Raw genomic sequence first — 144,179 nt, 5'->3', positions numbered from 1 at the left:
TGCGTCACGCTCCCGCCGAAACGGGCGTGGCCTAGCCTTATAAATACGGCTCGATGGGCTGATATAATCTGATTTTCATCTCTTCAGCGGAGCGTTCACACCGACTGGATCCAGAGTGAGAAGCCGCACCGTTGATACAGCTTTCTGCGGGACGAGGCCTTGCTACTGAAGTCGCTGGCCTTCATCTCGCCGCCTTCAACCACCGTTCCTGCTACGCTATCCAGTGTTTCTATATCCTTTCACTGCTCTGTGTTGTGTGTGTGTGTGTGTTCGCCCCGCGACGCACACTTTACCTAAAAGAGCCGCGTCTTTTTCAAGATGCCTTCCTCTTGTGGCTCGTGCCGAGCCCCACTCAGCGAAGGGGACCGCCATGTTATCTGCGTTTGCTGCCTGGGAGAGGATCACGCAGCTCTCGCGCTCGCCAACGGCGGATGCCCTCACTGCGAGCTACTGCCAATGGTGACTCTGCGGACTCGCCTGGCATTCTTCACAGAGACTGCACTTCCGCCCGCTACAGTGCCGCGCCGTAAAAAGCACCGTGCTCAACGGGTCCCTGAGCCTCCTCGTTCCCGCGAATGCTTCGCCAGCGTCGCTCTGCTCGCTCACTGACGGTCAGCGGCCGCGGTCTGCCGCCGCTTCCGTCATCGATGATGACGAGCCAGCGATTCTCTGCAGGGGAGGCCAGCTGCTCTCTGCTGGCATCGGACAGCGAGGATTGGGCGAGCTCCGTGGACTTCCCCCCCTCTGCCCGTGCACCGTCATCAAAGAGAGCCAGCATCGAGTCGGAGCTGTTGCGCCTTCTCTCGCAGGCCGTGGCGAGCCTCGGCCTTGAGTGGGAGGCGCCCGCGCGCAACCGGCTAGATGGGTGCTTCCTGCAATGCGACCGCACCCCAGCGCGGGTGAGCTTCCTGAGCTTCACGAAGAAGTGGTGAAGTCCTGGACCGCCCCCTTTTCGGCCCGAGTGCGCCCCTCTGTCTCTGCTGCATTCTCCACTGTGGACGGTGCGAAAGACAGAGGCTACCACTCCCTGCCCGCCGTGGAAGAAGCCGTAGCGGCCCATCTTTGCCCGCCCTCTGCTAGACGGAGACCTAAGACGGCCCAACCATCAAAGGCTTGCCGCACCACGTCAGCCCTGCACTCCCGCGCTTACACCGCCGCTGGGCAGGCTGCGTCGGCTCTCCACTCTATGGCCGTGCTGCAGATACTTCAGGCCGACCTTCTCCGTAAAATGGACGAGGAAGGCCAGGAGGCTATCAGCGTGCCGGATCTACGCAGCGCTGCAGACCCGGCTCTTCGCGCCTCAAAATCCACAGCACAGGCCGTGGGGCAGATCATGGCGTCTCTCACCGTCGCCGAGAGACATTTGTGGCTTACGATGTCTGAGATGCCGGACTCGGAGCGCTCTGTGTTCCTCGACGCGCCCATCTCACCGACTGGACTCTTCGGATCTTCCGTCAAGGATTTCGCGGAAAGGTTCGTTGAAGTTCAAAAGACATCACAGGCTCCGAAGCACTTCCTCCCGAAGCGCTCCAGCTCCACAGCAGGTCGCCCTAAACAGCCGTCTGCTCGCAGCTCTCAGCCACAGCCAACGCCAGCCACCGCTCCACAGCGCCGCCAGGCCCGGGACCAAAGACCACGCTCTCGCTCTGCAGGCCGCCGCCCCCCTCCGCGCGGGCCCCGGCCAAAGATTGAGATCAAGCCCGAGGCCTCGAAGTCGTCCTAGCACGCCTAGGAAAACGACAGTGTTCAAGTCCCGCTGCGGCCAGATTTTTACCAAAGATTCTCGCTCGTTCAGTTCCAAGAATTGTGACTGTCCCAGTGTATTATGCAGTAAACAAGTCGGCACCACAGCCCACTTGCCTGCACCCAAACGCCGTTTTTACGGCGACCCAGATAAATCAAATAAAGATTGCAAATTCTGGTGTTCCGGCCTCGGCCGATGGTGTTATGAGTGCAATAAAAATGCCCACAAACCTGTGCTCATTTCTTCACACAAACACAGCCCGCCACAGTAGAGGGCTCGCACAAATAAAATCGCCTTGTGTCGATTGTGCATCAGATGTAGTGAATGTGCCCACGTCCCAGTGCCCACAAACACTACACACCACATGTCCCACAGTTTCTGTAAAAACGAAACCAACACACGTTCAGTCGGCTCAGGCCGACGGTGTTCTCAGTGCAGTGAATGTGCCCGCTGTTACGCGCCCACATTTTCTCACGGACATGTTAAGCCCCACAGGGCTCGCCCCGCTCACTCTCTCTCAGCACACCACTATAAGGGTTTTGAGCGCGGCAAGGCTGCACGCCCCGATCGGCGCGCCCCCTGCCTCACACACTGTAAACACAGTATCGGTGTCAAAGCATTACGGCCAGAGCCCGAATCGCATTCTACCCATAGCTTTTCATGCGAATGCATGTGCGCAGCTTCCCGGGGTATCAGAATGGGTGCTGAACACTATAAAAAGAGGCTATTCGCTACAGTTCGCTCGTCGCCCCCGCCGTTTCACGGCGCGCGTCGAATCCACGGTCAAAACAGAAGTAGCACACCTACTTCAAGCCGAAATAGCGACACTTTTGAGCAAAGGGGCAACAGAGCCCGTATCTCAAGCTCAAAGCGAAGGGGGTTGGTACAGCAGATATTTCCTGGTCCCAAAGAAGGACGGGGGGCTCAGACCCATTTTGAATCTAAGACATCTGAACAGAGCGCTTATGAAACGCCGGTTCAGAATGCTCACAACCAGCAAAATCCTCGCGCAGATTTGCCAGGGGGACTGGTTTATGTCAATAGATCTGAAGGACGCTTATTTCCAGATTAAAATAGCGTCACGTCACAGGCGATTCTTGAGAATCGCCTGTGCGGGCCAGGCATACCAGTACACAGTCCTACCGTTCGGCCTGTCCCTTGCACCCCGTACATTTACGAGGTGCATGGATGCGGCGCTCGCGCCTCTGAGACTTCAGGGCATGCGAGTTTTGAACTATTTGGACAATTGGCTGATTCTAGCTCGGGCTCGACCAGAGCTCATAGAACACAGGACCATGCTACTCGAACACCTCGAGAATCTTGGTCTTACAGTCAACTGGGCGAAGAGTTCGCTGTCTCCCAGCCAGGAAATTTCCTTTCTGGGCACAGAACTGAACTCGCTGTCTATGACAGCGCAACTATCGCCAGAGCACAGGCTGAACATTCAGCGCTTCACGAAATCCTTCCGCTGCGGCACCATAGTCCCGCTCAGGAGATTTCAGAAGATGCTGGGCCTCATGGCCTCAGCGTCATCGACACTCCAGCTGGGTCTGCTCCGCATGCGCCCACTGCAGTGGTGGCTGAAAGCAGGAGTACCGCCTCGAGCTTGGGCCTCCGGTCATTTTCGCCTCAGGGTCAATCAGGAATGCGTCTCAGCCCTGAAGCCTTGGGAAGCGAACGACTGGTACCAGTCAGGTGTAAACCTGGGGACTTCTTCGAGTGTGCAGATAGTGTCCACGGACGCCTCCACCTTGGGATGGGGAGCGCTGCTCGAGGGCAGACCGTTCTTCGGCCAGTGGTCAGAACGAGAGAAGCTCCTACACATAAACTGTCTGGAAATGATGGCAGTCGACCTCGCGCTGAGGCGCTTCTGTCCCCGAATAAAAGTCCATCACATCTTAGTCCGCTCGTACAACATGTCAGTGGTGGCCTACATAAATCGCCAGGGCGGCGTCAGATCCCGATTCCCTTACAGGCTAACGGAACGCCTCCTGGTGTGGGCGCAGCACAATTTGCGCTCACTGAGAGCAGCACACGTGCCCGGCCACCTGAACCTGGGTCCGGACAGATTGTCCAGGAACAATGTTCCAGCAGGAGAATGGTCTCTGCACCCGCAGACGGTCCTTCTGCTATGGGAGACATTCGGCAGAGCGCAGGTAGACCTGTTTGCGTCTCAAGAGAATGCTCATTGCCCGAAGATTTTCTCCAAGAGCAGGGATGCGCTGGCCCACGTCTGGCCCCGCTGCCCCCTCTATGCTTTTCCCCCCATCTCGCTCCTGCCTCAAGTGCTGGAACGGATAAGGGGAAATGGATGCTCGGTGCTCCTCGTGGCGCCGCTCTGGACGAACCAAGCATGGTTTCCAGTCCTGATGCAGCTGACGAGCACTGCCCCATGGCGTATACCGATGAGGAAAGACCTTCTCTCTCAAGCCAGGGGTTCAATCTGGCATCCCTACCCGGAGCACTGGTCCCTGCACACATGGGCCATCAACGGGTACCCGCAAACCTCCCAGAGGGAGTGCTGAACACGATCACACAGGCTAGAGCACCGTCTACCAGGCGACTCTATCCCTCAAAATGGTCGGTGTTCTCTGGATGGTGCAAAGCACATGGCTTTTTACCTCCTGAATGCGGGATTAAGGAAGTTCTCTCCTTCCTTCAAGAGCTACTGGATAAGGGCAGAACCCCATCCACGCTAAAAGTATATGTGGCGGCTATAGCGGCGTTCACAGAACCCATCACTGGCCGGTCACTGGGGAAAAATTATCTGGTCATCCGCTTCCTCAGGGGAGCTAAGAGGCTGAATCCTCCCAGACCCCCGTATGGGACCTTTCCACGGTTCTGGAAGCCATGAAAGATGCCCCATTCGAGCCAATCCGCTCGTCGGATATGAAACACCTGTCATTCTAAACAGCGTTTCTCATGGCTCTCACTTCAGTGAAGCGCGTAGGGGATCTGCAAGCGCTCTCTGTGAGTGCGACATGTCTGGAATTTGGGCCAAATGACTCAAAAGTCATACTCAAACCAAGACATGGATATGTCCCCAAGTCTCTCAATACACCGTTCAGAGCCCAGGTTATCTCCCAGTCCGCTCTGCCGGTTTGTAGCGAGGAAAGGTACGTGAGCTTCCTTTGCCCAGTCAGGGCATTAAGAGCTTATGTCTCTCGCTCGTCAGCTTTCAGACAGACTGAGCAGATTTTCGTTTCGTTCAGCGGGCGTTCTAAGGGGCTAGCCGCTTCAAAACAAAGCCTATCCAGGTGGATAGTCGATGCCATAGCGCTGGCATACGCGTCAATGGGCCTTGAGTGCCCTATAGGGGCGTTAAAGCGCATTCCACAAGAGGTATGGCCTCGTCGTGGGCTTGGTCTAGCGGAGTTACCCTTGAAGATATCTGTATGGCGGCAGGCTGGGCCTCCCCGTCTACATTTATCAGGTTTTATAACCTGGAAGTTCCCGCCTTACAGGCCAAGCTGTTGTCGGTATAAATAAGTATTATCTGCCCCGAACTTCGGCTCAGAATACTGCGTTCGCTTGAGCACGGCTCGCGGCCGACTAAAAAGCTAACATGGGCAATTAGACTTGTGATTTTTTGCACAGTTCAGGCTGAGCGCTTCACCCTGGCTGTGTGGAACACTTAAGTGACTGGCTTCTTCGGATGCTAGATGATATTGAGAATGATGCGTCCAGCCTCTCTTCTCAGACTCTGTGTGAGTCTCTGGTGATTGTGCACTATATGGGCCCCGGGCACATGCCCTTGGGACTTTGGTGTCGCATTGTGTTGCCCTAGCGTAAGATATTAGGCAGTACGAGAGAACCTCTCGTGAGAGAACGTACTCGGTTACTAACGTAACCTCGGTTCTCTCTAGAGAGGGAACGAGTACTGCGTATCTTGCCGTGCATGCAGTACGCTCTGGTTCGCTTCAGCAATAAAAACCGCCGTTGGCGAGCGCGAGAGCTGCGTGATCCTCTACCAGGCAGGAAACGCAGATAACATGGCGGTCCCCGTCGCTGAGTGGGGCTCGGCACGAGCCACAAGAGGAAGGCATCTTGAAAAAGACGCGGCTCTTTTAGGTAAAGTGTGCGTCGCGGGGCTTTCACAGAGCAGTGAAAGGATATAGAAACACTGGATAGCGTAGCAGGAACGGTGGCGGCGGCGAGATGAAGGCAAGCGACTTCAGTAGCAAGGGCTCGTCCCGCAGAAAGCTGTATCAACGGTGCGGCTTCTCATTCTCGATCCAGTCGGTGTGAACGCTCCGCTGAAGAGATGAAAATCAGATTATATCAGCCCATCGAGCCGTATTTATAAGGCTAGGCCACGCCCGTTTCGGCGGGAGCGTGACGCAATGGGCGCAAAGCGCCCTCATTGGACTCTCACTTAATGGCCTCTCTCGATAGGCTGCTGCAATTGCCACAGGCCAGCCAATAGGCACGCTAAGCCGCCTTGCCTATGTCTGCTTGCTGTTGCAATGCGTTTTGCATTAATACAAAATTAAGGATAATTTTTTGGCTTCAATATCTCGAGGAAAAGAGGTTTTCCCCTAGCGTAAGATATTATGCAGTACTCGTTCCCTCTCTAGAGAGAACCGAGGTTACATTAGTAACCGAGTACGTTTTCGCGTGCATATGTGCATTTTATTGCGTGTAGCCTAATACACACGGCTCCCACAACACTAATCGCGTATAATACATAGGTTTATACCTACCCCTCACCACTAAACCTACCCATGCGTATCATATGCACGTAAAAAAAAAAAAAAATCGTGACAGGTTTGTTTCACTGGATTTACCCAATGCTGATATTCTTGTCATTAAACTACTCCCTTTTTTAAACACGATGGAAAGGTATTTTAGCTAGCACTGCCTCACCGCAAAACTTTTATTGTTGCATTTCCCCTGCGCATGACTTTTATATTCTACTAGTTCTTCGACACTTTCGAGTCGGACGAAGTCTGGTCCCTTTTGAACACGATCACTTGGGAATAAGGTTTTTCTACTATCATCACTTGGGAATAAGGTTTCTACTATCATCACTTGGGAATGGAAGTAAGATCTCTAGTGTCAAACAGACTCAGACAATGCCTTCGAAAATGCTTTAATCACGGCCGGAAGGATCTCAAACCAATTTCAGAGAGAATCCCCCCGACAAAAAGAGTACAACAGTTTTCACAGAATAAGAAGGAACATGAAAAATCATTACTTGTCCTCCAATATGATTGGCTCTTCATATTCTCGGTTACTAGGTAAAAGCAAAATTGGATTTCTTGATTACTTCAGCTTGTTACTCAAGTCATGAGGTTATATATTAGGACTGTCTATTCTTGTCCTTCTGCATTCGTTGTTTCGACACACAATAACTTTTCCCCAAGTGTTGAGGACTTTTAGTTTTCAAAAATATTTAAATGTTAATCCTGTAAGAAAAATAAATGTTAGTTATGATTCACTAAAAAATTCCTTCACAATATTAATCTTTAAACATGGAAACAGAGCTTCAGTGGAGGCCAAATGTTGCACAAACATAACCTCATAGGATAAATCTCTCTTCATATTTAGTCATATTAAACGCCCCACAATTCAGCCTTCTGTATATGGCACTTTTAATAATAAAAACTAGGTGTAGGCATAAAGGTGCAGAGAGTAAAAAACAGATAAACACCCAACACAGGGTATCAATAACAATAGGCTACATATCACTGTTTCAAGCGAATAGTCTACTTTTTCGTCACTCTTATATTAGGCCTACAAATTACAAAACAAAGCCAAACTGTCCTATATTTAATTCAATGATAGGATGTATATCTTTTCACTTTAGCTTCAGTCGAATGTCAATCGATGTATAGTGAAGGGTTGGTCAAAATCCCTTGCCTCTTCAAATACATATATAATCATATATCCTTTTGAATGCTTATACTTCCTTTATAAAAATCAATTATCAAATATATTCATTATCACATAATCATTTTTATATTCTTTGTGCTTGTAAAATTATATTTTCTTTAATGCATGTGATGTAAGTAACCAGTTTTTTTAGGTGCATTCCAATCTTACTTTGAGATTGCACGTAGTACACGCAGGACACGAAGGCCACGTAACCCACAAGGCCGTTTGTCTCTTTCTCTTTCTCTGGGATCAGTAGAAAGGTTTATAGAGGGTCCTAAAGGCAGCGTGGACACATATGATCCTTCGTTGGACATATGGTCAAGCTATATTGAGCGTTACTATCAAACTTTAATTGTTGTATTAAAATGTATTCTTTCCAGTATATTTCCTTCCTTGGGAGTAAATGCCAGTGATCTGTTTTTCTCCCAAATGAGTGAATGTTTTAGCATTATGTTTTGGTATACTTAACTGATAAAAAGGAGCTCAGACTCTCTTCAGCCTTGATGGGAGCTGTTATTTGCTAGTGTCTGTTGTTTGTGTGTGTGTGCGTATGACATTCTATGTAGGTTCTGGACGTTCGGACCAGACAACCCGGCGCCCTTCTCTAACCTGCGAGGCCACCACAGACCTAAATCTAATGAGTGGACGACAACTATCTTTACTAATAGTCCATGGGCCAAGCCAGAATTTGGTACCACCTAAGGTGGCAAAATCTCTTTGGTACCAGTTTGTTTGGTGAGTCCATATAAGTACTTTGAAACATGATAACCTTTTCAAATGAGTAGCTTTACTAATATTTTGGGACAATCATTATTATTGCCATTATCGTCCTACAGTATCTGCCCCGCAGGTTTGTATGAAGTCTATTATAAGAGGTAGCCATACATGCTATATGTTTATTTTTTCAGGACAGTCAGGGCTATCCAGATCTGCCATCATTTGACATGATATATGTGGTATACGTTTTGTATTAGCCTTCATATTAAAGAAAAATATTTTTGCATCTACTAAATTATTATATTTGTAAATCTATCTCAAAAGATATTGATGTTAAGGGGGGTATCTTTTCAGATATGGATAGACAAGACTGTCTGTAATCTGGTGATATCAGAACCATGATGGTGGGACAATCCATGACCTAGCAATTTGAAAAAATATGTATGTACTGTATATGAAATAATATTATGCAACAACAACAACGACTGGTGCTAGTTTCAAAAGTTTCAGATTACTCCTCCATACCTCGTTGTACAGATAAGCCACTATGTTCATCTGAAAAGTTGAGTCCTGCTGTTTATTTTGATATGCGTTACCCTTGGAGGCTACAGGCACTTCTCAACTTATTCAGCTATGACTCTGCAGTGTGAAAATGAGTGAAGAAATGACCGATGATTGCAACTTTGTTTTATTTTAATTAGATTTTTCAAATCAAGATTACTCCGACCATCTTTGTTCTACCAGCAATCTACTAGCATCACTGTGAAGCAGAAGGTCCACTTTTTCATTTGATACCTATTTTATAAAATAAGAACTTTGTGAGTAATTAAAAATAGATTGATGAGTGTGTGGAGATGCGAAGTAGTTTAAGACGGTTGAAATTTCAAGCATTAGCGAAGACATCATATCGCAAGTGGCACTGAAGATCACAGGTGATATTCGGAACCAAGATATTAGTCAAGCATGGCCACCACATGCGTCAGATCTTGAGATGATGAACAGCACTCCTACATCTCTAGTGGAGTTTCTCCAGACACTCCTAACAGGTTTATCCAAAGTAGGTAATAACCCATCCCAGAGCTGTCAAGTCACTCATCGGAAATGTGGAACTGATGAAGATACTGAATAGACTTGGCCATGGTGTTTCATATTCTCAGGTAGAAGAAATTGACACAGACCTTTGCCTTCAGAAGCAAGCAGCAAGTGGAGGTGCTTGGAAGGAAGTGGATATAGACAGACTAGAGGAGACAATCAGTGGTGAAGGGACATCACTTGGAGTGAACGGAATTGCTGTGCAAACAAAGCCTATTGCTGATCATAATGCTGGGACCAGAGCTTTGCCTTGCATCCCCAAAACCAAGAAGAGAAGCATTGAAGCAGTAGAGATGGTACTTCCCATTTACAATGCAGGAGAACGTGCCAATCCTCCTGTTATACAGACAGTTGAGACTAATCATGCCTCCTTTCTACAGGATGCAGCAGACAGAAACCACGTGTGGCTAATGGCTCGTCTTTCCAACAAAGATGTTTGCAGCTGGACTGGGTTAAACATCCTCACCCACAATGATACAAGTGTACAAGAAGATAGTATAGGCTATTTGCCCACAATCAATGCTCCTGCTACACAGTTCTCAACAGTACATGAGGTACTTAACCAATAAGCATCATGAAGTCTCTGCAGCTCAACAACATTGTTGTTGTTTTTGACCAGGCATTATATGCCAAAGCTGCAGAAATTACATGGAAACACCAGGAGGTATTCAAGAACATCATCCTTAGAATGGGGGTCTTCCATACCACCTGTACTTTCATGGCAACAATTGGAAAACGGTTTGCAGATGCTGGTCTAAGAGACCTTTGTGTAGAGGCAGGAGTGATAGCTGATGGCTCAGGCCCCGTTTACACGATGGGAAAACGCAGATATTTCTCTGCGTTTTGCCCTCTCATTTACACGAAAATACCGTTTTTATCACAGAAAACGATTATTTCTAAAAACTCCGGGCAAAGTGGAGATTTCTGATAACGCCGGTTATGTGTTGCCGTGTAAACTGGGAGAAACGGGGTTTTAGGTTCTCTTGTCGATTCTGAGGATTTTGATTGGCTTGCATGGCTTTATCCTTCTCCCTACACTGCCGCCCATAGGTTTGGCATAGTTATGATGGCGCTCGACGGCGTTATTATTCGGGTGTGTGCACGATGTTATTTTTGAAAACGGAGAGGGGGAAAATATTCGATTCTCTAAATACCCGGCTATGTGTAAACGTAGCCTCAATCTCAGGGGTTACTGATGGTCACAGGTATAATCGAGGAGTAAGGCTACACAAGCTGCTCTATGAGGCTTTCCTGAGACTAGCATGGAAAGGTTTTCATCCATGGTTAGAACAGAATCCATGGTCAGGAAGATCTTATTCATTTGGAAGCAACTCTGCAAGCAGTCCATAACCTGTGTGAAGAAATATCTAAGACAAGATTTGAGGGAACCCTCAAGCAAGATTCATGTCAACGCATTCTGACACGATTCAATGAGTTCCTCAGCTACCTTAGAGATAACAATGGTCCCCTGTCTGCCTTCTGGATGTCTTATGTCTTATATAAATATCTATAAGTAATATCTTGACATTTGGACACCTCACCGAAATGGATGAGAAATATCTCCCACTTATTTGTTCAGGTATGCTCATGTTAGACTGAATGCGGGGACCCCCAAGTGTTCACGGACCTGCAAGCTTCCCGACTGTTCCCGTCTTGCCAATAAATTAAAGTGCAAGCTACAAACCTGCAGCAATCAGAGGGAGGAGGAGGAGGAGAATACTGATGTCATGAAACTGTTTGAAAATGATGACGATGATGATGATGATGATGATGATGACGATGATGAATAAACAGAAACATTTTGCAATGGCCAAATAAGTTCATGAATAAGGTATAATTATTTAGTTTTTCTTTGTATGACATGTTCTGTTCAAATAAAGTTACAAGATTTTTTCATTCTTTGGCTCAACAGTTCTTTGGCTCAACGGTCATTGAAGGCTAATTTCTGTGACAAAGCTACCACTTACAAAAGGTTATCATGTTAAAATATCATCTAGAGATATGGACTGAAAAAAAAAATCAAACTAGAATTTGCCATCTTGGGTGGTACCAATTAGTGAAAATTGTGGCCTGGGCCCATGGACTATAATGGCGATAGGCACCCCTATCTCCTCACGTGTTAAATTGTTTAGGCTTTCATGTTTCTTAGCCAATGAGAATCATTCAACCTGTAAGCAATGACGTAGCTTAGACCTTGGAAATGGTATAACTGCTGTGATCTTTGTAACTGTAAGGGAGGCGGCCTACGAACTCCTGTGTGAGTCTTGAAGCTGACTTCTGCTGATGAAAATGCAAACTATCTTCAGTAAAACTTTTCTTTAATGTTTTATAATTCTGACTCCGGGTCTTCATTCTTCATATCTGGTTCTGGGTCTTTGACTGTATACCCCTTACAATAGTTTCTTAAAGTTTGGTTAGATGAATAACTACAGGTCCTTCTCAAAAAATTAGCATATTGTCAAGTCAAGTCACATTTATTTATATAGCGCTTTTCACAATACAGATTGCATCAAAGCAGCTTCACAGTGATAACATGAAAGTAGTACAACACAGTTCAATAATATTGTTGAATATTAAATATCCCCAACTAAGCAAGCCAAAAGCAAGGCGACAGTGGCAAGGAACCAAAACTCCATCAGATTGGATGGAGAAAAAAACCTTGGGAGAACCCAGGCTATTGTGATAAAGATCATTATTTTCCATAATGTAACGATAAAAATTAAACTTTCATATATTTTTGATTCATTGCACACCAACTGCAATATTTCAGGTCTTTTATTGTTTTAATACTGATGATTTTGGCATACAGCTCATGAAAACCCAAAATTCCTGTCTCAAAAAATTAGCACATCATGAAAAGGGTCTCTCAACGAGCTATTAACCTAATCATCTGAATCAACTAATTAACTGTAAACATCTGCAAAAGATTCCTGAGGCTTTTAAAAACTCCCAGCCTGTTTCATTACTCAAAACTGCAATCATGGTGTAGCAACATCGAGAATGGACCAAACACAATTGAAGCTTTCATACATAATCAAACACAAGAGGCTGCATATTCCAGATCACCCCAGGCCCTGAAGCCAAAAGACCTTTTGTTGTTTAACTAAAGGAAGAACGTTGTCAATGTTTTAGAATTTGGCAAGAACAGATCTGTTCAGAAATGGTGAAACAAGAGGCCCTAACAAGAAGTCACCTGACCCCTGCGACTAAACAGACTAGCCTTTCTTTAAGAACCAAGGTCTCATGATATGTGAACAAAACAGACTTCAGCAGGAACTATCCGTGACCTCAGACTGGAATGTCTTTCTTAAACCCCAGAAACTTTACACACCAACACACTTTACATATCAAAATCCATAAAACTCATCCCAGAAGGGGTAGAAAAGACCCCCTTCTCAAATAACCATACAGTATCTTATTGTCCGAATTCCAAATTCCTCCAGGAGGCGGGACAAAACATTGGAGTTTAAAACCTTAGACCCCAACAGAGCTGTAGTAGAATAATGCGCTAGAAGAATAGAACAGAAGTCGGGCGGGCTCTCTTTCGAAAAAGGTCTCGGCCGAACAACAAGTCGGGTGGAGCAGACAACGGTTATAGTAACCATGTAGACGCAGAGACAAATGACCCAAATCAAGATCAGGGTTAAAACAGATTTATTCAAGCCATCTATTCGTCACACTTTTCTTTCTTTTCTTTTCCGTTAAAAGTCTCGGTTCTAAGTTAAGTTTTGCTGCAAAGTTTCGTTTTAACGTTTCAACTGCAAAACCAGCTTCCAACTTCAAAGACTTTCATTCATCCGCGCCAACACACCACGTGACTGGCTGTCCAAGATCTATCCAGGCACACGAGAAGATCAGCCAAACGAACGGACCGGGAAACCCCCTTTACGTCGAAAAAGGAATCCCCAAAAGCAATGCAAGGACAAGCAAGTACCTCCAGACTCTAAGCTGAACTGGTGTATATTGATATAAAATTGAATAACCTGCCTAAGAAACGATAGAAGGGTTAAATTAATGATTGATGGTTTGTTCAGGTCATGTCTTATAAGTGCATATAGAAACTTGGGATTTCACCATCTTATTCTTAAACTCATTCTTTCCAAACTCTTTCTTTCTTTCGGCAACTTGTATGAATGCGTGTGCGTGTGTTTCTGTTAGATATTAGTTTAATGTGTTAGTCATAGGCTTATAATCAATAAGAGAAGCATTACTTGTGTTATGTGCTTACCGATTTATTGTCTTGAACTGCGATCTAAGTTACCTATGCTTAGTGATGGGGACGAGACCGCCTATGCCGAGTCCGAGTCAAGACCGAGTCTTTAAAGGGTCGAGTCCGAGTCAAGACCGAGTCCATTGGTTTTCAAATACAGTCGAGTCCGAGTCAAGACCGAGTCTTTGAAGGGTCGAGTCTGAGTCGAGACCGAGTCCGTTGGTTTTCAAATACAGTCGAGTCCGAGTCAAGACCGAGTCTTTGAGGAAGCAAGTCCGAGTCGAGATTTTGTCTCGACATGTCAGTTTTGATATTCATGATTTAATATCAACCCAGTTAATAATCAACAGTTAGGCCTACAGACTAAGCTAGACTGGTAATTGTTTAGAGGACCAGTCTTAACTAGTGATGGGGACGAGACCGCCTATGCCGAGTCCGAGTCAAGACCGAGTCTTTGAAGGGACGAGTCCGAGTCGAGACCGAGTCTTTGAAGGAACAAGTCCGAGACGAGTCCGAGAAAGCAGAAATCGGTCTCGAGACCGGACTCGAGTACTACATCACTACCTATGGTTTAACCCTTGATTATTTCTTAATTTAGCTGTTAGCTGGGAATTAGTCTTTCTTGGCCATGAAGATATTATATTTCCTAGAATTAATAATTGTTTATGCTTTCCGTTCATTGGATGAACTGATAAAATGATCATACTATTGATTCTGCTACAGTAAATTCTGAAAATAATTAAATTATTAATTATTGATCATAATCCGTTATGAATAATAATTAGTTATATTTATACGGGCGTATAAACGCTACAATGGGTAAGACTGCCGACCTGACTGCTGTCCAGAAGGCCATCATTGACACCCTCAAGCAAGAGGGTAAGACAGAAAGAAATTTCTGAACAAATAGGCTGTTCCCAGAGTGCCAGAGTGTCTGTGGGAAGGAAAAAGTGTGGCAAAAAACGCTGCACAACGAGAAGAGGTGACCGGACCCTGAGGAAGATTGTGGAGAAGGACCGATTCCAGACCTTGGGGGACCTGCGGAAGCAGTGGACTGAGTCTGGAGTAGAAACATCCAGAGCCACCGTGCACAGGCGTGTGCAAGAAATGGGCTACAGGTGCCGCATTCCCCAGGTCAAGCCACTTTTGAACCAGAAACAGTGGCAGAAGCGCCTGACCTGGGCTACAGAGAAGCAGCACTGGACTGTTGCTCAGTTTTGCATGTCATTCGGAAATCAAGGTGCCAGAGTCTGGAGGAAGACTGGGGAGAAGGAAATGCCAAAATGCCTGAAGTCCAGTGTCAAGTACCCACAGTCAGTGATGGTCTGGGGTGCCATGTCAACTGCTGGTGTTGGTGCACTGTGTTTTATCAAGGGCAGGGTCAATGCAGCTAGCTATCAGGAGATTTTGGAGCACTTCATGCTTCTATCTGCTGAAAAGCTTTATGGAGATGAAGATTTCATTTTTCAGCACGACCTGGCACCTGCTCACAGTGCCAAAACCACTGGTAAATGGTTTACTGACCATGGTATTACTGTGCTCAATTGGCCTGCCATCTCTCCTGACCTGAACCCTATAGAGAATCTGTGGGATATTGTGAAGAGAAAGTTGAGAGACGCAAGACCCAACACTCTGGATGAGCTTGAGGCCGCTAACGAAGCATCCTGGGCCTCCATAACACCTCAGCAGTGCCACAGGCTGATTGCCTCCATGCCACGCCGCATTGAAGCAGTCATTTCTGCAAAAGGATTCCCGACCAAGTATTGACTATTGAGTGCATAACTGAACATAATTATTTGAAGGTTGACTCTTTTTTTTGTATTAAAAACACTTCTTTTATTGGTCGGATGAAATATGCTAATTTTTTGAGACGGGAATTTTGGGTTTTCATGAGCTGTATGCCAAAATCATCAGTATTAAAACAATAAAAGACCTGAAATATTTCAGTTGGTGTGCAATGAATCTAAAATATATGAAAGTTTAATTTTTATCATTATATTATGGAAAATAATGAACTTTATCACAATATGCTAATTTTTGAGAAGGACCTGTATTGCAAGACCAGTGATTTATTTCAAGCTGTTTAACATGATTCATTATAATATCATGGTTTTCAACCAGTATTCTACTGTATAAAAATATGCAGGCCTACATTTATTATTATATATATATATACATATATATAGGCTATATATATATAGACATCCAATTAATCATAAAATAGTGCATACATTGGGCAATTTGAGCTTGTTTGAGTTTCTTTTGTGATTTCAAGAGTATGTGACTGTGCTGTACATTTCTTTAAAATCAATTCAATGATCTCAGATCCACATTTTGTGCTCTGATGATTATTACCACATAAATAAGTTTTGTTTTTTTCATTTTCAATTGTAAACTTAAACTACAGCCTGTTTTTTGCCATAGGTATCATTAAACCTTGATAAAAGGTAATCCACTGAATTAACAGGAGGATATTTATCGGATCCATCGCAGCATGAAATGATGGCCTCTTATGATGCGACATACAGAGGGACGACGTGTGTATCAGGCCTCTTATGATACGACGTACAGAGGGACGACGTGTATCAGGCGTCTTATGATGCAACGTACAGAGGGACGACGTGTGTATCAGGTCTTATGATGTGACGTACAGAGGGACGACGTGTGTATCAGGCGTCTTATGATGCGACATACATAGGGACGACTTGTGTATCAGGCGTCTTATAATGCGACGTGCCTAGTTCAGATGTCAGATTTTTTTATACATTTCTCACATACGTCATCGCCACGTCGCCGTAAGGTATACGTTCCAACTGTGAAGTCGCCCCCGGTCTGTCGTCTGCCGTCTCTATCAATCCCATTCAAAAATAGACACGGACTGACGGCGACGGAAGGGTAGACTGCTCCTTCTCCTTCTTCAGTGTAGCCTTAGAAATGTCACTTTTCACTCGTCATACAGGTGTTCTCTTTTCCGCCATCACTCTTCCTTACTGCGCGAACTTTAGGCGTGTGCATGTGATTGTAACGTGCGCGAGGGGTGGCGTGTGCACGACCTATGATTGACAGTCAGATCTCACACCCCCCTGCGCTGATTGGACCCGATGATCCGGGAGCTGTGGATTTTTGCTAAACAAATAACACGCTCCAGGTGGAGTTAGAAGCTCGGGTTTTTTTTTAAAACCACTTTATTTATGTTGTTATAGTGTCGATTTCACTGAATATGTTAAAAAAAAAAATTTGCCGACAGCAGCTTTAACAAAGCATAACACTCACCAACAGTGCTTATAAGAAACAAAGCTAGAAATACCTGGAAATGTGAGGGCCATTTATACACCAAAGCTACCCAGAAGCAACAGTGTCGCCCAGATCCAGCCCACATCTGGTACGAGTGGAATCCACATGTACCAGATGTGGCCCGTATCTGGGCTGACACTATGTTACTGTCTGGGTAATGACTAACAAGAAACACCTGAGTTAGTCCATAGGCTAGTCCATACGCTTCTTCAGGGATTGAATCTTGCCAGCCCCGAAAAGTTATTAAAGACATCGTTAAAATAGTCCAAATGACTACAGTGGTTCAATCTTAAGTTTATCAAGCAACGAGAATACTTTTTGTGCGCAAAAACCCCCAAAAATAACAACTTTATTCTAACTATTCATTTCCTTCTCTGTGGGCCTCGAGTCAGTTCACTAGTGTAATAGCGCAGTGCTTCTGTTGTTGGCCAATAGTGAGCCTACGTGTGACGTAGCTCTACGCAATCACACTAAGTTAACTGACTAGAGGCCCATAGAGAAGGAAATTAATAGTTGAAATAAAGTCGTTATTTTTGTTTGTTTTTGCGCACAAATAGGTGTACATAAAGGTGCAGAGAATAAAAACAGATAATAACACTATCATAAAAACACATATCACTGTTTCAAGCGAATAGTCTGTTTTCCATCACTCTTATATTACAAATCAATGCCAATCTGTCCTGTATTTAATTCAATGATAGGATGTATATCTTTTCACTTTAGCTTCAGTCGAATGTCAATCCCTAGATGTATACAGTTTCTTAAAATTTGGATGGATGAATAACTATTGCAAGACCAGTGATTTATTTCAGGCTGTTTAACATGATTCATTATAGTATCATGGTTTTCAATTAAAATTTTAATTTAAAAATATATATATTTATTGAAATATACAAAAATCCAATTTATCACAAAATAGTGCATACATGAGGGCGTTTTGGCTTTTTTGAGTTTACATTATGATTTCAAGAGTAAGGTGCTTTTTTTTTTTCTTATTTAAAAATCAATTCAATAATCTCAGCTCTACCAATTATGTGCTATGATGATTATTACCACAACATTTTTTGTTTTTGCTGTTGTTGTTTTTTGTTGGGGTTTTTTTTACATACAATTGTAAACTTCCACTTAAACCACAGCCTGTTTTTTGCCATAGGTATCATTAAACCTTGATAAAAGGTAATCCACTGAATTAACAGGAGGATAATTATCGGATCCATCGCAGCATGAAATAATGGCTTCATCATCAGGGTGTACAAAGAAAGCCAAAGACTGGCGTGTGCTGGAGTCTCCTGCAGGGGGCAGCAAAACCCTGTGGGCCTGAAGGTTTAATAATAGAAAAGAGTTAAAGTCCCTGTAAAGGCAATTCTAAAAAAAAATTCTAAACCCATTATAAATGTTAGAAATGTATTGCTAAAACATATTACAAAGACTGTGAACTACTGAATTGTGGAGTTAGACCGTTAAACAGTTTTTCACCATTGCTATTTTCCGGATTTTTTGGGCGGGGCTAAAACGGGGCTCGATGACGCACTGGAGCCCCTGACCTCGTGGACACGCCCCTACTTGATGACGCACTGAGGCCACTCAATCTCGACTTACTGTCAGTACTATTAGTTACTACAGCCTACAATTTGCTAGCTAGCTATGCCTTCCTTCACGGAAATGCGTAGGCTACTACCTGGATGCGATCATGTACAAAACAGATCGGTGTCTTTATTTAAATTTCCTAAAAACGATCACATCAAGAAGAGGTGGATTAATTTTGTGAAGAGCCAACCTTGATGGAGAGCTGAGGATCACCGCCAACACCCGCCTCTGTAGCGATCATTTTACACGGGATAGTTTTATAAACTTTCGTCGGAGACAACTGGGATTCACTGATAATCCACTGTTACTGGTGAATGGGGCCGAACCGACTATCTCCCGCCTCGGCCTTCATCTCCGCGTCCCGAAAGCAGTATCACAAATATCACCGTCGGCAGCTTTGCAATGCTTTCCCGCGAGTGGGCGTGCTTTCAGCGCAGCCAGCAGACACGCCCCCAGCGTTTGAGAGCAGAGAATACTGCTCATTTTTTCAAGATTTTGATAGCTTATTTTATGTACTTGCCGGCTTTTTTTATCATTCAAATTTGTCTGGGTGGCTAATAACACATTTTTCTGTGGTGTGACAAACTCAGAACACATACTTAAGTTTTACTTTACAGGGACTTTAAACAAGCATTTGCCAGTGCAATAGACTTCATTAGTGCATGACCACATTTCAGTGGAGATTTTTTTCTTCTTTTTTTCATTTTTGCAAATGGGGATTTTCTATAAGTCTTTGTTAAAGCCTTTTAAGCCAAGAACCAAACCTATGGAGGGATTATTGGGTCAGATTGAAAACTAAAAGTCTAAACTAAAAGTCTTAAACGAAAACCAAAAGTCTAAGTTTGAAACTAAAAGTCTAAGTCGAAAACTAAAAGTCTAAGTCAAAAATGAATTTGGTATTTAGGATTGGGCATTGGTAAATCCTAAATGGCTAAATGACCAAATGCCCAATCCTAAATACCAAATGCCCAATCCTAAATACCAAATTATTTTTTGGCTTAGTCGATTATATCTATATAAACAATATATTATAAATGTATTCCCAAATATGCATGTATGTAAATATGCATATATATATATATCTCATGTCCATTAATAATTATATTTTTCTAACAATTTTCTTCAGAAATATCCTATTTTATCCATATCCAAGATAATTAATACTGTAATCTCACACCATTATTTTATGCGCACTGTTTTTCAGCTTTAAAATGTCCTTTATGTCCCTTAAATTAGTGGTTTTTTATTGTCTGCTTTTTGAGTGTCTTGGGATCAAAATAATGGAAAAATGTTAAAGTCAAGATTATCTGTATTAAATGTATTTCAACAATCTTAATACCTTAGAAAAATAGATTGTTTAAATTCATTTTCTTTCAAATATTGAAAATATATCATTTTATTAATGTCCACAAAAATTTTGTCAACCATGTTACAAATCAAACACCAATCAAACTATAGATTAGTAACCATCTATTTTGTTACCAATCAAAGTTAAAAATGGTTTATCCCAAAACCATGTGAACAGCATCATGTGATGTCATTTTCTTCTACAGTAGATATTTTGAACACATGGTAAATATCCTCTACATTTTTTTTCTTCTATATTTTATCTCCAGTGACCTAATCTCAAGGGCTATATTAATTGCTAGTCAATTATGGTGGGTAGATTGTTATGATTTGCAATATTTTTATGATTTTATTTTAAATAACTATTCAAAATGTAAGGTCAACCTGATTAAGAAAATAACATTTGTTTGGCCAGACAAGGCCTGCCATTGAAATTATAAATTGAATATACATTGAGGGAAACATACTCAATTACTATATTCATGGTGCTTCATGGGAGTTTAATCTTCTATTAAGCATCATGGGTAATTTCACAACTTCACAGATAGATTATTTAGTAAAGAGTATGCGTATTTGGTATGCTGTCCAAGGAGAGGGCTTTAGTCTAGCCCTAACACAGAGTATTCCTGACTGTGTTAGGAACAAGCCAAGAGTGGTGGAAGGATGCTGAAAATGATTGAGGAGCATAGGTGAGTTGACTGTGTGATTGGATAGATGTGTTAATTGCTGATTGGAATGACGTGTTGATTGGATGGATCATTTGAACGTGTTCCTCCCAAACTTTAATGAAACATTGTGTAGTTTTTCACCAATAACATTTTTTCAATAAAGTAAAGATGGCTTCAAAGACAGCATACAACATCTTATGTCTTTAAAGGTTTATATGTTATCGTCAAAAAAGTTTTTACTTCTAAAACCTGACTGTTTCACTCTATTAAATGAAATGCCTTATAAAGTTAAGAAACGTACCACAGACATGTACACATCGCTGGTCCACCTTTGCATCAGGTCCGCTATGTTAATCAGAACTGTTGCAGGAATGCTTGGAGCCGAAACGTATTCACCAGCCCGGTTCAGAACCTGGAGAACACACAGAGACATGCAGAGCCAAACACACAGTCACATGCATCCGTAATGATAGAGGACAACATTAAACATGGTCAAAATTATTTATTTTTCTTTTGTCCTATATTGGTATGGTATTCACCTGTAGTCCACCCTCTGGGCTTTGGAAGAGCAGAGTGATGCTCCCATAATCCGAGTGTTCACCACAGCGCAGCTGATTTTCCTTCACACATGTGCTGTTCACCGGAGGGTAGTACAGAGACCGGAGTGTGGTTGCATTCACATCACCTTAAAACAAACCACAGCATAAAGGTGTTGATGAGCCATTGACTCACTGGGAGGAAGTAGTGGTGCATACTTGTTCTTACTTCCAATTTGCTTATGTGCGTTGAGGAAGACTTCTGGTTCCAGGTCCAACCCAAGAGCCATCAGTCGGAGCACTCGGAGAGAGAGATCCTTACAGCGCAGGAAAAATGATACATGGACATCTCGAAAATCATCTACTTCTGAAGGCCACTTCTGAGCACATTGAGAGTAGAGGACTATATAAGTTTACAATCACAAATGTTAGGGTTATATTTTCTTAATGTTAAGGCTAAATATATGTTTTCCTCCCATTTAATTATATTTTTTTTTTTTACCATCATGCTGTCCCTTTAGGGGCTTCATATGAAACGAACATACAAAACCAAGGCACTAAATATAGTAGGTGAAAAACAGTAAAAGAGTAGGCCAAAGGTATCCGGATGACCCACTTCTTCTGGCAAGATTCAGAAGTGTGCATATGATGGGCTCTTTACTATCCCATGAGGCCACAGGAGAGGTATAGTGAATGGCAGTAATGCTGGTAGGTCACATGACAGTAGTGCGTTCGGATTACATTCATACAACACACATGCATACTATATAGACTGTTCTTTTTTAGCGGTTGCAAAGTAAAGGTGCGTCCAAAATCGTGTACTTATGCACTATTCAATGGCACTTAATTAACTAAAACAATGAAGTGCGGAATGTTGACTTCATTCACTCAACTATCACAGCTTTAGTTATGTAGCGGAGAGAGGGGAGAGACTCCGCTGCTGAACGACAAAACCTATAAAACTTATATACCCTACTACACGGCTGAGTACATAGTGTATAGTGCATCATTGGGAACACAACCTTAAATAAGTGCCTACTCAAGAGATGTGATTTCGGACATAGCCCATTTCCAAAGAAAACCAAATGTTGCCCTTTTGATTAAAAATAAAAAGTATAATTATAACCAATAAATGTGCACTATGAGAGACAGAAGGGTGAAGAGATAAGAAGAAATTGGTATTTACGTTATCCCCGCTCAAAGATGTTATATTATACGCCTCCTTCAGATCACCGGGGCGGCGAGGATTCAGACTGCAATGACAGCATTTAAAATCATTAAAATGTTTGTCCATTATTCGTGAGTTTTACAGTAATGCTTCTGAATGTTGAGACGTGCCTTTCAGTTTCAACCGAAACCCAGCCATGGTTTACATTACATGAGAAACTTCCCCTGCTGAAAGGCTTCTTCATGTCTTCTGGCAAACAGAAGAACTTCTTTGAAACATGCATGACTTTTTCCACCTACAACAGTGAACAGAGAAATAATAGAGAAATAATCCGCTACAAACAACTACAGAACTGAGCATACACTGAGATTTTGAGCCGGTTTCTGAGGCGTAAGACTCTTCTTTTTTTTGTTGTTGTTGTTTTGAGTCGAGCCGAATTTCAGCTTTGTCTTGCTTGTTTGTGGGGGGTGGCGGGGCCCTCTTTCCTTCGCCCTGAACGGTACACTCTAAAACACTTAACGTGAAAAAGGCTTAACGTGGCTCACTGTACTAATGACAGTGATATTAAAAGACCAAACTCAGTACACATCATATTAATAAGCTATAGTATGTACAAAAAATTAGATGAGCCCAGAATATGAACGCAACGCGTTTAATTACACAAGCATTTTCCTCCCATAGAAAACCGTTATTAGATAAGGCTTAAGCTTACTGTACTAAAACAGTGATATTAACATACCAAACTCAGTACACATATTATTAAGCTATACTCTGTACAAAAAATTAGATGAGCCCATAATGAACGCAACGCGATAAATTAATATCTTTTTTTTTTTTGTAGGCCTACATAGTAACTTATAGCTTATTATTAAGATGTTTACCGAGTTTGGTCTTTTAATATCATTGTCTTATGGTGCGTTCACGTGCTATGGTAATTATGGTAAATACCAAAAGCCGACATGGAAAATGCACATGAACACCCCCTCATGTGGTATTTTCCACTGGGCAACTCGTAGAATATTTTGATGCACGAGTTGCCGAGATGAGATAACCTTTGACCTTTTCAAAAAGGCGGAGAGCAACGCAAGAGTTGTGAATGGTAAAAATATGTACTATTCATGATCTAGAAAATATACAGCATATATTATTTACGTTTGAGTTTTGATAAATCATTTTCTTCCTGTAGCAGATGACTTAAGCAATCTAAAATAGTTGTAGCTAAATAACAGGTCTGGATCTCCATCTTTTTACCACATTACGACAACAAAAGCACTTGAACGCAACACACTGGTAAATACCAGTTCGCAAGTGGAAAATATCATATTTTCCATAGCACGTGAACGCACCATTAGTACAGTAAGCCACGTTAAGCCTTTTTCACGTTAAGCGTTTTAGAATGTCCCTGAAACCGAAAGTGAAAGTGAAAAGCAAGCACGCACGCATTCGAAATCGATAAAAATGCGTAAAAAAATACTCCTAAAGCGAGTATTTCACACGTATTGTGTTAACAGTAAAGTCGCAGCTCGACGATCTGCGCTAGGCCTATATTTTGAGCACATAAATTGTGAGCTTTGGCTCGCACAATGAGAGTTGGCATTTAACAAAAACATTCCTGAAATCGCATATGCCCGGCTTTAAGAAACAAGTAAAAAAAAAAAAAAAAAATCACAAACCTCTTGCTGATTTATGCCCGTGTTTTTTAGATAAACAAATCCCACCTCGGTAAAGGCCTTTTTCAATTCTTGAACTAAGTTTCCCAAGTCAGGATTTGCCAAATCCAAGATAGGTATCTCCATACTTTCCATTGAGAAAACACAACTTATTTTGAAAATCTATCGGAAATCAAGAAAATAAGAGTAGGAGGAGGCTGCAGACCTGCAGCCAAGTACACCAGGGCTGCGTTCAGCGCCGACAAAACGTTGCAGAACGTTTTTTAAACAGAAACGGTGATGCGTTGAACGCACTGTTGTGATGACGCAAGAGTTGCAACTACGGCAGCTGAGAAGGCTTTTTGTGTTCTTTGTGAAGAATTTTCAGAGCCTGATGAAGTCGGTATAAATCATAGACTGTAAAAAAAAGATGGACGACGCCCCTTCGCTCTTTTCCATTGGAGAGAACTGAAGCCGCCAGAGTCCCGATATAGCGCTGACATATTGGAACTTGAGTCTGCGCAGTAGCGTTTTCGGGACCAGTCATGCGCAGTCGTGAGCAGGAAGTAAAGCCGCGAAATCAAGGCCCCGCCCTCGCGCTCGTTGAATCAATCGCAAGCACACGTATGAAGGTATTTTTGGTGCAAAACAACTGAACGCCTGTGACAGTGGAATTTGTAGTTGTAGAGAATAGCCACACATGTGTATCAGTAAATGTGAAGTCACAGAGATCAATTTTTTAAGAGTTGCACACTTGTAGACTTTTTTTATCTTCCACAAACACAACACAACAGTTACACCTTCTCAAATTCTTCATTGCAGGTGCACAAATCCTATTCTACAAATCACAAATTAAGAAACTCGTACGCTCACATTTTTGCTACAGTTGCTGCAGTGAATATGGTGCAAAACGCATTTACACACCCGCATCAAAAAATGTGAAGTCACAGAGAACTTTTGCTCATCTGCAAATCAGTATGTGAATTCATCCAATGAGAGTTGCACACTTGTAGAATCTTTTCTCACAAAGGTCTTGTATATTTTTCTAGCACAAACACAAGTACATAACTACAGCTGCTTGAATCTGCTGCAACGAATCACAAGCTCTGTTTTTCACTTTCAAGTGACAAGTTTCGTAGGCTCCGCCTTTTGCACCAAGTGCACCGTGAAATGTGGTGCAAAAGTGAGTTGTGCATCTGTAGAGGCAGTGGGCGGAGCCTACATTAATATTTATGAGTTTCCCGGGCATGCGCGTGCAACTCCTCATTCTAGTTCACGCTCCTCGTTTCTCAGCAGGTTTAATGGATTATTTCAAAAAAGGTAAATATAGTTTCAGCGTGAACTTAAACTGCAATTGTGTATTGTTTCGTTAAGTTCGCCAAACATCACTCAAATTATTTTCTGTCACCAAAAAATCAACACTAGCATTAAGCCGCCCCTTGTTAAGTCTGGGAGGCCATCTATCTTTCCACTCGTCAGGAACCAGATTCCAGTCCCCTCCTATTAAAACATTATCAGATGGGTACCTTACTTTAGTTTCGGAGATCATATTAGAAATATCTTCTAATAATTTCTGATTTTGTGCTGCATTATTAAATCCATAAATATTAATTAGAAAAAAAAAAATACCATCAATTTTCAGTACCACCATCAACCAGTGCCCACTTCCACCAGCTTTATGAACGATGACTTCCCCAGGACATTTGTTGAAACATATTGCCACTCCTCCAGAACGGTTAGACCCATGGCTGAAAAAAATCTTCTCCCCCCATTGATTAGTCCAGAAAGATGCATCCGAGTCCGAAGAATGAGTCTCTTGTAGAAACACACAATTAGCTTTCTACCCTTTACAAAATAAAAAAAAACTGCTTTCCTTTTAACAATGTCCTTTAAGCCCCTAACATTCAAAGAACCGAAGATTATTTTGTCCTTAATCATTACGCTAAAACAAACAAAAAAAACAAAAACGAAAATTAGAGAACTATAAAACCAAAAATCGAACCACTTGTAAGCTCACTCAGTCACTGTATGAACCGCGACTTTCAAATAGAGCTCTAGTATCCCATTGAAAAGTTTCCAACTAAATTACCTGATTGACACTTATAAATGTATAATTTCACCCGTCAACGTCGATCCGTCGTCCTTCAATGAAGCCATATGGACCGCGAAAGAACGCAACCTTTCCTGCCCTCCTTGCTTGATCAATTTGAGGCCAAAGCTTTCGTCTGTCTTCCAAATCCTCTCGAGGAAGCATCTCCGCGAAACGAACTCCTTCCGTCTTGCAAATAGGAGAATCTTTGCTTCGACGCCAGATTTCATCCTTCACCCGTCTTTGAGTGAACAGCACGATGACATTCCTGTTTTTATTGTCTATCCTTCTTCCCAGCCTATGGACAATGTCAACAGCCTCTTCCATCTTTCCCTCCATCTCAGGTGCAAAATTGCTTAGAATCTGAATGACACGTGATCTGATATCTTCGTCTTTTTTTTAGGGCTGTCAAATGATTAATCGTGATTAATCACATCCAAAATACAAGTTTTTTTTACATAATATATGTGCGTGCACTGTGTATAATTATTTTGTATATATATAAATACACACACATGCATGTATATTTAAGAAAAAAATATTATTTATATATAAAATATTTATATTTATGTATAATATAAATTATATATAAATCTATATACAGTATATACAAGAAAATATTTCTTAAATATATACAAGCATGTGTGTATATTTATATATATAAAATAATTATACACAGTGCACGCACATATATTATGTAAAAAAAACTTTTATTTTGGATGTGATTAATCACGATTAATCATTTGACAGCCCTACTTTTTTTTCTTCAATGCCTTTGATACGAAGACACCATCTCATTCTATATCTTTCCTGTTCTCTCACCCTCTCCTTTAGATCATCGTTATCCTTGCGAAGAAGCTCATTTTGAATCTCCAAGTCCTTGACTCTTTTCTTGCACTCATTTACCTCTTCTGTGTTGAACTGAATCGCCTTTGTTAAGCTTGCAATCATGGCGCTGCTTTGCTTAGTTTGCTCGCTTAAATCCGCCAGCTTCTCATCCACCCTCCTTTCAAGTTTTAAAATTGCCTCCTTCGTTGGAGATTTCCACCTTCTCACTGTCAGCTGTAGGCTTGACCTTTTTTTCCGCAGGATTTTTACTTGGCGTTGCAGGAAGAGAGGCCTCACCGCGTCCTCTTTTGCTGTTTACAGAGACCTCCATTGCGTAGTCGTGCTCCGTTTCTCTGGCCTCAACTTTCTTTTCAATATTAGGCGACAGATCTTTTCCTTTGAGGTCTAGTTTTAGTTTAGCAGGTTTAATTAGTTTTTGTGAAGTCATCGCGTGACAAATCAGTTGGAGTTACTTACTTCAGACAAACTTTAGGGAACAACTATAACGAGCTTCAGAAAACACGACTGCTCAACTCGCCATCTTCGTACCGCCCCCTCCGCCGGCATAGTGGAACGCGCTACCAAAGAGTATTTGACGCGATGGAGTTTACACAGTCCCTTCAACTAGATGGCGTTGCTCCTTTCTTAATCCTGGTTCGTCCACTGGTTGATGTACATATATCCTCTGCTCTGGGGTAAAGTGCTGACTACACACGTAAGTGCTCCCACGGAGGATTTTAAAACTCGGGCCCTCGTCTCTTTTGATCGCCCTAACCCAACATGCACGTATTTCAGCGTCCACTGGAAAATCGTGGAAACTTAAATAAGGAAATTTATGTTTGTTGTTTGAACAACAAGGAACACTACAATAGCATCTACAAGATGACTGTGCCATGCTTATTGGATGGGAAACTGTTGGAAAATGGACACAGGAATGAAATGAATGATAAATCACATCAGCATATGGAAATGGTTTGACATTTAGTGCTAGCTTTGATAAAAATGTTACACTTGTTAGTAAGCTTCTGGCAATACACGGGCTGACCGATCTTGGTGTCACACGCAATAAGTTACTGGAAATGATCATTAACGTCATCAAAATAATCTAAATATAAGAACCAATAATGCTACATACATAAACATTATTATTATTTTAATTTTAACTTTCGTGTTGTTGGTCATCACCTTATGCGTTTTCCTTAAGTAACTTTAACCAGCGCACGCAAGTTAAAACGGAAGTATGTTTACACTGCTTTGCGGAAAAGCGGAAGTTATCTGACGTCATTGTGAAAAGGGCCTATAGAACGTTCCATTGCAACACCAGCGCCCAGCAGCAGCCCTACGCGTCCGCCATTTTGGGGTGAAAGCGACTCGGCAGTCATATACATGTATTTAGTCCAGTGCAGAGGTCATTTTTAGGTTGAAATAATTAGGTGATTATTTTAACTCACAACAGTTAACGTTATATCAGTTAAAAATAAGTTGCTACAAGGCTTTTCCCCCACATAACTTGAGACAGGGAAGTTCAAGGATTTAATCAATTATATTACTCTCTACATTAAGTGTGACAGGTAAGAATAAAGTGATGTAAGTTCGTAAAATTATAACATTAGACCGTTTCCCAGGAGGTACACATAACCTTACATACAAAAATAAGTTCAATGAAATAAATGAATTCAGCAAATAAATGTAATTGTACTAGAATGTAAATATTGGACAATAAATATATAACAGCAATAGAATAGCTTTACAGTAAACTGTTTTTTTTTTTTTTTTTTGCAGTACTATCTTATATTAATGACCGTTAAAGCAAGCCTATGTAAACAAAAAAACACAGCCACTGTCCAAAGTGGCAATTATATGATTACGGACACAGCAATGCATCATGTTAAGATCGTCATGTTTGTAGCATGATCCAGGTGATTAAAACGTACAAAATATATTTCAGGCCTAGTGGAGTTGGTAACTAATAATAGTAGTAGTGTTACCAGAAAAGCATCGGAGTTTCGCCTCTTGTTCTTCTACACTCTTTGCGTGGGTGGAGCTGAGGTGCTAATGCTATGCTACTGGCCTCGCGCTAAAGTGATAGCTGTTTGAAGAAGTAAAGCCAATAGTGAAAGTTCATGTTTTTGCCCTTTGAAATATTATAATAGTTAAAAGACATAACTAAAAGTGAGACTGTGTATCGTGATGTATTATTATTCAGCTATAAAAATGTATTATCATGCAGTAACTTACAATATTGCTCTGAGCTTGCGTGTGACAGTGATTCATGCACATAACGTTAGCAGCTACATGTCAGTCAGCATGGCATCGCACGTCAAGTCCGTAAAGAGCTTTATTCAGTCCATTTTAAAATCTGATTTTGGCCGCCTCTCATTTTCTCAAATGGGTTACACCAAAGATATTACCTCAGAAGTTCAAGTAAATGCACTAGAAATCCACGCTCATTCAAGGGTGTGCATCTACTGCATGGACGGAGAGAAAGCACTGACACCTGCAGGATTTCATCTGACGGTACTTTTTATTTAACACTAAAAAGTAAAATAAGCATCTGTTCCGTGAGAGCAACAGTACCGCATAACGAGTGTGGTCTCTTTATCTATAGACTTTTTTAGCAAGGAAATTGTCAGACATTCATTAACGTAGTGCATGCGAGGAAAACAACTGGAAATACAGCGCTGGTTGTTCTCTCCATACCAGTCTATGCTCCATACTCGACGACAACAACGGAATCCAACGGCGTGGGCGAAGGTATAATGCGTGTATTAAATTGTATGATATAATCCCGAAAAAAGCACAAACACGGCAGAGATGGCAAGTACAGCAGCTGCTGGAATTAGCTGAGAGTGACAGACAAACGGCCGCAATCCACCTGTCACTCAAGTGGCCACGCCCTTAATTATGCAGGCTTAACATAATTTAAACGGATGAGTTGTAAAAAAATTCACCCCCCTCACAGTTGTCATGAAGGGCAAAATAAGCTATAAAGACCAAAACCACTTTTTGCTCCAGGCTGTAAACATGTTTTTTTCTGCTGTAAAGTTGGGCATTTTAACATGGGGCAGATTTGACTCACTTCTGCAGCCTGCCTCAGGCGGCCAGTCGATGAATTGCAGTTTAATTCACTTCCGTGTTGGTTTCAAGAGAGAGACAGGGGGTGCTTCTCATTTCTTATTTGTGCATCTGTAACCGGTGGCTCGCGACACCAGTTATAAAAGCACTTGGCTGCGTTGTGTAGCGTTGTTGAGAAAGACACTGGACCACAGGCGTCGGTTTCACTGAGTTTACTCTGATATACACAAACAAGAGAAGCATCTGTATAAATCACCCTCAAATTGCTCTCTTCAGTGCATTAACAATGCCAAGAGGAACATAAAACTGAGAAAACATACCTGATATACACAAACAAGAGAAGCATCTGTATAAATCACCCTCAAATTGCTCTATAACACAAATGTGATGTCCATTTAAATCACCATGTGCTTTCATCTCCACATATATAGACCACAGTCAAAAATATAACTTAATTAGGGGAAAAATGATAAAAATAACCACACAGATAAGTAAAATAACATAATAGACATAAATTGCAGTGAAGATTTAGACACAAAAGCAACAATTAAAATAAAGATTAATTACGATTGACAGGAGCCAAAAATAACCCACCTCTTCAGTGCATTAACAATGCCAAGAGGAAGAGGAGGAGACAAAACAGGAAATTGTGCAGCTCATGATGACGTCACAGCAATTAAAGGAAAACACCCTTATTCTCAGACAAGTATATCAGATATATATGAAAATAAACCTTTTTGTGTAAATTATAACAAACAATACATACATTTTAACAGAACATGTTCTGTCCCTGTTACACTCACCCCGCAGAATTTACACAAAATTCTTAGAGTATAACAAAAAAACAAAGAACACTGGTCACTTGAATTACATGGTCGACACTATAAAAACAGTGAAGACTCCACATAGAAAGCTACCCAAACAAAAGAGATACAAATATGGAGAAAGTTGGCCAAACTTCTACACATTTTGTAGGCATTACCAAAGTGCCCATTACACTTTGAAAAACTCAGACCAGGTACATAAACAGGATTAATATACGCAAAATACGGAAAATTACACTTCGTATTACCCGAGACTGTGTAATACAATACACAAACCTATACATGAATAACAGTAGATACAGAATCCACACCAAGTAAGGTTTCGAGTTGTACCATTGACTCAATCAGCCTACGAACAGGTCTAAGTACTCTACCGAACCTGGTAGTGTAATGATCGTCAGAGTTATCAACCACCATAGGATCAGGTGAACTGTTAGAAACAGGAACAGTAGGGGAAGAAGCACTAGCTACAATGTCATGGTCAACAGGTAAGTCATTGTGTGCTTCAGAAACAGTTTGAGAAGAATGGGATGAAACCCAAGAAGCAGTACGATCATCATCACAAACAGCTATGTGAGAAATGACAGACAGAGACTCTGCATGTGACAAATCATCAGTGACAGGAAATGTTGACTCAACCACATCACATACAGATTGAGATGGTGTGGAACAAGGACCACCACTAACACTTTCACCAACAGAAAAATCAGTTGAAGGCAAAGGGAGAAAGTTAACTGGCAACAATAGATTCCGATGTACCACCTTCTCATCACCAGATTTGTCACGGATCTTGTAAATGTGCAGGGAAGGTTTGGAGGCAACAACGGAATACATGGTGGGTTCCCATTTATCGGCAAGCTTCCGTTTACCTCTACAGCCTTTGTTGGCAATGAGAACATGATCACCAACTGACAGAGGCAATCCTTTGACTCTCTTATTGTACTGATCAGACTGATGTTTTTGTTCTGCAGTGGAGTTCTGTTGAGCCAGCGCCATAGCAGACTGTAGATCACTGACAAGAGATTGCACATAGTCACTGTAATCACAGATTGACTCATCACGAAGCACGCTTTGAAACATAAGGTCAACAGGTAATCTCGGCACCCTCCCGAACATCAGGTAAAAAGGGGCAAACCCAGTTGTTTCATGGGCAGTACAGTTATACACGAATGTTATTGTTTGAACCAACTGTGGCCACTTTTGCTTAGATCTGGGTGGAAGCGATCTTAGCATGTTACCTAACGTTCTGTTGAACCTTTCAGTTCCACCATTCCCCATTGGGTGGTACGGAGAAGTCCGTGACTTGTCAACGCCGGCAATATCAAGAAGCCCTGCTATCAGCTCACTCTCAGAATTTGCTCCCTGGTCCGAATGGATACGCTGGGGAAATCCATAGATACAAAAGAAGCCATCCCACAGTTTCTTGGCAACACTTTTAGCACATTGATTCCGGCAAGGAAAAGCGTGAGCTAACTTGGTGAAATGATCTGTAATCACCAAGACATCCAAAGATTTATTGTGTCCATCCTCAGCAGACCAGAAATCCATACAGACAAGCTCCAACGGGGCAGTGGTCTTGATGCTCTCTAAGGGCGCTCTTGCTGCTGGCTTAGGAGTTTTACTCAGGACACACCGGGTACAAGTCTTAACGTATTTACGCACATCACTTTCCATCCCAAGCCAATAGAATCTCTGACGTGCTAAAGACAGGGTACGTGGCTGACCTTGGTGACCGGCCAAATCATGAACATCAGAGAGTGCTTGCTGTTTCAGGGAGGCAGGTAGGACGAACTGAAACTTTTTGTGTTTAGTGAGCGGATCTTTGACAGCTCTATACAGGATGCCATTAAGTAAAAACAGTTTTTTCCACTGCCTCAGAATCTTCAAAACGAACAAATCCTCATTTGTACGTTCACGTCTGGTAGGTCTGCGCTTCCTGCTGACATAGAAAGCCACCCTCGAAATAACTGCGTCAATGTTCTGTTGACACTGCAATTCAGACAATGAAAAGGCATGGGTTACGTCTTGACAGTCAGGAATCAAAGAAGTCAAACGACCAGCCATTGATGTTGCTCTGGATACAGCTCCTGAATCCCAATTACCACAAGACGACAAGACAGACGACACATCCTCAGTAGTCATAGAGAAGTTATTCTCAGAACTCAGATTGAGTGCACTATCAACCGTCTGAGGCTGGCACGTGAGGCGGAAGGTCTTCTGGACAGAATCATCTTCCACGCTGTGTACATGCTTCAACAGCTCTGAGTAAGGCTCGGACAGAAGTCGCTGACTCACAGGGTTGACAAACGGGTCACGACTGAGTGCATCCGCCACAACATTCAATCTCCCAGGAACATACTTGATCTCGAAGTTGTATGGAGCGAGTTTTGAGACCCAGCGCTGCTCACATGCATCCAGTTTCGGTTTCGTTAAGATGTACGTTAGTGGATTATTATCTGTCCACACGGTAAACTCATGACCTTTGAGCCAGTGGCTGAACTTGTCACACACTGCCCACTTCAGAGCTAAAAATTCCAGCCTGTGTGCAGGATAATTGGCTTGGCTGCGGCTCAAGGACTTGCTGGCGAAAGCTATAGGACGTGCTTTGTCCTCGCCACTGGCAACTTGAGAGAGCACTGCACCCAAGCCATCCAACGATGCGTCAGTGCAGAGAATAAAGGGAAGCTCAAAGTCGGAGTGTGCCAAGACTACGCTCTCAACAAGGGCTCTCTTTAACTCTTCGAAGGCGACATCACACGCAGGAGACCAATCCTGAGGAGACAACTCCCGGTAAGTACCAGATCTTTTACGACTACCTGTGCCTTTCACCAAACGTTTTTGACCGGCTGTCAAATCGAACAATGGCTTCGCGACATGCGTACAGCCAGGAATGAAGCTCTGGTAGTAGAGAACCATGCCCAGAAACGATCTTAGTTTCTTCGGCGAAGGTGTGGCACTATCCCCTTCCATCAGGTCCTTCTTCCGAAAAGACGAAATGACTGCTACTTTGCCCTCGTCTACAGACACTTCAGACCCGCTGATCACGTGGCCCAGAAACTTGATGGAGCGCCTGAGAAAGTGACACTTCTTCGGAGCCAACTTCAAATTACTAGCTCTCATCCGTGAAAACACCACTTCCAAACATTTCAAGGCTTCTTGCTCAGAACGGGCGAACACCAGCAAATCATCGAGATAGCAAAGGAGGCTGGAAAAGTTGAGATCACCAAATACGCTGATCATCATGCGCATAAAAGATGCTGGACTATTACACAGGCCCTGAGGAAGACGGTTGTATTCGTACAAGCCCATGGGTGTTGTAAAAGCTGTGTAATGACGATCAGATACATGGAGCGGGACGTTGTAAAATCCCGAAGTCAGATCCACAGAACTGAAAAGAAGATTGCCACCAAGAGCAGCAAGACAATCCGCCTGATGAGGCAGAGAATGAGCATCCTTGATAGTCTTCGCATTAAGCCACCGGAAGTCCGTACAGACTCTAAGCGATCCATCCTTCTTCCATGCCATTACCAAAGGAGACGCATACTCGCTGATAGACTTGCTAATAATGCCCTTCTCTTCCATTTCAGAAAGAACTTCCCTCAACTTTTGGTAGTGAGCGGGAGGGGTTCGGCGATAGGGGAGGCGAAACGGACGCTCATCGCTCAGATGAATTCTATGTACAAAGTCTTTCACCTCTCCACAATCGAGTCTGTCTCTAGAGAACACATCACGATAGGACACGACAAGATTATTCAACTCCTCTTTCCACGACTTGGAGACCTCACACCCTTCGATATCAATGTCCTCCAAACCATACTCATGCAGTAACCGCACAGGGTCAACAGGTGGAATAGACTTGGGGAAAGCAGCATCAGAAACATGATGAGGTCTGCACACATCTTGTGTAACTGTAACATCCTCCACTGCCAAACAAGGGGACACATCAGCCAGCTTAGCGTTATGTCGAAGAGTTATTGGAGACTGCGTGGGATTCAAGATCTTCATTGGCACCCATCGATCACCCCACATAGGAGTCACTACACGTCCAACAAGAACATGACGTGGTGCAGAACGTGTCGTAGTTGGCTCGACGATGAAGGAGCTTCCAGGGGAGACATTCGTGTTAGCAGGTAGTTTACCCCAGACAAGGTGCTCACATCTGGGAAGTAAAGTAACCGCCTGACAAAGCCTAACTGTGCCGAGCTTAGCGGGCTGTTGAGGACCAGACCAATGAGAAACACAGCTCAAAAGCTCAAGAAATTCCTCACACTCAGGGTTGCTGTTTTGGCAGGAAATCAGTTCCCAGTACTTCTTTTCGGCTTTCATCTTCTGAAGCACACATTTGATGATGTTACTGCCGATAATGAACTCATTCCTCTGTCCAGGCACTACCAAAGTTGGTACAATGAACTTGAACCCGTAGACTTCGATTTCCAGGTCATACGCGCACTTAGGCTGAGTAGTAAGGCCACCACAGCCCACCAGGACGACGTTACCAGTAATCATTGAGGGTTGAGGGAGAACTCCGTCAGCACACAACTTGGATTCACCTTCCGTGCTCAGGGTACAAGCCATACTCCCAGAATCAAGCAAACCATGCAGTTCTGACTGGCTACGGACAGTTACAGGAGCATAAAAGAGTTCACTGGCTCCAATTTTCTGAGATCCCACATACAGCACTGTTTTGTCGGGTGGCAACAATTTGCAACTATTTACAAAAATCTCTTGTGGGTCTGACTCATCTTTTAGGGGAAATACGCCACCGCCCATGTTATCCCCCTCTGCACATGGGCTACTTAGTTTAACTGAGTGGCTGGAGAAGGAAGCTCAAGGTCCACCGTCTTAGGACAATTGCTCTTAAAGTGTCCAGGTTTGAAGCAGTTACGACAAAGCCTCTGCCGCATACAATGAGTATGTGTAGTGTGCTCTGTAGATCGACATACTCTACATGCTGAGCTCAAACTGGGCTTGGGGTCTGAAGTTCTGACAGGACAGTTTGGGTTGGATGAGGACAGTGAGGCAGTGCAGAGAGATAAAACTTTATCCATCATGCCAACTAACTGCTGCATACTAGCGTCAGGAGTAAAAGGAGCAGCGTTGGGGTTCAGCTGACCAGTTAAACATGGTAATTGACTTGAGGAAAGTTCAGGCTGTTTGGGAGGACTAGGTACAGGATCGTCACAGACAGTCACAGTGTTCTGATGGCAAGCTGACACAGGCAAGGAGCGTGCAGGTCTGGCAAAAGCTCTCTTCAGGTTCCTGTGATGACTATCCAGTCGCTCTTGAACTTCAGCGGCACTCCACTGTTCAGCAGGCTTGAACTGAAAAGACAAAGCGAGACCAGGATCTGGACAGTGTGAGATAAACATCATAACAGCTTCAGTAACAGGATCCTCAACAGACTTGTTGCGCCTACGCAAACACTCATCAGCCACATCAATCGCCTTGTTCAACCTGATCCAGTAGTCCATTGGGCTCTCTTCCGTCCTAGGCAGGGTGTTATAAAAGTCAGCCATGGGCATGTTTGAATACATCAACTCACTGAAATTGCGCTTCAGTATGTCAAACACTGTGGTGGGGAGCAGTGCAGCAGTCGGACCAGGAAAGCTGCGCAAGGACACTTTGACTACATCCCTCGCTTTTCCAGCTAACCTGCTCAAAATGAGATCAGAGGCAGTTTCATCAGTGCATTTCTTTCCGTTCATATAACTGTACATCAAGTCTTCCCATTCATGCACAGTAAATGAATCACTTTGATCACCTCTAAAGAAAGGTGGAGGTGTAACATCGTGTTGGACAATGACTTTCAAATTAGAAGCATCAACACATTCGCTTGAATGCTGCACATTTGACTTGGGCTGCACTGGGCTGGGATGTTGCGTTAAAATGAGACTGGCTGGAATGCTCTCACCAATTTTCTGTGCCAAATCAGAAATAATACCTCCTAGAGACTCATGGGTAATGACGTGATCAGCATTTGGGCGTGTAAAAGGGGTAGAGCAAGCAGCTGGGCTCCCTGAAGTACCAATAGCTGAATCAGAGGCATGCACATGGTCAATTTCTGAATTAAAGAGTGCCCTCCCTCTTCCAAAACATTGAGGCGAAACTCCAGACATATTGTCAGGACGATTAAGTACAGCCCCAATACCCCTGCCTACTGGGAACATGGCACTAAGCCGTTGTACAGGGCTAAAATCATCCTGACTGACAGTGTCCTCAAACATGACTCAGTTTTGAATAGAAAACACAAAGAAAAATGTAATAAGTTTCAGAAAATGGAAATAAAAACAATAAAATCACTTAACTAGTATTCAGATAAAAGCACTTTGCAGAAATACTCATGTAGACTCTCTCAAAACAGTTCACTGTGACAATTCACGGAGGAAAAAAAAAATGTATGTGACGATCACAAAAACTCTGTCATTGAGCGTGCAGCAGCGCAAAGAACAGTCCAGCACAGCGTTGCACCGAGAAAAAATAATTATGTGACAATAACAAAAGTTCTTGATTATATAACAAAAAATAATTATGTGACAATAACAAAAGTTCTGGCAGCAGCGCAAAGAACAGTCCAGTACAGCGTTACACGGAGAAAAAAAATGTGACGATCACAAAAACATCCCGTCATTGATGTGCGTCCAGCAGTGCGGGGGAAAAAAAGAAAAAAAGTTCAACACATCAAAGCGCATGTACGGCGCATAGTCATTAATAAAAAACGAAACAGTTTTTCATCATACCACTCAAAAAGCAAGCGATCAACTCATACCATCCTACGTGAATCAGCAACAGATTGTCGAACGCTGAAGATGAGAAGAAACGAACTGCGGCCTCCGCGACCAGCGAGACACTCCTCCAGCGATCTACCACAGCACACCGTCGTCTGGTGAATCAGCAACGATCAGCAATCAACCGATCATGCTTAATGCGAAGGTTCACGGCACCACATGTAACCGGTGGCTCGCGACACCCGTTATAAAAGTTGTTGAGAAAGACACTGGACCACAGGCGTCGGTTTCACTGAGTTTACTCTGATATACACAAACAAGAGAAGCATCTGTATAAATCACCCTCAAATTGCTCTCTTCAGTGCATTAACAATGCCAAGAGGAACATAAAACTGAGAAAACATACCTGATATACACAAACAAGAGAAGCATCTGTATAAATCACCCTCAAATTGCTCTATAACACAAATGTGATGTACATTTAAATCACCATGTGCTTTCATCTCCACATATATAGACCAGTCAAAAATATAACTTAATTAGGGAAAAATGATAAAAATAACCACACAGATAAGTAAAATAACATAATAGACATAAATTGCAGTGAAGATTTAGACACAAAAGCAACAATTAAAATAAAGATTAATTAAGATTGACAGGAGCCAAAAATAACCCACCTCTTCAGTGCATTAACAATGCCAAGAGGAAGAGGAGGAGACAAAACAGGAAATTGTGTAGCTCATGATGACGTCACAGCAATTAAAGGAAAACACCCTTATTCTCAGACAAGTATATCAGATATATATGAAAATAAACCTTTTTGTGTAAATTATAACAAACAATACATACATTTTAACAGAACATGTTCTGTCCCTGTTACACATCCTCGTTTCCTTTCCTCGCGTCTCAGCTCCACCCCCTGTAGGACGCGAGGGAAGGCTGCAAGGAAAAAAAATGAGGACGGAGTAATTGAATGAAACCTTTTTTTATACATTGGAATACTTGATCACTCGAACGTCACTTCACAGCGTCATCAGCAGTGCTCAAAGGATCTGCCCTTATGTTGTTAAAGTTTGTTTATTTAAGAAATTCATAATAAATAATAATAAAGCAAGATACCTTGTTGAAATATGTGAGTTGTGTGGTTTATGTAAACTACAAAAGTAAAGTATAAATTCAAATGATTGTGACAGATGTGAAGGGGGAGGAGAATTGATACGTGCGTCATGTTTAGTCGATAAAACTCTTCGCAAAGGGTAGCCTACACCTGTGTATCCTCACTCATAGCTCCTCTGGAAGCCTCCTCACTCCTCGATCCTTGCGGTGCAATTAGAGAATTGAGATGTCCTTCAAGATGGCTGAGCTCGATCGGTTTCCGGGTCATAGGATGGAGAACGGAGGAGCGAGGAGGGATATTGAGAAGCACCCAGGGCCAGGGAGTTTGCCGCTTGGAGAAAACGCATCTCAAAGCCGTTGCACGCCGTTTCCAGGAAACATGACGTTCAACCCGGAAACGAAACTGTAGCAAAACGTTACGCACCGTTTTGAACTTGAACGTGCCCCTGGCTGCAGCCTGCAGGTCCATTAAGCTGGTAAGTCCCGCCCCTTCCGCTTACCCCGCTGGACCTCTAGGTTGAAAAATCGTCAATGCAAGTGAATGAGAGAAAATAATTATTTTCTAATCCCGTTTGAATTTTGCAATGAATGTGAACATATGTTGTCTGTGAATTTTTTATATAAATTTTCGTGTAAAGAATGCTACAATTTAGCGGGTAGAATTTTCATACGGTTAGACTTTGTGTGAGAGCACTTTGTGGACTACAACTCTTCGCTGCTTTCGACGCGTTTGATATACGTCACCACCACTAGCACACGGATCCCGCTAAACATGCCTTTAGGCTTGTTTGAGATGAGCAAAATCTGCGCAGAACCGATCACCGGTGATCAGCGCGAGATGCATGCCGGTTAGAAATGTGTCCGAGTGCGGTCCGCCTTGCTCTGATGTCATGCTGACGTGAGTCAAAAAACTCTCGCGACCGCAAGGCGCACGTGTCGGATTCTGCAGTCGCGCGCAGTTGCTCTCCACCGACTGCGCTGATCAAAAGCATGATGGGAAACGACTTGCTGACGGCACAGCTTAATGCTCATTGGTTTAAACAACCGTGATGTATTGTTCTCTTTTAAAATGTTTGATTTTAAAACTCTGATATCATGTTTTATGTGCATAGATTATGTGTGGATATCCCCAAACTCTCTGACAGTGCGATCTATGTGATGTAATTTTTAAAAATAAAATAAAAATAAAAACACATATCTTTAAAGAAAAAAAAAAGATTCATAAACATATAGGCCTATTTAAAATGGAATTAAATAAGTACTTTGAGTGTCTTGTTCATTATATTTATTTTCATATTCAAGCAACAAAACGACTCGGTTACTAACGTAACCTCGGTTCCCTGAGAGGAGGGAACGAGTATTGCGTAAGCTTACGCTATGGGAAAACTCCTTTTCTCGAGAAATATTGAAGTCTTTATGTAAAACGCATTGCAGCTGCACAGCATACAGCAATGAGCGAGGCAGCTCGGTCATTGGCTGTGCTGCGGCAACTGCACGAACCAATGACGGGGCGACTCTGAACCCGCTTCCAATGAGCGTGCTTCGCGCCCACGCGCGTCAGAGCCCGCCAAGATGGGCGTGGCCAAGGGCTATATATTGGGCGCCCCGTCGTCTGAGTTCTTTAGGTTCAATCGACTGAAGCAAACTGACCAAGCACAAGCACGGCAGATTACGCAATACTCGTTCCCTCCTCTCAGGGAACCGAGGTTACGTTAGTAACCGAGTCGTTCCCTTTCGAGAGGTTCCTCCTATTGCGTAAGCTTACGCTATGGGAACGCCATGTAAAACGCCGTGCGTGCTGACTTCGCTCTATTAAGCCGGAGGCAGGTGCCTGAGCCTTTGAGCGAAGTAATTATCCAACGAGCCAGCCGAAGGCGGGCTTTATAAAAGGACAACGTGGAACGGCCCGATGGGCGTCCAGAGACACACACAAGCACATTTTTATGTACTGTCATGTATGAAAAATCCTCCACATCAGTCAAAGATGTGATTCTATGAGGGAGGAGACAATGCTCAGCATGTACACACCCCAGCCTATGCATAGTTAGACCGAGAGTATGTTAGAGTGCAATGAGGGGACCTGTAGGTTATAAAACCTGATAAATGTGGACGGTGAGGCCCAGCCTGCTGCCGCACAAATATCTTGAATGGGTATCCCACTCGACCACGCCCACGAGGAGGCCATGCCTCTCGTAGAGTGAGCTCTGATGCCCAAGGGGCACTGAAGGCCCTTGGCTTCATAAGCCAGCGCTATAGCATCAACTATCCAGCGCGATATTCTTTGCTTTGAAACAGCCAGACCTTTAGTGCGGCCGCCAAAGCATACGAACAACTGCTCTGTCTGTCTGAACAGGGCAGAACGTTCCAAATATACTCTGAGTGCCCTGACCGGGCAGAGTAAATTAGCGTCGCTTTCGTCTGCTGGGGACGATAGCGCAGCCAAAGATATCACCTGTGCTCTGAAAGGAGTAGAGAGCACCTTAGGAATATACCCGTGTTTTGGCCTGAGGACAACCCTGCTGTCGTTAGGTCCAAACTCCAGGCAGGTAGCGCTTGATGACAGCGCGTGCAGGTCGCCCACTCTCTTGACCGAGGCGAGAGCCAGCAAGAGAGCAGTTTTGAGCGAGAGCTGTTTAAGGTGCACAGTTCGGAGGGGTTCGAACGGGGCACGCTTAAGTGCGTCCAGGACCGTGGCCAGGTCCCAAATCGGCACCGAGGGGGGGCGTGGGTGATTTATCCTCCTGGCGCCCCTCAGGAAACGAACAACTAGGTAGTTTTTCCCTAGTGTGCGTCCTTCGACCGGGTCATGTGATGCCGCTATGGCAGCCACATATACTTTGAGCGTGGAGGGGGTGCGGCCTGCCTCCAACAGCACTTGTAAGAAAACGAGCACACTCGGTACTTCGCATGTCTCAGGATTCAGGTTCCTGGATTTACACCAGTCACTGAACACCTTCCATTTCTGGGCATATAAGCGCCTCGTAGAGGGCGCTCGCGCCTCAGTGATGGTTCTCAACACTCCACTGGGGAGGTTCCCGGGAATCCGTTGAGAGGCCACGCATGGAGGGCCCACAGATCGGGGCGGGGATGGAGGATCATCCCGTTGGCCTGCCTGAGGAGATCTAGCCTCAGTGGAATCGGCCATGGGGCAGATTGCATCATCTGCATCAGTTCTGGAAACCACGTCTGGTTCTTCCAGAGTGGGGCTACCAGGAGCACTGCACATTTCTCCTCCCTGATCCGACTGATGACCTGAGGTAGCATCGCGACCGGAGGGAAGGCATACAGCGGGCGGCTCGGCCAGACTTGGGCGAGCGCGTCTGTGCTCTTTGAAAAGAAGAGAGGGCAGTGCGCATTTTCCTTGGAGGCAAAGAGGTCGACCTCTGCTCTGCCAAAGGTTTGCCATAACCACTGAATCGTCAGGGGGTGGAGAGACCATTCTCCTGGGAGAACTTTGTCTCTGGACAGCATGTCCGCTCCCTGGTTCAGAACACCTGGCACATGCGCTGCTCTCAGCGAGCGCAGGTTGCGCTGGGACCATAGGAGGAGCTCCCTGGCCATCGAGTGCAGGGAGCTCGATCTGAGTCCACCCTGACGATTTATATGCGAGACTACCGTCATGTTGTCCGTTCGGACTAGGACGTGCTCGTCCTTCAGGTACGGGAGCAGGGCTCTGAGAGCCAAAGCGACCGCTTTCAATTCCAAACAGTTTATATGTAGGCGCTTCTCCGGGTTTGACCACAAGCCGGAGACAGGCCTGCCCTCGTAAAGGGCCCCCCAGCCTATTTTGGACGCATCTGTCGTGATCATTTTTCTCCTTGTGTTCACGCCCAAACTCACGCCGGACTGATACCAGTCGACAGCTTTCCAGGGCGTCAGGGCTTTTATGCAGCCGTGATTTGCTCTGATTAAAAAGTGGCCCGAGCGCCACGCGTGAGTGGGGACACAGCTTTTGAGCCAGCGTTGGAGAGGACGCATGTGCAACAATCCTAGCTGGAGTACAGCTGATGCTGAGGCCATGAGACCGAGCATCCTCTGAAATCGCTTGACGGGGGCGCGCGCACCCGCTCTGAACGATGTTGCAAGGCGCCGGATAGTGAGCGCGCGCTCGGATGAGAGGCGCGCCGTCATCTGCACTGAGTCTAGCTCTATTCCCAGAAAAGAAATATTCTGGCTGGGGGATAGCATGCTCTTTGCAAAATTAATTTTTAGACCCAGGCACTCTAGATGACTGATAATCCAAGACCTGTGTGTCACTAACTGGCTCTCTGATTGTGCTAGGATTAGCCAATCGTCGAGAAAATTTAGTATTCGCACTCCCCGATTTCTGTGTGTCGCCGTAAAAACGGCGTTTGTTTGCAGGTGGGCGAGCTGTGTGGCTGGCACATTGGCTGCTGTATAGACATTTCCAGCCGCCTGTAAGGGGACTGGGTAATGCTTTAAACGTTTTGGAGAGAACGGTCCGGCTCTTGCGAGACACGCGCTCTCCCTTTTTCTCCCTGTAGCTAGGAGGACTTACGAGGCTCTGGGTTCAGCACAATCTTGGGCCGAGGTCCCCGTCGCTCGGGCGGTTGTTTCCTGTTGGCAGAGCGTGAGCGGCGTCGAAAATCCGTTTCAGGTTTGGGCTGAGAGACGGGGGGCGCCGTCTTAGCTCGCTGCTGCTGAGGCGGCCGTTGGCGGCTCTGCGATGAGCTAGATCGCTTGGGCAGGAAGTGACGCATAGCCTGTGAGTCCTTATGGGCTTCGGTGAAGCGCTCGGCGAACTCCTTCACCGCTGGTCCAAACAGGCCGCTTTGGGAGATAGGCGCGTCAGGAAATGACACCTTATCTGCATCCTTCATCCCTGTTAGCGTCAGCCACAGATGGCGCTCAAGGACAGTCAGGTTAGCCATAGCACGGCCGATGGATTGGGCGGTGGCTTTTGTAGCTCGCAGCGCTATGTCAGTGGCGCTGCGTAGGTCCTTGAATGCCTCAGGATCGGGTCCAGGCTCGTCCATACTGCGGAGAAGTTTAGCTTGAAACACCTGGAGGACAGCCATAGAGTGAAGCGCTGATGCAGCTTGGCCGGCGGCGGCGTATGCGCGACCGGCGAGAGCTGAAGTAGACCGGCAAGGCTTCGAGGGATGAGAAGCTTTAGCTTTCCATCCAGCGTTGGAGGGTGGACACAGATGATTGGCCACAGCCTCCTCGAGGGGCGGAGTCCCCTCGTAGCCTCTTTCTTTCGCGGCGTCCACAGAGGAGAGCGACAAAGAAAAAGAAGGCTTCAGGCGAGCGGAGTGCGGCGCTTTCCACGACTTCGTGAGTTCGTCGTGAACTTCCGGGAAGAAGGGGGAGGTTCTTTGTCGAGGGGCCTGTCGGAGCCCCTGCAGGAACCACTCGTCCAGTCGGCTGCGGGCGGGTTCTTCCGGGGAAGACCAATCGAGCCCGAGGTCTTCCACGGCCTTAGATAGAATGCGGACGATCTCCGAGTCCATGCTGGAGCCCGCGCTCGTGCCCGCTAATGTCGATGGCGCGGGGTCGAAGGACGAGCCCGGCCAGTCGTCGGATGCAGTATCACAGGAAAAACTGTCATCCTTATCATCGTCATCCCCTGACGCGCCAAACGAGACGAGCCCCATCGCTCCGCTGGAGGGGTGCTGGTCCGCCTGTGTGAACTGGACTGGCGGCGGGGAGTCTTCGGGTGGTGGTGAAGCACGCGGGGATTGGCCCGGCGTGACATCACTGCAAACCGCGTGCTCCGGCGGCCTCTGTGAGCGCCGTTTTTTCTTTCGCGGCTCGACCAGAGGAGATGGCAGCACGGAAGAGGTGGGCTCTTTCGCGGTGAAAACGGCGAAGCGAGCGCGCAGCTCGGTGAGGCCCAGGGCGTCACATTCGGGACATCCGCCTCGAGTAAGGGCAGCCTCTGCGTGGTCCGGTCCCAGGCAGCGGGCGCAAATGATGTGACGATCCCCGTCCTGAAGAGGGCCTCGACACGAGGCGCAGGAAGGCATTTGAAACAACGCCTTGTTAAATTTGCTCTTTTAGAAAGTGTCGCGGGGGGCGAACACTGAAGCTTTTTGAAAGGATATTAGATGATGCGCGCCGGATGGCTTAGCAGAAGGGCGATCGAAGGCGGCTGAAGGCGCCGGCGTCCTCGAAGCAGTCCTGCTGTAGGCTTGTCGACGGCGGCGGCGGCGAAAAGACTCCAACAAATCCGGAGGATCCAGCGAAGAGAAGGTTCTTTGCTGAAGGAGATTAAATGTAAAGAACTCAGACGACGGGGCGCCCAATATATAGCCCTTGGCCACGCCCATCTTGGCGGGCTCTGACGCGCGTGGGCGCGAAGCACGCTCATTGGAAGCGGGTTCAGAGTCGCCCCGTCATTGGTTCGTGCAGTTGCCGCAGCACAGCCAATGACCGAGCTGCCTCGCTCATTGCTGTATGCTGTGCAGCTGCAATGCGTTTTACATAAAGACTTCAATATTTCTCGAGAAAAGGAGTTTTTCCATAGCGTAAGCTTACGCAATAGGAGGAACCTCTCGAAAGGGAACTTAAAATACATCCAGTTTATTAGCAACACCGTGCACGAGTGTGAATCCTGTGAATCCCGCGATATCCGCCTTTGATCTCACAGGTGTCAGATCCACTGCGAGAAGAGCGATCTGTCCAGCTTGCCTGCGCTTTTTTCACTCCTCCTCTCACTGCAGCCGCCTCTCGACTACATTTCAGGCGAGGCAAGGCGCATCTCAAACAAGCCTTTTGTTTGAATGGTGACATTTGGGTACAAAACACACAGGCATCTCGATCTAATTCCTTAGATTATCGCACCGTGATTTGTGGAGGGAAAATATGTTATGCGGTGACGTCACATATGCGACGTGTAGTCTTTCTCGTTATGTCTATTCCACAACTGCTAGCCAAAGAATCATACAATATACTGTCAAACTCGTTACATGAGAAATTATATAAAAAAATCACAGACAACATATGTTCACATTCATGGCACAATTCAAACGGTCAAATCAAAAAATAATTATTTTCTCTCATTCACTTGCATTGACGCTCTTTCAACCTAGAGGTCCACTTGGAGTTTTACGGATGGGCGGGACTTACCAGCTCTATAACGCTTCTCATTGGTTAGTGGCAAAGTGATGACGTCGATCGGGGTGGGGCTGCATGTGCAGTCCCGCCCATAACGCTTCTCATTTGTTAGTGGCACAGCAATGACGTCGACGCCACGGTAAACAGGAAATGGGGTTGAAAAACCAAAACTCATGCGCTATATCGCTCTGAAACCTCTAACTTAGATTTAACTTAGAGCTAACTAACTGTTTATTCTGTGATGAGAACATAGAGACCACGGATCATTTGTTTTTCTTCTGCTCTTACAGCAACACATTCTGGTGTGACATGTATGATCGGCTGAAGCCTTATCTCCAGTTTCACTAGAGATAACATCACATTTGGAATTATAATGAAAGACAAAAACTATGAAATAATTTTAAACACTTTAATTGTCTTGGGTACATTTTTAAACACAGCCTCTATTTAGCTTACTGTCTTAACGAGAGAATTTGCATTGTAGCCTACTACAAATCCCTGTGGTTCATGAAGAAGAAAACAGCAAAAAAAAGTCTTAATTTTGTCGATGCCTTAAAATTAATTGAAGCCCCTTTACTATTGTATCATAACTGTTTCTTTATTTTCTGTTTTTTTATTTGTTTATTACTTTAATTTACTCTTCTTTTCCTAGTTGTTTGTAATTTTACGTGCTCCGTTTCCTGTCAGTACTTATATTCTTGTGAATTCTGACTGAGCCAGACATTGTTGTAAATTTTACACTTCACTAATACGTTACTACTAATGGCTGTAATTCATATATAATATTATATATATATATATATATATATCTGTAATGCATATATATTGGGCTTTGTTTGAGTCTTTGTATGCGGCTGTGCACGACGTGTATGCTTTGCCGCACTGTATATTCTCTTACGAGAGGTTCTCTCGTATTGCGTAAGCTAGCTTACGCTACGGGAAAGATTCATCTTTTCTGAGAAATTGAAGCCAAAAATTATCCTATAATTTTGTATCTATTCACAACGCAGTTCAGCTGCAGCAGAGCATGAGCAGGCTAGCTAGCAGCTCATTGGCTCGCTCACAGGGAACTGCTTAAGCCTTTGAGGAGACACGAATGAACTCTCGGCCAATGAGAGTCTGACCTGCTCTCATTGCGTCAGAGCCCGCCGAAACGGGCGTGGCCAGAGAGTATAAATTCGCCTCTCAGGCTGTAAATTCTGATTTTTCATATCTTCAGCGAGGCTACACGCATCTGCTGATCCTGAGAGAAGCCGGCGTCGTGGAAAAGGCACCTTCTAGCGAGCATCTGGGAGTCTGAGGAAGCCGGCCGTCTTCGCCACCTTCAGCCGTCCTGCAAGCTAGCGCCATCCGACGGGTTCATATCCTTTACCAAAAGCTTCTTGTATTGTGTGTGTGTATCTAAAAGAGCAGCGAGCGTCTTTTTTAAGATGCCTCGCACACCTGCGGCTCATGCCGCGTCCCTCTCAGCGCCAGAGCCCGCCTTCTTCTGCGCTCTCTGCCTGGGACTGGGACACGCAGAGTTTTCTCCCGCCGACGGCGGATGTTTCCTCTGCGAATGGGCTTCTGTTGTTGACCCTGCGGGCTCGACTCGAAGCGTTACGCCGCCTCCCCCTCTCACCGCCTACGAGCGCTGAATGGGGGACGAGCCGCTTACAGCTGTGCCAACCGCGGCTAGCTTTCTTTACTTTACAAGAGAGCTAGCCCGGCCCCATGCATACGCGTCACCGGCAAGTGGGTTTATAGTGCGTTAAGTTCCGTCGAGGCCGAACTAGTCGCTGCTATCACACCCTCTTATCTGCTCGCGCTATTAAGCCTGTGTCTTCCCCCTAGCTCAGTGGTGGAACACAAAGCTTTTCGCGCCAGAGACCCGTGTTCGATTCCGGCTCTCGCAGATAATTTTTTATGCAGCTCTGAGCTCTCGGCTAGCTTTCTTACGTTACAGAAAGCGGCCGCGCTCTCCCGCCTGCATATAACGCCGCTACAGAAAGCGTTTATAGTGTATCAGTTCCGCTGAGGCCGAACCTGTTTCTGCTATCACGCCCTCTTATCTGCTCGCGCTGTTATGTTTGTGTCTTTACCCCTGGCTCAGTGGTGGAACACAAAGCTTTTCGCGCCAGAGATCCGTGTTCGATTCCGGCTCTCGCAGATAATCTTTATGCAGCTCTGAGCTCGCGTCCAGCTCTCTTACGTGACAGAAAGCGGCCGCGCTCTCCCGCGCTCATGAGAAACGTTCTCATTTCCGAGCATAAAGCTGGACAAATGGGTTATAGTGTGTTAGTTCCGCTGAGGCCGAACCTGTTACTGCTATCACGCCCTCTTATCTGCTCGCGCTACTGTGCTTGTGTCATTACCCCTGTGGCTCAGTGGTGTATCACAAAGCTTTTCGCGCCAGAGACCCGCGTTCCATTCCAGCTCTCGCAGATAATTTTTATGCCGTCACAAGTCCAGCCTCTGCAGGCTAAAATAGTCTCGTGCCCGCTTGCAGCGCTCACGTTTTTAACACGCACTTGCACGCGACGCGCGTCACAAGTGCAGCCGATTTCAGGCTATATATATTTCCCGCTGCAGGCCGCTCACGTGACCAGCCTCAGCTGAGAAAAGGACGGCTATTTCTCACCATGGCTGAACCGCCATCAAGGTTTCGCCCTCTGTCAGCCCCCGTTCACACGGCTACTGCAGCAGTGTACACCGCCATCAACAAGCCGGTCTCTTTTCCCGCTTGCATGTGCACAAACGCCGTTTTCACCGCGTCCCAGAGAAATCCAAAAAAAAAAAAAAAAAAAAAAAAAAAAGTGCATAAAAGCCTCTTGTGTAGAAAATGTGCCCACAACACTGTGTTCACTCATACACAAAACACTGCACGTGCACAAACACCGTTTTTACGGCGACCCAGAGATATCTCAAAAAGAGCATAAAAACCTATTGTGTAGAAAATGTGCCCACAACACTGTGTTCACTCATACACAAAGCACTGCATGTGCACAAACACCGTTTTCACGGCGACCCAGAGATATCTCAAAAAGAGCATAAAAGCCTCACGTGTAGAAAATGTGCCCACAACACTGTGTTCACTCATACACAAAAGCTTTTCAGTTCCCGTGTGTCTCACAGAGCCCACTCTCATAAAGCGGTTCCAACCCGCTCAAGTTTCAGAGTGCATAAGCGCGCCCACGAGCCCGTGTGCGCGTCCCACCTCTGCTCACTCTGTTACACGGCCCTTAAACTCCTCTCTGAGTGTAAGTCCCGCTGTCATAAACACTATGAGCGCGCCCGCGCGGCCCGCTGTTTGCAGCAACGGGGACCAGGTAGCCATTCACCCCTTAGCGTTACGCTTCAAGCGTGGGAAGCTATTCCGGGAATTTCCCAGTGGGTGCTAAACACAATAAGGCTAGGCTATCGCTTACAGTTCCACCGCCGCCCTCCAGGTTTCCGAGCGCGGCTAGAAACTATTGTGAACCCAGAAGCAGTGACTCTGCTCCGTTCAGAGATAGCAAAACTATTGTGCAAAAGGGCTATAGAGAGAGTTCCTCTATCTATGAGCGAGTCGGGGTTTTACGGCCGTTATTTTCTGGTTCCAAAGAAAGACGGCGGCCTCAGACCAATCTTAGACCTCAGATTTCTGAACAGAGTTCTCATGAAGAGACCGTTCAAAATGCTCACTATCAGAAAACTCCTCGCGCATGTGCGCCAGGGGGACTGGTTCATTTCACTAGATCTGAAAGATGCCTACTTTCAGATTCAGATAAATCCCCTTCACAGGCCATTCGTACGTTTCGCCTTCGAAGGCCAGGTTTATCAATACACCGTCCTCCCGTTCGGCCTATCCCTAGCACCCCGCACGTTTACGAGGTGCATGGATGCGGCGCTCGCCCCCCTGCGGAGTCAGGGGCTGCGAATACTGAACTATTTGGACGACTGGCTGATTTTGGCACAATCACAGAGGGAGCTACTGTCTCATCGTACAGTTCTCCTCGACCATCTGAAAAGTTTGGGCCTCTGTCAACTGGACAAAGAGCGCACTTCAACCCAGTCAGACTATCTCCTTCTTGGGTATAGAGCTAGACTCGGTCTCAATGACGGCTCGTCTGTCTACACAGCGCCGCATCTTTTCAGATGAACAGACTCACACCTCTGAAAACTTTTCAGAAGGCGCTGGGTTACATGGCCTCAGCCTCCGCAGTGCTCCAGCTGGGGTTACTGCGCATGCGCCCGCTTCAGTTCTGGTTGAAGAGCCGTGTGTCTCACCGCGCGTGGACCACGGGCCGCCAGCTGATAAAGGTAACGCAGACCTGTATCACAGCTCTGCAGCCATGGACCATGACAGAATGGTTTCAGCGGGGCGTTTCCTTGGGGACCTTTTCTCGCCGAAAAGTCATTTTCGACAGACGCATCCAACATGGGTTGGGGTGCGGTCTGCGAGGGCTCACCGGCCTTCGGCCCCTGGTCAGCTCAGGAGAGTCTCCTCCACATAAACTGTTTGGAGATGCTGGCGGTCGAGAACGCGCTCACGCGCTTTCTGCCGCGCATTCACGGTCACCATGTGCTGATCCGTTCGGACAATATGGCTGTGGTCTCCTATCTAAAACCGTCAGGGCGGCGTCAGATCCAGAATTCTCTTCCGGCTGACAGAACGCATCCTAGTTTGGTCCCAGTGTCACCTGCTCTCGCTCAGAGCGACGCACGTGCCGGGCCATCTGAACGACGGTCCAGACAGTCTGTCCAGGAACCCCATTCCCCCTGGCGAATGGTCCCTGCACACTCTTACAGTCCAAAAGCTGTGGCGAATATTCGGCAGAGCAGAGGTGGACCTCTTCGCCTCAGAAGAAAACACCCACTGCCCAATATTTTTCTCAAAACGCGAGGACGCGCTAGCCCAGACCTGGCCCAGCCGCCCGCTTTATGCATTCCCTCCGGTGTCTCTGCTACCACAGGTGCTTCAGAGAATCAGGGAAACACGCCACTCGGTGCTCCTCATAGCCCCGCGTTGGGAAGGTCAGACTTGGTTTCAGGAGCTCACTCAGCTGTCACAGACAGCCCCGTGGCCCATTCCAGTCAGAACAGATCTCCTCTCCCAAGCTCGCGGCACGATCTGGCATCCCCACCCAGAGCGCTGGGCGCTTCATGCGTGGGTGATCAACGACTACCCGTTGCTTTGCCAGAAGGAGTGTTAAACACGATCATGCAGGCTAGAGCGGCTTCTACTAGAAGGCTCTATGCGTCTAAATGGTCTGTGTTCTCTAAGTGGTGCACCGACAGAAACTTGGACCCACGGTCATGCGAGGTTCCTTCCTTGCTAGTTTTTCTCCAAGAGATGCTGGATAAGGGCAGGTCCCCTTCCACTCTCAAGGTGTATGTGGCAGCCGTCGCGGCGTTCGCTGAACCCCGGCGTGGCCAGTCACTGGGCAAAGATGGCTTAGTTATCCGCTTCCTCAGGGGAGCTAGAAGGATGAACCCCTCACGCCCCCCGTCGGTGCCGATTTGGGACCTTTCCATAGTTCTCGAAGCTATGAAAGCCCCCCCATTCGAACCGTTAAACACCGTGGAGCTCAAATACCTTTCGCTCAAGACTATCTTCCTGCTCGCGCTCGCGTCAGTGAAGCGTGTGGGGGACCTTCACGCGCTGTCCAGCAGCGCTTCCTGTCTGGAGTTTGGGCCCAATGACTCCTTAGTCGTTCTCAAACCTAGACATGGTTATGTCCCAAAACCGATTGGTACCCCTTTCAGGGCACAAGTTATTTCTCTATCGGCTCTGCCTGCATCCGATAGCGAATCTGACTCTAATCTCCTGTGTCCGGTCAGGGCCCTGAGATTATACTTTATCGGTCAGACGAGCTGAGCAGCTTTTTGTTTCGTTCGGTGGGCGCACCAAGGGGTTGGCCGCCTCGAAACAGACTCTGTCCAGATGGATAGTTGATGCCATTGCAGCCGCATACGCGTCAAAAGACCTGCCATGCCCTCTGGGCATCAGGGCCCATTCCACTAGAGGCATGGCCTCATCGTGGGCTTGGTCCAGCGGAATTTCCATTCATGATATTTGTGTGGCAGCGGGATGGGCTTCCCCCTCCACCTTTATCAGATTTTACTATCTGGAAGTTCCCGCCTTGCAGGCTAAACTACTAGCAGTCTAGTATGTTACAGCTCTTCTGGTTGAGCTGCACTATAGAGAGTTATCCACGCAGACCGGTCTCGTTCTGTCCCTCCTTATTATGTGCTTATGTACTTCACAAATCCCCGGCCCGCTCCGCTGGCCTTTGTCACATGTACATATTTTATTCCCACTCATAAGGGTTCCCCGGGGTCCTCCCTGGGACTCATAGTGGATGCTTAGCACGCACGGCGTTGACCAGGTGTTCCCGTAGCGTAAGCTAGCTTACGCAATACGAGAGAACCTCTCGTAAGAGAACGAATCGGTTACCTAACGTAACCTCGGTTCTCTCTAAATGAGGGAACGAGTATTGCGTTCCTGGCCGTGCTTGTGCTACTAGCGTTCTCGCTTCATTCTATGAAAACCAGAATTTACAGCCTGAGAGGCGAATTTATACTCTCTGGCCACGCCCGTTTCGGCGGGCTCTGACGCAATGAGAGCAGGTCAGACTCTCATTGGCCGAGAGTTCATTCGTGTCTCCTCATTGGCTTAAGCAGTTCCCTGTGAGCGAGCCAATGAGCTGCTAGCTAGCCTGCTCATGCTCTGCTGCAGCTGAACTGCGTTGTGAATAGATACAAAATTATAGGATAATTTTTGGCTTCAATTTCTCAGAAAAGATGAATCTTTCCCGTAGCGTAAGCTAGCTTACGCAATACTCGTTCCCTCATCTAGAGAGAACCGAGGTTACGTTAGGTAACCGATTCGTTTTGTGTCATCATGTTAACCTGCTTGCGTTCTTTTTACAAATAGCACTACCGGTTCTTTTAATTAATTAGCATTTCTATGGCTGCTGTGTCTCCCCATTAGAAAGTCTCTGGGCTACGACGCCCATGGACAAACCTATGGATGAGACCAGTGACTCCTGCAGCGAGGAACACCACCCACGAGGTTCACTCAGGTAGCCTACTTCTGGGCCAAATATACAGTCAAGAAAATCTGGCTCTGTACAGGTGACCTATTGCTGCTATTCTATATATAAATAAATAATAGTTTTCTCTGTATGGAAATACTGCTTTGTTCTGCTACTGGCTCTCAAAAAAAGTACAGAAGGAATTATTTACACCATTCAAATTTTCTTTTTGTAATCTGTACAAATTGTTTAGTCTTTTATTTCAGATTAAACTGTTCCACAAGCAAGAAAGCATTCCAGGACAGAGTGTGTGTCTGGAAGCCCTGTCCGTAAGTTAACATTTATGCATGCATTTAAGAAACCAGAGTCATATTTCCTGCCATGGAACTACTGAGTACTGACATTCAACCTGGTGCATATCATGTGACTGTTCTGATGTGTTTGTCTCTTCCTGCCTTTTTTTCAGGTCTGCAGATGCCTCCACCACCTGCATGTAAGTTTTTAGTTTTTATTTTATTTTATTTTTATGTGCAAGAAACCTGCCATAAATGAACTGACCAATATTCATATCTACTTTCTTTTTAGATGAGTCAACACCACACAAAAAACCAGCCAGTCACCCAGAATTGAATGGGTCTATTGTGACGCAAGCTCAGCCTGAAGGTACAGTGGCTTTGAATTTTCCATTTCCAATTAAATACAATTTCATGACAAGGAACTTGAGAGTAACTTGACTTTTTTGTTGTTGTAAACAGCAGAACTCATCACACAGAGGGTTGTGGCTCAGCCATGGAGACGGAAAAGAGAGGTAAGAAGACTCACTTAAGTTGTTCACATATGCAAGTATATAATGTATAACAACTAAAACTAACACCAATAATTTTTCCATAGCCGTGAGGACATCCATTACCCGCATGGCACAGCAGATGGACGCATTTGAGGAGAAGATGGAGCAGAAGATGGATGAGCTGCTCATGCTCTTAAGGAGCTCCCAGTCACCTCCCTCTGCTCCAGTCGATGACATGTTGCTGTCGCCCTGCTCAACAGTCACAGAGCTGGAGAAGTTCGACAGGACTCTCGGTCAACAGGAGAGGAGGGACAACATGGTAATTAAGTGGCCATAGTCCTGCCCTAAGATTAACACTATATAATTGCATAACTTCAAATATCATTATAACTGAACTGACTATCTTACAAAATGAGATTGTACAAGCTCTCCACTTTGTTCTACATGTATAATTTGTATTTCTGTATGTTTTACAGCAACTTTTCCTGACAACCCTTGGAGGTTCGACCAGAGGCACTGCCATCCGTCGCATGCTACGGCGAGTGGCATCCAATGACGTGCTAAAACAGTATAGTCTGCGGGGCAGAGAGGCAAAGAAGGCCTTCCAGGACCTGATAATCTGCAGGGTTATTACAGGCAGGTGTTATTTTATTGTTCACATCAGTATTATTCTTAGCTTGAAGGTTTTAATTTGACTTGTAACTATGCTTCATTTTGACTTCTACTCTAGCGGCCTCCCAGAAAAACTTCCCCGCGCTGACTGTAGCAGAAGCGGAGGACTTTATTGGGCAAGTGCTAAAGTTTGCCCCACACAGACGGTAAATTTAAATTATTCTATGTAATGTTCATAATAATCAATGGAATGGGAAAACTATCAATATTTGTGATCATAAAAAACAGGGTTAGTAAAGCAATTTGTCTTGCTTTTGTCAACGTGTTCATTCTTAGTATGACATATCAAACTTTTGTTTCTTTCTTTTTAGGCCAGCTGAGATGGACTGAGCCTTCAGAACCATGGAGCTCTATTTTTTTATTATTGTATTTTTGCCACTTTGGCCATTCACCTACACATTACATACTTTATCATTCCAATATGCATCTTGCACACTACATTTGCACTATTACTTTGCACTCTTCATCCCACTCCATTTGTACTTGTATTGATATTATGTCATAGTTGTATACTAAAACTGTATAAAACTGACTCTGATTCTTGTATTATTTTTTAGGCCTTTTATATTTTTTGTATTTTCATTTTATATTAAAGTTTTAAATCCCATCAAGTTTGCTGTTTGTTCATTCATTCCTGCTAATATATAATAAATAATTCCTGCTCATGCACAGACAGTTTAAAGTAATAATAAAATTGGTACCATTGTTGTTAAAGTTTTTTAAAGGTTAGGAGAATGTAAAAAAGAACGTTAGGGGAACGTTCCCTAAAGGTTGCAACGTTAGGGGAACGTTCCCTAAAGGTTGCCTAAAGGTTGCAATGTAACTAAAAACTAACGTTCCCTGAACGTTAAGAAAACTTTCCATGGGAACCAAAACCTAACCAAAACCATAACCTTAAGGGAACGTTCCCGCAACCAAAAACTAACGTTCCCAGAACGTTCTGGGAACCATAAATTGTTAGCTGGGTTATAGCACTGCATTTTCTGTTTTTTGCCGCAGTTACATTGGGATCTAGTTTGCTTTTCAAAATTTCAAAATTGTTTTTCTTTTACCATATTTGTCAAGAAGAATGCATTTCTCCTACTCTGTCCAGTTAGGCTTTCTTTTTTGTTTTCTTTATCCATTCCAGTTGACTAAGTAAGTATAGTAAGTTTATTACTTACCATTTTTGGACTGATCATCCAAAAATGTATTTAAACAATTAAATAAATATAATCGTGCCACAGCTACAATGATTTGAACTAAGGTCAAAGGCAATTCTAGTGATATATCATACACATTTCTAGCTGCAAGAAAGAGTGCCTGAAAAATGTTGCTTGATTTGGCTTAAGTGTATATAATTTCGACTCGGACACGGGACTCGAGACTCGACTCGGACTTGAACTCCGGTAATGGTGACTCGACTTGGACTCGACTCGGACTCTTCTTTGGTGACTCGGACTTGGACTCGGACTCGAACACTGGGACTCGAGACTCGACTCGGACTCGACAGTTGGTGACGCGACTACAACACTGGTGCATGCCAACTCAAAAAACCAAACTCATACCAGTGATAACTTTTATTTCAAAACAAGAATAATTGTGTAAAGAGATATGCACACATACAGATAATCACCTACACACATATACGTGCACACACACACGTGCACACACACACACTCTCTCACACACGTACACTCTCACACAATCTACTCAGCCTGAAATTCCCCTCCATCATTGAAAAAACAATCAACCGAGCAATAGCTCTCAACCCCCTTCTCGGAAGAAAATGCACGCAGGACTCTGCTTCTGCCATCACCCACACACCCAGGTGGGCAGTCCTTGTGTATTTCAGTGCAGTGCAAGCACAGAGTCAACAAATAGGGCACCAGGAACTCTTGCCTATATTGTCTGGAAAATGCACTCCAGTTCACAACACAACCGTCATCCAGTATAGCGTATGTGTCAAGTTCCTTCTCTCCATTTCTCAAGATCACTTGGCTGACCTTCAAAAGAACTTTACTGCTTGCAGTTGGTCTGTCCAGATACAAAGTCTCCACTTCTGAGTTCACAAGACAACTGTTTTCTGGTGAAGCTTGTGTTTCATGTTTACCTTTGGCATTGAAGTCATGCAGTATTTCTAAATGTCTCTTTTCACATTTTTTTGCATTTGGCTTTAAGATTACATTGTGAGATCTGGTGATCACGACCACACTTAAAGCACTTCTGATTTGACTTTAGCCAGGACTCCACTTGATCTTGATTCAGCAGTTTGAAATTAGCGCACTGATTGAAGTAATGCTGCACAGTGTTGCAAAAGGGGCAGTACTTTGTCGGTTTCGCCTCCTTGACTGCTGTAGCACTTGCCGGTTTACTCTGTTCACTACCATGCAAGACAGTAGCAAATCATTGAACTGGCTTGAAGTTCCTTTGCTGGTCTCTCTGTGGCTGAGAGTAGGCTCTGCTTACATTACTAGCATACTGTGACTCATCCTCTTGTATTCTGAGCGCATATTCAAGCCAATCGCTGAGTTCTATCAGTGTTGGAACTGGGATTTGAATGGGGTTAACAAACCTTCTGAAGTTCGCTTTAAGATCATGAGGCAGTTTGGCAAGAAGACGTGAAACATGTGACCCACATTTAAGCTCAGTCCATCCTTTAGCTCCAAGTTGGTCCAGCATTCCAACTAATGCACGCACTTTGAGGGCGAACATTCTAAAATATTTAATGTCACCACTCCTGATTTTTGGGCCATCCATCAATTCTGCAATTCTTTGTAAAGCAAGTTGATGTGGTTGACCATAAAGTGCAGTTAGAGACCTCATGGTGTTGGTGTATGTGTACCTGCTGTTGACATACGAGTCTGCAATGAGCAAGGCATTCTCCTGTTTCAGATGATCAACAAGTATTTGGTACTTAAAACGTTCTGTAGCCTCAACAGGTAGCAAATTCTCCAGTGCAATTTTGAGTCGTGCAAACTCTCTGGGATCCTCATTGCAAAAATTAGGAATGGTGGGAATGGGACCTCTGTAGGTAGGCTCTACACGAGGATATGAAGGAGAAGGAGGACGCACTGGGTGGTATGGCTGATATGTCTCAGGCTGAGCGTAATCTGTGTACTGTCGTGGGGTCAAGAATCTTGATTTGTCTGCAGGATTAGGAGCTGATTTACCATAGCTGTCTGAGTGTCTCTCATAGTGTGCATGGTGAGCTAATGCATCCCTTAGAGTAAGTCTCTCATCTTGATAGACTGGACTTGTAGCTGAATAACCATGATAAGGTTGCTGATAACCGTGTGGTTCAGTGGAAGGGAAATAGCCGACGGGTTTGCAGTTCAGACTATGATCTTCATAAGTCCCATATGTGAAGATCATAGCTACTGTTCGGACGCTCTTGCTTACTGCTCTGCGCTTTGCTCTATCGCTTTTATATTTTTATATTTTATCTCCTTTTATCACCTAATTTTAACTTCAGCTAATCAGCACAGTGCTCAAACGCTTGGATTACTACAAAAAAGCAGAATTCTTTTTACTTGACCAGCCTCCCACTGAAAGCTTACATTCCGGGGAAGAGAAAACACAACTGTCTACACTCATAAAGGATAAGAGAAAATGCCTCTTCTGGAATCTACTTGCTGCATTAACTGCCAGAGACTTTTACAAAGGATTGTAGTTCTTGAAACAAAGTTATTTGTGGGACCACCGAACCAGACGGAACACACAACAGATATCAGCCATGGACGCCCTCAGCATACAGCCGGTGAGTCCCATGCATCTAGTACTCCTCGACAGGCCATACTGAGTGTAGAGAAACAAACCGATCGACTTACAAATCGGTGGCACAAACAGGGAGCGAGACCCAAAGGCACTCGAGACATCAGATTGTCACGAGTATCACATATTGCCGCAGTAGCATCCTCTACCCCAGATACGGCTCTGACAAGGATTGCAAACACTGGTCTCCTACCACCGCCTATACATCTTGAGAACAGATTTGAAGTATTAATGAATGTAAATGAGAAATCCCCAAACGTGATGAATGTGATCGAACACAGACTGAATCAGCCAGTAGCTAACACTAATGCTAACTGGCGCTCAAGGTCGAGCAGACAGCGGCACTCAGCTCAGAGCGCAGCCGGGCCCAGGACTCTGATAGTGGGGGACTCGATAATCAGAAACATTAGTATCAGGGATACAACTACATGCTGCCTTCCACAAGCAACAACTTCTGATATAAACAGTGAACTTGAGAACATTCTGATGAAACATAAGACTGCAAATCGACTCATCATTCATGTGGGGAAAAATGATATTCATAAAGAGCAGTCAGAACTCCTTAAGAAGGATTTCAATGAACTTTTTGAAACACTTAAAAGACTGAAAGTTCAAACATTCATCAGTGGACCAATCCCAGCAAGAGGAACAAACAGGTTTTCACGGTTGCTTGGGCTTAATACATGGCTCCAAAAAACCTGCTATTTAAAAGGAGTGAACTTCATTGACAACTTCAATCTTTTCTGGAGTCAGAGGCAACTGTTTCAACAGGATGGGCTCCACCCAAACAAACTTGGTTCAAGAGTGCTAAAGGACAATATCTGCTTCTCCCTCAATCATCCTTCTGCAGTGTGTGCCAAACCACTCAACCTGAATGGCACACACACACCTGGACACAGTATGAATGACCACAGGACTTCACTTCAGCACCTGAATGGACATGCGGTTGACACGTCACACAAGGACAATGATAACACCATGCAGCCACAACAACTTCTGCTTACGGACACAATCTCAGCTGAGCCCTGCCCACAGCGCTCACCACAGACAGAATGTGACATACTAGAACTGCTCCAAGATTCAGCTCCCAAGGACGACTTTCTGGAAAACAGCCAGGGAAACCAGGACAGCATATTACAGCCGATAACACCAGAGCAACAGCCCGTCTCACCAGACACATTTTCTCTATCTCCAGCATCTCCACTTCTGTGCTTCTCAGAGAAAATGGAAGAACTGGTGTTTGCTGGAACCAAACTATCCCACTCTTTTGCTGCAAGCCCCCAGATGTCAACCAAAAAGCGGCAGGCCCCGCAACCACCAAAGCCTGCGGGCCCAGCTCGCCCTCCCCCTCCTCCTGTGAGAGCTCTTCGGCCTCTGCCACAGCGCCAGGGCCCACACCCTCCTCCAGCGGCCCGAGGTCAACCAAAAAGAACTGATACCAGCTCTCAGTGATATGTGTCGGGTCTCCGCTATGACAACAGTAACTTTCTTAAATGTTTACATAACAAGCGGGAACCCAGTGTGCCTGTATCTTCCTCTATTGCTGTTCGATTACATGATAGAAAGTCTAAGGCCTTCAAAAGCCGTACAGCAAACCCATCTAATCTGGTGCCTATTACACGACAAACTAAGATTACTGTGGGGACAAAAAGTAAGACTGTTAAGTTAGCACTATTAAACATCCGCTCACTTAAAAATAAATCACTTCTAGTCAACGATTTAATAACCACATACAACCTGGATTTTATGTTTCTAAATGAAACCTGGCTAGAAGACAGCTTCAGTGCAACAGTCCTCAATGAAACATCTCCTCCTAACTTTACTTTTATGAGTGTCTGCAGAGCTGTAAGGAGAGGTGGAGGAGTAGCTGCTCTTTTTAAGGATGTCTATCAATGTAAGCAAATATCATTTGGTAATTACCCGTCTTTCGAATATCTGGGTATTGTGTTAAAAGGCGTTCCACGCATTTTACTTATTATTCTTTACAGGCCTCCAAAATACTCTTCAGCCTTTGATGAGGACTTTACAGAACTGTTATCAACCATTTCCTCAGAGTTTGACTGTTTTGCGATTGCTGGAGATTTTAACATCCACATAGATAATACAGAAACCAATATGGCAAAAGAAATCAAAACTGTTTTAAAAACTTTTGATCTGATTCAGCATGTACACGGACCCACACACAGTCGTGGACACACTCTAGATTTACTTATCAGTAAGGGTCTAAACATTTCATCGATTGTTATTAAGGATGTAGCACTGTCTGATCATTTCTGTATTTTCTTTGATATATTGATCTCTCCTGCCATTGAAGCTAGATCTGTGTCTGTCAAGAAGAGATGCATAAATGAGAACACTAGTGTACTATTTATGAAGGCTATATCTTCAACACCAAGCATATCTGCTGACTCTGTTGATTTTCTCCTTGATTCTTTTAACTCAAAAGTTAAAAGTGTAATTGATGATATTGCTCCTGTGAAAGTCAGGAAGAGTGGTAGACAAAAAGCACCTTGGAGAAACTTAACAGCTGTGCAAAATATGAAAAGACAATGCAGAAAAACAGAGCGCATGTGGCGGAAGACCAAACTTGTAGTCCATTATAACATCTACAAAGACACCATCCATGCTTTCAATATGGAACTAGGCAAAGCTAGACAGACTTTCTTCTCAAATATTATAAACAGCAACTTAAACAACACACGCACTCTTTTTGCTACTGTAGAGAGACTGACAAACCCCCCAAGCCAGATTCCCAATGAATTGCTCTCAGACAGAAAGTGCAGGGAGTTTGCTTCGTTCTTCTCTGAGAAAATCAATAATATCAGAAAGGTGATCAGCACATCATTGAGCTGCACTGGGGTCAGACAGATCAGACCACAACCTGAGAAAGCAGCTACTATGTCTGATTTTGATGAAATTGATGGCAAAATTTTAAAAGAAACCGTACAGCACCTTAAAACATCAACCTGCGCCCTTGACGCACTTCCCACATCTTTCTTCAAAAGTGTGTTAAACTGTTTAGAAGCTGATCTCCTAGAAGTGGTAAATGCCTCACTTATCTCTGGGAATTTTCCAAACTCCCTGAAAACTGCAGTTGTCAAGCCCCTCCTGAAAAAGAGCAATCTGGATAAGACCATATTAAGCAACTATAGACCGATCTCAAATCTTCCTTTCATAGGCAAGATCATTGAAAAAGTTGTCTTCAATCAGCTGAACAAATTCTTAATCTCGAATGGATACTTTGACAATTTTCAATCTGGTTTCAGATCGCATCACAGCACAGAGACAGCGCTCATAAAGATAATAAATGATATTCGCTTAAACACTGATAACGGCAAATTATCAGTGCTGGTACTACTCGACCTCAGTGCTGCATTTGACACTGTCGATCACGACATACTTCTTGACAGGCTGGAAAACTGGGTGGGGCTTTCTGGGATAGTCCTAAAATGGTTCAGGTCATACTTAGAAGGGAGAGGTTATTATGTGAGTATAGGAGACCATAAGTCTGAGTGGACATCCATGACATGCGGAGTCCCTCAAGGCTCAATTCTTGCGCCACTCCTATTCAACCTGTACATGCTCCCAATGAGCCAAATAATGAGAAAGAACCGAATCTCTTACCACAGCTATGCAGACGACACACAGCTCTACTTAGCCCTATCGCCTAACGACTACAGCCCCATTGACTCCCTGTGCCAATGCATTGAGGAAGTAAACAATTGGATGTGCCAAAACTTTCTTCAGTTAAACAAAGACAAAACTGAAGTCATTGCGTTTGGCAACAAAGATGAAGTTCTCAAGGTGAATGCATACCTTGACGCTAGGGGTCTAACAACTAAAAATCAAGTGAGGAATCTGGGTGTGTCTCTAGAGTCAGACCTTAGTTTCAGTAGTCATATCAAATCAATAACTAAATCAGCATACTATCATCTGAAAAATATTGCAAGAATTAGATGCTTTGTTTCCAGTCAAGACTTAGAGAAACTTGTGCATGCTTTCATCACTAGCAGGGTGGATTATTGTAATGGACTCCTCACTGGCCTTCCTAAAAAGACCATAAGACAGTTGCAGCTCATACAGAACGCTGCTGCCAGGATTCTGAGCAGAACCAGAAAATATGAACACATCACACCAGTCCTCAGGTCTTTACACTGGCTCCCAGTTACATTTAGGATTGATTTTAAAGTATTATTACTGGTATATAAATCATTTAATGGCCTAGGACCTAAATACATTGCAGATATGCTCACTGAATATAAACCCAACAGATCACTCAGATCATTAGGATCACATCAGCTAGAAATACCAAGGGTTCGCTCTAAGCATGGTGAGTCTGCTTTTAGCTACTATGCCAGCCGCAGCTGGAACCAGCTTCCAGAGGAGATCAGATGTGCTCCTACAGTAGTCACATTCAAATCCAGACTCAAGACACTTCTGTTTAGCTATGCATTTACTGAATGAGCACTGTGCCACTGTGTCCGACTGTTTGTACTGTATTTTATTTAATTTTTATTCTAAACTGCTTTAATTATTCTTATTTCTTTTGATTATTTTAATCTCTTTATTCTTAACTGTTTTAATTATTCCTATTTCTTTTGATTTTTTTTATGTAAAGCACTTTGAATTGCCATTGTGTATGAAATGTGCTATATAAATAAACTTGCCTTGCCTTGCCTTGCCTTGCCATATGTAGCTGCTGTCTCTTGGCTGTAGTCCTGAGGCATAAACTGAACAGCTGCGGGATATTGGTTGCGATCTCTTTGGTAATGGACATATAGTTATGGCCCCTGTGGTCCATATTGTAGTAACCACGTGGTCTGTCTATGTGCCTAATACCAAGTTGAGGATATGAAGCATCTTCTTGATGAGCTAGCTTATGCTGGGATTGAGTTGGTTCATAAGGAGAGAAGGGATGACTTGAAGTTAACCGATTTGCAGAGCCTGGTAATCTCAGTTCTCCTAGGTTGTCAGTGAGATAATCAATCTCTTTGTGACTGACTGAATGAGAATGCAGAAGGTCACCTCGTGAATCTACAGGCAGTGCCCTCATGGGCTGAGGAAGATTGTCTTGATCTCTAGGCAGAACTGGCCTGCCCTCAGTGGCTGCTGTATATTGACTTGAGGAGAGAACTCCCTGATCTGCATAAATTATTCGCCTTGGAGAAATCCGAGTACGGGGCATTGGCTGCGGCGGTGACTGCGGAAAACCTTCATATGTCTCCACGAACGAACTCCTTTCACTTGATCCAGTGCTCATACTTTTCGTTGGTTCTGGTCCGCTTTCAGTACATGGAAACTCTTTAAATGCAGGCCTTTTACCTGGTTCAGGTCCAGTGGCACCCTTTGTGAGCTGTTCATCAGGATGAAGTAACTGATGTGGCACTGTGTAATCAACATAGAAATCATCCAAGTATCTTGGTGGGATGAGTTGTCGACGTGGTCGAACCACTGGTAAATCTGGCATAGCCTGTCTTTCTGTTCTGGACATGGTGATGCTGTAGTAGCTATCGATCCGGCTCGAAAGACCAAATTTTGTATGAAAGTTGTTGAGGTGCGGATCTTAAACTAGATGACAACCGCTACAGATTGTTCAGGCAGAACAATAAATCACTGGGTCCATGTCCACAATAAAGTTTTTACTGTTGACTTTCGATTCATACATCAGTATGGGTGTGGTTCTATAAATAAACAATAATAACAATAATGAATATACAGTGGTGTGAATAAGTTATTACCCCCATGCTAAAGTTGCCTAAAAAGAGGAATAAAAAATCATCTTTTGGAAATTGATCTTAATGCCTTAATTAGAAAAATGAGGAAAAATCCAACCTTTAAGGACACCAATTTTCTTTGTGTATGAATAATGTATCATAAATAAATAAATATTCTTCCTTAAAATACAGGGTGCATAAGTCAGGTCCCCCCCTATGTTAAATTCCCATAGAGTCAGGCAGATTTTTATTTTTAAAGGCCAGTTATTTCATGGATCCAGGATAATATGCATCCTGATAAAGTTCCCTTGGCCTTTGGAATTAAAATAGACCCACATCATCACATTCCCTTCACCATACCTAGAGATTGGCATGGGGTACTTTCCATAAGATCATCTTTCAATGCAAATCAAACCAGCTATTAGGCTAACTGAAATAACACCATGCCAATCTCTAGGTATGGTGAAGGGAATGTGATGATGTGGGATATTTAAATTCCAAAGGCCAAGGGAACTTTATCAGGATGCAAATTATCCTGGATCCATGAAATAACTAGCCTTTAAAAATAAAAATCTGCCTGACTCTATGGGAATTTAACATAGGGGGGGCCTGACTTATGCACCCTGTATTTTAAGGAAGAACATTTATTTATTTATGATACATTATTCATACACAAAGAAAATTGGTGTCCTTAAAGGTTGGATTTTTCCTCATTTTTCTAATTAAGGCATTAAGATCAATTTCCAAAAGATGATTTTTTTATTCCTCTTTTTAGGCAACTTTAGCATGGGGGTAATAACTTATTCACACCACTGTAGGTACAAAGAGGCAGAAACAGTATTAACCGGACAATATAAAAGTAATGCAATAGCATAAAGATAAGGACATATTTTCACAAGTCCAGCAGCTGTAAATTTCCTCAGGTTTATACACATATTCACTTTAAATAAATCAGATGAAACCGAATTAAATATTTACACATAATATTCGAAAGGTAACATTCAAAGTCTAATTCAGCGTGTTTTATGCTGAAATGAATGTGCGATTGATCTTACGTGCGCATTGATTACCTCAAAGAAATAAACGAACTTTTAGTATTGCAATATAACATAGCAGCAAATAAATCTACCAATATATACATGAAAGAGTATTTAACTACTTACTTTTAAGATGTACGCACACAGTATGAACAAAAATCCGCTAGAAATCGAACCAAATCGGCACGGAGATCACCACAAAACTGCCCTAAACTTTTGCAACAGTTACATGTCTGGGCATGAACGATCTTTTATTGACATTCAGTTCCTCTGATCTAAACCAATGAAATAGCAGAAATGATAGTCAGGTGATTCAGAAATAATACGTATATCCTAAAGTGCAACAAAATTAATATCCAGCAGAGGGCACCAGCGTCATTAAAGCTTAGCCTTTTGTACACAGTGGGAGGCTGGGCCAGACCTGGGCCAGCGCGTCCTCGTACTTCGAAAAGAACATCGGGCAATGAGCGTTGTCTTTTGACGCAAATAGGTCGACTTCCGCTCTGCCGAATAGGCGCCACAGTTTCTGGACTGTTTGGGGGTGCAGGGACCATTCCCCTGGGGGAACGTTGTCCCTGGACAGTTTGTCTGGGCCGTCGTTCAAATGGCCAGGCACATGCGCCGCCCTCAGCGAGCGCAGGTGCATCTGGAACCAAATAAGGATGCGTTCCGTCAGATTGCAGAGGTTTCTGGATCTGACACCGCCCTGACGGTCTACATAGGAAACCACAGACATGTTGTCCGAGGGGACGAGAACATGTTGGTCCTGTATGAGCGGGAGAAAGCACTTCAGCGCGTTCTCGACCGCTATCATTTCCAGACAGTTTATGTGAAAACACTTCTCTTGGTCTGACCACTGGCCAAAGGCCGGTCTGCCTTCGAACAGCGCGCCCCAAACCGAGTTGGATGCGTCTGTCGAAATGACTTTCCGAGAAGAGATGGTTCCCATCATCACTCCCTGCTGGTACCAGTCGGCTACTAACCGACCATTCCTCGCTATCCGATGCCAGGATGGAGCAGCAGTCTCTCGTGGCGTGTCCTTCGGCCTCATACTCAAACGTGACGGCAGTGAGGCTCGTGAGCGGCAGCTGCGCGTCGGTGAAGGGAGGCGGGGAAGGAGAGAGCGAGGCTCGAGGGAGGTTCTCCGGCGAGCACGTCGCTGTGGCCACAGGTTCCGGCTGTCTCCTGGAACGGCGCTTCTTTTTGCGCGGTCCCACAAAGGGCGGAGTGACTGCTTCCGGGTTGAAGGCTTCGAGTCGAGCCCGCAGGGTCGACAGCGGAAGCACTTCACAGAACTCGCAGCCCCCGGACGCGAGGGCGAGCTCCGCGTGTTCCTGGCCCAGGCAGAGTGCGCAGATCACGTGGCGGTCTCCGACGCTGAGCGGGGCCCTGCACGAGCCACAGGAAGTGTGAGGCATCTTGAAAAAGATGGTCGCTGCTCTTTTAGGAGTAAGAGAATACAATAACAATGTAAAAAAGGATACGTCGCCGCATAGCGTAGCTCGCACGGATGGCTGAAGGTGGCGAAGACGGCCGGCTTCCTCAGCGCTGTCCTAAGCTGGTTGTTCGCTGTTCGATGGCGGCGGTGGCTTCTCTCAGATCCAGCGATGGGAAGGGCTTCGCTGAAGAGACGAAAATTAGGGAAAATAATATTTTGAATAATGGCTCTTACTTCTTCCCAAAAGAGTGTAATTTTTGTACAATGCCACATACAGTGAACCAGTGTTCCTCTACATTGTTTACACTTTGAACACACATCAGGAATGTTTCCATTATATCGACAGAGTTCCTAGGGGCAGCTTTTAAACTTATATGTGGTTAAAAAACGCCCCTGGCAGTTTTACGCCCCTGTTGTTCCTGATACGTCCAGTAGGGGGAGAGGATACGGCGAAATAACATGATTAAATCGACGCTCGAAACTAACACATTATTAATGTGACATAATCTTTGATCAAAATAACCTCCGTCCTCCAATCTCTTCTGATGAGGCAACCTCACGTGAGATCCATCAATTGCAAACCACAACCATCCAATCAATTCCCAATGGACAAAAAATATTGCCTCCCCAATAAGCCAAAGATATTTAGCCTAGAAATCTAGACGCACCCTAGCGGCAGCAAAAAATATTTTGCAGCCAGTGTAACATCTAAGATCTTGATGTTTTTACAGTCTTTGGTCTGGTATGCCAGGCTAGGCTAAAAGATCTTTGCTCCTATCAGAGAATTTCTCTATGATCAACACAACACCGTCAATATCTGTTCAACAAAAGTTTATGCTCATTCAGTCGGGACTTTTATTCTAAAACCGTAGTCATGGTTATATGCCGAGCAGTGTAAAACATTACAGTAATTTAACTCGGTTGAACTGCCGCTATCTGCTGTGTATGTGTGATCTGTGCGAGCTGTCAGCTGTAAAGTTGTTGATTCCTGTTCGTTCGTGGTGATTGCTGCAGCTGTAATATCATGATGTTAGTCACTGACCTCCAAGTAAGCCAATTTGATTATATTTGTGTTAGACGTGATCTGAACAGAGTAATGCGTCCGTGACATACGTGAGAATTAATCTGATCACGTCTCCTCTTTAATTTGTGGTTCCCAGAAGGGTTTAATAGTTACTCATCCATCACCTAATCAGAACCTAACAGCCCAAAGCCTCTCCAACAAGATAACTTGCACGTCTAGATCATTTTCGTTTGAATTTTGAAACCTAAATGCAGTCTACAGAAGTAAACCGCTAAATAGGCTTTAAACGAAATACACCACGGTCAACACGAATTCAACGTCACCACCATTAACCCGTTTAATCCCATATATATTTTGCTCGTAAAACGTGTAAATTTGTTAACGGTCACAAATGTGACCGGTAAGTTAGTATAACAGTGCTTCAATTGAAAACACAGGTTCTCTTACGAGAGGTTCTCTCGTATTGCGTAAGCTAGCTTACGCTGCGGGAAAGATTCATCTTTGCTGAGATTTTGAAGCCAAAAAATTAGTTCATAATTTGTATCCATTGACAACGCAGTTCCTCTGCGGCAGACCTAGAGCAGGCTAGCTAGCAGCTCATTGGTTCGCTCAGAGAGAACTGCTTAAGCCTATGGGAGAGCGGGGCTGAACCCGCTTCCAATGAGAGGCGCCCGCGCGCTCATTGCGTCATGGCCCGCCAGAATGGGCGTGGCTATGGTGTATATAACAGTCTCTCCCAGGCTTATATGTTGATTCATTTCATCTTCAGCAAGCTGCACGCTTCTGCTGTCCTGAGAAAAGCCGTCGCCATCGAGAAGGCATCACTCTAGCGAGCTCCCGGACCCTGAAGAAGCCGGCCGTCTTCGCCACCTTCAGCCGCCCTGCAAGCTAGCGCCATCCGACGACTGGATCCTTCTTCTTTTCTCTATATATCTAAAAGAGCCGAGCATCTTTTTAAAGATGTCTCGTTTTTCCTGCGGCTCTTGCCGCGCTCCTCTCGAGGACGGAGACCGCCATGTCATCTGCGCTCTCTGCCTGGGACTCGAGCACGCAGAACTCGCCCTCGCGGATGGAGGATGCGACTTCTGTGAGAGCCTGCCGTTGTCGTCCCTGCGGGCACGACTTTTGGCAGCAAAATCCGCTCCCGCGCCGCCTCCCTCTTCGCCGCGTAAGAAGAAACGCCGCTCCCAGAGGCCGCCGGAGCCCCCTGCGGAACCATGCGGGCCGCCGCCGCCGCTTCCCGCTCTCCCTCCCCGCCCCTGCCAGACATACAGTTGCCGCCGAGTGGCCGCTCTGTCGCTTCCGATGACGCCGCGGAGGAGAAGGATTCCTGTTCACTGCTCGCGTCAGACAGTGAAGAATGGTCATCTCTCGGATCCACGAGAGAGTCGGCGGGGATCCGCGCCGGGATAGAGGAGGAACTAATGCGCCTCCTCTCACAGGCCGTTTACAAAGGATTGTAGTTCTTGAAACAAAGTTATTTGTGGGACCACCGAACCAGACGGAACACACAACAGATATCAGCCATGGACGCCCTCAGCATATAGCCGGTGAGTCCCATGCATCTAGTACTCCTCGACAGGCCATACTGAGTGTAGAGAAACAAACCGATCGACTTACAAATCGGTGGCACACACAGGGAGCAAGACCCAAAGGCACTCGAGACATCAGATTGTCACGAGTATCACATATTGCCGCAGTAGCATCCTCTACCCCAGATACGGCTCTGACAAGGATTGCAAACACTGGTCTCCTACCACCGCCTATACATCTTGAGAACAGATTTGAAGTATTAATGAATGTAAATGAGAAATCCCCAAACGTGATGAATGTGATCGAACACAGACTGAATCAGCCAGTAGCTAACACTAATGCTAACTGGCGCTCAAGGTCGAGCAGACAGCGGCACTCAGCTCAGAGCGCAGCCGGGCCCAGGACTCTGATAGTGGGTGACTCGATAATCAGAAACATTAGTATCAGGGATACAACTACATGCTGCCTTCCACAAGCAACAACTTCTGATATAAACAGTGAACTTGAGAACATTCTGATGAAACATAAGACTGCAAATCGACTCATCATTCATGTGGGGAAAAATGATATTCATAAAGAGCAGTCAGAACTCCTTAAGAAGGATTTCAATTAACTTTTTGAAACACTTAAAAGACTGAAAGTTCAAACATTCATCAGTGGACCAATCCCAGCAAGAGGAACAAACAGGTTTTCACGGTTGCTTGGGCTTAATACATGGCTCCAAAAAACCTGCTATTTAAAAGGAGTGAACTTCATTGACAACTTCAATCTTTTCTGGAGTCAGAGGCAACTGTTTCAACAGGATGGGCTCCACCCAAACAAACTTGGTTCAAGAGTGCTAAAGGACAATATCTGCTTCTCCCTCAATCATCCTTCTGCAGTGTGTGCCAAACCACTCAACCTGAATGGCACACACACACCTGGACACAGTATGAATGACCACAGGACTTCACTTCAGCACCTGAATGGACATGCGGTTGACACGTCACACAAGGACAATGATAACACCATGCAGCCACAACAACTTCTGCTCACGGACACAATCTCTGCTGAGCCCTGCCCACAGCGCTCACCACAGACAGAATGTGACATACTAGAACTGCTCCAAGATTCAGCTCCCAAGGACGACTTTCTGGAAAACAGCCAGGGAAACCAGGACAGCATATTACAGCCGATAACACCAGAGCAACAGCCCGTCTCACCAGACACATTTTCTCTATCTCCAGCATCTCCACTTCTGTGCTTCTCAGAGAAAATGGAAGAACTGGTGTTTGCTGGAACCAAACTATCCCACTCTTTTGCTGCAAGCCCCCAGATGTCAACCAAAAAGCGGCAGGCCCCACATCCACCAAAGCCTGCGGGCCCAGCTCGCCCTCCCCCTCCTCCTGTGAGAGCTCTTCGGCCTCTGCCACAGCGCCAGGGCCCACCCCCCTCTTCCAGCGGCCCGAGGTCAACCAAAAACAACTGATACCAGCTCTCAGTGATATGTGTCGGGTCTCCGCTATGACAACAGTAACTTTCTTAAATGTTTACATAACAAGCGGGAACCCAGTGTGCCTGTATCTTCCTCTATTGCTGTTCGATTACATGATAGAAAGTCTAAGGCCTTCAAAAGCCGTACAGCAAACCCATCTAATCTGGTGCCTATTACACGACAAACTAAGATTACTGTGGGGACAAAAAATAAGACTGTTAAGTTAGCACTATTAAACATCCGCTCACTTAAAAATAAATCACTTCTAGTCAACGATTTAATAACCACATACAACCTGGATTTTATGTTTCTAAATGAAACCTGGCAAGAAGACAGCTGCAGTGCAACAGTCCTCAATGAAACATCTCCTCCTAACTTTACTTTCATGAGTGTCTGCAGAGCTGTAAGGAGAGGTGGAGGAGTAGCTGCTCTTTTTAAGGATGTCTATCAATGTAAGCAAATATCATTTGGTAATTACCCGTCTTTCGAATATCTGGGTATTGTGTTAAAAGGCGTTCCACGCATTTTACTTATTTTTCTTTACAGGCCTCCAAAATACTCTTCAGCCTTTGCTGAGGACTTTACAGAACTGTTATCAACAATTTCCTCAGAGTTTGACTGTTTTGCGATTGCTGGAGATTTTAACATTCACATAGATAATACAGAAACCAATATGGCAAAAGAAATCAAAACTGTTTTAAAAACTTTTGATCTGATTCAGCATGTACACGGACCCACACACAATCGTGGACACACTCTAGATTTACTTATCAGTAAGGGTTTAAACTAGGGCTGTCAGTTAAACGCGTTATTAACGGCGTTAACGCAAACCCATTTTAACGGCGTTAATTTTTTTTATCGCGCGATTAACGGTCTTTTTGGCCTAGCAAACTTTGTAGTTTTTTTTTCACATGCTTTTGCAACAGGACGGCATGCGGGCCGCTGCGCTATGAAACCCATTCCTTTCAATGGCTTGCGGCGCGCGAGGACGTTTTGAAAGCGCAAGCGGATCTAGCTAGACCGGAAACAAAACAACAGGCACGCCGCACACACTTGTTTGGGCTTGCGAGCCGGATGCGCGAGCGCGAATCTCTCTCTGCTCACGCGCGGAATATAATGTGCCGAGCACGAATCTCTCTGCTCTAGTCGCGCGCGCTCTCAGATACACGCTGCCCTTGTAAGAATTTTCTCTGGGCTCACTCAGAGAATATGCCTGCACTTAAAACGTGTTCAGTGCAATCGCGAATCTCTCCTCTTCCCCAGCTAACAATTTTAGGTTATAAGAATGTTTTCATAACGTTCCCATTAAGTTATAAAAACGTTATTTCTGAATGTTATAGGAACGTTCAAAACGTCCAGTTTTGAGTGGATGACGAGCGTGAGACGCCGAAATGGATGCCAATAAGATTCTGAATGGAAAGTTTACTTTTAAAAAGTTGCCAAATGGTTCCATTGACAAGACCAAAGTGATCTGTGTGTTTTGTCGTTGTGAACTGAGCTATCATCATCGCAGCACGTCCAGTCTGAATACCACTTGATGATGGCCAGCACACACACACACACACACACACAGCTGATGCAAATTCTCCACCCCCTCGTCAATATCAGGACCTCGTCAGTATTTATTTCACCCTTTTATTGATGGACAGTGTTATATTGTGTGAGAGATTATTTGCTCCAAGTGATAATGTTTTAGTGTGAAATTGAACAGTATATGCCAATATTGTTTTCAATAAAAAACATTTGCACAAAGCAAGCCGATCCACTTTTCCATGTTGATAAGAGCATTAAAATGAGAAAAAAATAATGGGACAAAAAGAAATCAAGAGACATTTAGAATAGATAAAAATGTGCGATTAAATGCGATTAATCGCGAGTTAACTATGACATTAATGCGATTAATCGCGATTAAATATTTTAATCGTTTGACAGCACTAGTTTAAACATTTCATCGATTGTTATTAAGGATGTAGCACTGTCTGATCATTTCTGTATTTTCTTTGATATATTGATCTCTCCTGCCATTGAAGCTAGATCTGTGTCTGTCAAGAAGAGATGCATAAATGAGAACACTAGTGTACTATTTATGAAGGCTATATCTTCAACACCAAGCTTATCTGCTGACTCTGTTGATTTTCTCCTTGATTCTTTTAACTCAAAAGTTAAAAGTGTAATTGATGATATTGCTCCTGTGAAAGTCAGGAAGAGTGGTAGACAAAAAGCACCTTGGAGAAACTCAATAGCTGTGCAAAATATGAAAAGACAATGCAGAAAAACAGAGCGCATGTGGCGGAAGACCAAACTTGTAGTCCATTATTACATCTATAAAGACAGCATCCATGCTTTCAATATGAAACTAGGCAAAGCTAGACAGACTTTCTTCTCAAATATTATAAACAGCAACTTAAACAACACACGCACTCTTTTTGCTACTGTAGAGAGACTGACAAACCCCCCAAGCCAGATTCCCAATGAATTGCTCTCAGACAGAAAGTGCAGGGAGTTTGCTTCGTTCTTCTCTGAGAAAATCAATAATATCAGAAAGGTGATCAGCACATCATTGAGCTGCACTAGGGTCAGACAGATCAGACCACAACCTGAGAAAGCAGCTACTATGTCTGATTTTGATGAAATTGATGGCAAAATTTTAGAAGAAACCGTACAGCACCTTAAAACATCAACCTGCGCCCTTGACGCACTTCCCACATCTTTCTTCAAAAGTGTGTTAAACTGTTTAGAAGCTGATCTCCTAGAAGTGGTAAATGCCTCACTTATCTCTGGGAATTTTCCAAACTCCCTGAAAACTGCAGTTGTCAAGCCCCTCCTGAAAAAGAGCAATCTGGATAAGACCATAAAGATCATTGAAAAAGTTGTCTTCAATCAGCTGAACAAATTCTTAATCTCGAATGGATACTTTGACAATTTTCAATCTGGTTTCAGATCGCATCACAGCACAGAGACAGCGCTCATAAAGATAATAAATGATATTCGCTTAAACACTGATAACGGCAAATTATCAGTGCTGGTACTACTCGACCTCAGTGCTGCATTTGACACTGTCGATCACGACATACTTCTTGACAGGCTGGAAAACTGGGTGGGGCTTTCTGGGATAGTCCTAAAATGGTTCAGGTCATACTTAGAAGGGAGAGGTTATTATGTGAGTATAGGAGACCATAAGTCTGAGTGGACATCCATGACATGCGGAGTCCCTCAAGGCTCAATTCTTGCGCCACTCCTATTCAACCTATATATGCTCCCAATGAGCCAAATAATGAGAAAGAAACAAATCTCTTACCACAGCTATGCAGACGACACACAGATCTACTTATCCCTATCGCCTAACGATTACAGCCCCATTGACTCCCTGTGCCAATGCATTGATGAAGTAAACAATTGGATGTGCCAAAACTTTCTTCAGTTAAACAAAGACAAAACTGAAGTCATTGCGTTTGGCAACAAAGATAAAGTTCTCAAGGTGAATGCATACCTTGACGCTAGGGGTCTAACAACTAAAAATAAAGTGAGGAATCTGGGTGTGTCTCTAGAGTCAGACCTTAGTTTCAGTAGTCATATCAAATCAATAACTAAATCAGCATACTATCATCTGAAAAATATTGCAAGAATTAGATGCTTTGTTTCCAGTCAAGACTTAGAGAAACTTGTGCATGCTTTCATCACCAGCAGGGTGGATTATTGTAATGGACTCCTCACTGGCCTTCCCAAAAAGACCATAAGACATTTGCAGCTCATACAGAACGCTGCTGCCAGGATTCTGAGCAGAACCAGAAAATATGAACACATCACACCAGTCCTCAGGTCTTTACACTGGCTCCCAGTTACATTTAGGATTGATTTTAAAGTATTATTACTGGTATATAAATCATTTAATGGCCTAGGACCTAAAAACATTGCAGATATGCTCACTGAATATAAACCCAACAGATCACTCAGATCATTAGGATCACATCAGCTAGAAATACCAAGGGTTCGCTCTAAGCATGGTGAGTCTGCTTTTAGCTATTATGCCAGCCGCAGCTGGAACCAGCTTCCAGAGGAGATCAGATGTGCTCCTACAGTAGTCACATTCAAATCCAGACTCAAGACACTTCTGTTTAGCTATGCATTTACTGAATGAGCACTGTGCCACTGTGTCCGACTGTTTGTACTGTATTTTAATTTATTTTTTATTCTAAACTGCTTTAATTATTCTTATTTCTTTTGATTATTTTAATCTCTTTATTCTTAACTGTTTTAATTATTCCTATTTATTTTTATTTTTTATTTTTTTATTTTTATGTAAAGCACTTTGAATTGCCATTGTGTATGAAATGTGCTATATAAATAAACTTGCCTTGCCTTGCCTTGCCTGAACTTCACACAGAGCTGACGAAGTCCTGGAATGCCCCGCTCTCGGCTAGAAACCGCTCCGATATATCCGCCTCGCTGCGCTCGGTGGACGGAGCCGCCGAAAAAGGTTACTCAGCCATGCCGCCCGTTGAGGACTTGGTCGCCGCACACCTCTGCCCGCCCTCTGCTAGATGGCGCTCTTCCCCCACGCTTCCTTCGAAAGCTTGCAGAGCGACCTCGAGCTTTCATGCTCGCGCCTACGCCGCCGCCGGTCAGGCCGCCGCAGCGCTACATTCTATGTCTGTCCTCCAAGTGTTACAGAGCGATATTCTCCGTGAGTGGGCCGAAAGCGGAAGAAACCCCTCCCCCGCTGTCACGGATCTGAGAAGTGCTACGGACCTCGCCCTTCGCGCCACTAAAGCCGCCACACAAGCTCTGGGGAGATGCATGGCCAGCCTTTGTGTAGCCGAGAGACACTTATGGCTCACGCTCGCCGACATGGGAGATTCTGAGCGCGCCGCATTTCTTAACGCGCCCCTCTCCCCGACGGGCCTTTTTGGATCTGCGGTCACGGGAATCGTCGATCGCTTTTCCGAGGTCCAGAAAGCTACTCAGGCCATGAATTTGTTTCTGCCCCGCCGCGCTAGCTCTTCCGCGGGCCGCTCTCGCGAGCCTCCTGCCAGAGCTCCACCACAGCGCCCCCCTCCGCAGACTCAAACAGCCCAGCGCAGACAGGGCGGCCGCCCTCGCTCTCGCTCTGACAGCCGCCGCAGACCGCCGCCCCCCCGGGGCCCGCGACCCAAGATCACGCTGAAGCCTGATCATCAGAAGTCTGCCTAGCAAAGTTAAGAAAACGACGGTGCTCTCCCGCTGCGGCCGGACCGCCGTCAAAGCTTCGCCCTCTGCCAGTCCCCGTTGTTTCGCCGACTGCTGTAGTGTTGACCGCCACAAACAAGCCGGTGTCCCAGCCCGCTTGCGAGCGACAAAAAGCCGTTTTCACGGCTACCCAGAGAAATCTCAAAAAGAGAAAATATGCCAGTTGTGTAGAAAATGTGCCCACAATCATGTGCTCACCCATACACACAAGCATAACATATCCCGTGTCTCTCTCAGAGCCCCGTCACATGAAACGGGCACAGCCCGCTCTAATATCAGAGAACATAAACACGCCCACGAGCTCATGCGCGTGTCCCCTCTCTGCTCGCTCTGTTTCACGGCCCATAGACTCCTCTCTGAGTGCAAATCCCGTTGCCACACACATTCAAAGCGCGCCCACACACTGTGTCCAGCCCGCTATGTGCAGCAATCAGGGCGATATAGCCATTCGGCCACTAGCCGCATGCTCCAAAGCGTGGGAAGCCATTCCAGGCATTTCCCCGTGGGTGCTAAGCATTATAAAGAACGGCTATCTACTACAGTTTCGCCGCCGCCCGCCTCGTGCGCGCGCTCGGCTTGAATCTACTGTCAGCCCGCTGGCCGCCGGCACGCTCCGCTCAGAAATTGCGACGCTGTTGCAAAAGGGCGCTATAGAGAGAGTCCCACCATCTATGACCGAGTCGGGGTTTTACGGCCGTTATTTTCCGGTTCCCAAGAAAGACGGCAGCCTCAGACCGATTTTAGATCTCAGGTCTTTGAACAAAGTGCTCATGAAGAGACCGTTCAAGATGCTCACTACCAGGAAACTCCTCGCGCAGGTGCGCCAGGGGGACTGGTTCATCTCTCTAGACCTGAAAGACGCCTATTTTCAGATCCAGATAAATCCCCGTCACAGGCCATTCTTACGTTTCGCCTTCGAGGGTCATGTTTATCAATACGCCGTTCTCCCGTTCGGCTTATCCCTGGCGCCCCGTACATTCACGAAGTGCATGGATACGGCGCTCGCCCCCCTGCGGAGCCAGGGGCTGCGCATATTGAATTATCTGGACGACTGGCTGATTTTGGCCCAATCACAGACGGAGCTTCTGTCGTACCGCGCAGTTCTCCTCGACCATCTGAAAACGCTGGGCCTCTCTGTCAACTGGACAAAGAGCTCCCTTCAACCCAGTCAATCGATTTCCTTTCTAGGAATAGATTTGAACTCGGTCACGATGACGGCTCGCCTGTCTACACAGCGCGCGCGCAGTGTACAGCGACTGGCCGCCTCGTTTCGGATGGGCACCCGCACACCTCTGAAAACTTTTCAGAGGATGCTGGGTTACATGGCCTCAGCCTCCGCTATGCTTCAGCTGGGCCTTCTGCACATGCGTCCGCTTCAGCTTTGGTTAAACAGCCGTGTACCCCACCGCGCGTGGAACACGGGCCGCCAGCTGATCAGAGTTACGCAGACATGTCTCACGGCGCTGCAGCCATGGACAGTAGCAGAATGGTTTCGACAGGGCGTCACGATGGGGACCTTTTCCCGCCGAAAAGTCATCTCGACAGATGCATCCAACACGGGTTGGGGTGCAGTCTGCGAGGGCTCACCGGCCTTCGGCCATTGGTCGACACAGGAAAGCCCCTTACACATAAACTGTCTGGAAATGCTTGTGGTCGAGAACGCGCTTTCGCGCTTCCTCCCGCTCATTCGGGGACACCACGTCCTGATCCGTTCGGACAACATGGCTGTGGTCTCCTATCTCAACCGTCAGGGCGGTGTCAGGTCCAGGAATCTCTTCCTACTGACACACCGCATTTTAGTTTGGTCTCAGAGCCGCCTGCTCTCGCTCAGAGCGACGCATGTGCCGGGCCATCTGAACGACGGTCCAGACATACTGTCCAGGAACCTCATCTCCTCAGGAGAATGGTCCCTGAACACACAAACGGTCCAAATACTGTGGCGGCTATTCGGCAGAGCAGAGGTGGACCTCTTCGCGTCAGAAGAGAACGCTCACTGCCCAATATTTTTCTCAAGGAGCGAGGACGCGCTAGCCCAGGAATGGCCTCGCCGCCCGCTCTATGCATTCCCTCCGATCGCTCTGCTACCACAGGTAATTCAGAGGATCAGGGACACACGCCACTCGGTGCTCCTCATAGCCCCGCGTTGGGAGAGTCAGAATTGGGTTCCGGAGCTCACTCAGCTGTCACAGACAGCCCCGTGGCCCATCCCAGTCAGAGCAGATCTCCTCTCTCAAGCTCGCGGCACGATCTGGCACCCCCATCCACGGCGCTGGGCGCTACATGCATGGGTGATCAACGACTATTCGTCGATTTGCCAGGAGTAAGAAACACTATCATACAGGCTAGAGCACCTTCCACGAGAAGGCTCTATGCGTCTAAATGGTCTGTGTTCTCAAAATGGTGCACCGACAAACATCTGGACCCACGGTCATGCGAGGGGCCGTCTTTGCTTGTTTTCCTTCAAGAGATGCTGGACAAGGGCAGGTCCCCCTCCACTCTCAAGGTTTACGTGGCAGCCGTCGCGGCGTTCTCTGAACCCCGACGCGCTCAGTCCCTGGGCAAAGACGAGTTAGTCATCCGCTTCCTCAGGGGAGCTAAGAGAATGAACCCTCCGCGCCCCCCTTCGGTTCCTATCTGGGATCTTTCTATAGTTCTCGAAGCTATGAAAGCACCCCCGTTCGAACCGCTCGAGTCTATGGACCTAAAATACCTCTCGCTCAAAACCGTTTTTCTGACGGCTCTGTCCTCAGTAAAACGCGTGGGGGATCTTCACGCGCTCTCATCCAGCGCCGCGTGTCTTGAGTTTGGACCGAATGATTCTGTTGTCATTCTCAAACCTAGACATGGCTATGTCCCGAAGGCGATTGGTACCCCGTTCAGGGCTCAGATTATTTCCCTATCGGCTCTGCCTTCATCCGATAGTGAGCGCGACGCCAATCTCCTCTGCCCGGTGCGGGCTCTGAGATTGTACACTACGCGCGCTGCCGCGTTCAGACGCGCTGAGCAGCTTTTCGTGTCGTTTGGGGGGCGCACCAAAGGTCTGGCCGCCTCTAAACAGACACTGTCTAGATGGATAGTAGACGCTATCGCCTCTGCTTACGCATCTAAATGCCTGCCCTGCCCTCTGGGCATCAGGGCGCACTCCACTAGAGGCATGGCCTCATCGTGGGCATGGTCCTGTGGAATTTCCATTCATGACATTTGTGTGGCCGCAGGATGGGAACCCCGTCCACTTTTGTCAGATTTTACAACTTGGAAGTTCCCGCCTTGCAGGCAAAATTACTAGCTGTCCAACGACCAGCTCCCTAAGAAGCTGCATTACTGGGAGTCCCTCACACAACCGGTTCGCCCCTTGTGCTCTCCTTAAATGCTCATACACTTCATGTGCCCGCTCTGCCGGCCTCATACATGCTTATGTATACACTTCATGTGCCCGCTCTGCCGGCCTCATACTACATTCACTCCACGTTAAAAATCCCCCGGTATCACCCTGGGATTCATGAGTGGATTCATAGCGCGCACGGCGTTGACCAGGTGTTCCCGCAGCGTAAGCTAGCTTACGCAATACGAGAGAACCTCTCGTAAGAGAACGAATCGGTTACCTAACGTAACCTCGGTTCTCTCTAGAAGAGGGAACGAGTATTGCGTTCCCGGCCGTGCTTGCGCTACTAGCGCTTCGCTTCACGCTGAAATAAATCAACATATAAGCCTGGGAGAGACTGTTATATACACCATAGCCACGCCCATTCTGGCGGGCCATGACGCAATGAGCGCGCGGGCGCCTCTCATTGGAAGCGGGTTCAGCCCCGCTCTCCCATAGGCTTAAGCAGTTCTCTCTGAGCGAACCAATGAGCTGCTAGCTAGCCTGCTCTAGGTCTGCCGCAGAGGAACTGCGTTGTCAATGGATACAAATTATGAAATAATTTTTTGGCTTCAAAATCTCAGCAAAGATGAATCTTTCCCGCAGCGTAAGCTAGCTTACGCAATACTCGTTCCCTCTTCTAGAGAGAACCGAGGTTACGTTAGGTAACCGATTCGTTTTGGCTGTTAATCCTACACTGAACAAAATTATAAACGCAACTCTTTTGTTTTTGCCCCCATTTTTCATGAGCTGAACATGAGAAGTGCTCAATAACAGATTTGTGACCAATATTTGAGAGAAATAGGCCTTTTGTGTACATAGAAAAAGTCTTAGATCTTTGAGTTCAGCTCATGAAAAACGGGGAAAAAAACAAAAGTTTATAATTTTGTTCAGTGTAGTTATTAGTATCCCAGAAACTATCAATGTGTTGGATCTTCTATCTAGACTTACGTAAATTTGGGATTAAACGGGTTAAGTTTCCGACAACGGTTTCTTTTTTTCTTATATAGATATAAAAAAATAAAAAAACATTTGCCCAGAAATTTTGATTTGGAATAGTTTATAAGAGCACAATTATAAGCACACAGAGGCTGTAAAAGCGGACGGAGTTTACCTTTACAGTGTCAGTGTGATGACGTTTAATCTCCCAGACAACCTCTGTAGTCCTATCGGCTTTTTCAAGACACATAACAGCTTAAAAAATTAACAGTATAGTATCATAGTATTAAAATATATAGTGTCAGGCTGCTGAAATCAACTTAAGAAAAAACACCAAATGTACAACTTTATTTTGTTTGATTTACTGAAGAAAAAAACTAGATATAAAAAAAGAAAACAAATTGGTCTTGATTCTAAAATCCTTTATCCAAATATATCTTCTCATTTGGACTCAAGACTTGCATAAATCTATTGACCAGAGAAACCTAAAGGACGACAAGCACAAATACATTTCAAGGTTTCATTTTAAAGTCCATTTCTTTCATGTTTTCTTTCCAAATTTGCCCCTTTTGTCCTTATTTTTCTTCATCTTCTTGCCTTGCCATTGTTCTTTCTGGTTCAAGCCTTCCAGTTTTCTTTTTTTGTCACTGAGGGGGAAAAAACAAAGATAAAATTCATAGCAGTGATCTCAGACAAAAATCAAGACGAAATCTCCTTAACCCAAGCTCCATTTATCTTTGCTTACCCTTTTATGCTCACAATAGCTGTATGTTCGGCTTTCTTCAACACTTGGTCCCATTCCTCGTCATCTCCTCGGATCATGTACCTTTGTAAAAAAATCAGAATGGAAAAGAGGGGTTAACACAGCCATTTGAGTAAGGAAACGTAATATACAAAACTATAATTATAAGTGAGCCACAAGGGGTAACAATAAAAATTCACATTCCATTTCAAAATTCCATACCATTCCAGACTAAAATTTCCAAACCTCTGTTGACTTTTCAAATCATTTCAACATAAATGGTACATACAGCATTATATTTGGTATATAGTACAGCCATCTGTTAATATTTTTATTCAGTTTTTTCCCCATTGGTTTTCTTAAAAATGCAGAAGAACCTAAAAAGCTTTATAACCTCATATATTCACCACTGACACCTGACTTTGCCGTTTGGTGATTGTGCACCATCAAAACACATTTACAGTATCAAAGTACAGTCTGATTTGGATGATCTTTGCTCCTTTATCTGTTGCTGGTTTGAGTGGCACTGGCACATTCGTTCAGTGAAGTTCAAAAGACACTTTCTTGTGGTAAAGACAAACAGTTTTGCGTAATGAAAATCTGCCTTGAATTAATTCATTCGTGTTTGACAATCACTAAAGGATCACATGAAAACACTCTGCTTGTATGATAAATGTATTTTTAGAAATTCTTAATTTTATAGTTTATAAAACTGAATAGGCGCAAAAGTCTGGAAACACTTTTTCTCTCTCCAAACTCGGTTTTCTTTTTTCCATATTCATCCAGACCTGAAAATGACTCAAATCAAATTCCATACTTCCATACTGTGCAAGAACCCTAAATAAAAAGACCTGTTTAAATAAATATAGTTTGGACTGTACTCACTCTGAAAGATTCATGTCTTTAATCTTCTCCATGTCAGTTTTGTGTTTCTCCTGGAATTCTTTGGCTGCATCATTCTTAGGGACAAAATAATATTTTAATATGATAACTTGTCACAAAAATGTTCTTTTTCTAATAAATACTGTTCTTTTGAACTTGCTATTCCTCTACGAATCCTGAGCACTGTTTTCAACAGAAAATAATAAGAAATGTTTCTTAAGCACCAAATCAACATATTAGGATTTCTGAAGGATCATGTGACACTGAAGACTGCAGTAATGATCCTGAAAATTCAGCTTTGCATCCCATGTATACATTTTAAAATATATTAAAATAGAAAAGGTATTTTAAATGGTAAAATATTTCACAATATTATAACTGTTTTACCCATCATTTGCAAGCATAAGAGACTTCTTTCAAATACATTTTAAAAAAATCTTACCGACTCGACATTTTTGTGGTTATTTTTTGGATCACAAAATAATAATCTAGAGTCTCATACCAGATCTTCATTTAGCGTCTGCGCAGTCGGTTCCATGCTTATGTCTTTGGTGGCCACCATCTCTGCTTCAACTGCTTTCTCCTGAAGAGTGTTGAAGAACTGCAGGAAATATAGAATCAAACAATACACACTGAAACATTACAGAAGAGTAGATCCATGCAGTTTATTTCTCACTCTGAAAAGAAGGTTCGGTTCTAATTCTTCTGTGTGTGTATGAGAGAGCAGGAGAGAGGGCTTGTTTGGTCTCACCTGCACTATTTTACGGATGACCCGGTTGAACAGGCCCATAAGCTGAGAAGCGGGCAGATCGATCGCCTTCTCCAGCTCATCTACACTCTTGTGTTGAAGCCCAATTCCCAACAGTAGAGCCTGAAGAAAGAATACATCATGTAGTACACACAAACATTATTTACATCATTTACATAAGCCGCTTTCCGACCAAGTAGTTACAGGAACTTAGTTATAGGAACTGTCCACTTCTAAACAGTTCTAAGAACTACTCTCCCCCAAACTCGGTTTTGGTTTTCCAGCTCTCTTACGTGACAGAAAGCGGCCGCGCTCTCCCACGCTCATGAGAAACGTTCTCATTTCCGAGCATAAAGCTGGACAAATGGGTTATAGTGTGTTAGTTCCGCTGAGGCCGAACCTGTTACTGCTATCACGCCCTCTTATCTGCTCGCGCTACTGTGCTTGTGTCATTACCCCTGTGGCTCAGTGGTGTATCACAAAGCTTTTCGCGCCAGAGACCCGCGTTCGATTCCGGCTCTCGCAGATAATTTTTATGCCGTCACAAGTCCAGCCTCTGCAGGCTAAAAATAGTCTCGTGCCCGCTTGCAGCGCTCACGTTTCTAACACGCACTTGCACGCGACGCGCGTCACAAGTGCAGACGATTTCAGGCTATATATATATCCCGCTGCAGGCCGCTCACGTGACCAGCCTCAGCTGAGAAAAGGACGGCTATTTCTCACCATGGCTGAACCGCCATCAAGGTTTCGCCCTTTGTCAGTCCCCGTTCACACGGCTACTGCAGCAGTGTACACCGCCATCAACAAGCCGGTCTCTTTTCCCGCTTGCATGTGCACAAACGCCGTTTTCACCGCGTCCCAGAGAAATCCAAAAAAAAAAAAAAAAAAAAAAAAAACAGTGCATAAAAGCCTCTTGTGTAGAAAATGTGCCCACAACACTGTGTTCACTCATACACAAAACACTGCATGTGCACAAACACCGTTTTCACGGCGACCCAGAGATATCTCAAAAAGAGCATAAAAACCTATTGTGTAGAAAATGTGCCCACAACACTGTGTTCACTCATACACAAAGCACTGCATGTGCACAAACACCGTTTTCACGGCGACCCAGAGATAGCTCAAAAAGAGCATAAAAGCCTCACGTGTAAAAAATGTGCCCACAACACTGTGTTCACTCATACACAAAAGCTTTTCAGTTCCCGTGTGTCTCACAGAGCCCACTCCCATTAAGCGGTTCCAACCCGCTCGAGTTTCAGAGTGCATAAGCGCGCCCACGAGCCCGTGTGCATCAATCCCACCTCTGCTCTCTCTGTTACACGGCCCTTAAACTCCTCTCTGAGTGTAAGTCCCGCTGTCATAAACACTATGAGCGCGCCCGCGCGGCCCGCTGTGTGCAGCAACGGGGACCATGTAGCCATTCACCCCTTACGCCCGTTTCACACATACTCCGTGTGCAGTGTGTATGCGGTCCGTGTTGCGGTGCGTATGCGGTACAGGAGCAGCACGCGCTATAGTGCTTTCACATATGCTGCGTGCGTTTGCAGTGCGCAACTGATCCGCGGCTGTACCACAAACACATTTACTCACTATTTGTATTTCAAAAAATCATCAATCAAATCAAGTTATCAGCAGCAAAAGTTTTTGCCTCCAGTGCAATTCTCTTTGTAGGCCTATTCACGTTTAAAACACAATTTAAACAACGTATTATTCAATGCATTACTTTTATATAGGCCTAGATTATATATTAAGTTGCTCAAGCAAGTGGTAACATTTTTAACCATGTACTTATAATTAAAATCGCAAACATTTTAAATTAAAACTTAAAATTGACAAAAACAGCAGACTCATACCTTTTCTTTTGCATAATTCCAATCTGTATACAATAAATCTTGCATGTCACAAATAACTTGTTTTTCCACCTCAACGAATGAGACGCGTGTCGTTCCTTATGTGGCCTTGTTGAAGTAAATTGTAGCCTTCTTTGATTTACCCCGGTCTTAAAGTAAAAAGATGACTGTGAAAAAAGTAGTATTTAATTAAATGCATTTATGGTTACATTTTATTTAATTAAATACATTGATGGTGAGATTACTACATTTTATTGAATTAACTGCATTTATGGTGAAATTACTACATATTCAGGTCAGTCTGTGTTCATTTTGACCACGAACCGTGCGCTGTCACTTTAATTCATCGTTTGCAGCACAGCAAAAATAGACTCGGTGCGTAAACGATCTCTGCACTGCTGTATACGCACCGCAACTGGAACGGAGCGATGGACCGCATCCGCGTGCAGTGTGAAAGCTCTAACCTGTTAACATGGGTACGTAAAAAAATACGCACCGCATACGCACTGCAAACGGAGTATGTGTGAAACGGGCGTTAGCGTTACGCTTCAAGCATGGGAAGCTATTCCGGGAATTTCCCAGTGGGTGCTAAACACAATAAGGCTAGGCTATCGCTTACAGTTCCACCGCCGCCCTCCAGGTTTCCGAGCGCGGCTAGAAACTATTGTGAACCCAGAAGCAGTGACTCTGCTCCGTTCAGAGATAGCAAAACTATTGTGCAAAAGGGCTATAGAGAGAGTTCCTCTATCTATGAGCGAGTCGGGGTTTTACGGCCGTTATTTTCTGGTTCCAAAGAAAGACGGCGGCCTCAGACCAATCTTAGACCTCAGATTTCTGAACAGAGTTCTCATGAAGAGACCGTTCAAAATGCTCACTATCAGAAAACTCCTCGCGCATGTGCGCCAGGGGGACTGGTTCATTTCACTAGATCTGAAAGATGCCTACTTTCAGATTCAGATAAATCCCCTTCACAGGCCATTCGTACGTTTCGCCTTCGAAGGCCAGGTTTATCAATACACCGTCCTCCCGTTCGGCCTATCCCTAGCACCCCGCAAGTTTACGAGGTGCATGGATGCGGCGCTCGCCCCCCTGCGGAGTCAGGGGCTGCGAATACTGAACTATTTGGACGACTGGCTGATTTTGGCACAATCACAGAGGGAGCTACTGTCTCATCGTACAGTTCTCCTCGACCATCTGAAAAGTTTGGGCCTCTCTGTCAACTGGACAAAGAGCGCACTTCAACCCAGTCAGACTATCTCCTTCTTGGGTATAGAGCTAGACTCGGTCTCAATGACGGCTCGTCTGTCTACACAGCGCGCGCGCGCCGTGTGCAGCGTCTCGCCGCATCTTTTCAGATGAACAGACTCACACCTCTGAAAACTTTTCAGAAGGCGCTGGGTTACATGGCCTCAGCCTCCGCAGTGCTCCAGCTGGGGTTACTGCGCATGCGCCCGCATCAGTTCTGGTTGAAGAGCCGTGTGTCTCACCGCGCGTGGACCACGGGCCGCCAGCTGATAAAGGTAACGCAGACCTGTATCGCAGCTCTGCAGCCATGGTCCATGACAGAATGGTTTCAGCGGGGCGTTTCCTTGGGGACCTTTTTCTCGCCGAAAAGTCATTTTCGACAGACGCATCCAACATGGGTTGGGGTGCCGTCTGCGAGGGCTCACCGGCCTTCGGCCCCTGGTCAGCTCAGGAGAGTCTCCTCCACTTAAACTGTTTGGAAATGCTTGCGGTCGAGAACGCGCTCACGCGCTTTCTGCCGCGCATTCACGGTCACCATGTGCTGATCCGTTCGGACAACATGGCTGTGGTCTCCTATCTCAACCGTCAGGGCGGTGTCAGATCCAGGAATCTCTTCCTACTGACAGAACGCATTTTAGTTTGGTCTCAGAGCCGCCTGCTCTCGCTCAGAGCGACGCATGTGCCGGGCCATCTGAACGACGGTCCAGACATACTGTCCAGGAACCTCATCTCCTCAGGAGAATGGTCCCTGAACACACAAACGGTCCAAATACTGTGGCGGCTATTCGGCAGAGCAGAGGTGGACCTCTTCGCGTCAGAAGAGAACGCTCACTGCCCAATATTTTTCTCAAGGAGCGAGGACGCGCTAGCCCAGGAATGGCCTCGCCGCCCGCTCTATGCATTCCCTCCGATCGCTCTGCTACCACAGGTAATTCAGAGGATCAGGGACACACGCCACTCGGTGCTCCTCATAGCCCCGCGTTGGGAGAGTCAGAATTGGGTTCCGGAGCTCACTCAGCTGTCACAGACAGCCCCGTGGCCCATCCCAGTCAGAGCAGATCTCCTCTCTCAAGCTCGCGGCACGATCTGGCACCCCCATCCACGGCGCTGGGCGCTACATGCATGGGTGATCAACGACTATTCGTCGATTTGCCAGAAGGAGTAAAGGGGCTTTCACACAGGACGCGGAATGGGCTGCGCTGCGCTGCGCTGGCCGCTGGGTTCAGCGTTGCCCTTCAGATACAACGCGATTTGCGCTGCGCTATGCCAGAGCAAAGTAGGCGGATTTTTCAAAAACCTTTTAAGCGGGAGTTCTATTTATTATATATATATATATATATACACACACACACACACATATAACATCGAAATCAACACACGAATCATGAGCTCAGTTCTTTTTTAGAATAAAACATTTATTCAAACATTAAAGCTGACACAAAATAACAAATTATATATATATATTAAAACACACCTGACATGCCAACTTGAATGGAGATATGTCTCCATGACACCGCTTTTCTGCCGATGTCCCTATACGACCTCAAACTTGTATCATAGAGCTCAGGAAATTCCGATACACACAGTACTAGCCGTTCATCCATTTTGATTTCCGTGTTTGTTTGGATGTCCCGTTTCTATTGGCCGCGCTGATAATCGTCACAGAGCGCAGCGGCAAAAGTTAAACTATTTTGAACTTTGACCGCGGCGTGCGCGCGAGCAAGTCAATGGTGCGCACCGCTGTGCTTGCGCTTTGCTCGACGCAGCAACAAAACGTCTTCGCGCGGCGCAAGCCATTGAAATGAATGGGTTTCATAGCGCAGCGCAGCGCTTTCCGCGTCCTGTGTGAAAGGCCCATAAGAAACACTATCATACAGGCTAGAGCACCTTCCACGAGAAGGCTCTATGCGTCTAAATGGTCTGTGTTCTCAAAATGGTGCACCGAAAAACATCTGGACCCACGGTCATGCGAGGTGCCGTCTTTGCTTGTTTTCCTTCAAGAGATGCTGGACAAGGGCAGGTCCCCCTCCACTCTCAAGGTTTACGTGGCAGCCGTCGCGGCGTTCTCTGAACCCCGACGCGCTCAGTCCCTGGGCAAAGACGAGTTAGTCATCCGCTTCCTCAGGGGAGCTAAGAGGATGAACCCTCCGCGCCCCCCTTCGGTTCCTATCTGGGATCTTTCTATAGTTCTCGAAGCTATGAAAGCACCCCCGTTCGAACCGCTCGAGTCTGTGGACCTAAAATACCTCTCGCTCAAAACCGTTTTTCTGACGGCTCTGTCCTCAGTAAAACGCGTGGGGGATCTTCACGCGCTCTCATCCAGCGCCGCGTGTCTCAAATTTGGACCGAATGATTCTGTTGTCATTCTCAAACCTAGACATGGCTATGTCCCGAAGGCGATTGGTACCCCGTTCAGGGCTCAGATTATTTCCCTATCGGCTCTGCCTTCATCCGATAGTGAGCGCGACGCCAATCTCCTCTGCCCGGTGCGGGCTCTTAGATTGTACACTACGCGCGCTGCCGCGTTCAGATGCGCTGAGCAGCTTTTCGTGTCGTTTGGGGGGCGCACCAAAAGTCTGGCCGCCTCTAAACAGACACTGTCTAGATGGATAGTAGACGCTATCGCCTCTGCTTACGCATCTAAATGCCTGCCCTGCCCTCTGGGCATCAGGGCGCACTCCACTAGAGGCATGGCCTCATCGTGGGCATGGTCCTGTGGAATTTCCATTCATGACATTTGTGTGGCCGCGGGATGGGCCTCCCCGTCCACTTTTGTCAGATTTTACAACTTGGAAGTTCCCGCCTTGCAGGCAAAATTACTAGCTGTCTAACGACCAGCTCTCTAAGAAGCTGCATTACTGGGAGTCCCTCACACAACCGGTTCGCCCCTTATGCTCTCCTTAAATGCTTATACACTTCATGTGCCCGCTCTGCCGGCCTCATACATGCTTATGTATACACTTCATGTGCCCGCTCTGCCAGCCTCATAATACATTCACTCCACGTTAAAAATCCCCCGGTATCACCCTGGGATTCATGAGTGGATTCATAGCGCGCACGGCGTTGACCAGGTGTTCCCGCAGCGTAAGCTAGCTTACGCAATACGAGAGAACCTCTCGTAAGAGAACGAATCGGTTACCTAACGTAACCTCGGTTCTCTCTAGAAGAGGGAACGAGTATTGCGTTCCCGGCCGTGCTTGCGCTACTAGCGTTTCGCTTCACGCTGAAATAAATCAACATATAAGCCTGGGAGAGACTGTTATATACACCATAGCCACGCCCATTCTGGCGGGCCATGACGCAATGAGCGCGCGGGCGCCTCTCATTGGAAGCGGGTTCAGCCCCGCTCTCCCATAGGCTTAAGCAGTTCTCTCTGAGCGAACCAATGAGCTGCTAGCTAGCCTGCTCTAGGTCTGCCGCAGAGGAACTGCGTTGTCAATGGATACAAATTATGAAATAATTTTTTGCCTTCAATATCTCAGCAAAGATGAATCTTTCCCGCAGCGTAAGCTAGCTTGCGCAATACTCGTTCCCTCTTCTAGAGAGAACCGAGGTTACGTTAGGTAACCGATTCGTTTTATTTTAATATGCAAAAAAACTGCATAGAAACAGGAAGTACACATTGACTATAACGTAATCAGTTATATATATTTAGTTGGACAGCCTGGCCAAAAATTGGCTGCATAATTTGACATATTTCAGTGCGTTATCACAAATAAAACAGCTGACTCCAAGCACAACTATGCATTATGCTTACATAAATATATATATATATATACACTCACCGGCCACTTTATTAGGTACCCCATGCTAGTAACGGGTTGGACCCCCTTTTGCCTTCAGAACTGCCTCAATTCTTCGTGGCATAGATTCAACAAGGTGCTGGAAGCATTCCTCAGGGAGTTTGGTCCATATTGACATGATGGCATCACACAGTTGCCGCAGATTTGTCGGCTGCACATCCATGATGCGAATCTCCCGTTCCACCACATCCCAAAGATGCTCTATTGGGTTGAGATCTGGTGACTGTGGAGGCCATTTTAGTACAGTGAACTCATTGTCATGTTCAAGAAACCAATTTGAAATGATTAGAGCTTTGTGACATGGTGGAAGTAGCCATCAGAGGATGGGTACATTGTGGCCATAAAGGGATGGACATGGTCAGAAACAATGCTCAGGTAGGCCGTGGCATTTAAACGATGCCCAATTGGCACTAAGGGGCCTAAAGTGTGCCAGGAAAACATCCCCCACACCATTACAACACCACCACCAGCCTGCACAGTGGTAACAAGGCATGATGGTTCCATGTTCTCATTCTGTTTACGCCAAATTCTGACTCTAACATCTGAATGTCTCAACAGAAATCGAGACTCATCAGACCAGGCAACATTTTTCCAGTCTTCAACTGTTCAATTTTGGTGAGCTCTTGCAAATTGTAGCCTCTTTTTCCTATTTGTAGTGGAGATGAGTGGTACCCGGTGGAGTCTTCTGCTGTTGTAGCCCATCCGCCTCAAGGTTGTGCGTGTTGTGGCTTCAACAATGCTTTGCTGCATACCTCGGTTGTAACGAGTGGTTATTTCAGTCACTGTTGCCCTTCTATCAGCTCGAACCAGTCTGGCCATTCTCCTCTGACCTCTGGCATCAACAAGGCATTTCCGCCCACAGAACTGCCGCTCACTGGATGTTTTTTCTTTTTCGGACCATTCTCTGTAAACCCTAGAGATGGTTGTGCGTGAAAATCCCAGTAGATTAGCAGTTTCTGAAATACTCAGACCAGCCCTTCTGGCACCAACAATCATGCCACGTTCAAAGTCACTCAAATCACCTTTCTTCCCCATACTGATGCTCGGTTTGAACTGCAGGAGATTGTCTTGACCATGTCTACATGCCTAAATGCACTGAGTTGCCGCCATGTGATTGGCTGCTTAGAAATTAAGTGTTAACGAGCAGTTGGACAGGTGTACCTAATAAAGTGGCCGGTGAGTGTATATATATATATATATAACATTTTTTTTATTATACTTCTATTACTATTTTTAAAAATACATAAATTAAAATATATTTGTATCTTTAATAACTAGTAAAATCACATAGGCTATTCTTAAAGATACATTTTGACTTAAATAAAGAAAATTCTTATACTTGGGACTAAAAACGTAAAAACGCACATAGCTGACTTACAGACTGGGCAACAGAAAGCCCGATGTTTCCCAATTGTTTGAGGAAATACATGCGTGCAATAATAGGGATCATGTCCATGATGAGGTGATAGTCCACCATGTTTCTTGAATACATCTCCAAACGCTTCAGGTCGTATGGAGTGAATGTGGCAGCGAGCTCAGCACTGCCGAGAGCTGAAAACACACAGACGCATGAAAGGTTATCTTTAACCAACACACACATACAGCATTTAGTCTGATGAGGTGGCAGATGCGGGCCTGTACCTGCCGGGCTGTCATCCTTAGCGCTCTTGTTCTGCAGGATGTTGAGGGCCAGGGTCGGGTTAAATTTGCTGAACTGGAAGGACAGCAGGGAGAGGAACCTCCGCCGGAAATCTGTCCAACACAAGAAACGTTAGTCTTTGAAATCAGGAAAAGATAGCGGAGTGAGAATTATATATTATTACTAGGGCTGTCAGTTAAACGCGTTATTAACGGCGTTAACGCAAACCTATTTTAACGGCGTTCATTTTTTTATCGCGCGATTAACGGTCTTTTTGGCCTAGCAAACTTTGTAGTTTTTTTCACATGCTTTTGCAACAGGACGCGGCGCTGCGCTATGAAACCCATTCATTTCAATGGCTTGCGCCGCGCGAGGACGTTTTGTTGCTTCGTCGACCAAAGCGAAAGCGGATCTAGCTAGACCAGAAACAAAACAACAGGCACGCCACACACACTTGTTTGGGTTTGCGAGCCGGCCAAATAGTAGGTTAACGTTATGTTTTGAGTGGAAGACGAGCACGAGACGCCGAAATGGATGCCAATAAGATTCTGGGCCCTATTTTAACGATCTGAAACGCAAGTGTCAAAGCGTAAAGCGCAAGTAACTTTGTGGGCGGATCCCGGTGCTGTTGCTATTTTCCCGGCGGGATAAATGCCTCTTGCGCCTGGCGCAAATCTAAAAGGGGTTGGCCTGAAGTAGCTTCATTATTCATAGGTGTGGTTTGGGCGTAACGTGAAATAAACCAATCAGAGCGTCATCTCACATTCCCTTTAAGAGCAGGTGCGCTTGTTCTAAAGCGGATTCCTATTATAACGGCGGATTTGCCAGGCGCGCGCCAGGAGCGATTCACAGCCGAGGAGTGCAGCGTTCTCGTCAGGGCCGTAAAACACAGAGAAGTGACATTGGGGATGGAGAAACCCACCCAAATTAACTTCTGTTAAACAGGCGTATGATAATTTGGGTAAATGTGTAAGCTACATGCTTTTATAATAAATTGTCTATCTATCTATCTATCTATCTATCTATCTATCTATCTATATCTATCTATCGTAATAATGTATGATTTGCAAAAATGAAAACTGCTGCTTAGATGAGAGAATCAACGTGTATGCGCGTTGTGCACACGCTACATTGATTATGGCCAAGCATGCGCCCTTAAAATAGCATAATGAACAACGCGCAACGCGCCACTGACTTTAGACTAGTTTTTTTCTGGTCAGTGGCGCAATTGTTTGATAGAACAGCAAAATAGCATGAGGGAAAGTTTGCGCCGGAACACGCCTCCTCTTTGCGCTGAACCGCCCCGGGGTGCGCAAGTGTATTTCTTAGTTAACCGACGTGCGTCTGTGGAGGGAAAAGTCCGCTATGCGCGGGTGCAAAATAGGAATGATACATGCGTCAGTGTACAAAGTCATTTGCGCCGAGTGCAAGATAGGGCCCTCTGAATGGAAAGTTTACTTTTAAAAAGTTGCCAAATGGTTACATTGACAAGACCAAAGTGATCTGTGTGTTTTGTCGTTGTGAACTGAGCTATCGTCATCGCAGCACGTCCAGTCTGAAATACCACTTGATGATGGCCAAACACACACACACACAGCTGATGCGAATTCTCCGCCCCCTCGTCAATATCAGGACCTCGTCAGGATTTCTTTCACCCTTTTATTGATGGACAGTGTTACATTGTGTGAGAGATTATTTGCTCTAAGTGAGAATGTTAGTGTGAAATTGAACACAGTATATGCCAATGTTGTTTTCAATAAAAAACATTTGCACAAAGCAAGCCGATCCACTTTTCCATGTTGATAAGAGCATTAAAATGAGAAAAAATAATGGGACAAAAAGAAATCAAGAGACATTTAGAATAGATAAAAATGTGCGATTAATCGTGAGTTAACTATGACATTAATCGCGATTAAATATTTTAATCGTTTGACAGCACTAATTACACAGCTCTCTGGAATAATTGATTCTGATTGGTCAAATGCAGCATTATTCTGAGAGATTGTGCATTCTCACCTTTCCAAAAAGCAGAGAGCCACTGGTTCTGCTCTGTTGACTCCTCAGCATTGAGCTCCTTCAGCATAATGCAGGAGTGCTCTCCCGTCAGGTCGTTCTACAGGCCACAGTATAAGAATACAAGTTACAAAACAGAAAAACACTTAAAAAAACGAAATTCCGGGATGCTTACCGGAGTCTGTCTTAAATAAACAGGAACAAATCCACCCTTTTTCCAAAATCTGGATGAGAAAGAAAGCAGAGAGATTGAGATAGAACATGTTTTGCAATAGTATAACAGTGCGAATATCACTGTAAAATCTGCTTGCATAAAGCATCTCACTTGAGTAGTTGAGGAGTGAGACCGTACGAGACTCCCAGGTAGTCCAGGCTCTCGGCTCTCCTCTCATTCAGCTTCAACAGCAGCGGCGGCAGGTCTTTCCTGGGAGACACCACTTCTTCCAGAAGACTGACAGCCTGAACAAGGACATGAAGGAAAAATATACACTCCTTTCAGAATCCATACTTACATTAGGTGACGCTTTATCTTAAGGTGAAGCTGCTACATGTACTTACTATAGTAATAACAGTAAATTATACATAATTACAAGTAACTAAACCTAAACCAAGCGCTAACTCTATAATGAGTACATGTAGTTCATTAATATTACTCAGTACGCAAGTATAATGTAACTACTTCACCTTAAAATAAAGTGTAACCTTACATTATTCTTATTTATCAAAGCTTAGGTTCTAGATATTATACTACTTTATCAGTGAAGTGACAATTATAACTACTGAATTGTATAAAGGAAATCTTGAATTATAAATATTATTGTACACATCACTGACACAGAGGATTTAGTTAATTTAGTTCTGATCTTGTACAAAAAAAAGAGCATATTAATTTTAATCAATTCTGAACTTAACAAATCAGAGATGAGTGATAAACAGTGAGAAAAAAAATAAAAATATATTCTTCTCGCTAGAACACAAAAATGTATCTAAAATGACAGTAAAGAAATGTATAATGTAACAAACAATTCTAAATTTGGTCACACTTTAGTTTAGGATCCAGTTCTCACTATTAACTCACGATTTACTATACCTTTTGCCTCAATAAACTACGAATTACATCTTATTAATAGTTGGTAAGATAGTTGTTAGGTTTATGTATTGGGTAGGATTAAGGGATGTAGAATATGGTCATGCAAAATAAGGCATTCATATGTGCTTTATAATAAACAGCCAATATCATAGTAATATGCATGCTAATAAGCAACTAGTTAAAGGTGCTCTAAGCGATGTTGGGTGATGTCACTTCTTGTTGACGTTTAAAGTATTGTCAAACAAAACGGAGGCTAGCTAGACCCTACCTCCTCCTCATCCGCGCACTAACCCCCCAAACCCCGCCCCCAAGTCCTTCTTGTCGGTCATTGGCTGGAACAGTTTGTCATGTTTCGTGGAGTGGGTTAGCCCAGTTTGTTTTTGTTGCCGTTTGTGGAGCCTGGGCTGTCTGCAGAGACCACGTTTCTTTTCAATCCGCTTTCTATCTTTTGAACATTCTATATATCAAAGTGAATTTTCTTCAGTTTACACAAAAATAACTGTTTAACTTGAGCAGCAAATCAGCATATTAGCATGATTTCTGAAGGATCATGTGACACTGAAGACTGGAGTAATGATGCTGAAAATTCAGCTTTGCATCACAGAATTAAAATACAATTAAAATATATCCAAACAGAAAACTTTTTGCAACTTTTGAAAAGTGTCGTATTTTCTGAAATGGCTTCAAAATGTTTAATGTAAAAAAAAGTACAATAAAGAACAAATCTAGTCAAATATGATCAAGCGATTTTCTCTATATGAACACAAGGAAGAATTATTTTATTTAATATTTTCCCCCAACATGGACCAATATAACAATACAGCAAAGTCCACTAAAACATGAAGTGCCACACAGACTTTAGCATTACCTCACTGCTCAGAGATGTGATAGCGCTGGCCGGTGTCTGTTCTTGCTCATCCAACAGAGGAAACTGGCCCTCGTAATACTGTTCCAGCAGCTGCAGAGCACGGCTGCCGTAACCCATCTACAGACGGCACAGTGAACCACACATGGGTAATGGCACAACTGCTCAAACAAAGCCATAATCAAGCAACTTCTATATGTAAGCTGTTCAATGAACATAACAGAGTCTGAGGGGAAAAAGAAAGTAATTTACCCCCTGATAATCAGGGTTCACTGCAATACGGACAATCCTGCCTCCAGAGAGCCCTCCGAAATCAGGGTCTTGAAACTAAAAACACAAGAGCATCAGAATCATTCTCTGAAACATTTATTTGACAGTATGGCATAAATAATCTTTATACACTATTTTTCATAAGTTTGGGGTCAGTAAGATTTTTTAATGTTCAATGTTTTAAAAAAGAAGTCTCTTATGCTCACCAAGGCTGCATTTATTTGATCAAAATACTGAAGAATTTTTACAATTTAAATAATGTAATTTATTCCTGTGATCAAAGCTGCATTTTCAGCATCATTACAGTCTTCAGTGTCACATGATCCTTCAGAAATTACTTTTAATTATTATCAATGTTGGAAAAAAGTTGTGCTGCTTAATATTTATGTGGAAACCATGATACTTTTTTGCATTTATTTGAAACAGAAATCTTTTGTGACATAATAAATGTCTTTACTGTCCCTTTTGATCAATTCAATGCGTCCTTGGTGAATAAAAGTATTTAAAAAAAGACCTTAATTGCCCCAAACTGGTGAACTGTAGTGTAGCTTCATTTAAAATTGGGATTTGTTACCTGTTCCGAAACCGTCCAGGGAATGAGATCACCTGAAGCTTTCTTCCCTCTGGACAAACTGCTGAGGATGGATTGGCGTGAGATCTCTCCTTCCAGACACACCTGCAATTAGTTATTTCATTAACAACATAATTCAACTCAGATTTAGCCGTCCTGGAATGAAGTATCTGTGGCCGTACCTGCACAACTGCTAAGACCTCTGGGAGTGAACTCTGTGTGGGCGGGACAGGGGGCAGCAGGCAGAAGAGATGGTGAGCAGGAGCATCCGAAAGCAACTGAAGGTCATTGGGTGAATTCTGAGGCGGGAGAGATCGAGGTAAAATTGTTTTGCTGTTTAAAGTTTGTGACATTATGTAACGCTCTAATTCAGTGGTTCTCAACCAAGATGACGAAAAAAATATTAAAGGGATCATGACATAAAAATGTGCCTTCATATTTTGACATGTAAGGTCTTTGTACCATTAAAACATCCTGTAAGATTCATAGCTTAAAATATCCTGCTCATTTCCTATGCAATGACCTTAGCCAATCATAACAGTGGACATTTACTGACAAGCCTTAAAGGAGCAGCGCCTTAAAAACGGATCATTTCAGACAAATAATGTAAAATAAAAAGTGAACATAACGGAACATAATAAAATGATAAAATATCCATATTATGACCCCTTTAATAAATTGTTATTTATTCATTTATTAATATTAATAATATTTTTTTTTAAATAATATTTCATTCATTGTCAAATGCTTAAATAAAAAAAGAATCAAATTGTAAACTGAAATGTAATTCTTATATAATGTTATAATAATATCAACTATTAAATAATAATACAAAACTACAAAAAAATATCAGGGAGCCTTTAAAAATTGTGTAGTGACGATGAAAGGTTTTTCAGTCAAAAAGATTGAGAACCACTGTTCTAATAACCAAGATATTAATTTACCTTGTAATGTGATGCTACGTAAAGTGCCATAAGGCGCTGAAGGAAAGTCTCAGAAGCTTTGTGATAACAAAACAACGTGTCTCGATTCACATAATAACTGAAATATGGGGTTAAAGAAATCTAATGTCTAGAGAGAGGAGTAAATCTAAGGTAGATGAGAGATGTTTACCCAATGTTTTGTGTTATTTTGAAAAAATCAGGCATGTTTTTACACGTCTGGTGATGATGATAGTAAATAAAATCATGTGACAGACAGGCAGGCAGCCCACATAAGAGAACGATTAAAAATCGGACAAAAAGTCAAAAAGATATAACAGTCAAAACAATAAGATAAAGTCATAATTATGACAACAAATTTTGACTTTTCATGTCATAATGACTTACCTCATAATTTTGACTTGTTAATCTCTTAATTATTTTTACCAAAGCATGTTTTTTTTTTTCTTGTGTGGCAGTAATGGGTTACCATACTAGTATAATGTTAGCATGAACATAAAAATCCAGTGCTGAATGTAGAAGTCTCGTTTGACTTTTAGAGGATACAGGTCGCACGTCTGGGGTAAAGGGCAGCCGGAAATGATGCGTGGCACACTCAGACAGTCCAAGCACAGCAGTTCATTCAGCCATTTCTCCACATGATCCCCCTGGCCATAGCGGATAGACTCGTGGAGGGTCACCTCATGAAGGCTTCGTGCTGCAGAGCGCATTTAAACATTAAACACATCATCAGTCAGGGGGGAAAAAGTTATTCCTTTTTTCATGTTATGAATTCTTGTGGCAAGTGAAGAGATATGGAGTGCAACATTGGGTTTCAGAAGTAAAAACTCCATTCGTTTTCTCCATATGGAAATTAATTTTTAATGGTAACTTAAATAATCGGAGGTTGTTAATCGGTGATATTTGCTTCTGTTGAATCCATCAGAACACATTTTTTCAAATAATCATGTTAAACATTGTAATTCATAGTTGCTGTACAGATAATTCCACCAATCAGAGTCTCGACAAGCAAAACGCACCAAAAGAGCTCTTTACATTTACATTTAAAACTTACAAATGAGGAGAACAATAGAAGCACTTAAACCGACAAAAGGGAAACAATATTTATGTGCTGTGACAAGTCCCAGTTAGTCCAGCACACTACACATAGCAAAGTTTTTTTAATAAATAAATAAATAAAAAGATTAGCAATAGAATAGAAGTATTAATGGGTATTGACTAGGGCTGTCAGTTAAACGCGTTATTAACGGCGTTAACGCAAACCCATTTTAACGGCGTTATTTATCGCGCGATTAACGGTCTTTTTGGCCTAGCAAACTTTGTAGTTTTTTTCACATGCTTTTGCAACAGGACGCGGCGCTGCGCTATGAAACCCATTCATTTCAATGGCTTGCGCCGCACGAGGACGTTTTGTTGCTTCGTCGACCAAAGCGCAAGCGGATCAAGCTAGACCGGAAACAAAACAACAGGCACGCCGCACACACTTGTTTGGGCTCGCGAGCCGGCCAAATAGTAGGTTAACGTTACGTTTTGAGTGGATGAAGAGCGCGAGACGCCGAAATGGATGCCAATAAGATTCTGAATGGAAAGTTTACTTTTAAAAAGTTGCCAAAGGGTTCCATTGACGAGACCAAAGCGATCTGTGTGTTTTGTCGTTGTGAACTGAGCTATCGTCATCGCAGCACGTCCAGTCTGAAATACCACTTGATGAAGGCCAAACACACACACACACACACACACAGCTGATGCGAATTCTCCGCCCCCTCGTCAATATCAGAACCTCGTCAGGATTTCTTTCACCCTTTTATTGATGGACAGTGTTACATTGTGTGAGAGATTATTTGCTCTAAGTGAGAATGTTAGTGTGAAATTGAACACTGTATATGCCAATGTTGTTTTCAATAAAAAACATTTGCACAAAGCAAGCCGATCCACTTTTCCATGTTGATAAGAGCATTAAAATGAGAAAAAAATAATGGGACAAAAAGAAATCAAGAGACATTTAGAATAGATAAAAATGTGCGATTAATCGTGAGTTAACTACGACATTAAAGTCCCCGTGAACCGAAAGTTGCAAACGACTTTTCTCCAGTGTTGTGACGTATTTCCGAGAGAAACGGATTACTAAATGAGGCAAAATAGTGGGCGTGGCTTTTTTCCCAACTAGCACTTGATTGGATCTAGAAAAGTAGGTGTTTTCATTCAGCCTGTCTACTGTCAGTTGGAGGGGCGTGGTTACGGATGTTAAGCAGACACCCAAACCATCAAATGTCATCAGGGAAGGTCCTCCAATGCAGAGGGGAGGGGAAATTTCAGATTTTGATTAAAGATTACGAAGCCAAAACATTTTTTTGTGTGGATTGACTTGCATGGATGAATTGTTCACCACAAAACGATCAATTTAGGCAAACAAAGTAAGTATGGTCAATTTTGAATTCATGGGGACTTTAATGCGATTAATCGCGATTAAATATTTTAATCGTTTGACAGCACTAGTATTGACGCATTAATGAAACAGTCAAGCTCCGCCCACTTTAGCTCTTTTTAGCTCCCATTAAACACTGTGAATGACGTAATCAAGTCCTCCTACGCTCTCCAAATACTTAAATATTTGCGTGTATATATAAACAACATTTTTAAATGTAGTAGTTTTATATTTGGCTATGTTGTTCGCAATGCTTCATGGGATTGTAGTTATTTCCCTCAATAAAGCCTCAAAAAATATTTTGTACCTTTGTATTTTTGTCCGATTTTCTAATACTTTTTTGCTTCAAATTAAAGTTTGTCACGTTATGAATCACCTCGTATCTGGTTGGCTTGGTTCGTGGCTTTTTAAAATCCCTATAGGAGAAATGAATGGAAAAGGTGCTTCCAGAACACAACACCGCTGAAAAAGCGGGCAGGCACTGTTTCACTCCATTACATTTCAGAAGTAAAAGGACGTTAGCGGATACCTGCTGCCAGTCTGGCTGTGCTGGTGTTCCTGTTCTCAGCCGAGAGGTTCTGCTGGCTGTCTGCACTCTGCTGTCTCAACTGCTGAATCAGCTTCAGAGACAGAGAGCGACCCGTGCCCTCATATCTGCATGTGGACATGACCATTACTGCATTGATAATATACCATTGTAAAAAGATGAATATGTAGCAGCTCTTCGAATACAGACCCATTGATGGTAGATGCCATAAACACAAGGTACGGCCCCAGTAGCTTCTTCACTAAAGGCAGAGGGATAGCAGCAGCCTCGTCGATGACAAGCAGCTCGGCCTGGCCTAACTTCACCGCATCAGCAGGGTGAATGTACTGCACATCAAAACATCAAGGATTATTATTGTTGTGAATGACGCAAAATGCACCATATGAACCTGCTGTTTCTTAACTTCCAAATATTCTAAAAACACACTAAAAGGGGATAAATTCTTTCTAAGCAAAGTCAATACCTGAGACTCCACTGTTTAACGAATATTTGCAAGAAAAAAAAAGAAAATTATGGAAAAGAAATGCAGAGATGGAAGTCGGTATACCTGAATGGTCTGTCGATGTTCCTTGAAGATGTTCACACGAACCACAGCTTTGTTAAACTCTGGGTTCAAAGATTGGATGATTTCATAGTCCATATGTTCCTAAAATAAAATTAAAAATTTTAAAAATGGTTTGAAGTAGTTCCCTCAGATGTATAGCCTGGTTAAAACCAGAGCATTCTCAGTTGTAACTGAGTTATGGTCTGGCAAAGCGTCATAGACAAATCATTTCCAGAGGGGCGTCACCAAAGGACGTCGCGGATAGACCTAAACCCAATCAGAGCGATGAAGGAGATGACGTATGCAGAGCGGCGAAGAAACATCTCCGAGTGTTGTTCTTTGCTCGGTTTTTAACTAAAAGGAAACGTTCAAATCGCTTAAAACAGACGCGATAGCTGATTCGAACGAGTGATGTTCGACGGCGGCATCCATCTTTGTAATGTAGGCTACAAAATCTGCTTCAAAATCCCAGCGCTGTCGTCATCGTGTAAAGAAAAAAAAAAACAACGTTTCTGATTGGTGCCTCGATTTCGGCGGATTGGAAATGGGCTTGAATGAGCTCTTTGCCAGACTAACTTTCAGAGCAAATCTAAATTTGCCGGAAGTTGTCTTAAGGTTTTCCCAGGCTATCAGATGTATGCATAAATGTCTGATTTATATTCTCCTACTAGTAGATACATTGATTTAGAACATATTTACCTATAAGAATTTATTTAAAAAATTACACATTGTAGCAAATACTAAATAAATGATCAGGGTTTAAATCGTTTAACTGACCAGGGTTATTATAGTTAAACTATTTTTAAAAAATAATTGAAAAAATAAATAAATGTTAACAAATAAAATAAAATATATAATATAAAAATAAAATGTAAAAACCAAGGCAACATTTCTCTCAATTACATTTATTTTACTTCAACTAAAACTGAAATAAAAAATAAAAAATATATAGACATATTAAAAAAGTTACAAATAACAAAAAAAATTGCTAAAACTTTATCTAAATTAAGATGAAAACATAACATATATAAAAAAAAACATATCCACTGAATGGCTCTGTTCCTAAATTTGGCATGGACCCTCAGATCACGGTTCCAATGAAGCCTACCAAGTTTCGTTTCGATTCTATAATAGTTTCTTTATTGATCAAAGTTTTGCCGAGATAAAGCCTCTGAGGGTATTGAATGATCAGCATGATGAGAGGAATCATGTGTACTAAGGCCCCGGAGACCTTTTGCTACGTTTGCTCCCCCCGTCCACACTAAAACGGCAAAATTGGAGAAGTTTAGAAACGCTGCCGATCCGTTTTTCGTTTTGAATCTCCGGAGGGCGTTTTAGTGTAGACGGGTCAAGACGGAGGACTTTAGAAACGATAGTAGAGGCTCACGCTCGGTTCTATGATTGGGTGTCATCATTCATGGCGTATATCTTTGCTAGCAGCTGTTGTACAAGTAAATTCTGCATTTTACAACGCTATAACTGCCTACATGCGCCGGAGTCAAGCTATTATTCGAGCGATCTGTGACAATTCCCGTGTGCAGCGGCGGCGTTGACCGTACATGGAGCGTCGGTTTGGGGTTAACCCAGAGCATGGTGGGATAATTTTATCAATGAAGTTGTGTTTACACCGGCACGCGCATGCCCAGTGTTGGTGAATGGTCACGTGATCCGCGTTTTCAGTCGTTTTAATGTGGACGGAGAAGATCAATTCTAATACGCAGCTAAAACGCTGGTGTGGACGGAGGTCGTATTCATTTTAATTATCCGTTTCTAAACTAAAACGCAGTAGTGTGGATGGGGCCTAAGTTTCATTTTTCTAGATCAAAGGTTTCAAAAGATCTAACGGTTTTAAATGTGAATTTTTGAACTGGTGATGGCGCTATAGAGTTGTCCCATAGACCCTAAAGTTGGTCATTTTCCTACTTAGGGTTCATAGGGCTGCCACAGACTTCCATTCAGGAGGAATAATAGTAAAGAAAACCAACAATTCCAATAGGGGCTTCATTAATAAAAACTAAAATAGTATATTACCGATCCTAAAATACACGGAGTTCAACTTGTTACTCTGTTTATTAAAAAATTACAGTAGTGCTGCAAGGCACTGCAACAAAAATACCCATGTCTTGCCTCCGAATTGCATTACTGTAAATGTTTAATTAGTCTTATTTACAATAATACACTCTTTTAATACAGTCTGGGTCTGGCTGTGACTAGATCATATCTAATGATGTTGATTGATGATTACCTGATACTGGAGGGCATCAAAACCTTTAAATACGAACTCGAACAGCGTGTGCAGATTGTCTGGGCTGGGCGATGTGACAAAGATATTTGAATAGCTGAGAAGAGAACACAAAGTCAATTAGTTATTCATATGCAAAAAATCCAGTCAGGAGGCAAACATAACAAAACAAGAGCTCATTCATAATCATAACACTGTACTACATACCCAAATGCAACAGCTCCGGCCATAGCCAATCCCAGCGCAGCAGATTTACCTCGACCGCGGGCCGCAGTGAGAGCCACGGTGCTGCGCAAGGTCTTCTCTGAAATAGCCTCAATGAACTTCAGCACTGCTTTGGCCTGAAGACATAAACACAGGCTAAATAAACACTAGTTGAACAAATCAGCATTAATATTTTTAGGAGATCTTTTGATTTGACCTGGTCCATAGTTTTACAGCCGTCCACTAGAACGCCAACTGGCTGTGTGTCCTGTAAAGACTCCTTCAGGTCCTTCAGCTCTTGTTCCAGAGGAGAAAGTCCCTCATCCTGTTGGCAAAATCAAAAAGGTTATGGAATTCATATAAACTAATTAGCAAACAGAACACTATCTGGTTATGAACCAGGCGTACCTGTGTTTTTGGAGGGACAGGTTTGATGTTGTTAATGTGAGTGGAGACTGGCAGAATGTTGAGTTGGTCATCAATCACAACACATGTCTTACAGGAGGAAAGAGACAGGATGAATCTGGGGGAAAATATGACAAGCATCATTTCTGCAGTTCTTTCTTTCCCACAGGATAGTACAAGAACAGGTTATGTACTAGGGATACACCAATACCCCTTTTTCCAGAGTCTAATACCGATTCTTTCATTTTTGGTACATTCAGAGTACCGATACCTGTTTTTTTATTGCATTTGTAATTTTTTTTAAATATTGAAAACATAATATTTAAATGCATCGGGTCAGAGGTCACTCTTCCATCAGAAATAGACTTGCGTAAGGCCGTTACTGGAAGCCAGTGATTATAGTTTATATAGTTATTAATATGGATATTTGTATTACAAAAACGCATCGCTTCACCTCAGAAGGGCTTTATTAACCCCCCAAAGCCATACGGATGGATTTATGATGGATGATGGATAATGGATGGATGCGCTTTTTTGGGGCTTCAAAATCTAAGGTACCATTCACTCCCATTATAAAGCTTGGAAGAGCCAGGATATTTTTTAATAACTCAGATTGTGTTTGGCTGAAAAAGAAAGTCATATACACCTAGGATGACTTCAGGGTGAGTAAATTATGGGATAATTTTCATTTTGGGCTCCAGTTGTCCAACAAAATAAAAACTTGATGGCTGAATGTTTGAAAATTAAGAAATGAAGACATATTAAATATTAGTATTGTAATTATTAAAATACTACTAATATCTAAGTTAATATTCTATGAGTGTTTTGTAATTGAATCTCAGAATTCCAGGACTGACCTTTCATTAAACCTTCCAACAACATCCTGGTGAGCCTCTGTCCTGTATCGAGAATGAACATCCTGAAAGAAAACACACATTTTAAAAAAAAAGTATATTCCCACGCAGATGACCAGCTTCATATTGACACACGAGCACTTCAGAGGCCATCTACCATTGTCATTGTGTACAGCTGCTTCAGCGACTTCATAGTCCTCAGAAGAATGACCACAATGCCTCCGCCTTCTACAGTCTCAACTGTCCGAGCCAAGAGGTTGGGAGTGAGAGCTTCAAAGTCCTGGAACACAAAGTCAGAGGAACTTAACCTTAAACTGTATCATATTTAATGCATACATTTCTAAGACCTCTAAAAGATCAACATGATTAAAACTTTGCTGAAAAACCTCTTGTACACAATCTACTACATGCCTTCTGCTCTCTGATCATTTTTTTTTAGCAAAAAACATCCTCCTTAAAGTCGTGGTTCACGTCTTTTTGCTGTGTAATCTGATTTTTTTTGTTTTTAAGTAAAGTTAAGAATAACTTTTATATTGTAAGTATTCAAATGAACACTTACTGAACTAAAGTAACTTTTACTTGATTATCATTTTTTAGAAAAATCATGCTAAAATGTGAGTATCAAATATGATATATATTAGACATTATTGGACAATATAGGGTGTGTTCACACTTGTAGTTCTGTTCGATTGGTTCGTTTGGTCTGGACAAAAAAAAAACAAAAAAAAAAAAAACATTTAGTCCTGGTCCACTTAGCATTTTTAATACAGAATCTAAAGGCATAGGTATGTGTTCTCAAACTGACTGATCGTTTTTATTACGTATATTTCACGACGGAACTTACAAAACTATGCTGTACTCTGGGCTAAATGCGCTCGTTGTATGTGCGTAGCTACATATGATGGTATTATGACCAGCTGAGAACTCGTGAAGAGCTTATAAAATGTGTAAAGGAGTTAAAACAGCGTCAGGAATCCCTCCGTCACACACACAAACACAGATCTGCTGCGAGGAGACGTGATTCTGATGCCTGTACTGAACTGTGATGGACACCATCGCGACTTTCATGAGAAAAAACGATATGCTTGAGCATTCTGTGACATTGTGTTTTTGGTTGGTTTACATATCTTTGGTCGGTGTTGCATTCATATTTCATTCAAACCGCACCAGAGTTTGTTTGGAAGCGGACCAGCGGTCTCGGTGCACACCAGGGTTCAGACGGCAGCATTCACACTTATTCAAATACACCGCACTAACAGAACAATCACACCAGGGTTCGTTTTAATCCAACCAAACATGTCAAGTGTGAACACACCCATAGAGTGACGACTTATATTTATATGTTTTATATCCTCCTGAGACCCAGAAAAAAAAAGTTTTTTGAATTTAGTTTTTTTCCATGTCATCACACTGTTTAGAGCACAATAAACAAATGGTAAAAAAACATATATATAAAATAATATTTTATTCATACGTTATGCTATGTCCTCTGTAGTGGACGCCAGGACTAAGTTGTTTAAAAAATAAAATGACATGAAATTATATGTATAGGCAAAAACAATGGGATTTTTTTTTCAATCACCAATACATTTTGGGGTTTCAGGATTTTTTCAACCAAAATTTGTATAAAGATTATTCTCAACTATGTTATGAAAGAAATAATGGAATGAATTGATACACCATTTTACTTTTTGCAATATGTGGGTAAAATGGCCATAAGTTAATATTCCCATTCAATGCAATGTATCTATACACTGTATCTAATTTGCACATTAATGTGTTCTTGGAGCAACATTTAATGAAAAAATAAGGGTAATAATTGGAGGGTAATAAGGGTAATAATTTTTTTATTTGAAACCCCTTAACATTTTCCTGAGATGTTGTTTTATGAAATACAATTTGAAAAGTAGTCCAATTTAAATTATAATTACAATATATTATCATATTTCCATAAGAATGCTACATTTGATCACTAAATTAATGTCAGACATTTTTAAAGACCAATGAGAAGTTGTTTTCATGGTGAAACCTCCAAACATTTGGTATCACTGAAAAGTCCTGAATGTGCTCTTTACAGGACACCCAGGTTGTGTCATGTCAGAGAAATTCACTAAAATATAATGTCCACTACAGTGGACAAAAGTCTATTCTTGGGTCCCAGGAGGATATGCTTTTTGTTATTATGCTTAGATATTTTTTTTATTTTTTTTATGTTAACCATATAAATATCAGCATACTTTACTCACCGAGTATGATCTCCATATTCTCCTAGTCCTATATATACTATACTATATGACCCTTTAAAAGCCTGGTGTATCAAAAACGATACTAAACAAAAACATATACACAAAAAAAATGGTCTAACTGATCAAAAACAATTCCATTTCAAAAAATAATTTTGACTATTATTTCATAAGTAAGGCTTTACTGGGTTCCACAGTAATATGAAGGTCCTGTCTGAGATGTTTGCCACTGACATTACCTGTAGAACACACATGCCGTAAGTGTTTCCCAGGATCTTGTGAGTTTCGTTGTAGTAGCAGTAGCGGATGTTGGTTGCAGCAACGAAGAGCTCAAACGGATCATCCTCCTTTAGATTCAGTGTGCCTGTCTTGATCTTCTTCTGCAGCTGTCGCATCCTCTTCTTTCGATTGCTGTAAAGCCACAGATGCATTTCTATCAGTGATCCCAAGAGATTTCGAGAGTTCAAGAGATTTCCACGACGCATACGCGAGAACTGAGAAGAGGACGTTCTTCTTCTACTACTTCTTGTTCAGTTCTCGCGCATGCGTCCTGGAAATCTCTTGAACTCTCGTCTCAGGCCCACAAGGAAGAAAAGGAATAGTCGAATAAAGTCGTTATTTTTGTTTTGTTTTTCGCACAAAAAGTATTCTCGTCGCTTGATAAACTTATAGTTGAGCCACTGTAGGCACATGGAATATTTAAACATTTTCTTCAATGACTTTCTGGGCCGTCAAGTTTCACTCCCTTAGGAAGCCTATGGAGGAGTGATCCACCTCTCAGATTTAATCAAAAATATCTTAAAGGTGCCCTAGAATGTGAAATTGAATTTATGTCGGCATAGTTAAATAACAAGAGTTCAGTACATGGACATGACATACAGTGAGTCTCAAACACCATTGTTTTCTCCTTCTTAGTTAAATCTCGTTTTTTTAAAACACCCCTGAAAAACAGGCGAATCTCCACATATACCCGACTGTGACGCAACAGTCGGGATCATTAATATGTACGCCTCCAAATATTTGCATATGCCAGCCCTCAATGCCAGTCTGAACTGCGCAGCCAAAGCATGGCAGTTGCTCAGTGTGGATGTACACATGAACACAAAAGTATTTTTTAGTTCCTTCATCTGAGCCTCTGAAGAAACAATGGGTTAATTTTATTTTCTCTGGAAATTTCCAAACATTTCACCGACTGTTTCCTCAACTTGGGCCAATACAGAGCTGGCCTCGGATCGAGCTACCAAGCAACACTTTCTGATGTGTAATTGTTCAAGTTCAGACAGGTAATCTTTCTCTCAAAATCGTTCAATACTGTTTATGCATCAGTAAGTCAAGCCAGTGACTAAAATATCAGCTTCACATCGTTTCTTTTAGTAGGATGAAAATAATCGTATTTAAATTGTGAACAAATTATATACAGAAAGCGATCAAAGAACAATCTTTCCACACAGCGCGAGTTTATCTGGACACTTGCCAAACTCGTTATGAAATCAATGACGCACATTACTGCACAACGAAGCTCTTACTGTATTTACATCATCGTGTTTGCATTGGTGAAAGCTGAGAGAGAGCAGAAACTGCTTTGCAATGATAAGATCTTCATTCTCGCGATCAACACTGTCATCTGCTCAATGCTCAGTCATCACGGCAACATTTTATGTGATGGGAATAGATCTAAATACTTTAAAAACATCTCACGATTTGTTAATCTCGATAGCTGTTATAGTAAAAACGTATAATAGTAGTAGTAAAAGTATTCAAGAGAGTTTCACATGTAATGCGTAGCTATTTCACATGCAAGCATGTCAGCCAATCACAGCAGTGGCCGCGGTTACACTGAATCCCACAGCAGACACGCCCCTTCAAACAGAGTGTTCAAATCAGAGGCTAAAAGCAGGCTAGGAAAAATGCCATTTATTTCTAAATTATGATTATTTTTGATCTAGAAAACATACTAACATTATAAGGGCAACCCAGGAAACATTATAAAATAATAAAAAAAAACATTCTAGGGCACCTTTAATTTGTGTTCCGAAGATGAACGAAGGTCTTACGGGGTTGGAACAACATGAGGGTGAGTAATTAATGACTTAATTTGCATTTTTGGGTGAACTAACCCTTTAAAAAGAACAGCATTCATTCAAAAAAGAAATCGTATATAACAATATAAATCCTTACTATCACTTTTTATCAATTTAACACATCCTTCCTAAATAAAAGTATTTATTGCTTTTAAAAAAAAACAAAAAGGAAGAAATTACTGACCTTAAACTATTAAATGGTAGTATATATTGTTACAAAAGATTTCTATTGTAAATAAAAAATGTTGTATCACAAGAAATATATATTTATATACTTATATACAAAAAAAAGTATTACAGGAGGTTTAAAAAATATTAAAGCACGACAACGGTTTCCAACATTGATAACGAATCAGCATATTAGAATGATTTTTTAGGATCATGTGACACTGAAGAATGATGAAAATTCAGCTTTGCTTCACAGAAATAAATATCATTTTAAAGTATATTAAAATTCAAAACCATTATTTAAATTTCACAATATTAAATTTTTCCCTGTATTTGTGACCAAATAAATGCAGGCTTGATGAGCATAAGAGACTTCTTTCAAAAACATTTAAAATAGTAATGTTTCCAAACTTTTGACCGGTACTGTACAGAATGAAAGCTTTGATAATAAAACTAAGCATTTAAAAGACATTATTGGAAGTTATAGAGTGACAGCTGATATGTATATGCTACGCTGTTATAAAGATCGTATTGATTTACATCGCAAAATGCAAGCTATCAAAAGTTCATCTTTTAAGTACTATGCTATATCTATGTAATATGAATGCTATATAAATAAGACATTTTTCCTCAGTTTGGGCCTCTGAACACAACAATGAATGAGGTGTTTTGTTTTTTGAGTAATCATACCTGCTAAAGACCAGCTCCTTCTTGTAGCACCATAACACTGATGGCCGGGCTCTGACTGTGGCTTTAGACAGCATGTGGTGGAGAATGACAACCTGGATGCAGAGTGCACAAATGAGCGAGGCTCTGCAAACGTCTCACATTAGTAACTTACATTATCATCAAACACAGACATGCCTCACCTGATCTTTTCCACGATCACCAACTATAACGAACATCGACCGATGGTGTTGTGCGACGCCGTTTTCTATCTGGACGCGGATGCGATTGTCCACCTTCTTTCGAAAAGTTGCCATTGTTTCACAACTGCACCCTGTCACCACGAACACAATAAAATCAGTTTTACATGTTGAAACGAAGTAAACACTGTAACTGTTAGTTCGAGCAGAGAAATTCAACACACTTTACAACGCGCACGGACAAAACTATGCTCTAACAGTTATATGTTTATTCACATCATAGGGCATACCTTAAATGTTGTATCGATAAAGCAAAACAAAATGTTTAGATCCTAAATACACCTTTATGGAAATAAAACTACGCTTCATTTACAGTAGACTATCATGCTCGTATATTCACGTGGGGAAGCCTCGGCGGAAGGACCCTGGCTTGATGGACCCCAAAACAGACATATAGCTGTCCTTGTAAACGCCTGTTCAGAATGACAGAAAAGCGCGATTTGCATTTACTATTAAGGCTTGTTGACATTACCTAAAGAGATTGTCTAAACAGTCTATGCTTAAAACATAAACCGCTATATATTTTTCAAAAAGGTTGCTACATTATGCCGTCAAGCAGGTAATTTTGTATCATTGTGGTAGTTGTAGTCCCTCTGTAGAACTTTATACAGAAAATTTCTGGAAGTAATTTCTGTTTTCAGAAGTAATTTCTGGAGAAAAAAAAATACAATTTAAGATTATTCTTTTTATATAGATTTATGCCATGTTGTTTACATAGCGTGTACACATTGTTGCATTCATGGTTTTTAATGTATTGAATGTATGTGTCAAACAAGTTCTACATAAGATGCCCTAAACTTCTTGAAAACACTCAGGATTTTCAGAACTCAAATTTATGACCATTAATAATCTACAGAATGAAACTTTTACATTTTGTTATTGGAGTTCAATGCTATAAAGAAAATGAGAGACACATTCAAAATGGTGGTGTACAATAAGTTTCCAGAAAGATAAAAAAAAAAAAATAATCATCTTTCTTGTATGTAAATGCTTCTCCAATACAGAATGTGCTTCAAAAGTTAATTGCACAGATGTATGTCTTTTGAAGGATGTTACCAAATGGTAGTTCGTCTAAGGTCTCTCAGGTTGGACAGCTGTCCAATAAGTGCATTATTATGAAACGTAATTCATTAGAATGCCTAATATACTGACATTAGCCAAATGTGTAACTTGACTATTGGTGATTTAGAAGAAAGAAAGAAAAAAAAACACAATACACCCAAATATAGAACAGGTAATGCAACATCTTTATTGAAACTCTTGAAGCAATATCACTTTACAAACTGAGAGTCTGGGAGCATCTTTTGTAAAAACAAAGTACCAAAAGAACAATTTTTAGAACCAAAATGAATTAGAGTGAACAAAACAGTGGGACAGAACGAGAACTCCCAATCTTGGACCAAATGTGGCAGGGATTTGGGTTTTATTTCATAAAAAAAAGAAAATAAATTACGTCTTTCAAGTTCACAGGTATCTGTTAGAAACATGGGGTAGCTTTAAAATCTTGACAGCAGCTTTTCAGCTTCCGTTCTGAACTATTTTCTCCATTTTAACATGTCAGAGTTGGCATTGTATGATCAATTCCAAGGAGGAGACAGAGGGGGGGGGGGGGGGGGGGGGGGGGGGGGTTAGGACATAAGCACTTCAGTATTTGAATGTTCACTGTGGTCCAAATATATGGTCAGTTTACAAGACTTAAGAGCGCATGGCTTGAGCATTTCCTCGAGCGACCCCTCGAGTCCCTTGGCCAGCACCACGTTTATAGTTCTGTTGGTAACCATCCTGTGGAGACACAAACATTAGAATTAACAAGACTTTGACAAGAAATCTCATACATCTCAACAGTGTGGACCCTTTTCACATTTCTAGGGTTCTCAGAAGTGAAAGTCATCATAATTGGGTAAACTTATAATGGTGAAGGGAAACTAAAAAAATATATAATTTTGCCGTTTGCCCCAATAGCAAAAAATAAATCCACAATCGTGTTTCAACGACCATCAAAAAGATGGGAAAAAAATACTGATTTGAGAAAGTGATTCCATTGGTCAGCGTTAACCAGTTCTCTGTTACTATGCAAAGATAAGAAAACACAGTATATCATTATAAAATATGTAATATTTAAAAAAAAAATTTTTTACTATATTTATAATGTTAATAACCATAGAAATGTGAGTTTGCGAAAAGGGTTCATTCTGAGGATGAGTTGAGAGTAAAGCTCACTCTTCTCACTGTACAAAAACATTAAATATTAGGGGTGTAACGGTTCACAAAATTCACGGTTCGGTTCGATACACTTGTGTCACGGTTCGGTACGTTTTCGATACAGCAAAAAGAAAGAAATGCCAGAGAAATTTCCTTGATTTAATTTTTTTAATTATATTTTTATTAAAACTAACATCATAAAGTATGATTTTTTTTTTTTTACTTTGAGCAATGATGGAGCTATACTGACTTTTCTTAGGACCTTATAAAACAAAACAGCTCGTTGGACAAAATGAAATGTAATGTAGTAGGCTAGTTATAAACAAAGGTTTATTTTAGTTCAGATTAACATTTGAGGGCAGCAATTGTATTCATAATGTCAAAATAAAACCGACGTAATGTTACTTGAAAGCATTGTAGCCGACTATTCCTGCCAAACTTCCATGGTTACAGTTAGTAGTGTTACTACAGTAAACCTGGTCTGTTTACTGTATGTTGTTGCTGTAATGTTGCTGATCTGTGGACACTGGATAGTTCGTTCATGGCACAATGTTTCTTCCTGGTTTCCACGCCAGCGCTGCTTGATCCGTTAATAACGGAGAAATGTGAATGTTTCTCACTAGATCTCGCAGCGATGTTATTACTTCAGTGGCGAACTCAAATGTTTTCTTTACTGATTTGGCTGTGTAGTAACAGTGCTGATGATCAGATCGGCTCGCGCTGCATTGGTCCAAACTGATAAACGGTCCGTCAACCACACAATAACGTGTAGCTCAGTTTCGTTCTGCTTACATTGCCCAACATCAAATGGCAAATGTTGTGGTCACGCCAGCGTCTCTTACATTATGAGCGCACTTGCCACGCGCCTACATTTGAAATAACAAAATTTTGGTCGGCAAGAAAAATGGTCCAACGAACCGTTCGGTTTAAAAATGCGTACCGAAAACCAAACCAAAAGCCGGTTCAATACGAATACGTGTATCGTTACACCCCTTTTAAATATACATTATCTTACCCGCTGATAGCTGCCGTTGGAATAGTCGCGCGGCGAACTGAACTGGGTTTGTCCATATCCAGCGTTTGCAGCATTTGAGAAGGGTGGGCGATAACCATCATATCCCCCTGAAAATAATGGGAAACCTCCAATTACTCATCCATGATGATTTGAATGATCTTCCAATGAAACTGCAGTCACAACGATGTTTTGTACCTCTGAAACCATTGGATGGTCCTCTGTAGCCGTTGATCATGCCCCGCGCGTTACGAGGACCGCCACGAGATATCCCTCTGCTGTTGTAGAAGGACTGAGCCTGGCGGCTGAAGCCGTTGCCCTGGACACCGGGCTGCTGGGACATGGGCTGGTGGCCAGAGGGGTTTGGAAGTGACTGGTCTTGAGAATGGAAGGCACCAACCACTGATAAGACACAGATAAAACAAATGAATCATACATGTTTATGTAAGTGTTTACATGTATAACATACAATTATATTATAACAGACATGGATAAAAAGCGTAATCAAACATTAACGTGTGTACATGAACATTAAGGTAAACAATTAGTAATTATTTTGTTAAAACAACAAAACAGCTAAATTAAACCGTTTATGAGGGTACATTGGTGGGTTATTAAATATAATATAAAAATTAATAAATAACAACTGCTATTATTACCAGTATTATAGACAAATAAAACAGCTTAAACATGTTTGCATGTGTACATGAACGTTGGTGGGAGACGGAGACCAAAGAAAAAAAAAAGTTTGTCAGTCTTCAAAAGTTTGAATTTTCAGGCCCGTAAAGAGTCGTCATGTAAAAGGCAACAAAAAAAAAAAAAAAAAAAAAAAAAAAGCATAAAAGTTTTCCGTTTTAGTTGGGAAAAAAAAATTTTTACCCCCCCCCCCCCCCCCCAATATACACGTGTGCACATACATAAGCTATAAAAACGTTTGATAGTTGTTTTATCAACAACATCATGAATATGGTGGTGGGGTGGGTATTAATACAAATAATTACTATTAATTAATAGGGATAAAGGAGTTGAATCAAACATGTTATATATTGTAATTTTTTTTTGTTCATTACCTATACTATTACATTTAGTGTTGCCACAATGACATTATGCAGGCCTCAGGAAATAGTAAAAGTTCATATTACTGGCTCCAGGGCCGCTTGCTTCCATGGGCCACATGTTGAGTAGTGCCGATGTACAGGATTATATTGTGGGGATTAAAATATGATCTGAGGGATTCTGGAGATTTTCCTCACCAGACTGGAGCGGCTCTGGTGGCATGTCTGTCTGCTCCACAGGGTGCTGCGTCTGGCCATTAAAACCCTGGTTGTAGCTATTCTGGTATTGGCTGGCCAGCTTCATGGAGTCCGTATCATTAACTGGTGGGACAGGCGCATTAAGGTGGAACACCTGTCAGGAAGAACCAATTGAGGATAAGTGAACATGTAATATTAGATTATTACTCGGTTTCACAGACAAGGGTGAATAAGCCTAAATGCATGTTTGCATTGTTTTAACAGAAAGCAACTTGTACTGACATAACAGTAACACTTTACAATAAGGTAAATTAGTTAACTACCTTAGTTAACATGAACTAAGAATGAACAATACTTCTACAGCATTTATTAATCTTAGTTAATATTAATTCCAACATTTACTAATACATTATTAAAATCAAAGGTTGTATTTGTTAACGCACTGTAAACTAACATGAACAGCTGTTTTTTTTATTAACTGACATTAACAAAGATTAACTAATACAGTAACAAATGTATTGATCATTGTTAGTTCATGTTAGTTAATACATTTATATTAATACTTAAGTCCCCATGAATTCAAAATTGACCATACTTACTTTGTTTGCCTAAATTGATCATTTTGTGGTGAACAATTCATCCATGCAAGTCAATCCACACCAAAAAATGTTTTGGCTTCGTAATCTTTAAAGGGATACTCCACTTTTTTTGGAAATAGGCTCATTTTACAACTCCCCCAGAGTTAAACTGTTCAGTTTTACCGTTTTTGAATCCATTCAGCCGATCTCCGGTTCTGGCGGTACCACTTTTAGCATAGCTTAGCATACATCATTGGAGTGGACAAGACCATTAGCATTTCTAAAAAAAAAAATGACCAAAGAGTTTCGATATTTTTCCTATTTAATGATATGACGCAGCGCCTGAAAATAGTTCTGTTGTGTTGAAGGAAGGTGGCCTATTTTCAGGCGCTGCGTCATATCATTACGCCTGCTGCACTCATGGTACGGCAGTGAAGTTTCTTGATTATTACGCAGGAATGAGAGTATAGTTCCTAGCCATATCAGCCTAGAAAATCGCAACTTTACATTTTCCGTCGGTCTTAGTGCACGATGTAACTACAGAAGAGTCAAGTTTTAAATAGGAAAAATATCGAAACTCTTTGGTGATTTTTGTTTGAGAACTGCTAATGGTCTTGTCCACTTCAGTGATGTATGCTAAGCTATGCTAAAAGTGGTACCGCCAGAACCGGAGATCGGCTGAATGGATTCAAAAACGGTAAAACTCAACAGTTTAACTCTGGGGGAGTTGTAAAATGAGCCTATTTCCAAAAAAAGTGGAGTATCCCTTTAATCAAACTCTGAAATTTCCCCTCCCCTCTGCATTGGAGGCCTTCCCTGATGACGTAGGTTTGACGGTTTGGGTGTCTGCTTAACATCCGTAACCACGCCCCTCCAACTGACAGTAGACAGGCCGAATGAAAACACCTACTTTTCTAGATCCAATCAAGTGCTAGTTGGGAAAAAAAAGCCACGCCCACTATTTTGCCTCATTTAGTAATCCGTTTCTCTCTGAAATACGTCACAACACTGGAGAAAAGTCGTTTGCAACTTCCAGTTCACGGGGACTTTAACTAATGAATCTTATTGTAAAGTGTTACCGACATATCTTAAAATATGTCACTGCCATTGTTTTATCTCAAGCTGCACACCAGTAAAGTCTTTTTCTAAGGCACGTTTATAAAAGCTACTTAAATGTTGTATTTGAACTGAGGCCTAGTCCTGGCTTAATCAAAGACCCGTCTATGAAACCAGGTCAAAGAGTATCCAACCCACAGAGTTTAAGTCTTACTTATATGACCAGTTTACAGTCTTCTTTACATCTAGTCACTTTCCTTCAGGCATGTTACCGTTTGCATGGACTGGAACGGGGCTGCGTTGACATTGATGCCGCTGCTGTGTAAGGGTTTGGATCCAGGCTGGATGACCTGGGTCTGGGAGGCAGGAGGGAGCTGCTCTGTCAGGGGCATGGAGGCCTACAGAGGACAAGTCACGTTTTGATGCCAAAAATAACTTAATGCACACTTTGTGCAGTGAACCGTAGGTACATTAGAAAGCTCATATTGTAGCCACATAGTGCCACTTCAATTCAAGAAGCGATTGGAGGTTTAACAACTTGCCTGACTGGGATCCATGGAGTCGGTCTGTGGTCGTGTATCCGCTGTGTGAGAGGACTGATACATTGGGGGAGGTGTGGAAAAGGTTTCTGGTGGAGAAACCATGGAGATCTGCAGAGAAAGTAAACTGTCAAACTTGTCTTTACACAAATATAAAGCCATTGATCTCATCTTGGATTTCCAGAGAGTTCAGCAAACTCCTTTTTTCATCCAGAAAAACTTGGCTATACTCACTTGTGTGGATTCGGGCTGAATGCCAACAGCTGGAGGCTGTGCGAGACGAGACTCTGGGTGAGCTGTAAAAAAAACAAAAGCCCAGTGTGTTAGGGTGATTAGAAACGCTTAACCCACAAAGGCCCTGATATACTCCTGGCAAAGTTTGCTTGGGGGGGGGGGGAAGCAGTTCTAGAAATACCTTTTCAGATTTTGTTCAAAATGACAAGTTCAATTTGATTTTGCTTTAAGTATATCTGGACATTAATCCAAACTGTACAACCATGTGGTGCAAGTATTAACATACCTGGTTGACACACCATCGGAGGCATCTCCATATTTGAGCCTGGCTTCATAGGTTGTGCCAATACAATAGCCGGATCAAGAGACTGTCCGTCAAAATCAAGCATGGAGTCCTGGGAAACAAAGGGCTGTTTAGTATGCATACAAACATATGGCAAAAGAACTAACCTGCAAAAGAACCCACCTGCATGAAATTGTATGGACCCTGCATCTGCGCCATGAGATCCTGAACCACCTGCTGTCTAATCACAGGGTCTGAAGGGGGTGTTGGAGTTACTGTGGTCAGTGGGTGGGGTTCTGGGACGACAGGGGTAGGGGTGGTTTGAACCGGCTGCGGCATGGAGTTATTCACCTGTGACAGACCCAAGAAATGAGCCCAATTACGCACTAATCCAGTGTAGGGCCGCACGCGGTATCGTTTTACCATCAATGTGTGTCTCAAACAAGAAAACAGATGCATTTCATGATTATATTGGGTCCGTGCATTCATCTTAAAGTGACAGCAGCCTAATATACCACAGATGTTTGTGTCACCAATGTTATATATACGTTTCTTAAACTTCTCCCAATTTTCTGGAATTATACCAATAAGTTATTTTAATTAGAATTATTGGAAATGGAAAATCATGTTGTGGACAGTGTGGAGCTTTGGACTCAAGAAGGTTGAGAACCAATTATACACAAATCCATACCTAATATATGAACCAAGGGACAAGTCCATACAATGTAATATCTAGAGCAGCTTACCTCGGTTTCCGCACTCCATTCCTCCCTTTGCTCATCGCCAGTACTGTATGTGCTCTCCGAAACAAACTGCCTATTTACAAACTGGAGAGAGAAAACAAAGGGTCAATAAAATTACTGGTAATCAGGAGGAAATTGAACAAACGTTTTAACTGTACCCCTCAGAGAAAGATCATCCATTTAAAGGGTTCACTCATACACACATTCATTAGATCCCTGAGGCCAACTTGTGTAAAAAGTTTTTGCAGCTGTAATTTAGCTTTTCACAACCAGCTTGTCTAAACTCTGGTTTATTTTCTCCTATATAAAGTTAACTAAAATAAAATGAGAAACGTTGCCTTGCCAACTATCTGAAATAGAATGAAATAAACATTAATTAAAATAATATTTAATACATTTCAAGTAATTAAAATGTTTTAATGTTTTAGTTTACTAAAATCACAGGTGCAAAATATGACTTAATCATAGCAGCTTTGTGGCAATGCACATTACCTTCCCAAGTGTCACACTTGAGGACTGTTTACACCAAGACGAATGTTCAGAGTAAAAAGTGCAATAAACATATTTATTTGAATGAACGAGTGTTACAGTGTCACTTGTTTTAAGTAGAGGCCCTCTAAACTCTTTTTCGCTTAACTGCAAAGAAAACGGACAACCAATAAGATTTGAGCTTTTGGACACATGCCCAGAGACGCTGATGAAGTTACATTAAAATTATGGCTTGCTAGCACTCAGAAGTCATGAGACTCATGCTAAGTGACAGTCTGTTTTGGGTTCTTCCTCTGATATTTACTCTCTTTGTACTTTTGCATTTGGTGTCATCTGATAAGCAATATAATAAAATCTGAACAGCCGTTTTTGGCTCTTGGACTATTCTTCTACGTGACAAGCAGAGGTCAAAAAAGGAAAGTTGGGCAGTGCGGTTTTGTGTAGGGGGTAATTGTGGTATTTCTATCAGCACCACCTACTGTCAGAGAAAATCAGCATTTTCATTCAGCCTGTCTTTCACATCGGTCTGAAAAATGCATTTTGTAATTTGTGTTGACGTGAAAAGGCCTTCAGTTTCAATAAATGTGCTTTTTGGACTGGGGAGGAACATTTGAGTTCTCAATTACATTAACATTGTCATAATACAATAAGCATCTATGTCAGAAGATCCAGTAAAATGATTCCTCAAATGTGACCCTGTAGTGTCACAAATTTATTTAAATGTTTAATTTAGTTTCCAATACTATAGTATATAAACTGCGGAAGCTTATTAGTGTGAATTTTGGTAAATTAAGGTAAATTATGTCACAAACCTACGCGTTCCTGATCTCTCTATTGTAAGTTAAATTGATCAGAGCACTGAGACGATCACCTTTTGTCTTTATGCACGGCCTGGCCATTAAGCTCTATGATAATGTGAAGGTATGGGTGATACGATCAGGCTGATTGGATTACCATCTACACATGACAATGTTATGCTGATGAGATCAGGGCTGGGGAATTTCCAGTAAGGTTCCTAAACCTGTATACCTCATTTACATGCTTTGTTTCAGAGTGTCTCCACCTTTATGTAACTCCTCCCCCTTGTAAGGTATATGAACACAAGGTATTTTGGCTTAGCCAGACTTGGGTAAGATTTTTGGACGAAGCAGACTTCGGAATACTACAGCGATGCAACAGCAATAAAAAACCCTGCTTAAAAGATACACCAGAGTCTCCTGGTCTTCGCTTCTGAGTTTTCAAACACTTTAGAAGAGGAAAAAATTTCACAACCCCTCAAAGCCTGCATTTCACAAGGCCTGCATTTAAGCAACTTCTCACCTCGGTCGCCTCGATTGGAATGGGTTCTGCATACTCTTCCGTCATTTCACCCTCTGTTAGGAGACATAAAGGTCAATCTCTCAGAGATCACTCAGGATTGCAGCAGTTTCAGAATGAGTCACTCAGCTGAGCAACATGAAATGAGATTTACCCGCATCAGGAGGGTGCTCCTCTGCTTCAGACGCTTCCACCGCAGCAGTTTGCTCCTCTTCCTCCGCGCAAACTCCGTTCTGATGAGACTGCACTCTGTCAAAGTAGCCGCTCTGCAAAACCCGCTCCAACGTCTCGTTCAGTGCTTTATCTAAAAATAAAAATAAGCAGCATTTACTCTACCATTCAAAGTTTAGGGTCAGTAAGATTTAAATGTTTTCAAAGTCCCATGCTCACCAAGACTTCACGCACTTGATTAAAAATACAGTAATAGTGAAATATTACAATTTAAAATAACCTTTCTAATTTTAAAAAGTAATTAATTCTGATAATGGTAAAGCTAAAATTTACAGCATCATTACTCCAGTCTTCAGTCACATGATTCTTCAGAAACCATTCTAATATTCTGATTTGCTGCTCAAGAATCTTTTCTTATCATGCAGCTTAGTTTCCACAGAAATAGTAATACAACTTTTTTTAGGATTCTTTGATGAATAGAAAGCATTAGTCATTTGATCAATTTAAAGCATCCTTGCTGAATAAAGATGTTAATTTTTTTTATGCCTGAAAAAGGGACTACATTTGAAAGCAGTTACTAAATAGCCTAAATGTAGAGGACTATCATACTGCATAGTAGCAGCCCAGCTGGTGCACAGCAAATGGATGTATTTATATGCCATGAGCCACATGATCTGCCACTGAATACCAAGGAAGGAAAGTGCTAGAAGCTGGAAGCTTTAAGGCAGGGCTTCTGTAAGTGATACAATATTTATGATCCATTTACACTGGCTAAAATTAAGCATCCCTGTGAATTTAGAAATATTGTGATGTGCTTTTTAACTAGCCATTACCATGTCACAAGTTCACCATATTGTGCAATGCAAAAGTAAGCCATTTTCTGCGAATGTGCAAGACTTCAGATTCATTAGCCACTATAGGTAAATAACCAGAAGAATAACTGGACAGTGCAGTAAATGGTAAAACTATTGTTGCCCCAAACCAGTGCAAAAAGTTGTACAAACATTTAAATATGCTTAATACCAGTTTGCATGCCACATCAAGCATTTTGTTCAGGTAAACAAAACAAATAAAACTGGTCTCAGACTCTAAAGTTTAAAAACTCCTTTTGACATACATGTTGTGCCAGCTACAGGCTTGTCCTTTCCCTCCAAAAGTTCCCATAAGTGCTGTGATGCTTCTTGATACTGGTCAGTCAACCTGTATAAGAAAAGCATTCCGTTATGAATATACTTTATCCAAGAGATGATCAAAAAAGAAACTCCATTGAAAAAAGACAATATTTGATGAGAATAATGACAATGTTCACTTTTGGGTGAACAAACCAATAAAGCAATTATTCACCCAAAAATTATCATTCCATCCTCATGTTTTTTTTTTTTTTTTCAAATTCAAAAGACTTTTGTCCATCTTCAAAACAAGTTTTTAATGAAACCCGACAGAAATCTGTCCCTCCATTGAAGTGTTAAAGCTGGTGTGAGGACTTTCAAAGTTCAAGTCAAGTAACCCATATGAATCAAGCTTGCTTGACACACAGAAACAAACCTCATCAGTTCTTGCATGATGTGCGAGAATAAACCGCATTGATTCTCACACTCCCTGTATGTGCGTTGATCTAGATCTATACGTTAATAAACACCTAAATTAAATCAGTTCACATAAAGCAATCACATTGAAGGGTTGGTCAAAATCCCTTGCCTCTTCAAATACATATATAATCATATATCATTTTGAATGGTTATATACTTCCTTTATAAAAATCAATAATCAAATATATTCATTATCACATAATAATTTTTATATTCTTGTGCTTGTGAAATTATATTTTCTTAAATGCATGGATGCAAGTAACCAGTTTCTTTTAGGTGCATTCCAATCTTACTTTGAGATTGCACTTAGTACACGCAGGACACGAAGGCCACGGAACCCACAAGGCCGTTTGTCTCTTTCTCTGGGATCAGTAGAAAGGTTAGAGGGTCCTAAAGGCAGCGTGGGCACATATGATTCTTCGCTGGACATATGGTCAAGCTATATTGAGCGTTACTATCAAACTTGAATTGTTGTATTAAAATGTATTCTGTCCAGTATATTTCCTTCCTTGGGAGTAAATGCCAGTGATCTGTTTTTCTCCCAAACGAGTGAATGTTTTAGCAGTATGTTTTGGTATACTTAACTGATAATAAGGAGCTCAGACTCTCTTCAGCCTTGATGGGAGCTGTTATTTGCTAGTGTCTGTTATTTGTGTGTGTGTGTGTATGACATTCTATGTAGGTTCTGGACGGTCGGACCAGACACCCCGGCGCCCTTCTCTAACCTGCGAGGCCACCACAGGCCTAAATCCAATGAGTGGACGACAACTATCTTTACTAATGGCGATAGGCACCCCTATCTCCTCACATGTGTTAAATTGTTTAGGCTTTAATGTTTCTTAGCCAATGAGAATCATTCAACCTGTAAGCAATGACGTAGCTTAGACCTTGGAAATGGTATAACTGCTGTGATCTTTGTAACTGTAAGGGAGGCGGCCTACGAACTCCTGTGTGAGTCTTGAAGCTGACTTCTGCTGATGAAAATGCAAACTATCTTCAGTAAAACTTTTCTTTAATTTTTTTATAATTCTGACTCCGGGTCTTCATTCTTCATATCTGGTTCTGGGTCTTTGACTGTACACCCCTTACAGTTATGGTGGAGGATGCGCTGGCAATTATTCTCGGTGACACCCCTGGCAAATCAACAAACAAGGTAGTAAGCTTTTGTTAATTGTTAGGGCTGTCTGACTGGAAGAGATTTTGAAGGAGAGCGGGAGAGCTTCACTCCGATGAGGCGAGTGAAGCTTCACTCCGATGAGGCGAGTGAAGGAGTAAGTTAATTATACTGCTGACAGTATAAGAAGTCGCTGAGAGCGTCGTTAAGGGTAACGGCAGCAGACAGCGCAAGCGAAGCGTGCTCTGTGGGGGCCCCGCTGGGCATTACTGGTGTAGCACCACCCAGCAGAGCACGTCCCTGGGCTAGAGGTCCAGTGGCACCGTAAACCTGCTCAATCTCTTCCATCTCAGATAGGGGATCCCCGAACTTAGTGAAGTGAATCAGGCAGTTAGGGATACTAACAATAATAGGGTTGTTTGCCAGGGATGCATCAGGAACAATTCCGAGAGAAAAATTTAAAAAGTTGTGACCCAAATTGGCATGGACCAGTATATGTAACTGTGATTTTGGAGTATACTTTGCAGTTTCATCACGCAGAAGCCAAGCTGTGTTGTTCAAAGATCGCCGCCTCCATTTCTGCAATAACTTTAGGTGAGTATGAACCATGATTAAGATATGGCAGAAAAATGTAATAACTTAATCAGTAACCTGAAGAGTCCTGAAACAAATAGTGAGTCAGGAAAAGCAAACGCTGTAAGCAGCTGTGCTCTAAAGCCCTCACTTCAAAGAAATTAGCAGAAATGATTAAGTAAATGGTAGTCAGGATTTTGATTCTGATTGGAAATTTAAAAAAAAAACTTGACTGGCTACAAACAAACAAAGAAACTGAAAAATTAAAATGTTTAGCCTCGTATTGCTTACGATGATTACAAGAAGCAAGTGAAAGAAATTCTGGGTCAGGGATAATTTCCCTCGACAAGCGACTAAAGTTAAACAGACACTTTGTGAAAACAATATTTTGCAGCTTATGAAAATTAATGTTCTGCCAATAATAATGATGAAGATTATGATTGGGTTATTATGATTAAATCAGCCACTGGTGGACTGTAAAAGAATACAGAGAACTGCTTAATCAGTAGCTCTGTTTGCATTCCTGAATGGGACACACTGCTTCAAGGGCGTGCAGTAAGTTGGAGCCGTTGAGGCTGACACATGAACCCACCAGATGACAGAGAGTGTTTTAATGGTGGTCATCAGGACCATTTAATACGTAACTCTAAATTCCCACCGAGAAGGTGTTTAAAAATGTGATAAAATGACAACACATTTCTGGTAATAATGTGAGTTTGAAAGTAGATCAGTGTTTAAATGACGATATTAAAGTTGTCGTCTGAGAAAGAACAAGAGATAAAACAAGGTCAAAAGATTGAAGTCTTAAAGTGAATCCTTTTGAAGAAAAGATCTATAATACTAATTTTTAGTGAATTGATGAATACAGGTTGATGTAAAATTAATGACTCCAACAAATGTGAGTTGCAAAATATATCAAAGTAACTTAAAGGATGATTGTGTTGTAATTAAACATTTTAAAAAGGTTTTAGATGATATAGAGAGACTAATCTCACAGATGATTTACAATAACTGCAAAAGTATCACAAGCAGAGAGTGCTTGCCTCGTCAAACTTAGTGTGAATCCTAATTGGAGATTGATAAACTCCAAGAGAAAACTGAAGTCAAATATTAAACTATGGTTGAGAACTTGACAATTAAAATTGAGATTGAGAAATGTGAAACGTTATTGAGAACTAGAATAATTATTTTTATGTAAAACAAATAAGCAGAAGCCGTACTGAATTAACAGTTGCTAAATGCTGATTAAACAAACAGCTTGAAAAGTTGACCATGAAAGAACTAGACGCTGATGTTTAGTTTTCAAAAGATAAGTTTGTTATTGGCTGTAATGAAACAGTTTGCTTATCTGAATCTGATGTGTGCTGTGGCTGAAACTGCCAGTGCAACAGACTCAATCTGAGTGGAAATTTGTAATGCCTAAATTTCCTGATGTGTGGGCAAAAGACAAATATAAATAATATGTTTATTTGAAACCGTATGTAATATCTGGCAAAGATGCCTTAAGCTGGGATAGAGTTAAAAGATGGTAGATAAAGTTAGACGTTCAGAGTGCAGTGTACCAGTCCCTCCCTCATTCAATGTCTCTCTCTCAGTCAATGTCAGCTAAAAGCTGTTACCTGAGTCGGTGTCATAAGTGATAATAAGCTATTTGTAGTGACATCTTTGATTAGGTTATTTTAGGACCCGTAACTTCTTTGTCTGATCTTAGTCCCCACCATGAAACGGGGGAGGGGCCGACGGAAAAGTACACTGAATGTACGGTTGTGATCTAAAATTCACTGAGTATAATCCAAGTAGCTAGGTTGCTGCTTTTAAGATAGTTAATGGATTTAAGTGATTAAATACTGTTGTTCTGACCTGTCTCCCTATGTGAACACTATTAGGCAATCCGAATGGCTCTGGTGACTCTTGAACGTGCCTTTCCTAAGCTCTAGAAAACAGCTGAGTTCTGTTGAAGCAAACAGCCTGTGATGGGAAAGAGCGGTCACCAGTGGGCACGAGTGGCTACTCAATGACGGGTAAGACCTTCTAATGGCCAGACAGGGGGCAACCTAAGCCAGAGTGGATCACGTAAAGTCACTGGGCATCTCAAGATGGAGGTGTTTATGTGAGAAAGGTATGAGAGTGGAGCGGATGACTGTGAGGCCAGCAGCATCCTTTATCGTTAGGGCGGATGAGCTGTGAGGAGTTACAGACAGTCTGACCCCGAAACGTGATGTTCCTCTAATACCAATCACCAGAAACCGCATTCATTGTATGGCTTGTTTTTTTTTTATCGTCTGCAAATATGCCAGGGGAAAACACCCTGATGGAGATTATAGATAAAGGGCTAACAGGAGTGGGCTTTCAAGAGCCAGCTGAGGCCATGAAGTGATTCCCATTAGTTGTTGTGGAGACAGTAGCAAAACTTTTTATGTACTGGTTTGCCTTATGGGCAAGGAAAATCATAGTGTTGATTTTGAACTAATAGGTCTATGACATAGTTTTAACTCCTGAAGGTCGTTAGACATGGTGGTGGCTAAAGATGAAGACAGCTTTTGTAGATTTGAGAAAAGTCTGGATAACAAGGTGAATGGTCAAAGGTTATTGTAATTAATTTAATATTACATTATGTCTAAGTTACAGCCTTAGAAGGCTGTTGAAAAAGATTATTTATTTATAGTGAGAGAGACTGCTTGAGCAGAGGAAGGGATGGTAACTGTGTCTGTCTTTCCATTATTGGCCTGCTAGAGCAAGCTGAAGCAAAATAATGATAATGAAACAAAACAACCCAGCTGACCTCGTTAAATTCTAATGAATAATGAACAGGCATGCTTTGAAACTGGTTGGGAGACCATGTAAAATTAGGTAGAAGCTACCGGAAAATGGGAAGTTTAAAATCTTATTTAAAATTTAAATCTTTTAGCAATAATATAAAGAAAAATGAACATTGAAAATGAACAGTTAACATATGTGTGTCTAGTATGAGTGCGTATGATGGTGACAGCACTTTATGTCTTGTATGTATTAGTTTGGGGTACTATTATTTCCTGATTTTGAGGATATTGTGTCATTAACCTCTGGAATTAGTGTTTTATCATTACAGATGGGTTAAGTGAAATGACCAACTTTAAAAAAGTTGATAATTCTAAGACAATCTGATGAAAAGACAATGCAGAACATGGGACGAGCTTTAATTGGAGTGGTTTTCCAGCTCTGTCTGCTATTGGTAATTATGAATGCTTTTGTCATTTATGATATTGAACTGAATTACTCTCTGGATTAGTATTTTATATAAATTGGAATTGTAAAGAAGATTGCCGTCCATTATGGGGTAAAACTCTTGTCTAAATTCAACTGAGGGTCTAAATTTAAATAGACAACTAGGTGGGATCATAAGGATAAACGTAGGAAAAAAAATATATATATATATAGACTTGACGGCAGAGAGACAAAGTGACACATTGGCTAAGTCACTATCCAAATTATCCAGAGTGAGCTCCCTCATTTTTATTGAAAGGCCGGAGGGCGAATAAAGGAGGAGTGAATCTAACTTCTAAAAAGAAAAGGTTTTATTTCTCAATCCCTTGAATGTATGTATGACATTAGATGTCTAAGAAAACTACAATGTAATAAAGGTAAAAAGAGAAAGCAGCTATATGGCTGTGGGCTGGGATCTGAGTAACATAATATTTTGGTTTCTGTAAAACTGTAAAGATAAGTGGAACTGAGACAAATACTGTGAGAAGTAGTTATAATGAAAAATAAAGTTGAAGTTAATGATAAGAAAACAAGAGTATTGAAGAATTAATAAAATACCATGATTCCCCTAACGAGGGAACTTTAAGTGTCACTAGGCTGACAGTGGTGAGAGACTCGGATGCAGAAGGAACTGGCATGTAGGGCAAGATGGAAGAAATATAGTAGAAGAAAATGTATGTAATGAAAATACAATTTCTGATAGGATTTATGGAAGTCAAATTAAGTTTAAATGGTATGAAAAAGGTTAGGGTTAGACATTGTATGATTGACAGGGATTCAAGTGATATAAGGATAAGGAATGAACAAAAGCTTTATTAAGCAGAATGGGGAACGATCCTATATTTTAGTGGTAAAATAATGACTGAAATGATGATGTGAATTTGTTTTATTTTATTTCTATTTTTGAAACAAACAAAAAAGGGTATAAGATGTTATACAATTAAAATGGTACATGCTATGTGACTGTAAACTGAAGGATGATTTCAGTAAAGACTTAAAGTGCTTACATCGATTATTATGGGTCTTAATTATTAATATTTTATTGTTTGTTGTTTATTTTTTAGTTAGACAACCATTGTGTTTTAAACCTAAAGGGTCTATAAAAGGGGTAGTGAAAATAATGGATTAACCATCCAACTTTGTTTATAATAAAAGGATTTGGAACTCATAGTTTTATAAAATAAAATAAAAAAACTAGTGCATATATTCTGGTATTCATGATTATAGACAATGTCTTTATTTAGGATCTGAGTAGTGACTGTGGATCTAGCCCATGCTAGGAATACAGCAATAGTGCTTGCTTATTTAGCCTGGCTTCCAGAGAATAAATATGTACTTGTTTCGTAATCAGTTATGTGTTTTATAAAAATTTTAACCTGACTGATAAATTGAGGAAGAATGACATTGATGTCCTGTTGTGAGTGGAAGGTGGGAGAGCCTCTTAATGGGGACTGGAATTTTTAGTATCCAGCATGTCCATGACGAGGTGAAGAGACAAGTGTGACCCGGCAGGGGAGCATGCGTCACCACTCCTCCCTTCCGTAGTGACCTCACTGGTTAGACCAGACGTGGCGGTATTGGACCCCACATTGGTCTAAAACGGGGGACTGAAGGGTTGGTCAAAATCCCTTGCCTCTTCAAATACATATATAATCATATATCATTTTGAATGGTTATATACTTCCTTTATAAAAATCAATAATCAAATATATTCATTATCACATAATAATTTTTATATTCTTGTGCTTGTGAAATTATATTTTCTTAAATGCATGGATGCAAGTAACCAGTTTCTTTTAGGTGCATTCCAATCTTACTTTGAGATTGCACTTAGTACACGCAGGACACGAAGGCCACGGAACCCACAAGGCCGTTTGTCTCTTTCTCTGGGATCAGTAGAAAGGTTAGAGGGTCCTAAAGGCAGCGTGGGCACATATGATTCTTCGCTGGACATATGGTCAAGCTATATTGAGCGTTACTATCAAACTTGAATTGTTGTATTAAAATGTATTCTGTCCAGTATATTTCCTTCCTTGGGAGTAAATGCCAGTGATCTGTTTTTCTCCCAAACGAGTGAATGTTTTAGCAGTATGTTTTGGTATACTTAACTGATAATAAGGAGCTCAGACTCTCTTCAGCCTTGATGGGAGCTGTTATTTGCTAGTGTCTGTTATTTGTGTGTGTGTGTGTATGACATTCTATGTAGGTTCTGGACGGTCGGACCAGACACCCCGGCGCCCTTCTCTAACCTGCGAGGCCACCACAGGCCTAAATCCAATGAGTGGACGACAACTATCTTTACTAATGGCGATAGGCACCCCTATCTCCTCACATGTGTTAAATTGTTTAGGCTTTAATGTTTCTTAGCCAATGAGAATCATTCAACCTGTAAGCAATGACGTAGCTTAGACCTTGGAAATGGTATAACTGCTGTGATCTTTGTAACTGTAAGGGAGGCGGCCTACGAACTCCTGTGTGAGTCTTGAAGCTGACTTCTGCTGATGAAAATGCAAACTATCTTCAGTAAAACTTTTCTTTAATTTTTTTATAATTCTGACTCCGGGTCTTCATTCTTCATATCTGGTTCTGGGTCTTTGACTGTACACCCCTTACAACATCTCTTCATAAGACTAGGATTAAACTGCTCAATTCATATGGATTTCTTTTATAAATGGCTTTATGAACTATTTCAAACTTCAAAGTTATGGTGAAATCTGGACTTTCAACATAGGGATAGAAATCTCAAGTTTCATGTTTCATAGACAAACGAAAGTCTTTTGGGTTTGCAATGTATTTTTGGGTGAACTGTCCCTTTAAGCCAGTGTTTCTCAAATCCAGACCTCGGGACCCAACCCCACAAGAATGTTTTAAGATTTAATTAGTGAGACATCTAAAATTTTCTGGTAGGTTGGTCCGGGTTGCCTAGAGTTAAGAGAAACTACTTTAAAATCTTGCTGGACACACATTACAATTACCATTACAAAGACGCTGGCAAACTTTAAAACATGCAGTGCCCCATGCAATGTCTAAAATGTGTTTCACGATGCATATAAAACTCAAGGAAAACTCATGTTGCAGTTGGTAGAACACCAAGATTTTGTTTGCAGCATAGTTTGCATTTTTGGATTCAGGATTGAATTGACAGTCTATTTCACCTGATGTTTTGGTCACGCTCGGGCCCCACAAGCTTGTAAAACTCATCCAGGGAAGTAAGGTCACTCTCAGTAAGCAGTGAAGGTCCTCCGGCTCCTTGCAGAAGCTCTTGTCGCACGCTTTCATCCCCGAGTCGATCAAGGAGGAACTGCAGCTCCAGAACCCGTTTCAGCCTTTTCTGTTCCACATCTTCACGCTGGAGCTGCTCACGACGTGCTGCTTTCTTAACAGTCTTCTGGATCTATCCAAAGCAATGGATTGTGAGAGACATTCTCACCGATTCCTATAAACCAGGGGTGTTCAATCCTGCTTCTGGAGGGCCATCATCCTGCAGAGTTCAGCTCCAACCCTAAATTAAACACACCTGATCCAGCTATTCAAGGTCTTACTAAAAACTTCCAGGCAGGTGTGTTGAGGCAAGAAGGAGCTAAACTTTGCAGGACAGTGGCCCTCCAGGACTAAGTTTGGATACCCCTGATATAAACATTCCAGTTAATGATACACTGATACCAATAGCATTATTGGGCCTGATATGTATTATACTCATTAAAATGCTACGATATCAACAACCGATACAACATAGCATGTACAGTACAGTGCTTGTGTCCAGACAAAGAAACACAGGCAACAGAGCACAATGGCTATCAGAGAAGGATGTCTATGAAGTAAATGTATCTAATTAACAGAATATTAAACAAATTAAATATTCATCCTATAGCTGCTGTGCACGAGCTGATAAGTGAAACACACGGAGTGGATTGAGCGCACAGCGGCACAAGCTTGTTGATCGCATCCCTTTTTCACAGACATTGCTGGAAAGTTTGTAGTTCGGTCGGATATGGCGACAGCAAAGAAAGTAAAACGAAGATCATATTACTAATGCTAACTGATGGTAAAGAGAGAGAGAGAGAGAGGTAGAGAGAATGGTAGAGAGAGAGAGAATGCTCTTAATTGCTGATCATTCAGTCTGCACATATGCGCCATTTGAATTAAAACGAAATCGTATATGCATGTAACAACATGGACTGTTAGATGATTTATGTATAATGAGTGGCTCCTTACATTATTACAGGAAGGCAGTACAGTAATCACATGTCAGTGCACCAGTTAAAATTTTTTTTTTTTTTTAAATGCATTATTGTTGAGCCCTGCTGGAGCAGCTCTAAATATTCACTGTGCTATTAAATTAAAGATAAAATATGATTGAGCAATAATATTAACAGTGAAAGTAACAGTATCTCCTACAATGCATTTTAACAGGCATAATTAGGCATGAAAATAAATAAAGGAAATTTCTATTTGCTAAGCCAACTAATTTAATTCATATTCTTTTGTTTTCTCTGGCCAATATTTTAAAAAATGCAATGAAAATACCGGTATTGGCACTTGGTATCAGCAAAGTACTAAAAAAACAAAGTATCGGTAACTGACTCGTTCTGTAAAAAGTGGTATCGGTGCATCCCTAATTCCAGTGAATAAACTGTGGTACCTCAGAATATGAAGAGAGCAAATTCAATTTTCATGTACTCACTTCTTGACCCAATGCCAAAAAGCTCTTCTGCAGCTCCCGTGCAAACTCGAGGTTATGGAATACCTCCTGGTACTTAGACAGGGCTTCCTAAATTGGTTAAGAAAAAGAACAGATTTGAGGAAATCTGAAAAACAACTGAGGGACAACAAAACATGCTTGCCTTGTTTACTTACCAGCTGGTCCTGGTTGAGACGTTCCCCTTTGCTGTTCCTGGCCTGATAATCATCAAGTTTGCTCTGCAAGAAGACAAGTGAAAATATAACAACACTTGAAAAATAAAGTTCTGTAATAAAATGACAATTGGTCATCATCACAAGAACACGACCGAGATAAACCATCTGATCAGGTCATTCAAAAGGAGAATAGAGGTTTGTATATACTACCATTCAAAGTTTAGGGTCTGAAAGATATTTTGGCCTGGTTTCACAGACAGGGCTTAGATTAAGCCAGGAGTGTGCAGGAGGAATTTTTTTTTTTTTTGATTAATAAAAAGAAATTTGTAACATTTAAAAAAAAAAAATATATATATATATATATATATATATATATATATATATATATATATATATATATATATATATATATATATATATATATATATATATATATAAAATCTTTACTGTTTTTTATCAATTTAATGCATCCTTGCAGAATAAAAGAAATAAACTTAGGAACCCCACACTTTTGAACAGTTGTGCACATACCATTTTTGCAATTGCAATTATGAAATTTTCCATTTAACATGGATCAAGACAGAGGACTTTACTCCACAAAGCTGCATCATGTGGTCGAGTTACGAGGAGATTATCCCATTTCACCGGGTCCATGGGAGAGGTCAAGTTCACTTTCCACAAATGCACAAAGTCGGAATCAGAACGGATAAATCACGACTTCACAATTTTTGGAAAATTTAATGAAAGGTGCCCATAACTGCAGGTTAATTAATAAAATTACCAAAAAGCAATGACAGTCACGATGCACTTTAAGGCACGATAACGGTCATGATTTTTGTTTTCCATAAAGGCCCACTGAAGTGCCTTGAAACACGCAGCATTATTCAATGTGTTGACGTCATTTCCGCTGAAACAGGAGGACAGTGCAGGACATTTCAAGCAGCTCCTCCCCTTTTTTGAATAGCAAATAGCGTTTTGTTTACATTGCAGCTTTACTGAACTCAACACCTCTGGCCGAGTTGTAGTTTCCTCCCAATCTCGAACTGTTCTCCTCCATATCGCTTTAAATGATAGCATTCTGTGCAGAATTCAAACGGGTTTGGTACGTTCTGTCTGTGGTCTGAGCAGCCTCGTACATATGATCCACTCTGTGCTATAGTGTCTCTGGACCGGAGTAGACAGTGTGCCGCTGCGGCTGTTTGCGTGACACTAGCATGAAACCAGAATTAATTTCCGCAATGGAAAAAATCATACCCTATCCCCTTTATAGCGCACTATGTACAATTCACCATGTGGAAAATAGTAATTGTGTGAACAAATGACCAATTTCGCCCACAGCTTCAGCATCTATTTATAATGTAGGTGGCTGGACGCTTTAGATTCTAGAGAGCATTTGATTGGACAGAAAATCTAATGAGAAGCTCAAGCCCCAAGTGATGTCATTAAAACCATTTATTCATATTGGCGTAAGTTTTGAATGCTTACATCTTCTAAATGCGAATTTTGTCATTGTTTTAGAGCACACTAGCTTATAGTAACACTAAGGGAAACATTCACACTAAAAGCCCCAAAAAAAAAAAAAAACGTACATTTTGATTTCATGTGGACTTTAACATCTACTTTTGTGTTTCACTGAACAGGGTTGAAACAACATGAGGGTACGCAAATTACTCTTTTACTCTAACTAGCATCCCTTTCTATAAAAAATAAGCTAGCAAGTAAAGCAATATGCTGCACTGTCTCAACGTTAAAAGTCTCTCCTGCGAAGCTCGGAAACCCGCAGGATCCAAAGGCTGCATGTCCTGAGGACACAACTGTCTGTGACCCACTAATCTCCACAAACCCACGCAAACACAAGCCTAAGACCATCCAAAACAAACTACTTCACATTTCTTAACATTCACGCCGAAAGTTTCCCCCTTTTTTTTTTTTGCACGCCGAACCTGTTTTAGGACGCCATGTTATCTTTATCTCCATGTGCGTGCGAAACGCAGTGACAAAACAACTGACAAAACCTGCAGGAAATAACTTTGCGTTCAATCACGGAATGTATAGACAATGTAAACAAGTAATCATGTGCATAACATTTGTCGAGAGAACTGCAATAACGTTTGAGTGGCTAGCATGTGCTAAAACTACGAACACTAGCCGGTTAGCATCCGTGCTCGACGATACAAAGAACAGTGAAAGGGGCAACGTTTTTTAAGCTTACCTTTACATTTAAGATATTGGTTCACACGAACTGATTTAAAAAACATACAAGTAGCGTAATGGTTTCATAAACGTTCAATGGGCCTGGTTAACCGGGAGAAGGTTTCTCTATGGTTTAAACGGTTCATAATACATTATTGACATTGAAATTAAACAAATGAAAACCGAAATCCATTTATAGTCATTTAACTTAAGTTAGTAATAGTTCACACCATTGGTGTATCCAATGGTGCTATGATTTTTTATTAAGCATCCAATAATTTGTATGGGTATATGCTTGGGTTGACATGTTACAGACTTGTAAAGGGGAAACTGGTACCTTTTTCTTCTCCATATTGCGCACTTTCTTTTCGAGAACCACCAGCACCTGCTTCATGGCCTCGGACTGGGTTCCAGTCAGCTGGTTGTTGGCTGTGATTTGGTTCATTGATCCGGGAGCGGATCCCAAGTCTGGGCTGGCAGACTTCACAGTCCTGGTGCCATTTGTTGCCGAGGGCATCTAATCACAGATAAAAGGACAGATTTAAAATTCTGAACAAACCAATAACAACGCGGAAAATAAATTATAATGCTGAAAACAGCCGTTTTGAATGGCAATGACGAGAGGATAATAATTCAAAGCAGAACATGTGTAATCGACGATGGTTTAATTTTCGATCATATCACATATCGCTCTTTTGATCAGACTGACCAAATTGTTATATCAAGTGTTTGACAGTAACAAAATCATAAATATATTTAGGTAGCTGCTAATCATAACGTTATATTCAATTCATCCTCATAATTAGATAACGAAAATATACAGCCGAGATTTTTCAGCTGGTCATGACAGGGCAGTAGGATTAATAAAATCCTATCTAAATAGCTGCTAGCTCATATATGTTTTTTATGTAATAAATCAAGTTTGTTAAATGTAAACATAGAAGTAGACTGTTAAATTCCAACACATTGTCATAGCAACCCATTGTCCGCATTTCACACAGAAACTATCCAGCAAATCATCAGACTGTATATAACGTCGTTCACGTCAGTGATTTAAGTCCATATATGTTCTCACCTTTATGCGCAATATGTCCACAAGGGAATAAAACAAAAGTCTGGAGTCAAATAAGCCGAAGCGTTGATTGTGTTGCGTTTATTTTTTCTTCTAATTTACTATGGGATCCGCCCCGCCGGCCTCACCGACAACTGAGAGCGACTGAAAGGAGAGAAAAGGGTTTATAATGAAGAAGGGCCCCGTTTAGAGGCAACTGCGAGTTTGCCTGTGACCAAATTACGTTTATATGCAGCTTATCATTACGATTACTGCGAGTAATCAATATACAACAACTTAAAATACATATAATTAATGACACATATAAGCAAGATTCGTGAAATGATAGAAAATACTAATAATTTATTCAGTTCAAAAGCAGGCACGCGATGACCTCCTCATATGTATTTGTCACTGAGCGCGTGTGAAAACACTATGGTGAAAACCGTGAAAACGAACTGGCTGACTTTTAAAAAAAAAGTAAAGGATAATAAAACAGATTATTAAATATGTAAAATAGCTGTATTATATTGCAGGACTGTGTTTTATTTTATTTCGCTGATAAACAACAAGTATTTCTAACATCTTGCTAAATCATCACCCCTTGGCTTCCACAACTCTTTACTCGGTACTGGGTTTAATCTCTTAAAACAACCAAAACAAATTCTACGTTACATCATTAGAAGAACACATTTAAAGGGATAGTTAAAAAAAAAAAGAAGCTAAATCTGTCTTCATTACTCACCCTGAAGTTGTTCCAAACCTGTATGAATTTCTTTCTCTGCAAAGCCCAAAAGAAAAGATATTTAGAAGAATGTTGGTAACCAGACACCATAACTTCCATAGAATGGGTGAAAATACTATGGAAAATAATGGGGACCAATAACTGTTTGGTTAGGTTACCATACGACATTCTTAAAAAATATCGTCTTTTGTGTTCAGCAGAAGAAAGAAATTCATACAGATTTGGAACAACTGGAGGGTGAGTAGCTAAACGATGACAGCATTTTCATTTGTTTGAACGAACTATCTCTTTAAACGAACAAAACAAATTCTGTTAAATCATCAGAGCACGTTTATTTATTGTAAATCAAATGATCGGTCAGCAGATGGCACCAGATATATTCAGGTAAATGCAGTCACTCGAACTTTCTTTTCAGCCACCATCTAAACAGGAAGACCAAACCTTCACAAAAAACAAAAAAAAACCAGGAGGTAAATGCAATAAATGATTTTTTTTTTTAATGAATCAGGGCATTAATATTTAATCATTCACATTTTCTCTTTTATTTGTATTGGGTTGAGCATATGTAATTGGATAAGGCTATTGAATCATGCTAAATATAGGTTTAAGGTTTTGAAGCATTTTTTTTTCCTTACAAAGAAGGGGTGCAACTTGTACAATATGAATTTCTTGTAAAGAATGTAACACTTGTAACTTACAAGTATTACATTCTTTACAAGAAATTCATATTTCAGAACTATGTTTTCATCAGCCTTTTCGTGCAATTTATTTAATAATTTGTAAGCAAGCTTGTTTTCGTTTTCTTTCTGTAAAACTCAAATGTTGTAAACTAAAACAATGTGGATGCAGTGGCATGAGGTTTTGTTTGGCAAATACAGGAAGCAGTTAACATGGTTGCTCTGCTCTTTGATAGCGCTGTTCTATTGAAAGGGTGTTTTCTTTCAGGAATAATACTGATTAGAGGAAGATCTCATGGGAGAACGAAGCTCCCTTTCAACGAGTGACTCATTTCCGCTCGCTGTTGTGTTTAGTAACAACAGCAGCAGCAGTCCTCAACTTAAACATTTAAAGTCCTTTAATACCTCTTTCAATGACACATGAGCATCTCCTTTAAACACTGATCATCCTAACAAGTAGAATGGAACACTTGTAGTCACAGCAATGTCCAAATAAGAGTGTTCACACACAAGCTTCTCAAAAACAAGCCAACAAAAGCGGAGATTGGGCAGAAAGCAGTAGCCTGGCTATTGCTGTTCCAGAATATACGCTATCAGAGAGTCAACAACACATCCAGGCTCTCTCTCTCAGGAAATACGCCATATGTGATTACTCAGCCTGTGATGGATCATGTTCCCAGAATTCCAAAGGCGAACCCTAATTAAAACAGAGCATGTCAAACACATACAGTAAGAGTATTTTGTTATTTAGACAAGGCATGTAACACGGCAAGAATCAGTCAGTCCAATGGCATTTCCTATTAGGGCTGGACTTAAATAAATCAGTCAACTCTTGCAGGCACAAAGTACTAGGACTCTACGAGGAATGATGATCTCTAATATTCTCAATTCTGGTTAATCATTATGAAGATTCTGTTGCTGGTTCCTAAATCCTAGCTTTGCAAATTATCATCAATGGTTATTTATCAATACTAACACTATAGCTACATATTTCAACACTGTCACAGTAGGTTTGGAATTCGTGTCAACATTTTAATAGATGATTAAGTGAATTCTGGTAACCCTCAGTGTGATTATTTGTAATAAAAGCAGATATTTCCTCGAAAAAGGAATAATCCATGCTGAACTATCTTTTTCAAAACATGTCTTGTGCAACAACCAACTTTTGACTTTAATTCTGGGTTGAATGTTACAGGGACAAGTCAAATCGTATTTGATTTTATGCTATAAAAAGTGGTTGATATGAATTTTTTTTAAATTAGTTTGAATTTCAATTGTTTTCTTCTCAGTATGCCAAAAGGCAGTCTTTTAAATAAAACTTGAAATAAATCCAGGCTCAAAATACCACCATAGACAATGGGCCACTAGGGGGTTAATGTCCCCTAATATTCAGATTGCTAATCATGATCATAATAGTCCCAAATCTAAATATGTGGTTACAGCCTTGCAAAGTGTAAACAGTCATTTATCTATAACGCTACATCATTTCAATACTGCACAACTGTTGGAAATGCATGTACTCAAACTTTGAATTGAGTGGAGTTTTCCTTAGTGTACCTTCTAATAAACCTGATATTTAAAAAGGAATAACTCATAAAAGATAAACTTGTTGCATTAATTATGAGTTGAATGTAACAAGGTCAGTGCAAAATGGCAAAATAGAAAATATCCATTCGTCCCACCACATTATTTACAGTAAATATTTTCTACTATTTTTCCCCCATTTCACATTTGAAATTTTATGCTATTTTGATGTCAGTAAAATTTTGGTCGTTTGATTTTGTGCTATAAAACACACAATTTGGGACATGCAAATGTAATTGTTTTTTTTTTAATCGCATAAAACAATTGAACTCATTTTAAATTTATTTTATTTTTTATTTTACCATATTTTGCTGTGGCTCTCAGATTTTCATGGTTCTCTTTGAAAATATGTTTTTTTTAAATGCATATACTCTTAAAGTTTATTAGTGTATACATTAAGTGAAGCCTGCTCCTATCCTGCACCTCTTTATGCACAAAGGAAATATTGCATGCATGACATGCATCATTTTTAGAAAATGCTAATAACATATCTTCCAGATGCCATTAGCCATGTTGATATGTTCACTTCATCCCTAACCATTTTTGAAGGAAACTTACTCGGAGTTAAGAAAGCTTTTCCTGCCAAGTAGATGAGTTGACAGTCAGTGGTTTCCGAGGCACGGTATCAAAACCCCTTCCCCTATCAGGGGGGCCATCTGGAGTTATCCAACCAATCAGAGTCCAGCAGGGTGATCAAGTGAAAGCAGTCATGGCTCATACCACCCCTGTCATGCTTCATCTGTGCTCATTTCCTGTACATCCTCTGGGTTTGCTGTGTCCAATCCACAGGAAACTGTGGACGCCGTACACTTTTTAACAGTTATACATTTAAAAAAGTAAAAAAGTCGTTTTAGTAAATGTTTCAAAAATGGAAACATCTGTATTCTTGTGTAATCTGTTTCCCCCCAAAAAATTATAGTAACTATAATTATACTATATAAGTAAGAAAAAATATACAGGCTATGTGTGTGTGTGTGTGTGTGTGTGTGTGTGTGTACAATCTTAAAATAAGGTTATTCATTTGCATATGGATCCATGCAGCGCAGAACATAAGTTTCTTTAAAGTGGAAAAATATTTCTTAGACCTTTAAATGTTGGAACCTATAACCTATATGTACAAAAAAATGTTTACATTGAACTTAAATGTGTAGTGAACAAAAACTCATGAAAAATAAAAAGATTTTGGACACTCAAATATTGTCTCCCACAATATTGTTACATATGATTAGATGAAATGAAGTTTGCCTAAGTTGTAAGTCAGAAGAGTAAAATCATCTGAAGGGATCACTGACCTCTGTTCAGGCACATCTTCTGGCTGAGCTGCTGCCACTAATCACTGATGTTGTCTGGGACCCATTCAGTGTCCCAACAGTGTTGTGCGGGGTGTTTTATCTCGTGGGCCAGTCCCACCGCTGACACTGCCCGAGCAGCTCTGGCAGGAGATAAGAGGAGTTTACCCCAACGACATCCAGCAGAGATGAGCCTGAGATACATCACAAGTCAACGCTGCATTTGCTGTGCCTGTTAGCTTCATCGCAATTACAGAATGTGATTATTTTTAATATGCTTTGCAGCTAAAAAAAACTAAAAACTAAAAATCAATTACAATTGTAAACATATTTAAACAATCATGAAACAAATAAACAGCAAACACGTAAAAAAACCACGTTTTTTGTTTTGTTTTTAAAATAAATAACATGTGAAACATGATAACTTGTCTCAAGCTTGAATGTGTGCTATGGTAGCCTAATATTATAATAGCTTGGAGAAAATAATTCAATTGAATTGAGTTCTAGTCTTTTAAACCAACATAGTTTACATCTGACTTGCATTTTAATTATTGACACGCAACCTTGTGACAACTAGCCCCGGACTCCCTTTATTATAGCTAATTATGTTGCAGCTGTGTCCTTGTCATTTGGTCAACATTATCGCTCTGATGTTAATTAGCGATGTGTTTCCAGCTGAGCTGTCCCCAAATCTCTTTATTGTTCAGGTCACAGGTAGCCTATTTGACGAGGAGTCTGTTTGCGCTCGTGACCCCTCCAGTCACGAGTCTCCGGGTTTATAATTGACTGTCGCGCACGCTGGAGCGCTATTTCCTCTCATTGTCGAGCCGTCGTGAGCAGGAAGTCGGAAAAGAAAGCAGAAACTGAGGGGGCAGGGCCATTTAAAAATACCTGCTCCTCTACAATAACGGGACCACAGACAGACAGCAGTCTTGTGGGACGGTGCTGAGGACTTGCCGCGCAGAGGAGACACGCTTGACGCAAACGCGATATTTATCACGCAGTGTCACTGGAGGAATTGTGAACGCGTATTATTCTAAAACAACATACAGCATGAGGATTGCATGCTTGGAGACAGATCTGATCTGATCTGTACAGCCGAAGAAGCTAGATTGGGTGCACGTATAATGTGTGCTGTTGATCTTTAGTGCACTCAGAAGGCAGCGAGCAGGTGCATCTCTGAAGCGTTCATCCAGCAGGACGTCGATGGTCTTTCAGCACCGCAGACTGCGAGTGTGGGACATATTTGAGTGGAAAGCGCGCATATATTAAATGAACTGAATTATTCCTGAACCAAATTTAAAATGGCATCTACAATTGAACGGAAAACACTGGATGCGAATGAGTAAGTAATTTATTGTTTAGGTTTCCATAATTAATTAGTTTGATTGTATGATATTTAGCTAAACAACAATTAGACAACTAAAATAAGCACTACATTAGGGTAACATAGGCTATTTAGATATAAGTTTAGCATGTGCAGGGTGATGATGCATCAGCCAATGTGTTATTATAGGAAATAAATAGACACATTTGCTAATGTAGTTGTTATAGAACAAAATGTAAAATTATTCAAAGAGGCCCTGGGGTAAGAGAAGAAGCCCCCCTGGCTAAACTTTTACAGAATGTATAAATTACTTTGATATCATTCTTCTTGCTAAATTATATATATATATATATATATATATATATATATATATATATATATATATATATATATATAATTAGTATCAATAGCCTAATGTAAAATACATTTAACTATTCTAATTAAAATAAATAAACTATAACTAACAATGTAATTTAGCTAGTGAAGTTATTAATAACCAGTGTCAAAGCATATAATCTCAGTATAAGATATTCATCTGAAAGGTAAAATGATTCTGTAATTTTATATAGGCGGTGAATATTTACATATTTACATATTTAATTACCCATATTTTAATTGGAGATATGTCATGACATAAATGCAAATTGAATGATTTCCCTTAACTAACCTATAGATTTTAACGAAAGCATATGTCTGAAATGTATACATAGTTCATGTAAATACTTAATAATAACAACCTGATTAATACACTTAAAAATAATGACACTAACACGCTTGGGGCCTTCAGTGACAGATCTGGGTGGCTCTTCTTACCCCAAGGGTCAAATTTGATATTTTTTACTTCAAAATAAAATAAATAACTTTTACTCCACAAATGTAAAAACATTAATGTGTCCACAAATCCCTCATTAACAAATAGACACAAAAACTTTGATATTCAACATAATAGTCATAGATCACTATTTTCCAGAGATACAAAATTAGATCAATTAACCTCAAAACTGATTCAGCCTACTAAATCTCACAAATATTCAAATGAAATGACAATTAGAATAGTGTAGTCATTCATCAAAAGAACTGAGATGAGATCTTGTCATCTATGGTCAAGAGAAGGTGGGTGTTAAGGTGGGTGGCTCATCTTACCCTATTTTTTTTATTATGTAGACTGTAAATAGACACCGCACAATTTTGTGTGTGTGTGGCCTAGTAAACCCTACATTATGGGGACAAAATGTCCCAAAAAAAGATGGCAATATTCAAAAATCCTTATCCTTGTGGGGATATTTTTTGGTCCCCATTAGGAAAACAGCTTATAAATCATACTAAGTGATGTTTTTTGAAAATGTAAAAATGCAGAAAGTTTTCTGTGATATACACCGCATATACAGATTGTACTGTGTGTTTACATATTTTAATGATTTAAATCTTAATAATAGGCCTACATTTATATCCTTTAAATATCATACCAAATATGGTACTCATATCTGTATCATGAAGGGTTTTACTTGCTTCCTTTAATAAAGCTTTGACACAGACTTCATCCTCAAACGCCTCTGGTCATTGTGACTAGTAAAAAATTTCACATTAAATCAAAACAGTCTGCACTTTTGCTTATGCATAATAATTCTGTATAAAATACATCAGGAATTCATTTGAAACATTTAGTCACAAATGTTAACCAGTGGGAATATGGGCTAATTTGAGTGTGCAGTGACCCAAAGCACCACATTTGCCTGCTGCACTAAACACTTTTCTCCCTTGGGATCACGTGTCAGTGGTTACAGCTTAGGCAAACGGTTATTTATAAAAAAACAAATGTAGGTACATCTAAAATAAAAAAAAGTAGAGCATCTGCTTGCCATTTTTATCTGTATGAAAAACGCATAACCGGTATGTTTTTAGTGTTTTCAAAAAAGTAGTCTACACACGAGTGACATCTGGTGTTCATAATGGTGCATCGCATGTTTGATCCACAGGGAACCCGTGGATGAGGTGCTTCAGATGCCGCCGTCTCTGTTGACCTGTGGCGGCTGTCAGCAAAGCATCGGGGACCGGTTCTTCCTCAAGGCCATCGAGCAGTACTGGCACGAAGACTGCCTGAGCTGTGACCTCTGCGGCTGCCGCTTAGGGGAGGTGGGACGCAGGCTTTACTACAAACTTGGCAGGAAGCTGTGTAGGAGAGACTACCTCAGGTAAGAAGTGAGCTTTTGAAGTCTGCATGAAACGGAAGTTGTGATATTTTCTTTCCTATTGTGACCTGTATCAGGCTTCTCAAACAGGAAACAATGTAGGGTGGGATTGGGAATTGATTGGATGGTTGTGGTTTGCTATTGGTTGATTTCATGCGTGTGACAGGTTGCCCCGCCCTCACGCTAGTAAACACGTCATCAGAGAAGAGATGTTTTAAGAAGGAGGGGAAGTTATTTTGATTAAAGATTATGAGGGCACATTCATTTAAAAATAATAGTGATGTGCACTATCAGCAAATCATAATTTGCATGTAATAAATAAGTAAATAAATAAACATGAATTGCACGCATATGTCTGTCTTCCCTATAGTGATAAAATGAATGTTCTTGTGAAGCATTAGGGATAGTTCACCCAAAAAAGGAAAATTCTGTCATCACCCTCAAGATGTTACAAACCCGTATGAGTTTCTTTCTTCTGCTGAACACAAAAGATATTTTGAAGAATATGGGTAACCAAACAGTTGATGGACCCCATTGACTTCCATATAGGGAAACATAATACTATGGAAGAGTTGTATGATCTCTTTATGAATGCATGAAGCGTCAAAGTGGTAGTTGTGTAGCTGTCACAAGAGAAAGCTCTCAAATTTCTTTATTTTTGAGCGAACTATCCCTTTAATGTCAAGTTTTGGCTTACAACAAGGGTTAGGGGCTGCTACATTCATATTCACCTATAATTTCCCAACTAATGGTAGGGTTAGGTTTAGGGGTAGGTGCTTTTGGACAGGAATGTTGTTTCAGGATGAACAAAGATGTTGATCCAGAAACACGTCTTACTTTGAAAAAAAAAAACGGTAATGGCGAAACTTTCGTGAATGTTGAAAAATGTGTGCAAAACAATCCCTCGCCCTGTTATATACACAAACCGTATTACTTTAATTTATCATGAATAGTTTATATGTGACTACCTACTACCTTTCAAGTGTGTGAATAAGTATGTTTTGTTCTCTGCAGACTGTTTGGTCAGGACGGGCTCTGTGCTTCCTGTGAAAAGAGGATCCGGGCCTTTGAAATGACCATGCGTGTCCGTGACAAAGTCTATCACCTGGAATGCTTCAAATGCGCTGCCTGTCAGAAACACTTCTGCGTGGGAGATCGCTACTTGCTCATCAATTCAGACATTGTGTGTGAGCAGGACATTTTTGAGTGGACCAAACTCAATGGCAGCATGGTATAGTGTTCTGCTTAAATCATTAACAAAATGTAACATCCTGTCAACATTTGCAACAAACCCTTTACTTAAAAACTATAAGGAAAAAAGAGGGTGACTTATCTTTCTGGCTCCAGAAGCCACCCGCCATGTATATCATCTCTGTATTTTTTATTTAAACTTGAGGTAAATAACCACCAGCAACATAAACTTGTTTTTCTATTAGTGTATTTTTAAAAACGGCATAAATACAGTTTCTAATGTTAATTGCAATAAAAGCTGACTCCCTTTGCTACTTTCACAGAAATTAAGATATGAATTATAGTGTTATTTGTAACACAACTGCCATAAAATGTGAAGAAATCTTTCTTAGAGCCTGAATAAACAAAATTACTCGTACTCTGGATTTTTTTTCCCCCTCAACCAAACGGATGTGAAGCAGAATGGAACTACTGATACACCTGAGAGAGACTCGCTTATCAATAACAACACATTAAAAGACAGCAATAACGCATTATATTTAAAATACACACTACAAGCAAAAAATTATTCATATTTTAATTTATTGCTGCATGTACACTAGTGTTTGGTTTCTGTACATTTCTTTTTAATGTTTTTGAAAGAATGAACTCTCACCAAGTCTGCATTTATTTAATTAAAAATACAGTAAAACAGTAATATTGTGCAACATTATTACAATTTCATAATGGTGCTCTATTTAAGTATATTTTAAAATGTAATTTATTCCTATGATGCAAAGCTGAATTTTTAGCATCATTACTCCAGTCTTCAGTGTCACATGATCCTTTATCCATAATCATTCAAATATGCTGATTTGGTGCTAGAGAAACAGTTAATATTTTTGTAGAAACCATGATACTTGTTTCAGGATGATTTGGTCAAAAGAAAAGTATTTATTTGAAATATAATTTCAATGTAAAATCTTTTACTGTCACATTTGATCAATTTAATGCATCATTGCTAAATAAAAATATTAATTTCCTTCAAAATAAATCTTGCAGACCCCAAACTTTTTTTTTACTAACTTTCTGTACTTTAAATTATGGATTTAAGAAATACAATTATCCCTGCTTAATTCTATAAAGTGATAAATCAATGGAAAAATTAGTCTGGGTAATCTACAAAGCACATTTTCATGGTCCAAAACTCTTTAAAGGATCATTTTCTTTTTTCTTCTTTTTTTCCCCATGGTCATTGTTCCCTGGCATATCAAAGGGCCGAAGGTTCACACATGATATTCTTTTATATATACACTGTAAAAAAAAAACAGGTGGTTGCCAGCATCATACCGTAAAAATACGGTGTGTTACTGTTTTTGAAATGAACAGCTAAATACTGTTTTACAATTAAAGTTTTATACTGTAGCTGACAAAAAGGTATTTAGCTGTTAATTTAAAAAAAACAGTAACACCCCGTATTTTTACGGTATGATGCTGGCACAGCTGCCAGTAGTTGTTTTTTTTTTATAGGATTATTTATATATATATATATTTTTTGTAAACAGTTCATAAAAACATTCACTCATACATGTCGGCAGGCAGACTAATTCAGAAGCAGTGCAAACATGACAGTTATTACCCTAAAAAGCTATTTATACCTAATCTGTCCCCCTGAAAATAAAAACTTTTGTTGATTAATTTAATGTAGGCTATTCAGGCCAATTCAGTCATGTTTGATAATATTTTTTTATATCATCCAGTTTAGGAAAATGCTCAGATTATGCACTTCACTTAAGTAAACACCACCAGTTCAAAGTGAGA

General features: G+C 42.2%; 4 protein-coding genes across 5 annotated transcripts; 1 reads left to right on the top strand and 3 right to left on the bottom strand.

The window, feature by feature from the left end:
• Positions 1–18,037: 18,037 nt before the first annotated feature.
• Positions 18,038–26,929, bottom strand: LOC130087517 (uncharacterized). The gene is made up of 8 exons (XM_056253848.1): positions 26,801–26,929; positions 23,914–24,072; positions 22,411–22,535; positions 22,259–22,325; positions 21,302–21,452; positions 21,076–21,221; positions 20,838–20,948; positions 18,038–18,251 (listed from the first exon to the last, which is right to left on the bottom strand). The coding sequence occupies exons 1-8, from the start codon at positions 26,927–26,929 to the stop codon at positions 18,060–18,062; spliced, it is 1,080 nt and encodes a 359-aa protein (XP_056109823.1). The 3' UTR covers positions 18,038–18,059.
• A 53,186-nt stretch (positions 26,930–80,115) lies between these two features.
• On the bottom strand, positions 80,116–109,219 carry nat10 (N-acetyltransferase 10). 2 transcript variants are annotated; one of them, XM_056256159.1, is made up of 29 exons: positions 109,111–109,219; positions 108,824–108,954; positions 108,645–108,736; positions 105,945–106,116; positions 103,620–103,742; positions 103,466–103,527; positions 102,612–102,726; positions 102,421–102,528; positions 102,207–102,340; positions 102,003–102,096; positions 99,761–99,859; positions 99,403–99,539; positions 99,196–99,320; positions 96,788–96,938; positions 96,245–96,341; positions 95,483–95,599; positions 95,304–95,405; positions 94,712–94,786; positions 94,463–94,579; positions 92,830–92,963; positions 92,680–92,728; positions 92,508–92,604; positions 90,494–90,604; positions 90,231–90,403; positions 81,958–82,077; positions 81,709–81,807; positions 81,210–81,283; positions 80,328–80,408; positions 80,116–80,229 (listed from the first exon to the last, which is right to left on the bottom strand). In XM_056256159.1, exons 2-29 carry the CDS (start codon positions 108,935–108,937, stop codon positions 80,124–80,126), a joined length of 3,078 nt encoding a protein of 1,025 aa, XP_056112134.1. In that variant the 5' UTR covers positions 108,938–108,954; positions 109,111–109,219; the 3' UTR covers positions 80,116–80,123. The 2 variants fall into 2 exon arrangements, with proteins under 2 accessions (XP_056112134.1, XP_056112135.1); XM_056256160.1 differs by lacking the exon at positions 80,328–80,408.
• A 1,282-nt stretch (positions 109,220–110,501) lies between these two features.
• caprin1b (cell cycle associated protein 1b) lies at positions 110,502–133,560 on the bottom strand. The gene is made up of 18 exons (XM_056256086.1): positions 133,402–133,560; positions 132,664–132,843; positions 130,134–130,196; positions 129,961–130,047; positions 128,432–128,670; positions 119,875–119,957; positions 118,741–118,890; positions 118,590–118,642; positions 116,784–116,864; positions 116,221–116,388; positions 116,041–116,149; positions 115,755–115,816; positions 115,524–115,631; positions 115,254–115,379; positions 113,348–113,501; positions 112,293–112,496; positions 112,098–112,204; positions 110,502–110,662 (listed from the first exon to the last, which is right to left on the bottom strand). The coding sequence occupies exons 2-18, from the start codon at positions 132,841–132,843 to the stop codon at positions 110,576–110,578; spliced, it is 2,061 nt and encodes a 686-aa protein (XP_056112061.1). The 5' UTR covers positions 133,402–133,560; the 3' UTR covers positions 110,502–110,575.
• A 4,863-nt stretch (positions 133,561–138,423) lies between these two features.
• On the top strand, positions 138,424–142,458 carry lmo2 (LIM domain only 2 (rhombotin-like 1)). Its single transcript, XM_056256155.1, has 3 exons — positions 138,424–139,017; positions 140,976–141,191; positions 142,203–142,458. The coding sequence occupies exons 1-3, from the start codon at positions 138,977–138,979 to the stop codon at positions 142,423–142,425; spliced, it is 480 nt and encodes a 159-aa protein (XP_056112130.1). The 5' UTR covers positions 138,424–138,976; the 3' UTR covers positions 142,426–142,458.
• The last annotated feature ends 1,721 nt before the right edge of the window (positions 142,459–144,179 follow it).

Source organism: Rhinichthys klamathensis, unplaced genomic scaffold (assembly GCF_029890125.1).
Source record: "Rhinichthys klamathensis goyatoka isolate OS25496 unplaced genomic scaffold, OSU_Roscu_1.1 h1tg000005l_1, whole genome shotgun sequence".
Taxonomy (NCBI): domain Eukaryota; kingdom Metazoa; phylum Chordata; class Actinopteri; order Cypriniformes; family Leuciscidae; genus Rhinichthys; species Rhinichthys klamathensis.
This window is presented reverse-complemented; position numbering and strand designations above follow the sequence as displayed.

Coding starts and splice junctions, on each gene's coding strand:
- LOC130087517 (XM_056253848.1), bottom strand. CDS start 26,929: ATGATTGCAAGCTTAACAAAGGCGATTCAGTTCAACACAGAAGAGGTA. Junction 22,536..23,913: donor CGGGCATAAATCAGCAAGAG/GTTTGTGATTTT, acceptor TCACTGTTGTAG/GTGGAAAAAGTCATGCATGT. Junction 20,949..21,075: donor GCCCAGAGGGTGGACTACAG/GTGAATACCATA, acceptor TGTGTTCTCCAG/GTTCTGAACCGGGCTGGTGA.
- nat10 (XM_056256159.1), bottom strand. CDS start 108,937: ATGGCAACTTTTCGAAAGAAGGTGGACAATCGCATCCGCGTCCAGATA. Junction 102,097..102,206: donor GCCGGAGCTGTTGCATTTGG/GTATGTAGTACA, acceptor TTCTCTTCTCAG/CTATTCAAATATCTTTGTCA. Junction 92,964..94,462: donor TCACATCTCTGAGCAGTGAG/GTAATGCTAAAG, acceptor GTCCTTGTTCAG/GCTGTCAGTCTTCTGGAAGA.
- caprin1b (XM_056256086.1), bottom strand. CDS start 132,843: ATGCCCTCGGCAACAAATGGCACCAGGACTGTGAAGTCTGCCAGCCCA. Junction 130,197..132,663: donor GCAATATGGAGAAGAAAAAG/GTACCAGTTTCC, acceptor GTCTTCTTGCAG/AGCAAACTTGATGATTATCA. Junction 128,671..129,960: donor TTTTGGCATTGGGTCAAGAA/GTGAGTACATGA, acceptor TGCTTTGGATAG/ATCCAGAAGACTGTTAAGAA.
- lmo2 (XM_056256155.1), top strand. CDS start 138,977: ATGGCATCTACAATTGAACGGAAAACACTGGATGCGAATGA. Junction 139,018..140,975: donor AAAACACTGGATGCGAATGA/GTAAGTAATTTA, acceptor TTTGATCCACAG/GGAACCCGTGGATGAGGTGC. Junction 141,192..142,202: donor TGTAGGAGAGACTACCTCAG/GTAAGAAGTGAG, acceptor TGTTCTCTGCAG/ACTGTTTGGTCAGGACGGGC.